This window comes from Hesperophylax consimilis, chromosome 17 (genome assembly GCF_061612785.1).
Source record: "Hesperophylax consimilis isolate HC1 chromosome 17, BYU_Hcon_1.0, whole genome shotgun sequence".
NCBI classification, from domain to species: domain Eukaryota; kingdom Metazoa; phylum Arthropoda; class Insecta; order Trichoptera; family Limnephilidae; genus Hesperophylax; species Hesperophylax consimilis.
The window spans coordinates 19,694,007-19,838,185 of NC_142852.1; the positions used below are offsets into that span (position 1 = coordinate 19,694,007).

At 35.2% G+C, this 144,179-nt stretch overlaps 1 protein-coding gene across 1 annotated transcript; it reads left to right on the forward strand.

Annotated features, from left to right (window-relative positions):
• Nucleotides 1-42,673: 42,673 nt before the first annotated feature.
• On the forward strand, nucleotides 42,674-106,847 carry LOC149416165 (uncharacterized). Its single transcript, XM_089641894.1, has 5 exons — nucleotides 42,674-42,735; nucleotides 43,252-43,446; nucleotides 50,435-50,584; nucleotides 97,590-97,742; nucleotides 106,771-106,847. Exons 2-5 carry the CDS (start codon nucleotides 43,296-43,298, stop codon nucleotides 106,845-106,847), a joined length of 531 nt encoding a protein of 176 aa, XP_089498020.1. The 5' UTR covers nucleotides 42,674-42,735; nucleotides 43,252-43,295.
• Nucleotides 106,848-144,179: the final 37,332 nt, after the last annotated feature.

A 144,179-nucleotide genomic window follows, 5' to 3' on the forward strand; every position in this document is an offset into this window, starting at 1 on the left:
AAGTATATAATTCTTTAGATAAATCATTAAAATGCCTTGGAATTTTCATAGATCTCAAAAAAGCCTTTGATAGCATATCACATGACAAAATTATAAGTAAAGTAAGAAACATTGGATTAAATGGTACAGCTCTAGAATAGGTAAAAAGTTACCTTTACAAACGACCTCAAGTCGTAAAAATTAACAATGTGTTTAGTTTGCCAAAAACGAGTCAATTCGGCATACCGCAAGGTACAGTCCTGGGTCCGTTACTGTTTATCATCTATGTTAACCCTAGAAAGATAACCATATTTTGTAGTACATAAAAGATAACCATACGCTGCAGAGGCGCATAATATATTTATCATTTTTTTAAATTAAATACCTAGGTAATGTATTTCTTTAGCGGAATTATTTTAATGTGTGGTTAATGAACTAATAATAAAAAACATTTTTACTGAAATTATTTATTTATTTTAAACATTAAACTTAAATTAAAAAAAACCTCTAGAAAAAAACAATAAAATTAACCGTATTCTGTTTACAGGAAAATATTATCACAAATTTATATTTTTTTTTATATAAAACTAATTAAATTATTTTAATTTACTAATAAACTATAAAATAATCAGTCAAAACTATAATTATTTTGCTAAAAATTTGGTTTAGAGGCATTCAAAGCAAACATCTTTTTCGTTCGCCGCAAACTGTTTTTTTGCATTTGGCGCAAGTCATCATTGACATTCTTTTTTTTTTTACTTAAGCAAAAGCTGCAATACCGTCTTTTCTTGGCTGGAGGTTCTTCTTCATTATCACTAGAGCTCTGCACATCTGGATTCTGAAGAATATTGGTGATATTTTCTCGCACACGCTTGAGCAAAGTAGGAGCTTCGAGTCTTTCCGTCATCCACGGTTCAGATAACTGAGTGCTTAACTTTTTCATATATTCCCTTCTATTTAGAGGCTTTTCATGTTTCGCTAGAACGTTGTGACAGTATATGACATAAGAATTGACGAATGCCATGTTCAGTATGCCATAAAGCATAGCCATTGGCCACCTATTGGTTTTTCTTGAACATGACATTGAGGAACACATTTGATCTAACGTGTCCACCCCGCCTTTAGTCTGATTATAATACATTATAATATCAGGCTTACCGGTTGTGGCGTTGATGACACCTTCTTCATCACACGATGATATCAGGTAAACCATCTTAGAGGGCTTCGGCTTGTACGAGACTAGGGTCAAACATCCATCATAGCAGAACATTGACGTGCCTACGGATCGAGACCGTGTATTTTTCAAGTCTTCGGGGATCTCCCGTTTATTGGATCGTATGGTTCCAACGAGGGTTAGTTTGTACGGCTCGTGAAGAAGGGATTTCGCGAGAGGAACCGAAGTGAACCAATTGTCACACGTAATATTCCGGTTTGTGCCATGCAAGGGCCGAGACAACTCCTTTACATAATATTCACCTTGTGGCAAACCATTAGTGTTTGTGGCTCTTCCAATATACGGCATTGCATTTAGCATGTACTTTGTTCCGCTATCACACATCATAGGGATTTTCATCCCGTATTTGCTGGGTTTATTGGGGATGTACATGCGGAATGGGCACCGTCCTCGAAACCCCAATAATTGCTCATCAATTGTGACGTGCTCACCCGGTGTATAATTCAGTTTACACTGAGTTATAAATAATTCCCACAGTTTTCTAATGGGAACAAGTGGATCTTCATGACGTAAGGAGGGCCGTATAGATTTGTCATCAAATCTCAGACATCTAATCAAGAAATCGAAACGATCTCTACTCATCACTGCCACGTAACGTGTTCCTGAAAAACTACTATTGAACAGCTCATCGGTAGACAAGTGATTGTCTTTCATCGCCGCACTCAAGGACAGTATCCCAAACAAAGCTCGGACTTCTGTCATAGACGTATCTTTGAAAGTGGCTTTGGTCATGTTTTCTCGACGTTTTACAGAGATCTCAATATTCGTCCAACGGACGATCTCACCCACTATTTCGTCGGTAACAAACAAAGTAAAACATAATACTGGGTCATACACATTGCGACACATACGCGTTGGACCTCTGTTTGTGCGAATTATATTTATGGCAGATATCCTACCACGACTTTGTCCTTTTATTGTTGACCAGCAATGTTGGTTTTTACCCCTTAGCACACGGCGATCAGGAACAATTATACGGCGGTCACGACGTGATGTTTCCAAACTTCCAGGCTCTGAAGATACTGGTGGAGTTATAATGTCTTCATTTTGTGTATCATTCAATTCTTCTGGCACCTCATCATCGATGAACTCATCTTCATAGTCACTCTGCATTTCATCTTCACTCACATGATCTTCTGTTTCACTGCCACTCTCCTGATGTCCATCATGCTCGTTCTCTTCTTCTTCTTCAGTTAAAAATCTCAATATTTGATCATCAGATATAATTCTTCGGCTCGTCATTATGAAGGTTAAAAAAACCATGCTAAGACAAACAATAGAATACCTATAATAAACATGTAATGTAAGTATAAACAAATTTATACTTTTACTAAAAGTCACGCAAAAGATAACCATACGCCTTTGGAGCGCATTACCTGGTCATAACTTGAAAAATATGGTACTTACCGCGTAAAAACGACCGTCCCGCGACGCTGTGCACCGACGACTGAGCTAATGAAAAAGGACAGCTAGATGCGCGAGCTCATTAGAAAGAGACAGCGTTTTCTTACCGTCGCGTGCGCCTCTAAGGCGTAGGTTATCTTTCTAGGGTTAATGACATATTCATACAAAAACTAAACGGGAAAATAATATCGTATGTTGATGACACTGTCATAATAATCGAAGGTACGAATTAGAATACTGTTAATAACTTGGCAAATGCTGATATTAATATACTGAAAAATTGGTTCGATAAAAATCTTCTCTCCTTAAACACAGAAAAAACAAAATTTATCCCATTTTCAATCAATAAATTTAAATCAGAACCAGAGTTAAACATTATAATACACCAACGCAAATGTGGCAGAACTAACTGCAATCAAACTTGTCCTATCCATAGTCCAACATCCAAAATCAAATATCTTTGTGTATATATAGATCAACATTTTAAATGGAAAACACATATTTGTGAACTCGTCAAAAGGATTAGGAAATGTGTGTATATATTTATAAGACTTAGAAATATTCTTATACTAGAAAACCTAAAAAGAGTTTACTATGCGATTGTTCTATCTATATTACAATATGGTATTATTGGTTGGGGAGGAACATATAATAAAATTTTGAACCCACTTAAAGTAGTTCAAAGATTGGTAATTGTGAGTTATCAAAGCAGTCGCCACCAAAAAGTCAATTGACGGTTTGGCCAAATCCAGGTAAAGCTTGGAGTACGGTACACGTAGATTACTGTGGGCCTTTAGCGGGGAAGATGTTCCTCGTGGTGTGTGATTCATTCTCGAAGTGGTTGGACTGTATCGAGGTACAGAAGGCAGATTCAACTCATACGATTTTGGAATAAGGAAATTTTTTTCTAATTTTGACAACCCTGAGTTAATTGTGTCTGACAATGGCTCAGTTTTTACATGTGAGGAATTTAGAGTTTTCTTAAAGGAGAACAATATTAAACTTATGACGTCTCCTGTGAAACACCCCCAGTCAAACGGATTGGCGGAAAATGCTGTTAAAACTTGGAAAATGTTCCTCAAGAAACTGTTAGTAAACGGTAAATTCCCACTAAATTTTAATGGACTATAGAAATTCTTTGCATTGCTGGACAGGTATTGAACCAGCGGTACTGTTATTAGGAAGAAGGCTACGTTCTACTTTCGACAGTTTAATCCCAGTGAAAATGGGGAAGAGCTTTCGGAAATAGTCAAGCAAGCAAACGTTAACATTTCTAAAGCTCAATCTGATCAGGTAAAGTTTTAAAAAGGGGTTAAAACCAGGGTTTCTAAAGTTGGACAAAAGTGTTTAACAAAAGATTATCGTCAGGATAATAAAGTAGTTTGGGCTAAGGGAGGAGTCTCTAGAAAGCTAGGTAAGAAAGTTTATATTATTAAGATAGAGAACACAGATGTGACATGGAAGAAACATGTTGACCAAATGAGGGAAATGTCAGTGAGCTGGAAGGAAGATGGCAATATTGCACAGCATCCCGCGTCTGAAATTTTGAGGAATGAGCCTCATGAGTTAGAGACTTTGACCTTATTGCGTGGATTCACTAGTTTTTCTCCTGATTTCAGGTTGGCGGGAGAGGAGGTGGTGTCGGAGTAGACACAGGCCCGGCAACAGAGACCATGGTCTGCGAGAATTCGACTAAGACGCGAGACACCCACATCTTCCAGAGGAAACGGGGCAAATTGAACCCCCCCCCCAGGCACCGCGGTTGTTAGGGATTTGTACTTATGTTTTGATTTTTATATGTATAATCAATGTATATTTTTGCTTGATTAAGTAGCTTCAGAGTTGAAGGAGGGAGAGTGTAGTATTTAGTTATTAAAAGGTTCGGGTAAGTTCGGGTTTTACCGAACTTAACCGAACGCGACCTACCGTCACCTGTTATATTGTCGTGTTCACCGAGAGAGCACGATTCATTAGCTAGACGGCCTTTGGGCAACATCTTACTTGCATTGTTATAGTATTATATTACAAATAAACCAGCTTCCGTGTACTAAGTAGGCACTTAGGTACGTGTATTCAGTGTTTAAACCAGATCCTTTCCTCATAGAATACTGGAGATAAAGGGCCCAGTATTCTACTCATAAGAAGATATCGTACAATAACGATACGTTACAGTAATCAAAGTAATTTTGAAAAAACCGACAAAATTTTCTACTGAAATTCTTTTTTCAATTTTCAAAGTACCTACAGTAGACAAAATATATCAAAAATATTCAATACTTCAAATTTACAAAGAAATACAGTCGAATACTCATAACTTGCAATTCAATACATCAGCAAGATACCAAAAAACCATTAAAATCCCAAAATTTCACACTAAGCTCATTCAAAATACCTATCTTTATCTAGGCATAATTTATTTTAATAACCTTCCATTAAATTTAAAAAATATCGAATATATTCAGGAATTTCACCTTAAATAAAAAAATACCTTAAACTATTATAAGTCCAAAATTCGATCACTACATACATCTAGAAGTAATATTGTTTAAATCTTGTGTTGTTTCTTAATAATTTATTTACCTTAATACTAACATGTACATAATTGAACCAGAATTCCCTCACCAAACACAAGAGCATTGTCTCTTTATGGTGAGGAAAGGCTTCTTTAATTTCTATTGTTTTATATCTTGTTTATATCTATGAAAAAAATATTTTTTTCAAAAATTAAATAAAAAAAAAAAATTATTGGTATTTTCCATATCTTCGTCATCTGATAGAGAAAAAAAAGATTAAAAAAAGTAAGTGTAAAAAAAGTGCAGTGGCTCTGGTACCCACAGTAACATCTTTTGTAGGACACCAAAATTTGGTGTATTTAATGCGATTGGAATTGTATTTACCTGGGGCAATACCTCCGGGGTGCTCAAAACGGTTCCATGATAAATCGACAATTCAACACACCTTTAAAAAGTGATATAAAGTCATTAGAAACGATGAAAAAAAATAAATTAAACCTAACCTAACCCACTTAACCCAGTTAATAGAGATTTTGTTCTTCACTTTACCATCACTTTTCATGACTTTATATAACTTTTAAAAAATGGGAAATTATCATGAATTATCATTTTGATGATTTATCCGGTCACTGCTCAAAACACCTCTCCTTTTTCTTCTAATATAATAATATTTAAATTCAGTTTCCTGAAAACCATTTTTATACAGTAGCATCCCCGACACATTTACGTCAGCTCGTAGCCATAATACCGTTGATATTAGGAAACCCTTACCATTCATATTCTTCTTTCGATAAACAAAAGGTGATTGTGAACCAGTTTTAAAGGGAATTTAAATATTTGAAATTTTCTAAGTTCATTGAGTGTACAATGTACTGATTATTAGTTTTGCAATATCTGATGAATTGTTCCCGTTAATTTTTTTTGTCTTGCGGTAAAATATTTGGAATTGGGTAGTTTTTTGTTGCCCTTTAAATCGCTGAATGGACAGAGTCTACTTCCAGGTTATAAAAATTTAAGATGAATGATTTTGAGGTTTTTAATTTTTTATAAAACCCGCCATACGTAGGATATGGCTATTGTTGTATTTCTATTTTGACCTGCACAGTTGTCAGACCATACGGTTATTTCTTCAACATTATTCCCCATATCGCTGTATATCCACTTTAAGAGGCAAGAAGCTACTTCATTTGCCCCCTGTTTTCCATCCCTATATAGTCCATTCAGTAATATAATGATGAGGTAAGGTAAATGTAAGTAAATAAATAAATAAGTGACATGGTCAGGTCTTCAATAATAATATCACCACCTATGTTTCCATCAGTCTTTTAAGAAGAATTCTGTTTCTTGAGCCTCGTCATACATTCATACACGGAAATACTCTTTTTCATCATTATTTATTGCAGGAATGCAATAAATAATGATGAGAGCACTGGGATTGTTCTGTTTAGTTCCACAGAAAACATAGAAATTAGAGGCAGAAGGACGCAAAATGGACTTGAGTCTACATTCGAATGTTTACTTCCATGGAAAGCGTAGTAATGTTAGAGGCAGAAAGATGCAAGTCCAATGTACATCTTTATGCTTCTACGGTGTGAATGTGCTAATGGTTCTTGCATCCTTATAATATTTTTGAAAATACCATAAATATTCATGATAGGGCTTGCATCTTTCTGCCACTAATGAACATGATAATTTACTTCATGTCTTCATCAAAAACTCATTTCTTCAAATTTTGGACTTGCATCCGTATGCTTCTCGGGTACAGCTATACTGTGGGTCACGAATGGGCATTGATCTTTTAAATCTAGGATCTATGATTTCTGGTTATAAACAATCCATAAAGAAAGTACTTAATCTGCTTTCCATCTTTTCTCCCCAAAATTTGTCATCTAGTTTTATTGTTTCTATCTTTAATGGAATTGCTTCACCCAACCAGACGGCAAAAATACATACAGACTTATTGGAAATTTGAAGTTGACCCTGTACTTGATAATACCAGTTGTGATTTGTATTTGTAAAAAAAAAAATTTGTTTTTATCTTCCTTCCAGAACGTATTTTTTTTATTGCTATTGCTTCTTCAAATAGCATCCCACTAGCAGAAATCGGACATTTAATTTCTAATATTGTACTATCATTTACCAAACCATCTGGAGTGGCTCCTAAGAATGGGAAAATTTCATCAATAAATAAGCCACAGTCATCGACCACAATATTTTCTTGAATGCAAAGTTGCCTTTTTGCAACTTGCTCATGGTCTCTACCATATTGCACAGATTTTATATTATCTAGAGAGCGGCCGTATAATATTGTTTAAACTAAATTAGCACAACTGATGGTTTGACTTCGTTTACAGATATTACCAAATAAAGAAGCTGTTAACATGTTTCTTTTGCGTTGCAGCCACTCCCCGCTATCAGACTGCAAGACAGTTCGTCTTTCAACTGCCTTCTTTTCACTTTTTGAAATGTCGAGTAGCTTTAAGAATTCTGCCTTAGCACATTCATATGCATCATGTTCCATATCCATTTTTTCGCACAATTCGCCATAATGGATATCAGGTGCTCCTGATTTTGTAAGTAAATGTCTCCCTTGTTTTTTTCGTAAAGATCTTTTATTGTTTTAGAAGCCATTCTTCTTTTTTTTCTTTTCAATTCTAATCGTTTCAAAAAATTACTAGGGCTCCTGTTGAAAATCTGCTTATGTAAAGAATAATACGGTCGCTTGGAATTGAAAGAAACTACTGCAGCTGCACAACGACCCATATATGACTGTTTTAAAGAATAATTAATTCGTTTTCCACCAATAAATTTTGCAATAACTCCATTGAAACTCTCAACAATATTACTGTATAAACAATGTACTAGACTCCGGACATTGTTGACAAGACGAGAATTAGCTTCCATAATTTTTTTTTAATTTTTTTTATTTTTTTTTATTGAATATACAAACACATTACAATAATTTATAAATGTAGATATTTCGAGGCTGATTGCGAAAAAAATAGATTTTTTTAACGAAAACTGCCCAACTCAATTGAGAAATTATTTCTCGTGTTTGAGTTGGGGAGTGTTGAGAGTCATTATGGTTTATAGGTTGTAAAAATTCATTAGTTGATGAAGCTAAAAATTAACAAATTTAATAGTTTTAAAACTAGATGATAAATTTGAAAACACAATATAATTAAGAAAATAAGAAATTTAATTACAAACTAAAAAATAAAATACAATACTGTTAACTAAAAATATAATACTGTTTTGTAACTTTGGAACGTGATTGTGGTCTAATGTTTTATTTGGATCAATTTTAAATTTGCAGAAGTACAATAAACAATCTTTATGTTCACCGATAACATGTTTGGGTCCTTTTTTGTTGTTTGTTTTTGGGGTGTTATGCCGTGTTGCGCTAACTCTTTCTTTAGCCGAATATGTCTAAGTATACTCCAATACCATATAATAATACAATATAAAACCATTGTATTTATACCTTGATACTGGGTACATCTACTTTAACCGCTGTCAATCAGTTTTCTAATTCTAGAATTCGCCACAAGATGTCGCCACTTCCGTTGGCATTTCGCACTTGGACGGGCCCCAGGCTAACATAAATACTGTGCTTTCAGAATTCGCCACAAGATGTCGCCACTTTCGTTGGCATTTCGCACTTGGACGGGCCAGGCCCAGGCCACAAACTCGACTACCAAAATTTACACATCTTCGGATCTACCGGATCTGCCCTGATGATGGACACTGCAACGCTGTCCGAAACGTCGGCTAAAGAAGGAGTTAGCGCAACACGGCATAACACCCCAAAAACAAACAACAAAAATGCTTTTGGCCGTGAGAATCTAAAAATTTACATGCTTGGGTCCATTTAATAAATCTTTCCTTAAATCGATAATTTTTGGTCTAATGTACTATTTGATTGCATCCTGTAATTTGCAGCTCCAACTATCGCCTTCCTAAGACGAAGTTTGTTAGTTGAAACAATTTTTCTAAATTCCAAAGGAAAGCCGGTATCTTTCGTAATTTTTTCAATTTGATTGCTGTAGTTTCGAATTAAGTGGTTAGAGCATTCTATTTTCTGTACTGTAATATTGGGATATGGGTGACTACTTCTAATTCTGGCGTAAGTGCTGGAGTCTCCATCGGCAATGAGGGTTGAATATATAAGACCGTGTATACTTATCAATTGTTGAAATCCGTCTAAAATTGCTTCAGCTTCCATTCCGCTTGAAGAACCAACATAATTTTTGACGCATGTGTGCTCGGGCACAGGAATTTTCAAATTTATAGCTCTTGCGCAGTTCGTACAGTACTTATTTTTAACTGCCATGTAAATAATTTTTTTTGTGCGGTAACCGATTATCGTAGCAGCTCCTGAGAGGGCGGAGTAGTTGGTTTTATAAGATCGTTTAGACCAACATGCATCAGCTACTACAGTGATCATTGGCGTCCCGTTTTCATCAACATCGCCGCTTTGAATAGCCAGTTTTTTTTCTTCATCGGCTGCCGCAGCCATACTGGTAAATTTGGTTTTCTCCCACCATTCACAAACCTTCTTATGGCATTTTCCATATCCAGCAATAGATAAGGACGGAACTTCAAGGGTAGCACATAGTTCTTCCATGCCCGAATAACCCGATCCTATGCTCATTATTCCCGACACAAAAGATTCGTTGATGCCAATGCCTTCTTGTATGCTTTCGGACGTTTTAAGTTTAAAATGTTTACCACATAACACACATTTTAAATCAAAAATAGAGTTCAAACCATTTCTATTTTCTGAAGTAAATCGTAAATGCTTAAAATTGCAGTTAAAAAGGGAATCATGTTCACTAATACATTGGAGTTGTTTAAAAAAATAATCAAATTGTACTACTCTCCGCCCTCCTATGCAAATATCATCGCTTTCTTCTATCGCCTTTTCAATAACAAGCTCTTGCTCTGATTCTTCACAGCTCCATCCTTGGTCATTGGTCACAGGTAATTTCCCCAAAAAAATACGGTCTTTTTGGTCCTGAACATAAAATAAAATTTTAGTAAAATACAAACCTATTATCACGATGTTGGGAACACGCGTCATAGAGATCATAAAAATTCTCGCCTTTCGACAATATACTTCACGAGTGCTAAAGCAGGTGCATGTAACAAGTGTTCCGATATATCAGTAATATAGGTAAATAGGCTATGAGAAATCGTCTTTTCAAACTTTGACACCTCATATCTCAGAAAAAGTTAAGTGAAGTTAGAACCCTATCCAAATGAGGTGACGAATAGTAAATGCGAGATATTTGAAGTCAATAAGTATAAAAGTACCTTTTCGACAGTAGTGGCTGATGAACCAATAAGAATATCCTCGTGGTCTAAATTTTCCAAGTTTGGTCCTTTGTGTGCAATATTTACAGTAGACTCATTTGGTTCTATCGTATATTGGTGTTTTTGCTGTGTTTTTTCCTAAATAAAAAAGCAAAAAAAAAATAATATTATGATGAAAAAGTCCAGGAGTAGTATATTATGATCGGATATTGCATTATCGCAGTTTGTTAGTGAGTACGAAAGTGTGATGTCGGAAAGTACATGATCTATGATTGTGTTAGTATTATCTGTAATGCGTGTCGCGTGTTTGTTGTTTATTTTGTTCAGGATGCTATAATTATTTAATCTAATTGTGTCTGTGTACTAACGTGTTTGAGTATTTGTTGAGTCAAGTAGATTTATATTAAAATCTCCAAAAATAATACATCTTTTGTGTGCTTCAAGTTGGGGGCTAAGTTTATCCAAAAAGTCTTGATAATTAGTACTAGGCTTTTTATACACTACGCCTATGTTTAAATTAAGTTTGTTTATATGTATCCACAGGAAGTTGTTGTCGGAGTCGTACACGTTGTTGATTACATTAAAGTCCATGGTATCTTTGATAAATATTGACACTCCACCTCCAGCTCCTTGTGGGCGGCAGGATGCTTCATGCCGGTAACCTTCTAGATTTACGTACTTTACTTCCCCTTCTTTCAGCCATGTCTCACTCATTAGAATAATATTGAAACTGGAATTTGTGGATTTAAGTAGACATTCTATATCTTCAATTTTACCTTTTAAACTTCTTACATTAAGGTACATGAATGACAGAGAAGTTTGACCTTTTGAAGTACAGGGAGGTTTATATTGGTCCATTTTTTTAATTCTAATGTGTTTCTTTATTTTTGTTTTCTTCTCGTCTAACTGATTATGTTGTTTCCGTTCTCTGCTTCCGGATCCCAGTTTTTTTCCTCTTTCCCCTTTCTTTGTTGATTCGCTTTACATGCCTAAACCATCTAAGCATCCCTTTCTTAAACTTACGCATTACGCTTACATAAGCCATGCATTCTATGATTAAAGAAATCTCAGAAATGATAATGATGTAGTACTTACTTCTGTGTGGCTTGGTCAGCATGCTTCTTGGAGTATTTGAGGTGTTTGAGCAGTATGGCTTGGCTCTTATAATGTTTGTTGCACTCGACGCAGTAATGCTGCGCCTCAGTGTCGAGAAGGGCAAGATGACGGGCAACGTGAGAACGCAGGGCGACCGGAGTGTAGAACGCCTTGGGGCAGTGCGGACAAGGGTGTGGACGGACCGTTCCGTGCCTCCTGAAAACATTACTATAAATTTATTATTTTTGATGTGATTACCGCACAAGAGTTTCAACTGCTCCCAATTGTCTCGAGCCAGTGAGACTTATATTTTTTTAAGGAAAGAGAGGAATTAAGAATCATTGCTATATATCGAGCTCAATTCAGTTTCATCGTGGAAAGATATTTTGTTTTGCATATAATTGCATTATATCGCAATTGTCCAAAGATATGGGAAGTAGAACGAAAAGATTATCTCTGTATTTGCACACTTTAGGTACTGTTCCCACAGACGTCAACAAAGCAACTGGGGCCAAAATATTAACAGGTTAATTGAAATTCTGTCAATCGCATTTCTATGCTTATTATCAAAGATATAAGCACATTGAGAATTGACATTGATGATCGCCTCCGGACCCTTTTAAACTGTAAAAACTACCTAAATAACAAATTACACTTACAGAATGTGGTCCTTCAGGACTTTCTTCCAGTAGAATCCTTTGCCGCAAAGCTCACACTTAAACCTGTCCTTCTCCTTGTGTAAGATAGTGATGTGTATTTTCAAAGTAGAACTTGTCCTGGGGAAAAAGAAAGACACCAGATTACGAAAGGTTTATTCTATTCTAGACAGGTTAGGATGTTTCGCCAATTTTTTTTTACTTATTTAACACATTCTTTGCGGGAAACGAGAAAACTCGTCATACGCCTTTTTACAGTAAGACGCGGGAGACGAGTTTACTCGTTTAGTTGCGCAAAGCGGTAAGGAGCGGGAAACTGTAAACAAGGGGTTCTAAATGGGTGCGGGGTCATGTGTTTTCTATTGTCGGCAGTACCCGATCTATCTACCTGTCAATACAATGAGTTTGAAACACAACAAAAAAATAAAATCGCTGTCGCATATGTTCCGCTCACAAACTACGCAGTGAAACGCGGTACATGTGCAAGTTTTGCAATGTCCCCCTGCATAAAGGAAAGTGTTTCGAACTCTATCACACATTGAAGCGCTAGTAGGTTATAGTTTTTTTTTTATATGTATTGAAAATTTCTAAATAATATTGTTATTTTGTATGAATAAATTTTGATATATTATTTCGATTGTGAAATACTGTTTTTTCTATGATTCCCAAGAAAGTAGAAAGTTTTTGTTCAAAAAAAAGGAATTACACATACATTGCTGAGTAAATAAATAGAAACATCTTTTTAAAGTAAAACACTGAAAGTTTCATCGAAAAATATCAAATAGATCATAAAATATGAATATTTTGCGGAAAGTCTAATTTTGTCGCTAAAAAAACCCCCGCGCTTCGCCCCCAATTTGGCGGTAAAATGCCCGACCATATAGTGTTAAGTAAGTAAGAACATCAGTAAGTGTACAGGGGATTAATATTAAGAAAATTGCAAAGAATATATACTAACCGTCCATCAGTATGTACAACGGTATGTTATTTCAAATGATCTACATAGGGATAAGTATATAGTGTATGTTACAAGCTGTTAATTAATACCTCCCTAATTGAGAATCACTCGTGTTTAGGGAGGGAGTGTCCTTAAGTTTTCAACATTAAGGCGATGCACTACGTCGTGTAATATTTTAAATCGAGCCGCTATCAATAACACCCCTTACGTAGATGGCGATAAGGTTTAAATTCCCGCTTAACATAATCCGCCTGTTTTGATTTATGCAAGAAAAAAACATGGCCAAAATGTGCTTTTATTTTATTTTGTGGATGTTTAGGCATAAATATTTTTTTTTTTTATCATTTTATAAATAACTTAATTTGCCACATTATACAATAAATTATAACCGAAAATGGGTTCGTAAGTAGGAGATTTTGAACTTTAAAGCAGTTTTCATAGGCCTTATACATTATTTTTTTCTGGGCTTATAAAAAGACTAAAAAATACTCAATTATTCCAAAGGCCAAGTTGTATTCTACTAGCAGTATTTAATTAAAGCATCTGAAACATTTCTAAGCAACCAATATTTCAAACCAAAAACACATGATTTTGCATTACTACGTATGGCATCGCCTTAAATCATTTTAGGAATACTACCATACATATAAACTTTAAAATTATGAACATTTCGTCCCTCTAGTTCGTTTTTGTCCAACAGACCATCTTTGGTGAAATTGAGTTAAGTATGCAGTTCTTCTCAGAAATCATTTATTTATATGATACAAGTGAAGTGTGTTTTCAAGACGCTCTTTGTCTTAAGACCACCAAAATTAAACAACATTCAGAGCGTGTTTATCCAACACTTTGTCCTACATCCAAATGAAAAACGTGTTTTCTGCGTAATTTTAATCATTTGGAACGAATTTTACTTAAAAATAATAATTTATTAATAAATAATCACTTTCAATCGTTTAAGTAAGTTAAGAATTGAGCTGATTTCAATGTATATGCGTTTTACGTAAAAAAAACTTTGACACGCTATTTCTCCCGATTAACGTTTTGGTCTGTTGGATAAAAACGAACTAGAGCGACGATATGTGTTCAGAATAGAAGATTTCTAAACGCAAATTTTTTTTTTGTATAATAATATACCACACAACTAAATTAGTTTGGGGTAAATTGTTTTTTAAGTTTATTCCAAAATTTTCATCATTTCTTTCAGCTTGTATTTCTTTAGGGAGTTTGTTAGTTTATTATTTATTTTTTTTATTTTATTTAACCGCAATATAAAGTAAAGTAAAAAAGATACAATATTAAGTAACATAAAGATATAAAGTGATGTAGTTTGTTCTCAGTCCTCCTCACTTGGTATTCCTGTTCCGAGGCGGACTCTAGGTTGTTGTATTTGTGTTGATCATGATTTCCTCATCTTCTAATTTGTTGGTTCCCACAAAATATAAAATAAATTAAGCAAAAAGTATTTATGTTTGTTGTCTGTAGGTTGCGTTGGGGTTACTTCATAAATTTAATGATTTCCTCATCTTCATGTTTAGTTAGCCATAATTTGATGTCTTTTTTAAACTTTTCTATATCCATGGTGTTTTTAATTTCAATAGGAAGGGCATTATATAATTTTATAGCAAGAAAATAGTGGTTTTTCTGACCAACAGATGTATTTAATTTTGGAATGTTTAGTAGATTTGAGGATCTTGTCCTTGTAGTGTGGTTGTGTTGTTCAGCAAGGTTGTTAAATCATTTAATTAAATAGCTAAGTATGTGTAGGGGTGTTGTGCCGTTGTTTTATTGAGTTTAGGGATTATCATTTGAATGATTCTATTATTAGTTTCTTTTTGTTGATTTGAAGTTATGCCTTTTTTGTAGATTCTGGTTAATTTTAAAAATTTAAATTCTTGTAATAATTCACGAATCGAATCGTTTTCTGATGATCTCAATTTACTAACTCCTTAATAATAATTTGTTCAGTTTTTTCACAAACAAATCTGTAGTCAATTTATTTGCTTTTCGGAACGGCTCATATGGTATTATAGAAATCGTTGCGTCGTCCTTATGATCATAATTAAAAATATGAGCTTAACGGAGTTATAAAGAAAAAATATCAAACTGTTCATTTAAATCCAGTAGTAAACCACAGAATTATTAAAATGTATACCTCTATGAAACCAAAGGTTCCGACCGCAATTTGAGAAAAAATTTTGAAACTTTGTGAATTTTTTTATTAATATTTTTATATGAAACGACAAAAAAGTAAGATTGCAAAAATATTAATAATACATTTGTCTAATAATATATATATATTTTTTTTACATTTATAATTTTCATGTATGTGGTTTTCTTCAGCCATGTTAAAGGTTGATTGGTGTTTGCTATGTGGTGTTATTATTATTTATTCGGAGGGGATGTCTTCTGAGCTTCTAATTTGTATGATTGGAGATTTTTCATTTTTTCTCATCCAAATTTTTCCGTTCTTTGCCCAAATAAATTTGTATCCAAGCCTTGACGATTTAGCTAGGTAAAGTAGGTGTTTATTGTGTTGGGTCAGTTGTTCGTTAATATATATTGTGTTGTTTTCTTCAAAATTTATGTTTTTTGCAAATAAAATACCATATATTTTTTTATGTGTTATGATTACGTCTTTACTATCTTTGTTTTGTAGAGAAACTACAATGGGAGGATTTTTGTTCGGGTTTTTATTTTTGATTCTGTAAATATTTTCCACTTTAATAGTTTCTATATCATTTTGCTCCATTTTGTTAATATGTAGTTTAATTTCTTTGTTTTCTACTTGAAGTTGTTTAATCAATAAATCTTTATTTTTGTTTTTTTCTTCATATTCGTCTAGTTTCTCGCAACAAAATTCAACGGACTTCTTAAGATCTTTTATTTGTTCATTAATAGATTTCATAAGTTGACTCGTTAATTCATTAAATTTTTTTTCAATGCATTTGATCATTTTATTAGTCATTGTGTCTTCTTCTTCTGAGTCGCTAGATGGCGCCTTTTTTTGAGGTTTCTTTTGCTTATTCATTTTGAAGAAAGGTTCGATGATCGGATATTTTTAGTTTAAAAATAAATTTAAAAATAAAAATGTATGAATTTAAATAAAATAATTTTTTTCTTTGGGCTTCAGTAGGATTCGATCTGATTTCACCAGAATGTCTGCATAAACTCGTCCGGCTGTTTATACCACTGACCCACGAACGCCGCAAGGTGATCTGTCATTAAATTATATTAATATTAATAATATTAATAAAATAGGAAAATAACAAAAACTGTCTTGGATTCTCAGGGTTTCGAACTGAGGTTGACAGAACCAGAGTCCGATGCACTGACCACTACGCTAACTGTTGGTGTGCCGAAGTCGCGTATTAATCACAATATAAGCTATACTGTTCTGTAAATGTTATTAACAATTTTGTTGCACCGATCGAAATGTCCACGCAATGTATGATTCTTTACTTTATTTTTTGCACACTTTATCTAGATTCACTACACTTAATTAGGAATTCACTGAGTTATTGTTTATGCTTCTAGGTTTACTCAGCCACAGGTATAATTATGATTTGTTAATAGTTATTTTTTTTTATTAATCACTGAGTTTGCAATTTTTCATTGGATATCACCAGTTATAATTTATGATTTTATGTAACTGAATCACTTTTATACTAAAAAATAAATACGCGTAGACACCCACGGTAGTAGGTTTAATATTTTATGAACCCTTTATTACTTCACTACAGCCTTTAATTATGTTTATTTTGATTTTTTCTTATCTCTGTTATGAGTTCGCCTGACTGTCACGTAGGTAGATAGACTGATTGAAAAGATATGATAGCATAGCTCTCTAGATATATTGATTGAAAAGATTTGATAGCATAGCTCTCTTGTACCTACCTTGCGTGCAGTTAAATAGATCTGCCACATCTGCGTATCTATTACTAACTTCATGCAACCTAGGTACAAGCGAGTGTTTGGAATACTCAGTCCTGATATTGTTGCATTTAAACAAAATTTTAGAACGAGTAGCTCTCGTGGGTATATGAAATTCAATGAGGTTAATTAAATCAGGACTGTCTATACTACCATTTATAATTTTGAACATAAATATTAAGTCGGATATAATTCTTCGATCTGAGAGTTTTAAAAAATTTAGATTTTTCATCAAGTAATTATAATTTATATTTTCAATTGGAATACCGAGTTTAAAATTAATGTGTCTTAGGAATTTATGTTGAATTTTTTCGATTGAATGTAATATGAATGTAATTTGTAGTGGGGGGACCAGATCGAGGAGTTATATTCGACTTGACTACGAACCAGGGATGTATACAAAATTTTTAATGTTGAAATATTCTTGAAACCTCTGGAATTTCGAAGAATGAAGCCTAGCATTTTCATTCCTTTATTATTAATATTATTTATATGCGATATAAAGTTTAATTTAGAGTCGAAAGTTATCCCCAGGTCATTAATTTCTTCGACAGAGGTAAGGATTGAGTTATTGAGTTTATATGAATGAATAATTGGTTGATTTATTCTGTAAAATTTAATTGAATAACACTTATTTATGTTCAGATGAAGTTTGTTAAGAGAACACCAATTAATTAACCTGTTCAAATTATTTTGTAGACAGATACAATCTTCAGCGCTTTTGATTATTTTTAATATTTTTAAATCATCTGCGAAAAGTAACGTATTAATTTCTTCATCAAATATACTTACAATATCATTTATGAACAGTAAAAATAATATTGGGCCTAAATGAGACCCGTGTGGTACACCACTGGTAGCTATTAATTGATTGGAAATGAACAAATTGATTTTTACAAGTAAAACTCTATTAGTTAGATAGCTAGCAAACCATTCTAAAAGTTTTCCGTCGATACCGAGCTTACGTAGTTTGATCAGGAGAATTTTATGGCATACTTTGTCAAAGGCCTTGATAAAGTCCGTATATATGGAATCGACTTGAGTTCTGTTAGCTAATGCGTTTGATATATAGTTTTCATATAACGAGAGATTTGTCAGAGTTGATCTACCTGACAAAAATCCGTGTTGATTCGGAACAATGAGATGGTTAATACATGGTGAAATTTTATCAAGTAATAGTTTTTCAAAAAGTTTAGGAATTACAGATAGCTTACAAATTGGTCTATAGTTAGTAACATCACTTTTATTACCCTTTTTAAATATAGGAGTTAGATAACGACGTTTCCAAATATCAGGGAAGCACCCTGTGTCAAGGGATTGAAAACAATAGAAAAATCGGCTCAGCCAGTGAAGTAATGCAATTTATCAGGATATTAGGATGTACATTATCAGGTCCAGCCTTTTTGTTTTTGTCTAAGGATTTGATTTTACTTATAACGTCGTTTAAGTTGATGTGTATGGCAGGGATATGTATGCTCTCGTTAAGCGACGAAGGTGGTATATAATTGTCTGGAATATCTTCGTCATAGACGCTTTTAAAATAATCAGCAAAATAGTTAACTTTTACATTCATGTCAGTACTACTCTTTTCTTTGAAGTGCATTGAAAGGGGTAAACCTTGTTTGTTTTTTCCAAGAGAGTTAACGTGAGTGAAAAAGTTTTGTATATTAGAAGGTATAGAGTTTTCGATTCCATTTATATAATTGAAATATAAATTTCTTGATAGTTTTTTACATTGAGTTCTATAGTTGTCAAATATCTTGTAGTCGATAAGAGAGTTCGATTCTTTAAAGTTTTTGTGTGCAATTTTTTTACAGATAACTAGGTTAATTAGCTCGCCACTGAACCATTTTGGGAACTTCGCTTCCTTGAAGTGTGAAAGTGGTACAAAGCTTTCAATGGCCTTATTAATAATGTTGTAAAATAATTCAAGATTACAGTTAATAGTATTATTATGGTGAAGAAATGACCAGTCTTCATTTGCAAGATATTGATTCATGTTAGAATAGTCAGCTTTGGAGAAATTATAAGTTAGGTTAGGAAGAACAGTTGTGTCATCTGGTGAGTTATTAGTAGTGATGGTTATGCTTAGGGCGGGGTGGTGGCAGTCTAGGGGGAGAAGCTCGTCAACTGATTTAGCAATATGGACTGAGGTATCACTGCAGAATACTAAATCCAGCAGCCGATTATTGGTATTGTAGACTTGATTGACTTGATGTAGAGAGAGTAAGTTCGTCATATCTATTATTTCGCGGGCATTTTCTGGTAGGCTTAAGTTATTATAAGAGTCCTTATTCATCCAATCAATGCAAGGGGTATTATAGTCACCAAATAAAATTGTTCTGGCATCAGGGTATTTATTTTTAAAGGTTTCGAGGTCATCTATGTGGTTTCTGTAGACTGTGATATTGGATCCAGGAGGAATGTAGACACATCCCAGTAGAATTTTGCTTGATTTAGTTTTTAGTAAAACGAATACCTGTTCCACTTCCAGATGTTTACAAATTAATCGAGTGGATGGCAGTAATTTTGTAACGGATATAAGAACTCCTCCTCCTCTGGTTTTAGTACTAGTGGCTGGATTTCTGTCAAGGCGGTAGGTGTTGTAAGATGAAAATCCAAGTTCCTCGGTGTGAATATCAGGATCAAGCCAAGTTTCGGTAAGAAGAAAAACTTCAATGTGTTGGAGTAGTGGAAGAGTAGTTTGTAGCTCTATGAGTTTGGTGCGGCAGCCTCGGATATTTTGACCGTATCCGATGATGTATTTGAGTTTTTTGAAGTTGACCTTATTATTGTGGGCTTGTTATTCATATATTTTATAGTTAACCCAACTTCTCCTCCCTTTATCCGAGTTTCCAATTCTTGGCGGAGGTCCGACAAGAATTTTCGTTGGTTCGGTGTTTGGTCGGAAAAGATTTTAACAGTGGAGTTGGTCAGATAAAAGTTCTTTCTCCTGAGGATATTTATTGCTTCAGTGGAGTTCTTTAGAATAACCTTAACGGGCCTAGGTTTATCCGGCCTCACTGCTCCAAGGCGTAAAGTGTTGATAGAGTTAATTTCAATGTTACTATCAATCTTATTCAAGATATTTGTAATTTGTATTTTGTCATCTTGTATTTTTTCTATTTGGTTGAGCTTAGAGCTTTCAGGAATATTTATGATTATTAGATTATTTGCTCTTTTTTTTCTTTCTTCGAGTTCGTCGGCTGCTTCACAAGTAGATACTACTGAGTTAGGTTTATTGGATAATGCTTTAAAAGCTGACAGCTCACCCTCGAGTGCTGCCATTTGAGCAACGGTTCCGAGAATAGCATTTGTTTTTGGTACCATTTTTGCAATTTGATCTTTGTTTAATTTGCTTGTTGGGTCAATTATTAATTCAATGAGGGCCTCAACCGCGTTTCTCGCCAGATTGATGAATCCTTGGGAATCCATTTTATTAACTTAATTTTTTTTTTTTTTTGGAAAAATGGAGGATGGGTCAGCCTGTATTTAAGGTGGAGTGATTTGAAGTAGATACTAGGGACCCAGCCGCGCGGTAGTAGTTTGGGTGACAATAATACTTAATGTTTTGACTTTTATTTAAATTGACAATGCTCACTCAGTTATGAATTTAGGAACCAGCAGGATTGCTCTCTGACTTCCTTAAACTTGCAGTCTCTCAATGACTCGTTAAATTGTTAGTTTGTGATGGTTTGAATAATCACGAAAATAAATAAACGATAAATAATAAACGAACGTGCTCAAAAAAATTTTTTGTTTAGACAACGACGGAAGATTTATTGACAGACAGGCCTGGAGTAAACACATTCACACGGGACAGGGCGCAGGGACAGTCAGTCAGGTTTTGAACTTGAGTACGTTGACAGCTCCGTGAAATCGATACAAATGAGAAGTGCTGTGTGAGATTACAATTAATTAGTGAATTCAGATGGTGTTAGAGAGCTTTGTTGGTTTTTGAATTAAAGTGAAATATTATTGAACCGGTTTTTGTGTGAAGTGAAAGTGGTTGGACTCAGTGAGAAAACAATTAATAATAATGACAATAATAATCATTGGATAATTTGTAGAGCGCCGTTTTGTAAAAACCCACCTCAGGGGCGCCAGGTGTTGTGCAATCGCGATTGTGTTATAAAGTTGTGTTGATTTAAACGTGATTTCGTATACAGTTCAAACTAGATTGCTTGTCTTAAAAACATGAAAATAATAAAAATAATGATTGCGTTTTTAAAACAGAGTGAACGTACTTAAAGGCGGGAAGTGTTTAATCGGGCTAGGTTATTGATTTGGCGAGATGGCATTTATCCACGGAGACCGAAAACCAGAGAAACAAATATATCATTAACTGTGGGTTCGAATCCTAACAGATTAGGGAGGTACAATTTTATTTACAGGAATATTTAATTACCCTTTTAAAGTCTTAGGGAGGGGACCAAAAGTGAACAAATTGCCAGGATTTCACTAAAAGGAAGAAGGAATGCCGGTAGGGGGTAGACCGAAAATTAAACTGATTTAGCTATATAGTGTGTAACCAGGTAAGCTTCACACTAGGATTTGGAGGTGACTAACAGGGTGAGTTTTTTTAATATTATTTATTAAACAACAGAAGTCCCTTTTAAAGGACGGATACAGCATCCAAGTTTACAACCCCTGTCGTCCAAATAATGTTTCGAAAGGGAATGTGTCAATCAGACTATCTACCAGCTGAAAAAGGGAGACGGGCCGATGACCTTTTCATATATAGGCCGAGGCGCGGTGTACAGTCAGTCAAAGGGGGAGTTTTGCTAGCGTATGACCGCCCGAATAGAAAGCGATCGGATGCAAACAGACATAACAAAATGAATACCTTTCGTCTGTTATTTGACTTTTCTAATTTAATACCTTTCATCTATTGTTTGACCTTCTAAATTACGAATTGGGATTCACAAAAACAAATCTAGATTCAAAAGAGGGAGATGGTAATCACCGAAATAAAACTACCAACCGAACAACTTTTCTCAACAGGTACCTTTCGAGAGGTAGGCAGCCTCTTTAAATTAAATGCAAAAATCAAACCAATTATTCGTCTATACCTACCTGAGAGGATAGGTATTCAGTAGAAGTTACCCATACCTAATACACGAGGGTGCTAGTAACCTCATAAAATAAATACTGGAATCAAATATTAAAATACAGACAGTCCTCATCCTAAATTTGGCATTTCGAGTAGACCTTACATATATCTCACATGATAATTGGCTGAATGGGTAGGCACACAACCTATGGCTAAAAAGCAGGCAAAATGTCGACAAGATCGTCGTGTGTTATCTATGTTATTGACCTAGAAAGGGATGTAAATCCCCGACGACGAGGGAGTTACAACGTTTTCTAGAGGTGGCACGTAACTTAGGACCTTACGTGTCACATTTTCGTGACTAGATTCGTGATAAAGGGATGTTATGGTTTTCCCCTTCTACACTCAGTAAAGTAGATTATCCTGGAGGTGTTTGAGATTGGGGCAATTCTGAAATTGGTGAAGAGACCTGGTTTTCCTTATTCTGGCGTGACGGTTGCCGATTTGGAACAAGGGGAGACCCGGCCGGTTGTGATATCCAGACACGCAGATATCGATTGCCTTGTTCAAATTATCATCCATCAGTTTTGTTTGGTAAGCGGAGGAGCCAGTCTTAGTTTGATCGAATTCATTTCCTTTCCTCTCCTTCCCCTCCCAAAATATATACATGGATGGCACCGACAACTAACACCATAAATTTATCGTATGTTTATCACACATATAAAATCTAACCTTGTTATACTCACATTACCCTACGATAGATAGAATCGCGTAGCTAGTTGGGGGAGCAGGCGACTTAGAAGATAAGGTTTATGAAATGGTTTTAAAACACAGCGGTAATGGATTCAACTCACTCTATCTAAAAATAACCGAGGGATACCACACATACATAGATAACTAGGATTCTAAACCGAGAAACAAAAAACCAACACAACGTTCGGTGAAGCCTTTTTATACTGACCCGTCACGTGAAATGAGTACGTTCAAAATCGTAAGTCACGTAGACAAACTAGGATGTACACACTTGAAGGGGTGTGTAATAAATAGAGGAGCAAAGGCTTATAAAGACCACAGGGAGGATATTCCTACCCCGGATATACATAACCAAAGCCTTATGGAAAAGTTACCTATGGGACTTACAGAAAATTTATCGTAGAAAGAAGAGAAGGAAAAGTTTGAAGTAGAAAGGGTAGATCATTACAAGTTTAACTGTTTAAAAATACTGAAAAATATTAAATTGTGTTAAGCGTAAAATTGAGTGTGCTCTCCGTGTCACTATATAAGGTTAACTGATCGGAAATACATACATTTTGTAAATGATTATTTAAATCAAATGCAAATTTATGTAATTATACTGAATCTCTGGCCGCGGATAATACGAAATATTTTTAAATAAAACCTTTTGATTTACCTTAATTACTTCAAAGGGAAATTGACTGCATTTTGTTTTTTTTTTTTGTTTTTGAATCTTTATTTAGATGTATGCAAATTTTTTCATACATCTAGTAGGAAAATATAAAAAATACAAGAAATAACAATTACATTTGAAAAGAAAAAGATAAATACACAAAATTATATTATATAAGATATCTAGGTGACTAAAATAATATTGGTGAGCTCAACAATCAAAAATTATTTTTCACATATAAAGCACATGTCCTACGAAAAGTGCTAAGGCTTGGGGCTTCCTTTATGACATTTGGTAGGTTATTATAAAGTTTTTGCCCTTTATAAAACGCGCTGTTTTGTGTGCATGAAAGTTTAGTTTTGGGAAGCCTAAAATCTCTGCGTCTTCTCGTAGGATAATTGTGAACATTTTCATGGTACATAACATTTGTTTGCAGATAATTTGGGAGCATATTATTTTGAAGTTTATACATCATTGTTAACGTATTATATATTATATGTTGTTTGGTTGTCATCATATTTAAATTTTGTAACATAATTTTAACTCTAGTAAAAATGTTGCATTTTAAAATCATCCTCATCCCCCTATTTTGTATAACCTGGAGTTTATTATTTTGGGCTTCGTTACATAAGAATAAAACACTAGAACAATAATTTAAATGCGGAGTAACAATAGAATTGTAAACAAGGCGCGTTGTCTTTAGATCCAAGTTATTTCTGATCCTTTTTAGGAATCCAACTTTTTTAGCAATTTTCTTTGTTATGTATTCTAAGTGTTCATCAAATTTTAATTTTTCATCTAATATTACACCCAGATATTTAATACTACTCACCCTTTCTATGTTTACGTTATCAATTTTTAGTATTGCCTGCTCGTTTCCCCCTACACTATCCACAATTAAAAACTTTGTTTTCATAACATTCAATTTTAGTTTGTTTTGGTTTAACCAAAGTGTTACACAATTTAAGTCAATTTGTATTTTTTCAATGGCGTCCTGTAAATTTTCACTGGCTATGTATAACAATGTATCATCAGCAAAGAGTTTAATTGCACAATGCTTTAACACTTTGATAATATCATTCATGTATATAATGAATAACAGTGGACCTAATACAGAACCCTGCGGAACGCCTTTATTAGTGTGATGTGGTTCAGATGTTATACCATCATATTTTGTTACTTGCGTTCTTTCTGATAGGTAATCAACGAACCATTTAGATTCTTTACCATTAATTCCAATATTACTTAATTTCTTGATTAATCTATCTCTGTCGATTGTTTCAAATGCTCGTTTTAAGTCTAGAAATACTGCAATAATTTTGCTTTTTTTATCTCGAAAATTTTTCCACTCGTCTATTACATAATTAATAGCAGTTTCACAAGAACATTTTTTTCTAAAACCAGATTGTTGTCGAACTAATATCTGTTTGGCCTCAATGTATTCATTTAACTGTTCCTTTACAATGTATTCCAGTACTTGTTCATATTTGGGTAAACAATTGATGGGTCTAAAGTCGTCAAATTTTTTTGGGTTGTCAATTTTCGGAATAGGAGTTATTACAGATGTCTTCCAAGTTTTGGGAAATACTCCACTATTTAAAGATTCATTGATAATTTGGACCATCGATTCGCCAATAATATTTATAGAGTCTTTGAGTATATTTATTGTAATACCATCTGGGGATTCCTTAGACTTCATATTACTCAAAACTCTCTTTAAGTATGGTAAATCTATATTTTTAAACTTAAATTCTTCATCGGTGCATACATTGGGAAAATAATACATATTTTTTTTAAATTTTATGGTTTTTCACCCCAAAGGAGTGTTCTAGCCAAATTAAATTTTCGAATTACGTGAAATGATCATTCGCTTTCGTTGTATGGGAAAACAGCCGGAATAATTTCTGTTGATGACATTTTCTATTGTTGGTATTCGTGAAACCAGTGGCTAGAATTTTTACCATTAACTCTATGCAAATACTAAAAAAGGATAAGATAGGTTATATTGGGTTATTAAAGGCCCGTTTATACTAGGAATAAGCGGTAAGAATAGGCCGGCTGCGTAATCCTTTATCCGAAATATTTTAGATCGTCGTTTATAATTGAAATAGGAATAGAATAGAATACGTCCATATAAGTGACTATGCCGCTGTCACTTGTCTATGTCAACTGTTAACCGAGAGTGTATTCTTCCTCCATCTTATAAAAGTTATATTGTTTATATAAATAAATATTGAAACGATGGATACATCAGATATTGTTGCAGGTGGAATGTTTTTGTCAATTCTGGGGCTAGAATACGCTGCAATAGGAGACACACAGTTGACGAAAAAAATAAGGAAAAAACGACGTTGGAGTGTGCGTCCCATTAATCATAAAAGAAAGAATCTATTAACTCCGCGTAAATACTTGATCACAAAATTATTGTTCGATTGTCAAATACATAAATAAACCACTCTTGTCAGATAGTAGATACCATAGAGTATCAATTGAAAATACATAAATCTCGGTATATATCTCAGCTTTCTGTAATCCGTAACCGCAAAAGATAAAGTAGGACCATCTTTTCGGTTATGTAAAAAAAATAAGAGATTATTGCCATCTATTATAAACGGATACACAGGTTTCCTATATTCCAACTTCTACGGCCTAGGACTTTACGGCTTTTTCTTACCGCTTATTCCTATTATAAACGGGCTTTTAAGGTTAGATTTGTTAGGTTAGGTTAGATTAGGTTAGGTTTAGTTGGGTTGGGTTAGTTTTGATTAGTATAAGTTAGGTAAGGTCAGGTTGAGTCATTATTTATTTTGTAAGAAACAAACCGCTTTTACATAATATACAATGATAGATATAAATATACAATTTAACTAAAGTCAAGCCACAAAAGTTTCTTATGCTAAAGTTCATTGGAAATGAAGTTTTAATATCTTAAAATTAATTTGGTGTTAAAGGAAGGGGAGAGGAAGATGAAAATAGGAAGAGGATAGGAGATGCTCCCGATACATTCCATACTCCCATATTAATAATCGGTCGTACGCATTACTTTATATCGATATTTCTTTACGTTATTTAAAAAAATGTCAATGCTGTAAAATTATGTATTAGGTATATTGTGCACATATACGAGGAATTGGGGAATTTTTTCGAATGTTTGTTCTACACGAGGGTAGATAAAATAAATCAGATTGTCGGGTTGATCTAGACGGAATATGAAGATTTATTAAAATGGTAAGTTCTGGTGAGTCCAGACCATTATTAATGTAAAACACAGTCTAACTGTAAAATTTGAACAAACGACACCATTCTATGTTGCATTTTGAAACACCCTCAACGGGTGAAAATGTGACTACCACGTCATTAACTGCAGTCACAAGGTCAAACGAACATGTGAATAAAGCACACACTGTACTATTGAGCATAGCAGTTGTTCACATGCAAAATAAATTCGGAAAGTATGTACCTATTCGAATTATTATCGATAACGGGAGCCAAGTCTCTCTTATAACTCAGGGCTGTGCCAAGAGGCTAGGTTTATCTGTACGAAAATATAAGATTCCATTAAATGGATTAGGACAGACAGCTGTCAACTCATGCACAGGTATAACATCATGTGTTATCAAACCTGTTAATCAGCAATCACCTACGTTATCCGCGACACCCATAGTGATTCAGGAAATTACTTCATGGATGCCATTTGTTGCACTGGATAAAAGTGTGAAATCGCGGTTTCTCAATTTAACGTTGGCCGATCCAAATTTTGATCAGCCGGGTCAAATAGATTTTCTACTCGGCGCCGATCTGTATCCAAATATTTTGGATGATCAATCGCATATCGTTCGGGGTAACCCTAGTGCTTTAAATACAGTTTTTGGCTACATTATTCTCGGGAAAGTTGGATGTCAATCAACCGATTCATCGCCAATGTCACTTTTGACATTGTCCGACATGTCATTAAATGATACAATGAAAAATTTCTGGGAAATTGAAGAAGCTCCGGTCATTTCTGAATTGAACCCCGATAATACCAAAGTGGAAGAAATATTTCAGAAGGAGCATTACAGACAGACAGATGGAAGATATGTGGTTCCGATTCTGTTAAAATCGGACAGTTATTTACCGCAAAATACCTACAACTTGGCTGAATCACGAATGCGCAAGTTGGAAAAGCGTTTTAACCGGGCGTTGGCGTCAAATTATGTGGTTTTTATTGATGAATATGAAAGTCTAGGTCACGTGAAACGTGTAACACCCCACTCTGGGGCAAATTATCTACCCCATCACGCCGTAATTAATGAAAAAGGTAAAATTCGCGTGGTTTTTGACGGGTCTGCGAAGGCCTCCGATGTGTCATTAAACGACATGCTGTATAGCGGTCCAAAACTACAAACAGAAATACCATATATGATATTAAATTTTAGATTTCATAAGTACGTCTTTACTGCCGACATTTGTAAAATGTACCGGCAAATTTTGATTATTCCTGATCACCGTAAATATCAGCACATCCTTTGGCGCAATTCACCGCATGAACCGATGAAAGATTATGAACTTCTAACTGTAACCTACGGTTTAACATCTTCTCCGTTTTTGGCCATTTCGATTCTACGTCAATTGGCCAGAGATGAGAGGGAAAGCTATCCTGCCGCTTCGAGGGCTCTGTTAGAGAATTTTTATGTTGATGATTTGGCGACTGGTGCGGACTCCATTGAATCGGCTCGCCACCTCAAGGATGAAATTGTAGCCATTTTAAAATCAGCCAAACTAGAGCTCAGCAAATGGGCAAGCAATTGTTCAGAATTACTCGAGCATGATTCTGAAACTCAACAACCATTAATGAATTTTAACAAAACTCAATCGAATGTTAAAATATTAGGCGTGTATTGGAATCCCGAAGTGGATTATTTCTCTTATCACATTTCAATACCAAATTCGGCAGTATATTCGAAACGGAATATATTGTCAACCCTTGCTCGGATATACGATCCACTAGGGTAGTTGTCTCCTGTAATCTTCACGGCAAAAAGGATTATGCAGGAATTGTGGAAGTTGAATGTGGGCTGGGATTCCGAAGTTCCACTCCACGTGGAAAAGCTTTGTGGAACAACTTCCATTGCTACAACATTTACGAATCCCACGTCATTACCATACGAACCTAGATAGTCATTGTATTCTCGTAGGATTTTGCGATGCATCCCAACTAGGTTACGCCGCTGTGACATATTTAGTTGTTAAAAACGATAACTCCAGCCACTTGTTGATGGCCAAATCCAAGGTCGCACCTTTAAAGTCATTAACAATCCCTAGACTAGAGTTATGTGCAGCTGTGCTGCTATCAAAATTTATCAAATATATATTGTCATCAGTACATTTTGCCACGCAAATTAAAAATGTTATTCTCTTTACTGACTCGACGATTGTCTTATCCTGGCTCAAGACGCCACCACATTTATTAAAAACTTTCGTCGCGAACCGTGTTGTTCAGATCCTTGACAATACACCAAGAGCAATTTGGAACCACGTTACTTCAGAGGATAACAGTGCTGACTATGGGTCCCGAGGTACCCTTTCCGTTCATTTTATAGAACATCAATCTTGGCTTTCAGGTCCGTCATGGCTCCGTAATCCATTTGAGGATTGGCCTACGGCGAGGCCACCATCTATTCCAGTAAATGAATTACCGGAAATTCAACCCCAGAAACCTACCGTTTTTAGTGTAGAATTAAAATCATCTTCTATTATATCGATGTATTCCTCATTACCAAAATTAAAGAAAGTCATTGCTTGGATCCTTAGGTTCAAAACAAATTGTCTATCTGACGTTTCCCAAACGGCGAAACAGAGCCTGAATCATGCGGTACTTAGGTACTATTGACGAACTTGACAATGCACTCATGAAGATGATTAAACTCGAACAGGAAGTCTTTTTTCACAACGATCTTATTCTATTAAGTTCTAATCAAATGTGTTCTTCTGGTCTTCAAAAATTAAAACCTTTTATTGACCACCATGGTATTCTCAGGGTGGGCGGTAGGCTAACAAATTCTGCACTTCCATCCGAAATTAAACATCCCATTTTACTCCCCAAATCTAGTCATTTGACCAGGTTGTTAATTGATTACTATCACCGCGCATATCTTCATGTCGGACCTCGCACTCTCCAATTTCTTATTCAACGCAAATATTGGATTATGTCCGGTCGTACCGTCATTCGATCTCAGTTATCAAAATGTGTCACTTGCCACAAGTTTAGGGCCACCGCACATCCACCTATGATGGCGGATCTGCCATCCTTTCGTGTCCAACCTAGTCGTCCCTTCTCTCGTGTAGGCGTCGATTTCGGTGGACCTTTTCTGCTAAAGGATCATAAACGTCGTGGAGCCAAAACCACCAAGGCTTATTTATGCCTATTTATCTGCATGGCTACCAAGGCATTGCACCTTGAGGTCGTGTCAGATCTCTCCACTGATGCTTTCATCGCATCCTTAACGCGACTTACTAATCGACGGGGTTTGTGTTCCGAGGTCTACAGTGACTGCGGCACAAATTTTGTAGGAGCAAAACGATACCTAACTGGGGTATTCAAATATTTTCATTCTTCACCTCAACGTGAAGTAATTTCAGATTACCTTGCCCAAAAGGGCATTCTGTGGACATTTAATCCTCCCGCCAGTCCGCACTTTGGTGGGCTGTGGGAATCCGGAATCAAATCGGTAAAACATCATTTAGTAAGAGTTGTCGGTGATACTTCCCTAACATTTGAGGAGTTTAGCACGCTTCTTACTACCATCGAAGCTATTCTAAATTCACGCCCTCTCTGCCCCTTATCGGTCGATCCAGAAAATGTCGATGCCCTTACACCCGGCCATTTTCTGATAGGAGGATTCCTTTTGGGACTTCCCGAATATGACCTGTCCGATACTGAGTCAAACCGATTAAGTCGTTGGCAACACATACAAAAGATGTCTCAGCACTTTTGGCGACGTTGGAAAGTAGAGTACCTTAATACTCTACAACAACGTGCAAAATGGTTGAACGACCGACCCAATTTAAAGATTGGTCAATTAGTGCTAGTCAAGGACGAACGACTTCCTCCCATGCGATGGACTTTAGGGCGAATTATCGCAGTTCATCCGGGGAAGGATGATATTGTTCGAGTTGCCACACTCAAAACAAATAAGGGCACCCTTGTCCGTCCAGCGGTTAAATTATGTCCCTTGCCCATAGAATAACTCATTTTACTTCAATACTCAGCAACATTTTTATCATAGAGCCATAAGTACTAGGTTGCTCTATATGTTTATTTTTTTTCATTTTTATAATTATTTTAATTTTTTTTCGATACATACACAGAGGATAGCCAATATGCTTGCGTCTCCTAATAGTATTCTTTATTTTTTTTGGTTGATAACATAGTTCGTGACTATTTGTATCCAAAAGACAGCCGGTGTGCTTGCGTCTTCTAATTTTTATTATATTTTGATTGATCTCATATGTAGTACCGGGGCTATTTTTTGTTTGTTAATTTTGTTCCAAAATTAGGTGGGCGGAAATGTTGACGCAACAATCTTCCTTTGAAATTGTCCTTGATATTTTCCCATCCTATTACCTACAAGTACCTGTCATTATCCGACAATACCCACGTTTGTGTGACATTTACAACAATAAACTTAACTGTCAAATCAGTTTATTGATGAAGCCTGTTTGATGAACATCTCTTTATGATCAGTGCCTTTATTGATATCAACTCGGGGTAGAATACTGTGCAGTGAATATATTCGGTTCCCATCAGTGTGTTTTTTACCCAACCCAGATGTTGTGGAAGTTGCGTGTGATCATCTCCTGTGAGTGAACCAACATCAACATCGTTGACGAACATCAAAGGGGTAAGTCGGATTCCTTCCTTACTCCCTCCTGTTCACCATATCTAACCATCGTTGTGTCAACTTCAAGTTCACAATAATTTTACAGTCCATTCTTGATTCGCCTTGCGATTACACACCCTGTTATGTTTTAACTTTTGTTATATTTTCTTATTTCTTCTCCTTTAAATAATGTGATAGTCGTACTTATGTAACTAACTCATGTTACAGACTGGGATTGAACAATTCTCCCAGTACCAAGTACTGCTAGATTAAAACAAATAAAACTACGGATGTTTTAATTTTATGTTATGATTAGGTAACCTGTTATGTTTTTAATTTTTCTTATATTTTTTCTCTATAAATAATGTGGATATCTCATGTAATATGGCAGACTGAGATTGAAATATCCTCCCAGTTCTGTTGCATTAAAAACGAATAAAAAATTGAATATGTTATTTTCCCTGTTTTTATTTATTTAGTGTCAAATTCTTATATATAACTTTTATTATAAAGGGGTTCCTTTACGTAATTATTACTAAAAAAATAGATTAACTTTTTTTTGGTAATACTAGAAACAAAAAAAATATATACAATAAAATTAGGTTGTAAATACGACAAAAACTTATCTTTGAGTTCCAAAGAATAAAGTAGGATATACATATACGACACACATGTTTCATTCTATGTCCGTAGAACAATGTCGGATGTTTCTATACGACAACTCCTTGTCCGTAAAAAAAGTCGGAAGTGATTTTTCTTAAAAACTACAACAATGTTGCAAAAAGCTGGTATACTGTATTTTTACAATTAAATAAATAAGGGTTAATGCAAAATATCACTTCAACTTTACATTTATTTCACTCAAAAAACAGTAAAAATGCAGAAACGAAACTTTAAACAGCTCTCCTGCAAAACTACGATTTTGCAGATCCGACATTGTTCTTCGGGACCGTCGAATTATGCATTAGTACTTACCAATAACCATCACAGGCATGGGATGATAAGTTTAACAACGCGGTTTGAATAGAGTTTGGAAACAGGAAAAAACGACTGTTTTGTGAAAAAAGTTGAGAAAACAATTGGGCATTGTATATATTATAGGGCTAGCAGATCTTCAACCTGTTGACTGTGGGAAGTCCGCAACCTTGAGAAGAAAACACAGTAAAACATGTACAATTTTTTTTAAAAAAATGGTTTCTAAATTAATATTTAGTTCAAGCGATTTGGACAAGTGTCCTTTGTACAATTTCTTTATACATAAGGGTTAAAATTGCTTTAAAAACTTGGGCAAACACATTACTATCATATTAGTTGTTAACTGTCAACTCGGCAAGGATATCAAAAATGAAAGTTTATAGATAAACCGAGTTATTAGGATTTTGGGTCTAAAAGAGGTATTGAAGAAAATAGAAATAAGTATGTTTTTAAATCTTCAGTAATATCAGAATTCAAAAGTTAACTACCGTGAACAACGTCAAATGCGGTTGGTAAAGTGAGATTAAAATTAAAACGTTAACGAATAAGTAGTTATTTGTATTTACTACTAATAATTACAGAAACAAGAATCTTTCAACTTTTTTTTGGGAAGAAAAAGTTTTCGTTTTTTTCGAATAAAATCATAGATCATTGGCATTGCAGCCCTTACAAACCCCACTATACTGTTTTCTGTTCCCTGCTTTACTACATTACACAGGATCCTCCTCAGTTCCTCCTAATTTTCTTTACAATTGGCAATAGCTTTTACCAGAATAATCTTAATAACTATTGTCAAAGTGTAAACATTTACGAATTTGTTGAAAACGCTTTAACAGCATTATATAACATATCTGCTTTAAGCACGTAAAGAAATGTATGATTGCATGAAGGCATTTCGACAACAATTTTCAATTAGTAAAAAAATGAAAAAGTTAAATTATGTCGGTTCTCTTATGTACGGAGAAAAATACTTACATTTTAAAATGTCTGTGAGAAAAATCGTCATCAGTCAAATCAATGGAACTTTTTCCTGTCCGCCCAGGTAGTACGTTCTCGAGCGGTTGAAGTACCTAGCGGCTGTGTTTACCAAATAATTCTAGTAGGTACAAGGTGCGATCTCCGTAGAGTAAACAAAAAATAAAATATTCTACAACGCACTAGTAGCTGCTCCTATAATTCTATAGTTTTGACAGACAATTTAGAAGCGTAATAATATTATTAGAATAAATAGTTGAATTCATTATTGTACACATATTCATATATATTTTGATATTCGTCTAAGAAGTAGGTATGACATAATTATCTTTTTTACACATACTTCGTACATTTAAGTTTTAAAAAATAATCAAATCTTTTACAATGCGATTCGGAACAAATTTAAAAATTAAAATCGAAAGGTAATAAATATTTTGACCATTACAAATGATACACATTTTATATACTGAAAATTCTCTGGTGAAACATATCATATCTATAACTAAAATTTATTGAAAAAAACAAGAAACAAAAAAAGGGGCCAAACAAAGAGTCTCTTCGAGAAAATGCATAATTGCATATGAAACCAACTAGTCTTCACTGTAAGTGTGCAGGTGTATTTTCAAATCTTTCATTTGAGAACATGAATAATTGCAGCCAGAAAACCAAAAAGTTTTTTCTTTGCTGTAAGTCAGCAAGTTTCTCTTCAAGGTACACTGTTGATAACTTGCATAGTTGCACTCGGAACAAGAAAAATTGTTTTTCTCCGCTGTGAGTCAGCACGTGATCCATCTTATGTCCAATATATATCTTATATATAGGTAAGATGGCCTTTCCCAGAAACTAAATAAGTGCACTTGGAAAATGAAAAAGGTGTGTGGCCACTGTGAGTCAGCATGTGGCTTTTTGATGTGCTTTTTGAGAACATCCATAGATGAACAAGGAACAAGAAAAAGATTGCCTTTTAAAACATTAATATGTGGACTGATGGAAAATAAAACAGGTTTTTCGCCACTATGAGTCAGCAAGTGGGTCTTTAGATGGGCGTTTTGCTATAGTGAAATTTTTCACACGGAACATGAAAAAAGTTTTCCTCCACTGTGAGTTAGCATGTGGTTCGTTATGTTGCTCTTGTGATAACATGCATATTTGCACACGGAACATGAAAAAGATTTTTCTCCACTGTGAGTCAGCATGTGACTCGTTAGGTCACTCTTTCGATAACATGAATAGTTGCATACGGAACATCAAAAGGTTTTTATCCACTGTGAGTCAGCATGTGGCTCTTCAGTTGACCATTATGATTACACGCATAGTTGCAAAGGGAACATGAAAAAAAAATTTCTCGACTGTGAGTCAGCATGTGGCTCTTCAGATAATCCTTTCGATAGCACGCATAGTTGCACAAAGAACATGAAAAAGGTTTTTCTCCACTGTGAGACTTAGGAGAGAAGGAGTAGTTGCGATGGAGAGGAGTGAATCCTTTTTCTACTAAATGCGTCTGAAGATCTGTCGACAAATTTGAAAAATAATATGGATGAAAATGATTCAGTTAAACTTCAAGTAAATAAGCGAAGTAAGTTCGTAGAGACGTTATAAAAAATAAGAAATGCCAAATTTTTCAAGTTCTCAATTATAATTAGTTTTACCTGCTGCCTTGGTAATTCTTTCAAAGCGTTCCAAACAATCCTCTTTAACATCCGGCAGGTCTATATCAATTTTCATATAAGTAAGCCCCGCTTCATCTTGTCGGGGTCCGAGATCCTCGTTTATGGTAACTGTTTCCACATTAATGCTTCCTGGAATAAAAAAGGGGTATAAAAAGAATATATCTTTGCATGGCCAGCCCTGAACCAAACGGCGCCAGGAGCGAGTTTTATTTTGGCTGCCCTTAAAATTTTAATTAGTACACGCCAAGGGAGGATATCACTGTAATCAATAAAATGATGATCTGTGGTTTTTTGTAGCACGGTTTTTATCAAAAATAATATCAACGGCGATGTTTTAAGTTGAGTATTCGACGCCCGGAGCGAACTGCAATTGCGACCACATAGAGCCAGACATGTATCTTCGTATAATTGATATAAAAAGAAACACTTTTTTAATCGAAAAACTGTTTTTTAACGAATAAATATACCATAGAAGCGGGAATTTGGATGAAAGTTTTAAAGTTCAATATCAGGTAAAAATAACCTCAGATGTCCTCTTGAGGGACTGATTCAACAAGAAAGAAAAACCCTGTTTTAGAGCACCTTAAGTAGGGAGTTGTAAGTCAATGGGATAGTGTGTTCTCAATATTAATGAATATTGAGAACACACTGTCTAATATTAATGAATTTTTAAAACGCGTAAGTAACATCATGTTCCAATAAAATTATGAGAAAATAGAGGAACCGACAACTTATTTTGAAACATATATTTATGTTAAGATAGTGCTGTATTTTGGTAGTTTCCGGCAAGGACGCATTTAAGGTTAAATACCCAAAACACCTCATGTATTATAAGAGAGGAAGAAACAAGTATGTGTCCTGTTTGCACGACTTTTCAAGACAGACATGGATTCCGGACATCCGTATTTAAAGTTCTATATTTTACACGTATGCAATGCAACTGGCTGTATGAGTACTCTCCGCATATTGCAAGAATTCCTTCGTTACAGCTGGGAGGTCGAAATCTAAATCCGAAAATGCAATTTCACCTCCACCTTCTTCCTGAAGCCCTGGTTCCGTCTTGATGGATATAGTATCTGGCTTCAGTAGATCCATGGTCTGCTTTGGTAGAGTTTAATTATAAATTTAACCCTGAAACAGAACAAAGTGTAACGGAATTCAGTTTTAAAATTTTGTTTCTCGAATCGTAGCAAAAATACGCAATAGAAAACCTTGAAGTTATGACAAAGGTTGAGAGAAACGTCGTTTATCTTGGGAAACCTCCTTATTTATTTACCGTCTATATCTACCGCCATTCCGTTGTAATCCACCTGTGATTAAGCAATTGTTATCCGTATATTTGTTATCATTTTAATAAATGCATTTGATATCAAATTAACAGTTTAAAACATTCTGCTGTTACAAAACGCCCGATGATTCACTAGCTAAATTGGAAGAACGGCCGCTACCAAAATGAATAGCAATGAATAAATTTAAGTATTATTTCTTTCCAATAACCATCACATGCACGGTATAATAAGTTTAACAGGGCGGGATAAACAGAATGTAGAAACAGGATGAAAGATTGTCGGAGAAGAAAGCACTTGTCAAAAAATATATAGGTTAAGCATAGACAAGAATGAAATCATAGACAATTAATATAATTTTCATGAATCTGGCCTTTTAAGAACATGATAATTTCTACTTTAATTTTACTGGGTACGATAAATACGCCTCTCCTAATACTATGATATGTCCCTCTGAGGCTCTTCCGCCCAGGAGGCTGCCCTCTCAGGAGTTACCAACTCGCTTCCGCCGAGAAACCTCCTGCCTTCCCCCTTTGAGCGGTCGCCGAAGCTCTTCCCTTAACCCCGCGAACTTCCGCCCAGGAAGCCAGAGTGGTCGCCAGACTTCCTCCCAGGAAGTTGCCCTCTCAGTAGTCGCTGCCTGCCGACTCTGCTCTTCGGAGCCTTGGCCCAGGCTGAACTGATTCCACCCTTCGGAACCAGCCCAAGTTGCCGCTTGTGTTATCAGTGATAAGTGCGAACGTGGAGATCCGCGAATCCAGAATCATCGTAAAGGGAAGTGCCTGAACAAATTTTGTATATGTATTTCGTAAAGTGACCTAACTTTTAAAGACATTTAATGAACAATAATTTAGGATTAACTAAAATGACAATTAATTTTAAGAATTAGAATTAAGAATGGTATTAGAATTTCAAACAATCAGATTTGATCAAAAATTAGATGTCGTGTTTGGATGGAGTTAAAATTATGAAATATAATGGATTCGGTATAATTTGAGAAGTGTAAGTTTAGTTTATAATTTATGTGTTTAAAACATTTTTTTTTTAAATTCTTTCTCTTCTTTCGATATGGGCTTAGTCTAAAGGAGTCCAGGGGGTCAAGCACAGAAAATTCGCTAACTTTACAATATCGGATCGACAGACGTAACTTCCGACGAGTTTATATCAATACCCCTAGCATGTAAAAGCTATCGGTAACTATACCAATAGGGTGCGCCTGTTCTCACATTGCCGGATGATTGGGGGCGGAGCTACGAAATCCGAACTTCACTTCATATCTGCCCGGCAAATTTAAACCTGTGACAATGAGAACTTGGCTTTCTTGGTTGGTTGTTATTTCTCCATAAGACTGCATAACAATTACATCGAAGAAGGCACTTTGTCATAAAAATACAAGTAGTGCATTCAAGTTTAAATGATCTTAAAAGTTACTATTGAAGTAGGCCTATCGTAAAGGAATATCAGGATAGGTCACGGATTTTTTTATTTTTTTTTTTTATTGAAAATTTTTTTGATACATATATATACAGGTACATACATAATAACAAAAAATAAAAGAGAGTAACAAAAAAATCCCACAAAGGCGAGGCCTGTGCGTGGGCATTATTATTTGTATGTGGATATTTAAAACAGTGGTTTAAATAAAAATAAAATATTCTACATGGTGATTGATTTTACCGTAATTTCAATTAGGATTAAATTAAATTAAATTAAATTAATTAAATTTAGGATTAAACACAAATTTCTTCTACTTTGTGATTTTATTCGGAAAACCTAGAATATATAAGATTAAATATCAATTGTGAGGTCAGGCTTCTGGCAGAAAGCTTAAATAATACAAACATAACCTTCAAATATCAATACAAACTACCAGAGCTAGGTAAGTTGGAGGTTAGTAATAAAAAGTACAATAAACTATCCTAGTAATGGTTTCGTAAGCAGGAAGTAGAAGGTTAGGTTAGGTTAGGTTAGGTTAGGTTAAAAAAAAAATGGAATACATATTAGTTTATGTTGGCCAAAAGGGCAGGGCTAGACGCTGCACGCTCTGTGATTGTAGTAGGGTAGGGCTACATACCTTTTCTACCATAACTGGTTCTGGTTGAGAATGAAAACCCTGAAGCCTTCAAGTCAGTATTGAATGCAGCGTATTTCTCCTGGCTGTCGAAGTATCCAGAATAATACTTATTTTCGTCCGTAGGGTTGATTATGTCTTGTAAATGTTTACTAATAACGACCTCCATGTTTCGTTTCTTTCAACTCAAAATCTCCCTCATACTTGAGAGATTTTCGAACGTCAAACCACAGTCAAACTTCAAGACTTCAAACAAATTATTCAAAATCAAGTTGATTGTTGCCAGCCTTCGTGTACACTCGGCAAACTTCGTAGTTCCGAGCCGCTTTGAGCCTTCGTGTTCACTCGGCAAACTTCGTAGCTCCGCCCCCAATCCTCCGGCAATGTGAGAACAGGCGCACCCCTTGACAGCCCGCATCAAGCCTCTCCGTCAAGCATGGCCACGCCTTCCTGTGATTTCGTGGTGGTCTATGTATATGTACTTCTATGCCTTCCCGTCATTTCGTGACTCGCTGCAAAATGGAATCTGTCAAAGACAAAGCGTTCTTGGCTCCTACGTTAGCTTTATGTTTGAATAAAAATAATAAAAAGAAACGAATTTGGTGTCAAGAATGGTAGGGGTTAACTCTTTGAAGTACTGTGGTTTCAAAATTCGGCCACCTTGAAAATAAATAATTATGCTAAAACGGCCATCTATTGACAAGTTTTTTAAATGCCATGTGAGACATATATTCTCTACTATTTAGTTTCCAATAGCGATAATAGGTGGCTTTGCACGGTTTGGTTATGTGTTTGACAATTGCCAGCGAATTGTGGTTTTTTGTTATCTCCGACTTTAAAGTGAAATATAACGGTATGTATTTCGAATTTTTGTCCATTTCTTATGAATTCTAGTGCCTTTGTATTTCATTCGTTGAATTATCAATAAGAAATGTCTTTAAATATAGTATTTTTTTGTAAAATCGAAATTTTTTGGTGGTTTTGCTTTTCGACCACCGTACTTGAGGTAATTTTTTTAGTCTTACAACATGGTTATTCTGATTTTATAATTTTACAGATACACCATGCCGAAGAAAGGTCTTCGCCAAGAAGAAATCGCAGGAATACTTTTAGAAGAGATACCTTCTGATGATGACAGTTGTTATGGGTGCTCAGACAATGAGGAAGAGGATCTACAGGAGGAGCATCTAGCAAATGTCACAGTTAGCGCCTCTTCGGACGATGATGATGATGAACTGCCTCTATCTTGTGTGAGGAATCAAATCCCGGCGTCTTCTTCATCTACCACACTCGATCACCCTATAGCAGGCACATCCAGCCCTTCTGGTTCAAAATCACCATCTACTTTTGATGTTCATCTTTCGCGTACGCGTAACCGACCAGTATCGTCTTCTCCATCTGCCCAGTATAGTCCTAATATCTCAATGTCCGTTTTGTCATCCACCGCTGCTGTTCCAGGCACAACTGCATCTACACCTGTCATACCTGCGATTATAGTCATGCCTAAATGGAGCCGTACGTTCAATACCGCCCTCCCTGGTGAATTCCGTGAAGAAACAGGACTACATAATGACTTTCTTACGATGGAAAATCCCACACCTTTGGAAATTTTTCTGAAATTTTGGACTCCTAGTTTGATTGAAAATATCTGCTTCCAGACCAATCTATACGCACAACAAGTCGGGAAAAATCACCAACCCACAACCGTTCAGGAAATTAAAAAATTCATTGCACTAAATTTAGTAATGGGAATTAATAAATCCCCCAGTTATAGAGACTATTGGTCATCGTCCCCTGATTTACACGACCCCTATATTTCAAGATTTATGACAGTCCATAGGTTTGGCTGGCTGTTGTCAAACCTTCATCTCAACGACAATTCATTGATGCCTGCTAGAGGTCAACTTAATTTCGACAAATTATATAAAATAAGGCCTTTGTTGAGTTGCTTGTCAGACACCTTTGATCGAAATTACAAGCCATCACCTACTTTGGCAATTGACGAGAGCATGGTCAAATTCAAAGGCCGCAGCACATTGAAGCAATAAATGCCCAAAAAACCCATTAAAAGAGGCTATAAGATCTGGATGACGTGTGCAGAAAATGGATACAACTTAAAATTTGAAATATACACAGGAAAAATTGGTGACTACGCTGAGTCTAACTTAGGGCCATGAGTTATCTTAATTTTTTGTCAATCAATTCAAGGTCGTAACTACACAGTTTACTTTGATAATTATTTTAATTGCTACCCCCTACAAAAACAGCTGAAAGATATGAATATTCGCTCATGTGGAACTGTCCAATCAACCAGAAAATATTTGCCTAAGATGAAGGATGATAAAAACCTAAAAAGAGGTGAATATGACTGGTACGTGAGTGATACAGGAATTTCCATGATAAAATGGAGAGATAGAAGAGCTGTACACCTCCTTTCAAACTTTCACAACCCAAAGGATGCCATGCATGTCAACCGTAAAGAGAAAACTGGTGAGATCACAAGGGTGCCATGTCCGTTGGCTCTAAATAATTATAACAACTGCATGAATTATGTGGACAAGTTTGATCAAAAGAAGGCGGTTTACTCGATAAACAGAGAGTCTAAAAAATGGTGGCATCGTTTATTTTTCCACTTTTTAGATGCAACAATTGTAAACTCTTACATTGTTTACACAGAGCTCTGCAAGTTGGGTAAGGCTGACAAAGACAATCCATTGAGGCTCAAAGATTTCAGGAGGCAAGTTTACAGAGGACTTTTGGCTGAAGAGGAGCTGAAATGCACCAAAAAGCGTGGGTCCACATCGGAGGTGGTGGAAATTAAGAGACATAAGCCTTACGTGGACCCTGAAATACGTCTGAAAAATAGCGCCCACCGGCCAGAACATACTACTTCACGTCGTTGTGCGAATTGTAGTACAAAAGACAGGCCCATACGTTCCAACTGGATATGTGGTGTTTGCAAAGTACCCCTTTGTGTAAAAAAAGATAAAAACTGTTTTGTAAATTTCCACAATTAGTCATATAAAATGGCCTTTTTTTAATTCTAATAAACTTTTGATTTGAACCTAATATTTTTTTCCCATGTGTACTGTGGTATAAAATTTTGACCACCTCATTCCTGAAAAGCCTTCAGTCCAATTTTTTTTTAAATATTTTTTCCTTGTTATTATAAGTTACATCAATTGATTAAAAAAAAAAAGGTAAAAAATAAGAAAAAAAAGTTCGTACCTCAAGGAGTTAAGGTACCGCTTTACCCATGAGCATTTGCAAAGTGTATTACTGGCTACAGCTATTTTTTGTATGAATATCTTGTGCGGTATTCATACAAAAAATATGTTTTCTCCATTGAAAATTCAGAAAATGATTTATTCTTATTAATGACCTTGAAAACTGCTGTCATAATTCTTAAAAAATACTAAAATACTTCCAGAATTTTTAAATTAGATGGATTTCTACAAATTGAACACAAGAACAATAACTAAGTACTTATTTTATAACAATTTTATTCAATTTATATCATTGTTTATGATACGTGATATTTATTTGTCTATTGTCGTTTGTCTATTCCCACAAAAATATAAATTTGCTTCAAGCCCCGCCGCCAGCACGTAGTATTGCGCAATGCTTGCAAGCCAGCTTCGGTACACGGTCAAAATGCTTGTCACAAAGTGCCATAGACAATAAACTACGTGCTTGCGATCAAGCCGCTTGACCATGTCCCAGTCCCTTAAGATTTGTAACAAGGTGTGTGCATCACTTTACTTACATCGCATCTATGGTCTTGGATTGTGGGACCTTTAAGTACCTACACATTGTCATTTTGCTATTGGTCAAATTGACAGCCCTGCAATTTTGACTTGGAGAGTTGCCAAACCTGAGAGAGGTAGAATCTGTGATTTGCATTGGAAGCATTGGCCCAGGGGGGTAAAACTCCGAGAAAAAGTGGGTAAAAAAAAAAGACACGGTAATCTCTATGGCTGACTTGTGACTTATATTTTCCACAAACCAGTGCGCACTTCATGCATGTTTATAGGCCGCTGTCATTGGCCAATTTTAGGCTAGCCAATGGGGTTGGCTCCGAATGAGAATTATATTGTCTATGGTTACGCCTTTTTTATAGTTTCTATCAGTATCCTAGTCGATGGTGAGTATGTCATGTAGTGACGTATATTTTTCAGTTACAGACTTTTATCTATGGCAAACTTTAAGACTCATGGGCTCAGGACGAAAAACCCGAAGATATTGATCTAGTGAGTGGTTCATTTATACAGTGGCCATTCTTTGATCACCAGCCCAGATCAGCGGGCATTCCTCTTGGCTGAGGTTCTACGAACACATTCGCCAATTTTTGTAAGCATCAGCTTTGCATATGGAGCATTAACCATTTGATTGGTGGAATCCGATGGCATCTGCCGATCCTGATTGGTTAAGAGTGATCCTTTTGGAGACCAGCAGCGTGAGGCTGTTTTGCATTGGACTACGACATTATTTTTTTTGATAAATTATAAACTGGGACAGTTGCTGTGAAGAGCCGGAATCTACTACTTCGCATCAAGAACGAACTGGTATCACACCTTCATTTTACCTATGCAAGCCCTTTGCCAGACAGATTTAATAGTAGGATGCTAGTTAATTTATTTTTTATTATGTCTTTTTTGAGGTAGTACATTTTAGTGTCCTTAAATTTTTATTTTTATTTCTAGATAAAAAAAGTACTTATCCTTACTTTTATTTGTTGCCACTTAATCCAACGGTAACAAATTCTAATATTGAACACTGTCAAGAAATATGTTTGAGATATCAGAAACAAAAAAAACTGTTTCCCCTATTTATTTAAAGATTTCCATTATCACTGTTTCTTTTCAGATATGTTTGTTTGAGCTTGAAGCTATCGCTACCACAGCAGCGCCATGGATCTACTAAATCCAGAAAATGTTTCCATCAAGACGGAACCAGGGCCCCAGGAAGAAGACGGTGAAATACCGTATACGGATATAGATGTCGACCTTCCAAATGTAAAGAAGGAATGTTTGCAATATGCGGAGAGTGTTCCGTCTGCCAGTAAGTCTCATTTCAAATGCTAAGAATATAGGACATAAAATTCGGATGTTCTAAATTCACGACCGTTATGAAATGTTCCGACTGGACTAAGCTTGTTCCTCAAGTTTCGCCTTTATTTGTGACATTGTTTAAGTAACATGCTTTATTATACTTATATTAAAAAATACACATATGTTCATGGAAGAATACATCATTCCATTGACTAAAAACAAACACACTCCGTACTGAAGATGTTTAAGAACAAATGATTTTTCTTTCTTGAAGAATCAGTCCCTGAAGCGGACATCTTCGTATTTCTTATTTTTTAATGAAATTCTTGAGTGTCTTATGCAAATTCCCGCTTCTAAGTAGATATATTTAATGGTAAATATTTTCAGGAACCTTTTTTTATATTCACCTATTTTGGAGGTTATACTTATCAATATAATACCAATAAGAGGTGTTATTTTGATATTCAAAGGAAAATACCATTTTTTAATATTAATGATCGAACGTTTAATTCATTATAAAGAGGAAGATATGCCGTTAATAGTGAAAAATAACATTAGTTAAATGACCACCACGACCACGCGTACAGGACCATATCCTTTTCATGAAATTTTCCATAACCAAATCGCAAAGTGGCTGCCGTGCTGATCACCCAGATAATTTATAAATAATAGTCGTTTGATACTCCATACTATTTGGTTTATTTAGTATTGATACAATGGACAGTATTCGAGATGTTAATGCAACAAGCGGACGAGTTACAACAGACACGCCTTTTTATACGTCTCGGTCATGCTGTCTCACTCAGATATGCCTGTCTCTTTCATACCGACAGACATACGTTCACCACATCCCTCCACACTTAAATCAGCAGACAGTAACACAACATGATTATCTTAATAATAATTATAAAACATACATACACATATTTAATTATTATTTTACAACATTTTCTTTTTTTTATTCATAACCATGTTCATTCGGGAGTTGACTGCTGCTTATTATGATTTCTCTGTCCTTGGTCGAAGGCGCTCCTTCCAGTTCCCCGACGTTGACGCCACTTCACTGGGTTCACTGGAGCTGGAAGGAAAAAGAGGGTCACCCATTAGATTGTCATCCGAAACAAAATCGGAGACATCGTACTCATCGAACGATAGCCTCCTCGTCTCAGACTCAGGGATTAAAATACTTGGGTTCTTTTCCCATGATACACACAGTTTGGATAATTGATCAAAATGTCTTTTCCAGTACATGATTTTATCATTCAATTTAACCTCAATTAAATATAGTTTATTTCCCAAACGTTTATGTACTTTTCCAGGTACCCACTTATCATTGTTTTGGTCTCTAAAATCCCTAACCATAACTTTCTGATTAATCTTAAAATTCGTAGATACTTTGTTATTCCTTTTATAATAGAATTTCTGATTTTCCTGACATTTTGACATTTTCATTCTGGTGTCTTTATCAATCACATTTTCCTTTACCTTCCCCCCTCTAGGTATAAAATTATTCAAATTTGACCTTAACCTTCTACCAAACATTACAACTGCTGGCTCTAACCCTGTTGTACAGTGTGGTGCATTCCTATAATCTATGAGAAAACATTCTAACTTTTCCTTATAACTTGACTGAAATTTTTTTTCTAACATTATTTTCTTTAAAAATTTTTTACATGTTTTGACTGCATTCTCTGCCAATCCGTTTGATTGAGGATGATTTATAGGTGTTGTTAAATGTTTAATGCCATTTAACTCGCAAAACTGTTTAAAGTCTGCTGACATGAATGCTGCTCCATTATCAGAAACTAAGGTTTGTACACTACCGAAATAACTGAATAATCTCTTTAAGATTTTAATGGTATTATCTGAGTTAGGTGAATTTACTTCCACGCAATCCAACCATTTTGAGGTTGAATCTATGATTACCAAAAAATATTTATTTCCGATAGGCCCTACGTAATCGATATGAACCCTACTCCAAATTTCTTCCGTTATAGGCCATGGAGTTAATTCACTCTTGGGTTGTGATGGTTGAATTTCCGCACAACTACCACACTTTCTAACTAAAAATTCAATTTGACTGTCTATCCCCGGCCACCAAAAATAGCCTCTAGCTAGCCCTTTCATCTTGGCAATCCCTAGATGAGATCTATGCAATAAGCTTAATATCTTATCCCTTAAACTTATTGGAATTACTAACCTATGGTTCCAGAAAATACAATTATCAATTATTGATAAATCGTTCCTTTTTATCCAATAAATCCATTTGCAATCATCCTTATTGACTTTATTTGGCCACCCTGTTCTAAGATAATTTTTTATCTCTAATAATAATTTATCCGTATTAGATTCTGCTTTAACTTCCTCAACATCTATTGGCATCACGCTATTATTTTTGAATAAACACAAAATTCTTGAATCAAAATTATTATTTTCCTCAACAGGATCTCCTACAGGTACGCGAGATAAGTAATCCGAACAATTTAATGTTGATTTTACGTATTGAACTTTATAATTGAAAGATGAGAGAATTACACCATAACGTTGTAATCTATTACAAGTTAAAACAGGAATTCCTTTTTTTTCACCAAAAATTCTACATAAAGGTTCATTATCTATTTCTAGAATAAATTCCCTTCCGTAAATGTACTCGAAAAACTTCTTAAAAGCAAACACAATTGCACAAGCCTCGAGGTCTAAAATTGAATATTTCTTTTCCGCTTCTGTCAGTTTACGAGAAACAAAAGAAATAGGTCTTTGTAAATTATTTTCATACACATGTAACAATGTTGCACCCAAACCTTTCGTTGAGGCGTCCGTAACTACCTTCAAAGTAACATTTGGATCGTAATGTGCTAACACTCGATTATCACATAAAATTAATTTTATTTTATTAAAAACTTTTACGCAATCTTGATTAAAATCAAAATTCGTATTTTTTTTCAATAATTGCAAAGGATCTAATAACATAGACATATTTGGCACAAAAGATCGGTAAAAATTTACCATTCCTAAAAAACTGCGTAGCTCTGATAAATCTTTTGGTTGCGCGACTTTACTAATTGCGTTCGTTTTATCTTCCATAGGTTTAATCCCTTCCTTCGAGATTTCAAACCCTAAGAAACATACTTTTAACCTATTAAGAACTGCATTTAAATTAGCATTATGTTCCTCTATCGTTTCTCCTGTAACCATAATATCATCCAGGAAAACCGCTGTTTTCTTCAAACCTTGTAGACATGAAGCTATAGTTCTACAAAATATTGCCGGTGCACTGTTAATCCCAAACACTAGCCTAGTGAATTTAAATAATCCTAAATGTGTAGAAATCGTAGTATATTCCATACTTTCTTCGTCTAGTTCCAACTGTAAATAAGCTTGACGTAAATCAATTTTTGAAAATATTATTCCGCCCGAAATTTGTGATAATAAAACTTCTATCTTCGGCATGGGATATTTGTCAACAATCAATTGTGGATTCACAGTACATTTATAATCCCCGCAAATTCTAATGCTTCCATCGCTTTTAACTACGGGTACGATAGGAGATGCAAACTTGCTATAACTAATCGGAACTAAAATTCCCTCTTCCTGTAAACGGTTCAATTCCGTTTCAACTTTCGCTTTCAAAGCGAAAGGAATACTTCTCGGATTGTAGAATTTTGGTTCTGCATTTTCTTTCAATTTTAAATGAACTTTAAATTTATTGAATCTACCTAGTTTACTTGAAAATACCTCCGGATATTTACGCACTAACGTATCGACATTATTATTGCTTACGTCGTGAATATTATGAGTGAGTATTTCACTTTTCAACTGTGAAGAAACCGTCTCGAAACCCGTAAAACCAATGTTAAATTCTTTTACGAAGTCTCTACCTAGCACTGTGGTTGAACCATCCCTTACAACACAAAATTCCATTATTTTAGTAATACCATTGAAATTAATTGACAAAATTAAACATCCAAGTAACTGTAACTTACAATTATTGTAACCTTTCAGGGTTAAATTCTTCGGCTTTAATTGTACATCTTTAAAATGTTCCCAATAATCTTTATCCGATAGGATCGATATTCCTGCACCCGTGTCAAATAATCCTTTTATGATGATACCGTTATTAACTTTTAACGATAAATAAATGGGATCGGTATTTCTTGTTAACCTTGAATTTATTTCACTTGAATTCACAAACACAGATGAAACTTCCTCCCGTTTTTTTCCGCGACAATTTTTACTAAAATGTCCCTTGTTTTTGCAATTAAAACACGTCACGTTTTTTAATCTACAATTACTGGAATCATGATTATTTAAATTACAATATTTGCACTTCAACTGTTGTATACGTTCTACTGATTTCTTTCTGGAAATTGTAACATTTTTGTCCTTCGCCCGCACCGGTGAAGTAGAATAGTTCCTACCTGCACTACTACTAAAATTTCGCTCACTTCTAGAAATAAGCCCGACATTCTCGGATTTTATACACGTAATATTTTTATGAAATGAATCCATTCCCGATGCGCACTCTAATGTACTTTTTAAAGTCAGCTTCTCTGCATCTAAAAACATTTTTTCTTTAATACGACCTTCTAATAAACCAGTCACAAAAATATCTTTTAAGTTTTCTTCCAGTCTGCTTTCAAATTTGCAGAATCTTGTTAGACAACGTAACCTAGCTATATAATCATTTATAGATTCCCCGACTTTTTGTTTCGCCGCAAAAAAATTTCCACGTTCCTTGAACACATTCTTTGAAACACCAATGTGGTTTGCTAATAACAAAAATATATTTTCAACCGATAATTCTGTTATTTTTTTGGGAAAACATAAATCTATCAGTAGATTAATCGTGTCTGTGTGTAGGTGGGATATTAAAACCGCCCTCTTTTTATCCTCGGATTTAAATTTGTCATCATTGATGAGGATCAACTGCTCAAACTGTAGCACGAACGTCTCCAGCCCGTCCCTAAGGTGACAAAACCTGGGTAAACCCACTCCTTCCATTTCCACACAGATTACCAATAATCAGAGAAAACAACAACAAACAGCACTCAACTCACGAATCTGATGATTGATGCTGCCGCCGATCGCCGCCCTTCCGCGTCCGACCGTCTTCTGGCTCCGTCCGGATTCCTGGTCGTCCTTCTCGTCCGGTCACTACCGCCACGCCTTCCCGTGTCGGGTCCCGGTACAAGCTGCCTGGATCCGTTTTTCGTCCGGTTTCTCGGCTGCTGATTCCTTGAGCTCAGCGCCTTGAATCTCCTGACCAGTTCCTTGCCTTGATGCTCCTTCGATGTCCGATACTGTCCGTGAAGCTGCCCCCAAATTATTTTTTTTTATGCGACAATAATCCCTTCCGCGGTGCTCGGTGGGATTATAACCAAACAATGGTTCTTCCAGCTGCGCCTACTGTGGTTCTTCCTCCAGGAAGAATTTAATGGCTGATCAGCTTCCTTTTTTTTTTTTTCTTTTGGCTGCTCCAACTGTGGTTCCTTCAGCTGCGCCTACTGTTGTTCTTCCTCCAGGAAGAATTAAGCGGCTGTTCAGCTTCCTTTTTCGGCTGCGCCAACTGTGGTTCCTTCAGCTGCGCTTACTGTTGTTCTTCCTCCAGGAAGAATTTAGCGGCTGTTCAGCTTCCTTTTTCGGCTGCGCCAACTGTGGTTCCTTCAGCTGCGCTTACTGTTGTTCTTCCTCCAGGAAGAATTAAGCGGCTGTTCAGCTTCCTTTTTCGGCTGCGCCAACTGTGGTTCCTTCAGCTGCGCTTACTGTTGTTCTTCCTCCAGGAAGAATTAAGCGGCTGTTCAGCTTCCTTTTTCGGCTGCGCCAACTGTGGTTCCTTCAGCTGCGCTTACTGTTGTTCTTCCTCCAGGAAGAATTTAGCGGCTGTTCAGCTTCCTTTTTCGGCTGCGCCAACTGTGGTTCCTTCAGCTGCGCTTACTGTTGTTCTTCCTCCAGGAAGAATTTAGCGGCTGTTCAGCTTCCTTTTTCGGCTGCGCCAACTGTGGTTCCTTCAGCTGCGCTTACTGTTGTTCTTCCTCCAGGAAGAATTAAGCGGCTGTTCAGCTTCCTTTTTCGGCTGCGCCAACTGTGGTTCCTTCAGCTGCGCTTACTGTTGTTCTTCCTCCAGGAAGAATTTAGCGGCTGTTCAGCTTCCTTTTTCGGCTGCGCCAACTGTGGTGATCTGCCGTGCTGATCACCCAGATAATTTATAAATAATAGTCGTTTGATACTCCATACTATTTGGTTTATTTAGTATTGATACAATGGACAGTATTCGAGATGTTAATGCAACAAGCGGACGAGTTACAACAGACACGCCTTTTTATACGTCTCGGTCATGCTGTCTCACTCAGATATGCCTGTCTCTTTCATACCGACAGACATACGTTCACCACACTTATGTCCTCGATAGCCTCACGAATTCCATCTTTGAGGTCTTGAATCGACACTGGGCTTTTGGCGTAGACCTTCTTTTTCACGTGGCCCCAAAGGAAGAAGTCGCAAGGTGTGAAATCACAAGATCTCGGTGGCCAACTGTGATCACCTCTTCGAGAGATAACACGGTCCGGAAACTTTTCCCGTAAAAGATCAATGGTTTCGTGGCTTGTGTGGCACGTAGCGCTGTCTTGTTGAAAGTAAACGTTGTCCAGATCAATACTATCCAATTCCGCTCATAAAGAATCATTAATTGCTTTAATTTTCAAAATGACACCTCTTATTGGAAAACCTATATATCAGTAGGCAGAATACGATGAATAATTAAAAGGATAAAGGTCACAACTAGGAACCCAGGATCTATTGTCGTCCTGGGGGATACGTCTTTAGTATAATCAAGTCTTCAAATCGTGTTCTTAATCCTGAATTCAGTGACATTTATCTTTTTATTTGTCTCGATCATGTTCTGTTTCATGTTTTTATTTTATTTAAATCTTTCTACCAACACAAATACGTTTTGATGTACATCAATTATCGATTTAAGTATTGTTGTTTTATTTATCCAGGTAGCTTTAATTTGGAGACAGTTACCATCAAGGCGGATCTTGGACCCCGAGAAGATGAAGGGGGATATCCTTACGTGGAGATCGACCTTGACCTGCCGGATATAAAAAAGGAATGCTTAGAACGTTTCGAAAGAATTACCCACACAGCAGGTAAAACCGATTATTGAGAACACGTCAAACAATTCGTGCTCTCCAATTTTTTACGTTTTTTATGAATTCAAAGTGCTTATGTTATCTGGTATCACTCTGTTCTCTCTGGTATGGTTTAGCAATTTACGTATATTTTATAGGTTGCATAAATGTGCAACCTGTAAAAAAGGCGTTAACCATCAACGCGGATCTTGTACCCCGAGAAGATGAAGGATGATAAATTTGCGTGGCCTTCGCGATGTTAAAAAAACTACTTAGAACGCATTGAAAGCATTTCCCAGACAGCAGATCAAACCACGTTTCTTTGTAAGCTTTAATAATTCCAGCTACTTGTTTTGAAAAACAAGTTATTTATTTGATTTTCTTAAAATTACCGGTTTCGCTTAGTTCAAGCATTTTCGGTTCCATGATAAATCAACACACTGACGATTTATCACACATTTTAAAAGAGATATAAAGTCATTAGAAACGATGAAAAAAAAAGACCCAACCTAACCTAACCTACTTAACCTTTCCCTTACAGTGCTAAAAAAATCCACGCGTTACGGTGCTGTGTAGTCAGTACACATCTCAAAATAAGCGATTACGTAGCGGAAAAATATTAATATTCATATCTAATCGATTATGTTTATTATTTTTTATATCAAAAGTGATAATAATTGTAATTTAATTGCTGAAAACATGAAAAAACCATCGGCAGATGCTAAAGAAACGTGCGAGGGGTCCACATCTAGCAACGGTTCGCGGCCGACTGGCTAGCGGCTAGCACAAACACAGCTGTGCGGTCGTAGGTATCGATGGAATAAATCAAAATACAACTGCAGACGTGTGGATGTCTCATGTTCCCGCATAGCGAATTAAAGCGGGACATCAATAGCGTGTCATTTATTCGCACACTCTTCGCGTAATGGTATCACACGGTTAATTGTATTGGTGTATTTGTTCCCGATTTAAAAAAAAATCTCTGATTTTTAATTGAATTTGAAAACTAGGTAAAATATTATTTTTAAATTCAGTGCATAAATGTGTAACGGAGGAATACCTATAATCTGAACCCAGAATTTATTAGGTTTATAGAGTTATCAAAGTTATAAGAAGCGATGTGTAGTAAATACACACCACAGATCAGGAAAGGTTAGCTTATATCACTTTTAAAATGTGTGCTAAATTGTCAGTGTGTTGATTTATCCCGTCACCATTTTTATTTACATACGTTTAACGAATTTACTAAGCCTTTTTACGCTGTACGTAGGTTATAAGACTTGTTTAGCTTCCTATATACGTATTTTTTTTCCTAATTTGTCGACAGATCTAAAGACGCATCCTGTGGAAAAACCATTATTTTTCTGTTCTCAAAGGAGCCATTTGACGAGCCACACGCCGACTCACAGTGGAGAAAAACCTTTTTCATGTTCCATATGCAACTTTTCATGTTCTGAAAAGAGCAATCTAAGGCGCCATATGCTGACCCACACTGGAGAAAAACCGTTTTCATGTTCCATATGCAACTATTCATGTTCTCAAAAGTGCAATCTAAGGCGCCATATGCTGACCCACAGTGGAGAAAAACCTTGTTCATGTTCCATATGCAACTTTTCATGTTCTGAAAAGAGCATACTAAGGAGGCATATGCTGACCCACAGTGGAGAAAAACCTTTTTCATGTACCGAGTGCAACTATTCGTGTTCTCGAAAAAGCACTCTAAGGAGCCATATGCTGACACACAGTGGAGAAAAACCTTTTTCATGTTCCATATGCAACTTTTCATGTTCTGAAAAGAGCAATTTAAAGAGACATATGCTGACCCACAGTGGAGAAAAACCTTTCTCGTGTCCCGAGTGCAACTATTCATGTTTTCAAAAGAACCATCTAAGGAGCCATATGCTGACCCACAGTGGAGAAAAACCTTTTTCATGTTCCATATGCAACTATTCATGTTCTCAAAAGAGCAATCTAAGGAACCATATGCTGACCCACAGTGGAGAAAAACCTTTTTCATGTTCCATATGCAACTATTCATGTTCTCAAAAGTGCAATCTTAGGAACCATATGCTGACCCACAGTGGAGAAAAACCTTTTTCATGTCCCGAGTGCAACTATTTATGTTCTCAAAAGAGCAATCTAAGGCGCCATTTGCTGACCCACAGTGGAGAAAAACCTTTTTCATGTTCCATATGCAACTTTTCAGGTTCTGAAAAGAGTAAACTAAGGAGACTTTTGCAGACCCACAGTGGAGAAAAACCTTTTTCATGTACCGAGTGCAACTATTCATGTTCTCGAAAAATCACTCTAAGGAGCCATATGCTGAACCACAGTGGAGAAACACCTTTTTCATGTTCCATATGCAACTATTCATGTTCTCGAAAAATCACTCTAAGGAGCCATATGCTGAACCACAGTGGAGAAACACCTTTTTCATGTTCCATATGCAACTATTCATGTTCTCAAAAAATATATCTAAGGAACCATATGCTGACCCACAATGGAGAAAAACCTTTTCATGTTCCGAGTGCAACTATACATGTTCTTCAAACAAAAATTTAAAGAGACATATGCTGACCCACAGTGGAGAAAAACCTTTCTCGTGTCCCGAGTGCAACTATTCATGTTTTCGAAAGAACCATCTAAGTAGCCATATGCTGACCCACAGTGGAGAAAAACCTTTTTCATGTTCCATATGCAACTATTCATGTTCTCAAAAGAGCAATCTATGATATATTGACTCACAGTAAGGATATACCATTTTTTGCTCCGAGCGCAACTATTCATGTTCTCTAAAGGGATATCTGACGCTCCATATGCTAACTGACAGTAGAAAAAAACCTTTTTCATGTTCCATATGCAACTATTCATGTTCTCGAAAGAGCAATCTAAGGAAACATATTCTTATTCATTTTTCATGTTTCATATGCAACTTTTCATTTTCTCGGAAGAAATATCTGACGCACCATATGCTGACTCATACTGGAGAAAAACTTTTTTCATATTCCGAGTCTAGCTATTCATGTTCTCGAAATAGTAGTTTGACACAACATATGCTAACTCACAAAAAGGATTAACTTTTTTCATTTTCCTAGAGTGACTTTTCTCGAAACGGAAATTTGATGAGACATATGCTGACTCACAGTATAGAAAAACCGTTTTCATGTTCCATGTTCAACTATTCATATTCTAAAAAAATAAACGTGTGAAGGGTCATATGCTGACTCACCATGAAACAGGCAATCGCTTAGTATGGTGATTTAATTTATCATATATAAATCAATTTTACAATGTTTTATCATGTATTTTATGAATAAAATGAACATGAGAAAATAACCTTTTTCATGTTACGAGTGCCACACATTGATTTACTCGGGAAAAACCTTCCTCATGTTCCAACTGACACATTTAATTTTCTACAAACGGACGACTTAAAATTCACTGCTGTTCTTACGGTGGAACCTGGTTCGTGTGTTTATAGATATATATACATGTTAGATATTTAGATATTGTAAGTTTAGATATTTATATATGTATATGTTACAGTCATAGCCACTGCTTCTGCAAGTTCCGTCAGAACCTTTCTCAGGGTTTTTTAAAATAATTAGATTTATAGAAGAGGGAGAAAGAACATCAACTATTGTGGGGAGGGAGATGTATGATCGAAATTGGGGTTACAATTGGATGTAGGGAAGAGGAGCATGTTTCAAATTGGACTATTCGATAAATGTAATTGTTTGTATAAAAAATTCGTTTTAAAATAAATAAATTATACAGATTTGTGTATACTTTATTTAAACACTATAATATATTCCCTTTACACCTCATATATTCGCCCGCACCTGGAACACTGTATCTGGACTCCTTTATACCAAGCCCATATCGAAAGAATTAAAAAAAAATTATAAACTAAACTTACACTCAAATTATACCGAATCCATTAAACTTCATAATTTTAACTCCCTTCAAACACGACGTCTAATTTTGATCAAATCTTATTGTTTAAAATCCTAAATAATGGTCTGGACTCACCAGAACTTACCAATTTAATAAATCTTCATATTCCGTCTAGATCAACCCGACAATCTGATTTATTTTATCTACCCTCTTGTAGAACAAACATTCGAAAAAAATCCACAATTCCTCGTATTTGTGCACATTAAAATACAAAATTTTAAAGCATTGAAATTTTAAAGCGTAATAACCTAAAGATATATCGATATGAAGTTATGCGTACGATCGATTATTAATATGAGAGTATGGAATGTATCGGGAGTATCTCCTATCCTCTCCCTATTTTCCTCTTCCTCTCCCCTTCCTTTAACACCAAATTAATTTTTAGATATTAAAATTTCATTTTCAATGAACTTTAGCATAAGAAACTTCTGTGGCTTGACTTCAGTTAACTTGTATATTTATATCTATCATTGTATATTATATAAAAGCTGTTTGTTTCTTACAAAATAAATAAATAAGGCGGTTATTACACGTCCACTTCGGAGCGACGGTACAGCGTGCGGTAAAGTGCGCAATTAAGCTTTCTAGTGGCCCTGAACGGTACACTGCGCGGTATCGACGCTGCGAAATGTATTCCTGGATGAACGTCATGATTGGCTGGATTTCACGATAACTCAACACAATTGCAATACAACACATTTTTAAAAAGTAACCTGTAAACCTAACCCATTTAACTTTGTTTTAATTAAATCACTTTTAAAATGTGTGTTGAGATGTCCGGTTACCGATTTCTTACATTTTAAAGCTAATCCCGTGTACTATTCTAAAAAAATTCATTGCGGTGTCTTCATTCAATTCATGTTTTTCATGCTGTTGTGTTATTTCATAATTTTGTTCAATGAGTTATCGTATTTAACATATTGATGTTGATGAACATCTAACTTTACTGATAGTGTTTTTTTTTTATATTAACTCCACACAGGAGGCCCTGAAGAAAATAATTTCCCTCAGGGCCTATTTTTTTATTTTTATTTATTGAATATACAAACACATTACAATAATTTACAAATGTATATATTTTGAGGCTGATTGCGAAAAAATTTGAAATTTTTAACAAAAAATTACCCAACTCAATTGAGAAATTATTTCTCGTGTTTGAGTTGGGGAGTGTTGTGAGTCATTATGGTTTATAGGTTGTAAAATTTCACTAGTTGATGTAGCTAAAAATTAACAAAATAGCTATAAAACTAGATGATAAATTCGATAACACTATATAATTAAGAAAATAAGAAATTTAATTACAAAGTAAAAAATAAAAAATATAACTTAAATAATATAATAGTTATTAAACTTAGAAAAAATAATTTGTAAAAATATATACCTAATTAAGAAAAATAAGAAATTTAATTACAAACTAAAAATAAAAAATATAACCTAAATAATATAATAGTTATTAAAGTTAGAAAAAATAAGATATAAAACTAAAAATGTACTTATTAGGTACGAAATAATAGTAGGTAGGTACAGTACCTACTGGTAGTAAATTGTTCAAAGACCGAGCTGGCAATCTTGTATGAAATGGGTACTTAATAAAATGCAACAACAATAAACGCATATTAGCACATATTAGGAAGCGGATTATATAAATTTAGAGGATATGTATTTTTTTAAAATATTAAATTTTGTTTATATTTATTTTTTTTTATTAATCATTAATCAATTTTCCTAAATTCATAACGTGAATTTAGGAAAATTTAATCAATAAAAATTACAAATGAGTTCATATAAACAATTTTTTGAAAAATGTTTCCAATGAAATTAAAACTTGTGATTACCGTTGGATTTATCTAAAAGTTGTTTGATTTGTGATTTGAAAGTTTTGTAATTTTTTTCAGTTTTAATTTTATCCGGAAGGGCATTAAACAATTTTATACCTTGATAAGTATAATGGTGTTGACCAGCACTAGTATTACATTTAGGAATTTCTAAGTTACCACGTGATCTAGATCGGTTACTTATTTTTGTAGAAATTGTTGAATTGAAATGGTCTTTATGAATTTGTAACAGTGCATTCTTTTTAAAAATTTTGTTTAAGCTAAGAACCCTTAACGAGTCAAACAGCTGCGTGGTTGGAAATATCGATGGTTTCCTTAGGATGACTTTCAAAATTAACCTCTGAACCTTTTCTACAGGTGACAGGTTAGTTTTGAAAGTCCCTCCCCAACCGATTATACCATATTGTAATATGGATTGAGCAAGAGAAAAATATATAATTTTAATCATACTGGATGATAGGATTGTTCTTAATCTAATAAATATATATATTAGTTTTCTTACTCTAGTTATAGTATTTTTAATTTGCTCGCTCCATTTTAATTGACTGTCAACTATAACACCCAGATACTTAATGCTATTTTTTCCCGTTATGGGTGAACATTTCACATGATTACATTCTTTTTTATTTTCACACTCGGCAGAGTGGATTTTAATTCGAACATTATTTTCGACGTTTTTTTCTTTCAATGAGAATGGGATAAAATATGTTTTGTCAGTGTTAAGTGACAGGCAATTTTGGTCAAACCATATTTTTAGAGTGTTTATGTTGGAATTTGCTATCCTCGTTGTTTCCTCCCATGTTTTTCCCTTTGTTATCAGTACAGTATCGTCTGCATACGATATGATATCTCCAACTATTGGGAGTGTGAACATATTATTTACATAAATAGTAAAAAGGATTGGACCGATGACAGTTCCTTGCGGAATGCCAAAAGAGGTGGTTTCAGGTTCACTTAAGGTATTATTTATTTTAACGAATTGGAGTCTCTCATTTAAATAACTTTGGAACCATGATAGCGCTATTCCATCTATTCCAATTTGCTTTAGTTTTTCTATTAGTTTGGAATGTGATATGCTATCGAATGCCTTGCGGAGGTCAATGAAGATACCGAGGCACTTTTCTCCACTATCTAACTTTTGCATGATTGTCGATGTTAGTTTAGCAATTGCATCTTGTGTGCTGAGATTGTCCCTAAAGCCAAATTGATGAGGACTCATTATCTTTTTGTCTTTTATGTAGTCGTTAAGTTGTTTCTTAACAATTTTTTCATAAATTTTTGCTATGTTTGATGTAAGAGCTATTGGACGATAGTTAGAAATATTTTCTTCATCACCCGATTTAAAAATTGGGGTAACGATAGTTTTCTTATAATTATTTGGGAATACACCTTTTTTTAAACTGGTATTAATTATATGAGCAATTGGTTTACTGATTTCCTTATGTACGGCTTTCAATGTTGAAACCGTTATATTGTCGTATCCAGGACTTGCTGATGATCTTAAACTTATTATAATATTTTCAACATCTTTATCAGTTACTGAAACAAAGGTTTGGAAACCTTCCCCATAAAATGTGTTTTGTTCTGGTTGGTTAGTTTGTGTATTGTCAAGGATAATATTACGAGCAAGGTTTGTTCCAACATTTGCAAAATAATTATTAAAAACATTACCACATAGTTTTGGGTTTTTTTCGGTGTCAATGGTGATTCCCTGATGTGATATTTCCTTAGGTACTTTTCGATTTGTGTTTTTGTTGGTTATTGTGCTGATGATCTTCCAGAATTTTTTGCTGTCTTGACCAGCGTCTTTTATTTTTTCACGAAAGTACTTTTCTTTTGTTAGTCTAATAAGGAGCGTAAGTTTATTTCGGTATTTCTTGTAAAAATTAACTTTTTTTTGGTCGTTTGGGAATTTTTTGGAGTCCTGATAATATTTTTCTTTTTTTCTGATTGATATGACTAATCCTTTTGTTATCCATGGCTTAATTAATCTATGTTTAGATTTTGGTTTATAAACTGTTACTATTGTAGATAAATTTATGTGATCTTGAAAAATTGTTTCGAAATTTTCTGAACATGTATCGGGATTTTCCGATTCAAATACTGATGACCAGTTTTCCGTTTTAAGTTTTGCTCCTAAAATTTCCAAATTCAAATTTTTTTTTTCATTTATTTTTTCACCAATTTGATTAGATTTTATATTTCTTTTATCAATATTGTAAACAAATATACAAGTGTAGTGATCAGTAATATTGGTTTTCCATAATATTGACATGGTTTTTTCAATGTTATTTGAGTTGCACCATACGTGATCGATGCAGGAAGGTGTTTGTCCGATCACATTTCGCGTAGCATTATTTATATATGATTTGTAATTTAGTGATGTCATTACATTTATATAATCTTCTTTCACTTTACTACATATATTGTCATCAATATTTATATTGATATCGCCTATGACGATATTGCAAGTATCCTTCAGAGTTAGTAATAATTGTTCCATTTCTATTATAAAATTATGTTCATCAGATCCATGTGTGCGATAGATAGCAATAACATGGTGAATGATTTTGTTCACTTTTAGACTCAGTTTTAAGCAGTTCGCTAATTGCATAGTAATTTCGGTAACTGTAACATTGTTGTGTTTATTCAGTATAAACACCGCAATACCACTGCATTTGTTAATATGAGTTGTAGACGAGTGATATGTATAGTTAGGTATATCGTATCGGGCGTCAGCATTATATATATTTAAATGCGCCTCTGTTAACACAATGATGTCCGGTAATATTTCAAGAAGGCTTAAAGTTAGTACAAACTCTTCCAGGTTTTTTTGTAAACTTCGAATGTTTTGATGTAGAACAACGAATGCAGTCGGGACTTTATTTAATAAGGCATTACATTGTATTGATTCATCGCAAGTATACTGTGAAACTTCAGTTAATTTGTCAATTTCCTCGGTTATAAAGTCATCCATGACTTATTCATAGTCGATTCTCTGCTGTGCTATGATGAACATTCTTTTTCGGTAAAGGCATTTTTCGCTATTTGCACTGTGTTCAGTATTATTTTTTGTCCCAAACGATGCATTGTTTTTATGGCAGTTATAGCATTTTACGATATCTTTGGTTTTTTCGCATTCGCTAAAATAATGATCTTTTGCACAGTGTAAGCATCTGGGCTTGTTCATTTTGTTCAGACATTTTAGGGAAGTATGTCCGAAACCAAGGCAGTGATAACATTGCATTAAGGGATTGCAATCTTCTATGTGCGCTCGGACAAAACCAATATTGACCCTTTGTTTATCAAGTAATGTCTTTCGGATTGGGCCTGTTGTTTCTATTATTACATTGCGCAGTTGGTCACTTTTCTTGTTTTTTAATATTTTAGTTACTTTAATTGAATCATGTGGGGCATCACTTAGTTCATTGTTTTGCAATAAAAGGTCGTTAAGAAAATTATCTTCACTATACTCCCCTCCCACACCTTTAATGATCAAGCACGGTCTCTTCTTTTTTAATTCTGTAGCAGATATTCCGTTTTTATTTTTATTTATTTCCGTTTTTAGTTTGTCTGCGTCTTCTTTTTTCGAGCAAGTCATAATTATTTTATTGTTTGATGCTTTTTTGATCCCATTTATACCAATTCCTAGGTTAGGTGCTTTGATTGTTTTTGTAATAATTTTCTTTATGTCCTCAGATGTTTCTTTGCCTTCTGCAGCAATCATAACGGCATATTTAGGTTCTTCGATTTGTACCGTTCGTTCTTTTAGTACCATTGCGTACGATTTTGGTTCATTATTTTTTTCGAGTTTGGTGATAACTTTTTTTTGGAGATCTATTATTTGTTCCTGGAAATTGTTTCTCTCTTGTTTCCAGGTTTCTTCTAAGAGGTTTATGGTTAATTCGAGGTTATTTCGCACTTTCGAATCTTTTACGGTAGTTATATTTTTTAGGTCACTTTTAATGTTTTCGATTAATTTTAGCACGTCCATAATGTGTTAAAACTTGAGCAGCCGTGCACAAAATGCACGTCACTCCGGGTCAAACTATGTGACAATACTGCCTATGTCATCTTTGGGGATGCTGAGTGTAGGGTCTTTTTGTGGAGAGGAAGGAGTGAACATGGGTCTTGAAGAGTCCCATGTTGTAGGAGGGAGGAAACACAGAGGCCGGCAGTTCGTTCCACAGCCGAGCTGTTGAACTTAAGATCGAATCGTAGAAGCGACCCGTTCTCATGTGACAAGTGTCAACTGTGTACAAATGTTGGGCGCGCGTTTGGCGTGTATCCCGACTACGCACCGGTGCCGAAGGGATCAATGACGCTAGTTCCTCAGAGCATCTTCCATTGTAATACCGATAGAACAAGGAAAGCATACCTACCTGACGCCTGTGCTCTAAAGATTGCAGTCCGTTTGTTAAGATTGGGGAATCTATCAAACGGACCACCCGTTTTTGCACAGAGTCAAGGGTTTTTTTCAGGTATTTAGGGGCTCCGGACCAGAGATGGCTGCCAAATTCGACAGTAGGGCGCACTTGCGATGTGTACAGGGTCAACAGTTGTGTATTATTAAAGTATCTGCGGGCCCTGAACAGTACGCCCAGCTTCTGAGAGGCCAACTTTACTCTGGCTTCGATGGAGCCCCCGTACCTGAGCTGGTCACTTATAGTTACACCAAGCATATCAATGGAAGGCCTGTTCGGAAGATTGCTTCCGTTGAAGGAGACTATATTATCATTTGGATCCCTTTTAGACGTAATCAGACAGGATTGGGTCTTTGAAACATTAAATTCGACGAGATTATTTTTACCCCAGGAGGAAATACTCTCGAGATAACCGTCCATTCTCTGCCTCAAAGCCCTCCGAGCCGTTGGAGTTTGTGTGCCCTTTGGGGTCTTGTCAAACAAAAAGCTATCATGAACTGTACTGTCATCCGCGTAGCAATGAATCGGTGCACATGTCAAAAGGTCATTGGTTTATAACTGATTACGATTATATTTTGATAATCAATTATTAAGAAATCGAAAAATCATCGGTTAGGTTTTGTAACTAGATTTTGAATGAATTAATGAAAATATGTCAAAGTTTTAGAGTTTAACGTGTTATTAAAATGTTTATCTTATATGTCCAGAACAGATCTAAATGTCTTGTACATTTGGGTACGTCATTAGGGTAAATGTCAATATTTCCAGGTTACTGACTTGATTTATGTGAATTCGTTAATAGCACAGGTGAGGTGTCTATATGGAACGATATTCAAATTGTTTCTCTCACTTGAAATGTTCACCAACTTTGTTTTATTCATTTTTAAATACAGCTGTAATAACATCTTGAATTTGAAGTGAAAAATGTTGACATACAACTATATCGCGCCAAAAATATCGAATCGTCCCAAGCATTTCATTAAACAAATTAGAAAATTAATTGATTGAAGAACACATTTTGGGGAAAAGGCTTTAGTCGGATGTATTCGGAGGAATGAATGTGACCATAAACAAGGTGACAGTTAGTTTAGTGTTGTATGGCATATTTTTATATATTTTTTTTACTGTACAAAAGAATATGTTTTCCAATTACAGTACAATTTTACATACGTCAGCATTTAGCTAGGTGACTATTCAATAATTGTTTTAAGTCATTTAGAGAACAGTCACTTACATCCAAATTCTTTGCAAGTTTGTTTAATATCATAGCATCCCAAGAGGAATGGGATATCGATAAAAGTGTTCTTATTTTGAAATACATAATAGCTTAACTTGCTTTCCACACAAACTTCCCAAAGAATGCTCCATTTTCTCTGCTGAATGCATAGCTATCATAGAAGCTCTTCAACTCGTCAAATCATTAAATATTAAAATCGCACTCATCCTTTCAGACTCGCTTAGCTCACTACAAAAAATAAGCGCATCCCCACTCAATTCCAGTAGCGACTTTCTAATCTGCTCGATCAGGGACCTACTGCATTCCATGTCACTGGTTCATGCATCAGTGGTCCTAGCCTGGATACCGGGACACCTCGGTATTACTGGGAATGACATGGCGGATTATATTGCTAAGGAAGCCACTGCCCATGGTCCGTTAAGTGATATCCCTATTCCGGTAAGAGACCATTTCCCTATTCTAAAAACTAAGTACCAACTCCAATGGTCTTCTGAATGGAAAAAATCTTCTCTGATAAAAGGTCACCAGTACTCATTAATTCAACCTTCTATTCCTGTTAAGCCCTGGTTTCACAAATACACTACCATGCCTAAAAAATATATTTCTTCCTTAACCCGAATGCGGCTGGGTCACACTTGTTGTCTTAGCCATTTTGCCAGGTTCCACATAGTCAGTTCGCCGTACTGTGATTGTGGGTCAGAGGATACTCTGGACCATAATTTTTTTGAGTGTCCTATCAATGACCAATTTCCAAACTTCATGCATGAATTGGTAAAACTTGATATTAAATTGCCTACCAGTATACCCTGTCTTCTTAGTTTAAACACTCCTGAAATTTACCATTTGTTGGCAAAATTTATTTATAAAAATGGCCTTAATATCTGACCATAATAATAAATATAAACCAAATTTCTTTCACTTTCATTTGTATTCACTTGTTCAGGTTCCTATTTTCATCTATTTTTACTAATCCCAACTCTGCATATTTTGACTGAGTTAAAACACTATTCTTTATGCATTTGTATATTTTTCTTGATTATTTTATTGTATTTGTTTATATTCATATCATAGAACTGTTTTAAAAAAAATAATGCTTCCAATTTCGGAAAAAATCTGTTCTTTTAAATAACAAAAAATGCCCACTACTATTTTGCACAGGTTTCAATTTTTATAATTTTGTAATTACCCATTATTACCAGCTCTGTATTGTTTTTGTTAAGTTATTTTTATGTTACACCCATGTTATGTTTATGGTAGGTTTATGTTTATGATATGTTATGTTCATGTTATGCGCATGTTATGTTATGATATGTTATGTTCATAGTATGTTAAGTATGTTATGTTTATGTTATGTTATGTTATATTTATGTTATGTTATGTTTATGTTATGTTTGGTTTATTTATGTTATGTTATGTTATGTTGTTTTATCAATGTTGTTTTGTCAATCATGTCAATTTTATCCTGTAATTTGTTGTATTTATTAATAAGAAAAATGTATTAATGTATGGCCAAGATCACTCTTAATGGGTGAAAGCCAATATAAAGAATTAAAAAAAAAAAAAAAAAACTTGCTTTCCGCCTATATATTGGCAGTTGGTACCACTCGCGTGGAATGACTCGCAAATTGTGCTGAATATGAAATGTTCTTAAAAATCATTATTCTTAGTTAAGATCTCTCTTAATAATAACCGTTCTTATTAATTACCGTCATTAATTATCATATGAAGAATATGTATGTTAACAATATGTATGTATTCTAAAGTCACATGATGAAAATGTTTTTTTCTTTGAGTTATCTGGTCGCCATGAAAATTATAATAATTGTCTATGACTTCATTCTTGTCTATGCATAACCTATAAATATTTTTGACAAGTATTAACAAGTGCTTTCTTCTCCGAGAGCCGTTTCTTCCTGTTAAACATACTATCCCACGTCTGTGATGGTTATTGGTAAAGTAAGTACTCATTCTTATATTGATCGCTATTTATTTGGTAGCTGCCGTTATTCCAGTTTAGTTAGGGAATCATTGGGCGTTTTGTCACAGTAGAATGTTTAAACTGTCAATTTGACGTATACCGATTATAAGATTAGTATTTAGAAGGCATTTATTTCAATAACCTAACAAAAAACATATTGTTAACAGATATTTTGTTAAAAGCGGAATGGCGGTAAACATTGTTTTTATATAAATATAGTTTTTCCACGATAAACAACGTTTCTCTTAACCGTTGTCATATCTTCAAGGTTTTAAAATAGGTGTATTGGCTACGACTTTGTTATTTTGACAGGATATTCCAAGCGAAACCACATTTTATTTTTCTAATGTTTTTTTTTATTCTAGATAAAAGAAAATTACATTTTCACTAATTTAACTAGAAGAAACTAATGCATTACATATTAATATATTACATTACGATTTTACTCACGATCATTGTTTTGTTGACTGAGCATAAAACTGAACAACTTTTTTTAAAATTTTACCTTCACTTTTTTCATTTTTAATTTCGTCTGGGAGGCAATTATATATGTTGCTCCCCTCGAAACCAATGGATTGCTTGCCGTTATGAGTATGTATGGTGTTTAAATTTTTTTATCGTATTGCCGTGTAAAGTATGTGTGTACTTGGTACGTTTTAATGATTTCTGTATTTGGATGTATGAGTTTATGACATATTTTGCATATAAGAAGACATGTATAGTATTCATAAAAAGTTTCTTAATGTTAATAGTTTTGTTTCCGTGCATAATTTTTCTGTTGATGTTCTGGGTTTGAAGTGAAATAGCTTTTTGATTACTTTGTTTTGTTTTACGTGTAGTTCATTTCTTTATGTTTCTTTGGTGACCATCCCAAAAAATCTGCACTTACATGCATTCATGTTCCACCGGGCAAACACGGTTGATCAAATAACCTCATTTCTAAAAAGGAAGAAACCCAATCTAGAATTTACGGTAGAGAAACTCGTCACGAGACATGAGAGGTATGCCTCTTTCAAAATAGGAATTCCGGAAAATAGTTTCCATTTTTTCCTGGACCCCATGATCTGGCCTGAAAACGTGGCCTTCAACGAATGGTCATTTCGGAGGCCACGACTGACACAAAACCAACATTAGTGGAATCTACCAAAAGTCAGAAGTTCAAATAATAAAATTTTAGATTTTATGACCAATGTAATGTGTCAGAAACCATTTCTGGTTGCTCTTACTGAAACGTAGCTAACTTCGAGCACGTATTCCGCCGAGCTATTCGGAAATCTATACCACGTATACAGGAAGGATAGAGGCAGTCGCGGAGGAGGGACACTCCTGGCCCTCCGAGCTGACAGCCACTCACACGTTGAAAGACTGGAATACATGGAAACCCAAGGTGAAGACTTGTGGGTGAAACTATCACACAGAAATGTTATCATATATATATATATATATATATATATATGTGTAGTATACTTTCCTCTTTATACGAAATCGGAACAATATAAATTATTTTACGTGAAAATCATTAGTGAAAGTGCAAAACTACAATCTAAAAATATTATTATCTTCGGTGATTTTAACTTTTCGTCAGGGAAGAACCCGAGTGATGTTTACGATTATTTTTTTCTTTTTATGATTTGACACAAGTAAACACTGTTTATAACATAAATGCACGCATGTTAGACTTAGTATTAATCAAAATACATTCAAAAAATGCTGTTTTCCGTCGCCATGATTCTCCACTTGTCAAAGAAGACCTTAATCACCCTTCACTATCATTCACACTCGAGTACATAACAAAAACCCAAGAAAAATCAGACATATTGCCCCCAGACATAAACATGGGTTGGATTTTCAACGAAAACTCAGATCATACACTAAGAAATGCCTTAGAACAACATTACTGGAATCATTATGACTGCCTCGATGTAAACCTAGCTGCTGAAATGTTTTATAAGCAGCTCAGTAATATTTTTGACTTATGCTTAAAGAAAAGATCCACACGTATGCTCGGAGATGATGAACAATATCCAAAATGGTTTACTGAAGAGACCATTCATCACATACGAGAGAAAAATAACATGCACCATCTTTGGAAAAAAACTAAATCCGAACATGCCTTAACAAACTTTTAAAAAAAATCACGAAAATTAATCAAGCAGTTAATTGGTAAGGCCTACACTGACTTTACACGAGAAGCAGAGAATAGTATTATAACAGACCCCACTTGATTTTGGTCTTACACGAACGATAAACGCCGCATCTTTGACAAATTTAATCACATGACCTTTAATGAAAATCAATACAATGAATATTCTGAAATCGCAGAAGGTTTCGCAGATTATTTTCAATCAGTATTCAGCGACAATATTCCCAAACTTGACATTTCCCCTATAGCTTATTCGTCACACAATGCTTTACCTGTTCGAATTCACGAAATTAACGATGATGATATTATTGCCGCTTTTCACAAGCTAAAACCTAAATACTCTGTCGGTCCAGATTTTATACCACCCATCATACTCAAAAGATACTCAAAACATTTAATTCAACCTCTAAAGCACATCTTTAACCTTTGACTTCGTAATAATACCTCCCCTGAAATGTGGAAACTAACAAAAGTCACGCCTATACACAAAGAAGGCAAAAAAATCGGCAATCGATAATTACAGACCTGTAGCTGTCTTATCAGCACCCGCAAAACTTTTAGAAACCATAATTTACTCACAGATATATAATCAAACAAAACATACACTCACCAAGAATCAGCATGGATTTCGCCCCACTCTATCACCCTCAACAAACCTTATGAATCTCACTACCAATATAAATAAATCGTTTGAATTTTTTTTACATGTCGATGTGATTTATACAGACTTCGAAAAAGCATTTGATAAATTCGACCATGATATTTTACTAATGAAATTGAGTGAAATCGGATTCTCTCAGGATTTTCTCTCTTTCGTAGCTAGCTACTTACACAATTGTCGTCAGTATGTCAGTTACGAACACCAGTTCTCTCACGAATACAAAACTAACTCCGGGATTCCCCAGGGATCGAATCTAGGACCCCTCCTCTTTATTTTATTCATTAATGATATAGGCAAGACCATTAACCGCTCAAAATATCTCCTCTTTGCTGACGATATCAAACTTTTCAGAGCTATCAAAAGTTGTATCGATTCCATTCTTCTGCAGAATGATCTTGATTCTCTTGTCAAATGGTCGGAATTAAATAAATTACCATTCAGCATCCAGAAATGCAGTGTAATTACATTTACAAGATCCAAAGATACATTTCTATTCCCATATGACATTAATAAAAATTTATTAAAACGCAAAAACGAAATTCCTTTCATTCCTTTATTCATCCCCTTTCTTAACAGGAAAGCTCGATTTCAATACATCAGAAGCCCGCAGAAAAATATTTTTAGGCAAACACTTTTTTAAGTTAATCTCTGGTACAATACACAATCCGCCTATGATGAAAGAGGTTAACTTTTATGTCCCTAACAATTATACTCGAAGGAGATCCCATGCACTCTTATATGTTCCGAAAGCGAGGACTTCTGCCTATCAGAACGCGCTAATAAACAGAGCGACTCAACTGCTTAACGATTCTGCATTAGCCATCGACATTTTCAATGTCACCTACAGACAATTCAGGATTTATCTTTTAACACATGTCACAAAATAGTAAAAATGCCTCTGTAAACTTTTTACTTTGTAATATTCTCCATGATATATTGGTGTATAACCGTTTTATGGAGAACACGAAAAATTAAATAAATATGCAGATTTCAATCAAGTAGTTTAAATGTGAATATACGAGGCTATAATATAGACATTTTTTAATTTAATTTTGTAACAGATATGATATCCGGCTAAATGCGCTAATTAAAGGGTTGATTTTATCATTTATATCTTGAATATGCTGTTTAAAAGTTAGGTGTTTATCAATGCACAGCCCAAGATATTTCTCCCGTATCTGGATTTGCAGGTTGTTATATTCGATTTTTAAGGGTACGTAAGGAGGAATGATTTAACGAGTTAAACTAAAAATCATGTATCCTGTTTTAATTTAACTTGTAAATTTTATCATTTTATTTTATTTTAACAATGTTCTGTTTCAGATATATTTTTTGGGGTTAAAACAATAACCAAACTCTACCAAAGCAGACCATGGATCTACTGAAGCCAGATACTACATCCATCAAGACGGAACCAGGGCTCCAGGAAGAAGATGGAGGTGAAATTGCATTTTCTGATTTAGATTTCGACCACCCAGCTGTAAAAAAAGAATGCTCGCAATATGCGGAGAGTACTCAGACAGCCAGTTTGTTGTATTGCACACGTGTAAAATATAGAACTTTAAATTCCGATGTCCGGAATCAATGTCTCTTTTGAAATGTAGTGCAAACAGGACACACACTTGTGCACAACATCCTCTCTTATACAACATGAGGTGTATTGGGTATTTACCTTTATATGCGTCCTTGCCGGAAAATACCAAAATACAGCACTCATACAATAGTTGTCGAGTTGTCGGTTCCTCGATTTTCACCTAATTTTATTTGAGATATGATGTGAATTGCACGTATTATACGTTAAAAAAAACAAATATTGATTGGAGAAATAATATCCCATTGACTGAAAACAACCAAACTCTCTTCTACAGGTGCTCTAGAGAAATGTTTTTCCTTCTTGAAGAATCGGTCCCTGAAGCGAACATCTGAGGTCATTTTTTTAATCTTTATTTGACCTTTTTGTTCAATGATATTTATTTGTAAAAGAATATTTTGTTGTTTTTCCACTAAAAAAATTCTCGTTAATTTCAATTTGACGAAGATACAGTGCTGGCCCTATGCGGGCGCAATTGGTGCAGTTCGCTCCGGGCGTCGAATACTTAACCTAACACATTGCCCTTGATATTATTTTTGATAAATACCGCCCTACAAATAACACAAATCATCATTTTAATGATTACAGGGATATCCTGCCTCGGCGTGTACTAATTTAGACTGTTATGGCAGCCAAAATTAAACTCGCGCCTGGCGCCGTTTGGTTCGGGGCTGGCCATGCAAAGATTCATTCTATTAACTGTTCTTTTTTATTCCAGAAAACATTAATGTAAAGACAGTCACCATAAACGCGGATCTTGGACCCCGAAAAGAAGGTGAAGTGGCGCTTACTTATATGAAAATTGACATAGACCTGCCGGATGTAAAAGAGGAATGCTTAGAACGCTTTGGAAGAATTACCAAGGAAGCAGGTAAAACCAATTTTTCACTGTAAACTTGAACGATTCGGACTCTCCTATTTTTTTTAACCTTTCTACGAACTTACTTCGCTTATTAACTCTAAGTTTAGGAAATAAGTTTAACTGAGTCTTTTTCACCCATGTTATTTTTCAAATTTGTCGACAGATCTTCAGACGCATTTTGTGGAAAACGGATTCACTCCTCCCCATCACAACTACTCCTCCTGTCCTAAGTCAAATTTTGCAATAAACGTACGCAACCATGTAAGAGAAAAAACTTTTTCTTGTTCCAAGTGCAACTATTCAAATGCTCAAGAAAGAAAGTTAAAGAGGCATATACTAACCCACGGTGGAAAAAAACCCTTTTCATGTTCCTTGTGCAACTATGCATGCAATCATAAGGGTCATTTAAAGAGCCACATGCTGACTCACAGTGGAAAAAAAATGTTTTCATGTTACGTGTGCAACTATGCGTGTTGTCGAAAGGATCAGCTGAAGGGGCACATGCTGATTCACAGTGGAGAAAAACCTTTTTCATGTTCGGAGTGCAACTATGCAACTTATCGACAGGGTAACCTGAAGACACACTTGCTGACTCACAGTGAAGAAAAACCTTTTTCATGTTCCATGTGCAACTATACGTGTTGTCGAAAGGGCGACCTAACGAGCCACATGCCGACTCACAGTGGAAAAAAACCTTTTTCATGTTCGGAGTGCAACTATGCAAGTTATCAACAGGGTAACCTGAAGACACACTTGCTGACTCACAGTGGAGAAAAACCTTTTTCATGTTCCGTGTGCAACTATGTGTGTCGTCGAAAGGGTCAGCTGAAGAGGCACATGCTGTTTCACAGTGAAGAAAAACCTTTTTCATGTTATGTGTGCAACTATGCATGTTATCATGAGAGTTATTTAAAGAGCCACATGCTGACTCACACTGGAAAAAAACTGTTTTCATGTTCCGTGTGCAACTATGCGTGTTGTCGAAAAGGTCAGCTAAAGGCGCACATGCTGATTCACAGTGGATAAAAACCTTTAACATGTTCTGTGTGCAACTATGCATGTAATCATAAGAGTTATTTAAAGAGCCACATGCTGACTCACAGTGGAAAAAAACTGTTTTCATGTTCCGTGTGCAACTATGCGTGTTATCGAAAGAGTCAGCTGAAGGCGCACATGCTGACTCACAGTGGAGAAAAACCTTTTTCATGTTCCATGTGCAACTATACGTTTTGTCAAAAGGGTCAGCTGAAGAGGCACATTCTGATTCACAGTGGAAAAAAACTGTTTTCATGTTCCGTGTGCAACTATGCGTGTTGTCGAAAGGGTCAGCTGAAGGGGCACATGCTGATTCACAGTGGAGAAAAACCTTTTTTATGTTCCGTGTGCAACTATGTGTGCTGTCGAAAGGGTCAGCTGAAGAGGCACATGCTGATTCACAGTGGAGAAAAACCTTTTTCATGTTCTGTGTGCAACTATGCATGTAATCATAAGAGTTATTTAAAGAGCCACATGCTGACTCACAGTGGAAAAAAACCTTTTACATGTTCCATGTGCAACTATGCGTGTTGTCGAAAGGGTCAGCTGAAAACTCACATGCTGATTCACAGTGGACAAAACCTTTTTCATGGGGCTCCATCGAAGCCAGAGTAAAGCTGGCCTCTCAGAAGCTGGGCGTACTGTACAGGGCCCGCAGATACTTTAATAATACACAACTGCTGACCCTGTACAAATCTCAAGTGCGCCCTACTGTCGAATTTGGCAGCCATCTCTGGTCCGGAGCCCCTAAATACCTGAAAAAAACCCTTGACTCTGTGCAAAAACGGGCGATCCGTTTGATAGATTCCCTAATCTTAACAAACGGACTGCAATCTTTAGAGCACAGGCGTCAGGTAGGTATGCTGTCCTTGTTCCATCGGTATTACAATGGAAGATGCTCTGAGGAACTAGCGTCATTGATCCCTTCGGCACCGGTGCGTAGTCGGGATACACGCCAAACGCGTGCCCAACATTTGTACACGGTTGACATTTGTCACACAAGAACGGGTCGCTTCTACGATTCGTTCTTAAGTTCAACAGCTCGGCTGTGGAACGAACTGCCGGCCTCAGTGTTTCCTCCCTCCTACAACATGGGACTCTTCAAGACCCATGTTCACTCCTTCCTCTCCACAAAAAGACCCTCCACACAGCATCCCCAAAGATGACGTAGGCCCTAAGGGAAATTATTTTCCTCAGGGCCTCTTGTGTGGAGTTAATATAAAAAAAAAAAAAAATGTTTGGAGTGCAACTATGCATGTTATCAAAAAAGCGATTTAAACGGACGCATGCGGATTAACAGTAAAGAAAACCCCTTTTTTATGTTCCGTGTGCACCTATGCAAGTTATCGAAAAAGCGACCTAACGAGCCACATGCTGACTCACAGTGGAGAAAAATCTTTTTCATGTCACCTGTGCAACTATGCATGTAATCGAAGGGGTTAACTGATTAGCCACATGCTGTTTCACACTGGAGAAAAACCTTTTCATGTTGCGAGTGTAACTATTTATGTAGTCAAAAAAGCCGTTTCACTACCCACATGCTGATTCACATTGGAGAAAAACTTTTTTCAAGTTCTGAGTGCAATTATTCATTTTCTCAAAAGAGCAATTTAAAGAGCCACATGCTGACTCACAGTGAAAAAAAACATTTTCCTTGTACCTCTCACTGCAATTATTCATGTTCTCAAAAGTGCTATTTAAAGAGCCACATGCTGTCTCACACAAGAGAAAAACCTTTTTCATGTTCTGAGTGCAATTATTCATTTTCTCAAAAAAGCAATTTAAAGAACCACATGCTGACTCACACAGGAAAAAACCCTTTACATGTATATAGAAGAAAAATTATGTCAATCCATAAAAGATTTCAATTTATCCTGCCCTAAAAAAGGATTTAGCCTATTTCATGTTAACATTAGAAGCATAGAAAAAAACATAGATGAATTAATAATATCATTAAAAGATTTTAATTATTTTCCGAGATGCATAGTCTTAACAGAAACGCATTCAGCCGGGGAATTGAATTATACTATTCCAGGGTATTCATATTATACAACTATAACAAAATTAAACAAAAACTCTGGTGTCGGAATATTCATATCCAACCAGTACAATGTACTAAATATTAAAGAGATTAGATTAGATTAGATTACAGTGTTAGATATGTTAACATTTTGAATATTGAAGGACATAAATAAACATTATTTCATTATTGCTATTTATCGTACGCATATGTCGATAATATCACAATTTATAAACGAATTAAAAAATATTTTATTCAATTTTAGAAACAAAAATAATGTTATTGTTGGGGATATCAATTTAGATATCGCAAACGACTACTCTAGTATGGATAAAGATAAATACCTCAACATGTAAGCGGAACTCAACTATTTATCGTGCGTAAATTCATATACTAGGAACGTTCCAGGTCAATGACCTTCATGTTTAGATCATATTTTTAAAAATATTCCTGATATCCACAATATAAAATCAGCTGTCATTCATACTAATATTACTGATCATTACTCATTTATGTTTATCCATAAATTTAGCAATCCTATATTGCCATCATTTAAACAAAATAATACCTCAAAAAAGGTACTCGATATGGATACATTAAAAAATAAATTAGAATCTGAAAATTGGAGAGAATTATTTCAATTTAATGATATCAATGTCTGTTGTAAAATGTTTGAAGAAAAAATTCCCAAATACATAAATGACTCATCAAATAATATAATACCCAAATCCAAACTATGTAAATTTAAACCTATAAAACCATGGATTACTCACGGTTTAGAACCCATTACCTCCATGATTTTATTTTTATTTTTATAAACTTGAATCATAATTATAATCCGATAGTATAGGCTTACAGAAGAGCCCAAAATCAGTTTTAGAATTTTCCACCAGCCCGCCCTCTCGCCAGAGCGTCTAGAAAATTGATGCCTAAACGCAACTCTCGGAGGTAACCCCCCTAAGCAAAATATACGTCAACTATGGGTAAAATGCAGAAAACTGTATGATTTATATTGATAATTTAAAATAAATAATTGCCCTTGTTTATAATTCAATGAAAATACAATTTATTAATGGAAAATACGAAAAATAACAAAAAATTCAATATTTTAAAAAACATTGTAAAATAAGGAAAAGTAACCAAATCTAAGCAAATTATTCTCCAAGTGATACAATAAATGAAGGGCGCGGTTGCAGGCCCGTCACCGATAGACTGTTGGATTTTTTTTACATAGAGCACAACGAAGTCGAGATTTGCCACGATATGTCAAATGAAATTCTTGCATTCGACGCACACGATTCCCATCTTCTGCGTCATGGCCTTCTTCCTTCACACGAGAATCTCCGAATCCGGTATTGACCTGATTAAGAAAAGACAATAAAAGAGTACAGTTAATTTCCACACGGAATGCCTTCTGGGAAGGTTTTCTCTGTCGCCTATTCATCTAGTTTCACATATCATCCTCTTACTTCCTAAAGAAGCATAGAAACTTCCATCCATTTAAAAGAGTGCTGCTCAGGCAAGATACCAATAAAGGCCAGTACCACTTCTTTGACCGAATGTTGACCAGATAATTTTGTATACCATTATCATGAAGGTTAACCCCACCCATTCCCAAATTATAATTTCGTGTTGGCACGCTGGGAAACCGATTTTTTTTAATGCTTACTACAAAACTTTGCCTTTTTTGTCTTTCTTCAATTTCTGCCAACTCTGCACTTGACTTACTGGCTCCATTCGATCTTAGTTCGTGGCCACTGTTACTTCACGGTTGTCCTTACCAACGGTATACGAGGATTTGGCTTTCTACGTCTAACACCGCATCAAATTCACCTGCTAGGTAAATGTTCGCTATGCGCAAGGGAAATATAGAAGAAAATGTTACCTTTAGGCAATTACTTTCCTGTCTTCAACTTGCCTGAAGCTTCAAGGTTAGGGAAGCGAACTGGCTAACATATGCCAGTAGCGCACATTCTCTTATCCTTCAGGATACATATCAAATTGTGAGATGTGAAGAAATTGTCCATAAATAGCTCATGGCGTGCGGGGAACTCTATATTTTCCATCATAGACAGTACGACGGATAATCTCTGACCTAATACGGGGTCATATGTATCAGAAACTCTAATCTAATATCTTATATGGCATTGCATTGCTTCGAAACAGGTAGCCTTCGGAGGAAGCAAGACACCAAATCTCGTAGCCAACTTTGATTGGCTTATTCTTAATGTATCTCTTGCAATAATGTCGACCGAATTATGGCACCATTTTCTCGTCGGTGGAAAGTTTGTGTACAAAAACACCAAATTGAAGATATTTCACGTTTTGCATGTTAAACAATGGACGAACCTACAAATAAAGATGGAACGTTAGTCGAAGAATACTAAATATAAAAAGTTTATTTTATGGCTACTATACCTTAGCCATTCTGTCGGTTATATCTAGATTGTTGTTATCGCAAAAATGTATCTAGCGCTTTATAAGCTCGAAATGTGGACGTTGGTTCCTTTTTGATGACCCTTACACCCAGGTTGGGTCAGACAAATAATAATCTGTGGTAGATGGCAATGTGCTGTAGCCGGTCAACACAGAAACCAAGAAAACGCTTCAATTCGTATATATCTTACTGGAATTCGGTATTGATTTTAAATCGAGCGTATTTGATCATACTCTCAAGAATCAAATGAATCACTTCGCTATCAAAGAATAATGAAAACACCTGGAAAGCATTATAAGACTTCAGCTTTCCATACATATCTTTATGCACCACATTCAGCGGTTCTGGAACGCAACAGTTTACTGTAGTTTTGATATTTGGCTAGTGGTGCATTTGAAATAGATATTCGCAAGGTATTACGACTCGCACCAGAGGATGTCGAAGGCTGATTCCAGTCAAGTCGTGATATGCCATCAAATCATCGTCAATCAGCTCTTCGTCCGTCTGTTCATCAACATTCTCTGTTTAAAAATATCCGAAAACTGTAGACTAACTATTATTTTTAATAAAAATCACCCATAAAAACACAACAAAACCGTATTATTTGAAGGCAAGCTAACCAAAAACATATGAAAACACTGTCACAGATAACCTCCAAAGTTTGTGCGCAGGCATCACCTGATTTCAGTGACATCCAGCAGTCATCTTATGCATATAATACTATGTTGAAACAGTGTTGTCGACTATTTCATCTTTTGATAACAATATGTGATTCACACATGTTTTATTTTTTTCCGTTTAAAATTTTTTTTATTTTTATTAATCATAGAATAATTAATAAAATTTATTAAATTATGTTAATTATTGAAAGCTAACATACCAATCTGTAAATGCTGCAAAACAACTTTGTGGGATTTAGCTTTATTCACAGTGAAAAAAAATAATACTTTTCATCTATTTTTTGATGCCTATAGACATCGTCATGGAGGTAATGGGTAGTATCTGTACGACATAAGCAAGCTCTATACAAATTAACTACTCAACAACCAAATAATAAAAATTTACTCAATCATTTTAAAGCATATAAAAACAAACTTTCTTATATTTTAAAACATACAAAAGAAAGTTATTAAACACATAAGTTGGATCAGGCTGAAAATGATAGTAAAAGAGTATGGACGGTGATAAATGAAATAATTGACAAAAAAAAGTACAAGAATAATGAAATCAGTGCTATTAACATAAAATCCAAATAAAATAATATTGTAAATAAAGAAAGGTTTCAAGTATGAAGAAAGTATGTATATTGTACATTCATATTTGCATTCAATTATTTACTGATATGTGTTATAAAAAAAATATTTTAAAAAAAGAAGAAAAATAATGTCTTTTGTATCTATAGAAAAAAAAACTAAAAAGTAACGGCAAAATACCAACGCCGTAACTAATATCGAATTGAAATAATAAAACTTGAAAAATGGTTAAGTAAATCAAAGTATAATATACATATCAAGTGTGACAGTACATGCATACAGTCATAAATATGCTTCAAAAAAATAACAAATGAACTAAGTATGTGAGTTAAACGTTGGAAGGTATAGAGACAAGACTTTATATCAAAACACTTTAGAAAGTTTCTACCTACAATACAAGAGCTACCATTTGCAATTATAATTAATTCTGTTGGCACACATTTTTTTGAATTAAACTTTACCAACACATTTAAAAAAATTATTATCGTACCCGTATATATTTTGTCGCAGACTTGTAATTCCTTTTGCTTAAAGTAAAGTGTTTAACACTTCGAATGGGATTGCATTCACTGGCACACGTATCCACTATTACCTTTAACACAATATTGTCTACGCGTAAATTTATATATAAAATCGTTGTAATTGAACTCATTAATCGCTCGAAAAGTACTTATACGTTCCTTAGTAGGAGAACGATCAGTTTGTGATAATACTTATTTTTAAAGGTCAAGCTAATATGACCTACCTTCTTGCATATATTACATTGTAACTTTTTATACTAACAATCCTTTAAATGATTATTCTTCCCACAAATAAAACATGATTTATAAATACTAATTTTATGGGGTGACTTACTAAGCGCTTTACTACGCTTTATACGGCTTTCCTGCCAAGGTTTAACAAAATTATTAACTACATTTAAATTCGACATAGTACTTTCAATACCTAAAACGTGTTCCCAAGTGGATGCTAAATTAACACATTCCCAAAATGACTTGCTTACCATCCATAAACGGTTTGTGTTTCATTTTATCGTTGAAAACCCTAATGATAAATATATCCTTCAAACACTATTCCAATCTCTCTTCAAACTACACGGCAAACTAATATTTTTCAACTTAGCGGCGAATTCCTTCATGGATTCTACCGCCGATTGTTTGCATTTATAAAAGATTTCTCTGGATCATAAAATATTATTTCGATTATGTTTGATTCCGAATTTTCGAGTGAGGCTCCTGAAAAGACGAAATTCAAACTGCCGTCCCTGGTCCGTGGTAATTGTTTCCTGGGACGCCGTGTCGAGCTTTCCACTGTACAAAATCAATTTAATAACATATTTTTTAAAAAGAAAAACAAACTTTCCCGAGTTACGAATAATCGGACTATATTTTAAAATATTAAACTACTACCACAGTAAGATGAAAATGCTGATTTGTTGTGATGGAGGACTTAGACGGCCGAAAAATTGAATATTCTTCGCCCTAGTAGGACACAAGAGCGATGTCAACTTAGCCAGAAAGGCAAAAGGTAGGGGCTATAGGAAGGGAATTATTTTTAAAGGCAAAAGATATCGATAACTCTTTCCTCATGGGATTCAACATTGCCTTCCTTTGTACCAAATCAATTTTGATTTTCAGGTATTTTGGGCTCCAGCCCAGAGGTAACATCTAAATTAAATACTTGTTGAACTTACGTGATAAGCTCGTCAGAATTGGATTGGAATATAACTGTATGTCCATGAGTTGCTTAAAACGATTTTGATCCAAATGCATAAAGGAACTTTATGAAGAACAACGTCAGAATCGCTTGTAATATATAAATATTAGTTTTGAAACGATTGTTTATTTTTCGTTTTCCTTATTTGATTCTTTTTATCAAGGTCACGGATTAACCATAGTCAACAGGTTAAGGATCTACTATTCTTATAATATGTACACAACGCAAATGTAATGAAATTATCATGAACCTAAAATGCCAGGTTCATGGAAATTATATTAATTGTCTCTGACTTCATTCTTGTCTATGCTTAACCCTTATATTTTTCGACACGTGCTTTCTTCACCGACAGCCGTTTCATCCTGTTTCCGAACTCACTGTGTAACCCGAGTATCGTAATCATCCCTTGTGATAGTTATTGGTAAGTACTTATGCTTATATTCAACGCTATTCAATTTGGTATCAGCCGTTACTACAGTTTGGTTAGGGATTCATTTGGCGTTTCATTTGTCAACTGCGAAACATTTACTGTCAATTTGACGTCTTCCTATTATAAGATAAGTATTTCAAAGGCATTTCTTAAAATAAACGCAACTAATAAATATACGGAAGGCGGCAGACATAGTAAATAAATATAGAGTAATCCGACGGTAAACGACGATTCTCTCAACAGTTGTCATAACTTCAAGTTATCATACAGTCAAAATTTATATAATTAAATCCAAATATGTGTTTTCGCTACGACAAGTGAAATCAAATATTAAAATGAGAAATCCGTTCTAACTATGTTCGTTTTCAGGTATATTTGTTCTGGCCTAAACCAGTTTCCAAACGCAACTACAGCAGTGCCATGGATCTACTAAATCCAGACTATGTTTCCATCAAGACGGAACCAGGGCCCCAGGAAGAAGGCGGAAGTGAAATGCCGTATACGGATATGGATTGCGACCTCTCAGATGTAAAGAAGGAATGCTTGGAATATGCGGAGAGTACTCGGACAGTCAGTAAGTTGCATGGCATACGTATGAAATGTTGATTTTTTAATTCGAGTGTTCGGAATCCATGTCCGTTTGGAAATGTCATGTTAACAGGACATATTTTCGTTCTGTTCGTTTAAGTTTATTTGATATTTATTTTAAAATGTACATTTGCAGAAAACTGCTTAGTTACTACACTATTATATCTTATATATCGGTCACGGTCATGATAAATGTTCGTACATCAGTATCAGTTCGTAGTTCACTACTCCGTACTGAAGATGCTCAAGATCAAATGGTTTTTCCTTCTTAAAGCATCCATCTGACGATCTGAAGCGGACATCTGGAGTCATTTTTTTCTCGAAACTATCCAGTCTCCTCTCCAAATTCACGCTTTTCATTGTTTATAATGGCATTCTCAATCCTTGAAGAATAATTTAAATCTTTTAAATAAAAAATACATCACTGATTTGTTTTTTCAGGTAGCGTTTATGTGGAGACTGATACCATCAACGCGGAACTTACGCCACGAGAAGAAGATGTGGTGGGCTTTCCTTATATGGAAATTGACATAGACCTGCCTGATTTTAAAAGCGAATGCTTAAAACGGATTGAAACTATTTCCCAGGAAGCAGGTAAAACCGATCTTCCTAGTAATATTTAAAAAAATCGTGCTATCCTATGTTTCGAGTAACATATTTATGAATTGACTGCGCTGATGATAATGTACCTAATTAGTTAAGACTAGCTATTAAGGTGAGCCTTCTTTATCCATATTATTTTTCAAATTTGTCTACAGAACTGAAGATGCATCTCGCGGGAAACTACTCCTGTTTCGACTGCAACTATTCATCTTCAGGAAAACGAGATTTTAAGAAACACATGCTGACTCACACTGGAGAAAAACCTTTTTCATGTTCTGAGTGCAATTATTCATTTTCTCATAAGTGCTATTTAAAGAGTCATATGCTGATTCACACTGAAGAAAAACCTTTTTCATGTTTTAAGTGCAATTATTCATTTTCTCGAAAGGGCAATTTAAAGAGACACATGCTGACTCACACTGGAGAAAAACATTTTTCATGTTCTGAGTGCAATTATTCATTTTCTCGAACGGGCCATTTAAAGAGCCACATGCTGACTCACACTGGAGAAAAACCTTTTTCATGTTCTGAGTGCAATTATTCATTTTCTCATAAGTGCTATTTAAAGAGTCATATGCTGATTCACACTGAAGAAAAACCTTTTTCATGTTTTAAGTGCAATTATTCATTTTCTCGAAAGGGCAATTTAAAGAGACACATGCTGACTCACACTGGAGAAAAAGCTTTTTCATGTTCTGAGTGCAAATATTCATTTTCTGTAAAGAGCACTTTAAAGCGCCACTTGATGATTCACAGTAAGGAAAAACATTTTTCCTGTACCGAATGCCACCATTCATCTTATCAAAAGAGTGATTTGAAGAAACACATGCTGATTCACACTGGAGAAAAACCTTTTTCATGTTCTGAGTGCAATTATTCATTTTCTCTAAGGGGCACTTTAAAGCGCCACTTGATGACTCACAGCAAGGAAAAACATTTTTCCTGTACCGAGTGCCACCATTCATCTTATCGAAAGGGTGATTTGAAGAAACACATGCTGATTCACTCTGGAGAAAAACCTTTTTCATGTTCTAAGTGCAATTACTCATTTTCTCGAAAGGGCAATTTAAATAGACACATGCTGACTCACACTGGAGAAAAACTTTTTTCATGTTCTGAGTGCAATTATTCATTTTCTCGAAAGGGCCATTTAAAGAGGCACATGCTGACTCACTGCAGAAAAAAACCCTTTTCACGTTCTGAGTGAAATTTTTCATTTTCTCTAATAGGCACTTTAAAGAGCCACATGCTGACTCACAGTAAGGAAAAACATTTTTCTTCTACCGAGTGCCACCATTCATCTTCTCGAAAGAGAGATTTGAAGAAACACATGCTGATTCACAAAGGAGAATAATTTTTTCATGTTCCTTGTACACCAATTTTTCTTCTCTGAGATGGGTCTGGGATATGCCACCTTAGACTGTAGAAAAACGTTTTTTTTTTTGTTTGGAGTGCACTATTCATGATCTTAAAAGTGAAAAAGAAATACATGCGACTTCATAGTTAATAAATATTATTTTGCAAAGAGTTTCCTGTTTTCAAAATTAGTATGATTTATGTTTAGTTTGAATTGGGAATCCTTCTGTTTTACTTCAATTCATCCTCATTCGCATGGTAAAAAATTCGATTTCATTTCTTTTGAAACTAAATTAACAAATTATATTTTAAAATATTTTCCCACCATACTTCCATTATGAATATTTAAAAAAATTATAGACGTGGGTACAGTAAATAATCAATTTAAAATTCAATAATAATTTTCGTTCCCTGATGTATAAAGATAATTGCAATCCAACACCTCCCACATAAATATTCACATTGTATATAATGAAAAAAAAAATGGACGTAGAAGTATGTCGGAAAGTTTATAAAAATAAACATTAATTACGTAAAACAATCAACTTTACTAAACACAAGAAAATTAAAATAATTAATGAATATTCTTTAATTAATTCTAGACGTATCGTCTCTTTTTTACAAAAAAACATTAATTGATTTCGAAGAATTGTTATTTTATTTTGTGACGTTTCTTTTAAAATTTTGAAAAAGTATTTAATTTTTAATTAGAATAAAACTATTCCGTTGGTAGTTGCGCTTTCTTTTAATTTTTTGTACGTAATATTGTACTAAAAATATATATTTCATGTTATTTTATTATTCATTATTATGAAATATTAAATTATCTATCTTTCGAACTTTTCAGAATTTTAATTTTTCTTTAAATAAAATTATTATCAATAACATCCTGAGACGCGTTATATGACGAAAATCCCCCAATTTTTATTTTTATTTACGCTCTTGTAAGTTGTAACAATACATATTTTTAACAAAAAATATTTTACCTAAATATTATTAAAAAATTAGAAATAATTATTTACAAAAACTTATTTTTAAAAGTATTTTATTCTGATCACTTTGCTTATATTTTTATTTGTACTTGCTGTGAGAGACACATGCTATTAACACGCCATTTTTCCCGAAATTCGGTGCTCAATGGTAGTCTGTTTGCGGCCCTATTGTCAATCACATATTATGGCGAATGCTATATCCCTATTTTGATTAATCTTTTTAACGAATTGGTGTACATTATGGAGACCAAAAAATATGCTTTAGATAAATTTAAGGTTTTCCTATCGTTTCGCTTGAGTAGAATACAAATAAAAAATAAATTACTCAATAATAAATTATTTTTACAATAGAAATGTATGAACGCGTAAAGCAAAAAATAATATTATTGTAGCTAAGATTATCTGTGACAGTTTCACTTGATTAACTTTTTTGCTTTCTTATAAAATTATTTACAAAATAAATAAAAACCAGTTTTGTGCTTGAAATCGTACGTTTCTAGTCTCGTATGTCAATCCATGTTTATGCCTATTACCTACAATATAAGATATACCAAGAATATACACAATTTTGGCTTGTAGCTTCCTCTAAAAGATATTTCTTCGCTAAAATGGGGCAGAAAAATACTTACGATTAAAAACTTCATCAGAAAACGACCCGACATCAAAAATATTTCTTGAAGATATATTTTGAAAGAAAAAAACAAAGATTAGTGTAATTTAATTTACATTCTCGTACTTTACAATGTATGCTTGTCTGTACGAACCAATTTTATTCAGTCGGATGTATTAAATATTATTTTATAACATTGGCGGTCATTTTGTGTTGTTTATTTTCCACGGTAAAGAATCAACTGAAAATTTATTTTTATTCTGAAGCAAATTATGTTCCATCGGAATGTGTAATTATATTAAATCGTATTATTATGTAAATAGGTAATATTTAAGTGACCGATTCAACCGTAAATTCCGAGGTAGTTATAAACAATAATATCATTAACACCCAGCGTTGCGCGAGTTACCAACATTCAACATTACCTAGTATACACAGTTGTACGGTGGACGATGAGTAATGTTGTATGATGTTGTAGGTTGATTTTATAGGAACACATTTGTTACACAGGCTGTCTGGGGGTTAAGGTGCACTAACTTCAGGGGGTTATCCTATATGATTTTAAAAATAAAAAAGAAAAACTTTTTAAAATTTCCAATGCTTTAAGGTAGTTTTTAGGTTTAATGCTTGTATAACCCAGCAATATAAGCACTCTGGTTGATTCCTGACGTCATTCGTATCTTTTCGAAACGCATTTCCTTAAGAGATTGACATCTAGATGACGTCAACTAATGTGAACTGCCTTGGCACCACTTAACCGTTGAAATTGTGGTGCTTTTCTGTCTTTTTACTACGTAGGTACAAGATACTTGTATGTAGGTAAAAGCTTTTAAGCTTTAACGAAAGTTGGGCTGCCTGGTGAATCATGTTTTTACGCAGAGTAGATTAAATCGATTAAAGTAGTTTCCATCTTACCTTTTAATGTAGTTTTGGAAGCGTTATTAGTTTCAAACTCATTTGTTGTAATATTGTTAAATGTCGAACAATAAGTCTTGATTGAATTTGTTTGAATCAGTTGTTATACAACAATGCTACCTCAAAACTATTTGTAATGGAAAACTATTGAAAAATTGCACTTTTAAAATTTAAAATCATTTTTAATATGAATAAGAATTGGAAGTGATTTGTTATCGTACTACCGTTAAGAACTTCATTGCAATCTCTCTTTCTGTTTCGCTTGTTGTTATGAGGAAGCGGGAGATGTTACAGCGGAGTTATCAGCGGTTTGTTTTTATTTACTAGTATGTGTCATGTTGATTAAAATAAAGATGGTTATGTTTCACAGAATCTATTGTTTATTGAATTTATTGTAACATTATTAACACAACACAAAGTCAGAAGATACATAAGCGAATCGCGTTCGCAAGCAGCTAGCCGAACCAGTTCCCAACAGTGAATGGTGGCCGCTCAGAAGGTAAGTAGAACGCTGCTTTCGTTGGGGATACCATACGGGAAAAATAATATTGTGGCTACAAAATGCGCGCGGGGTGACTATCTATACGCCGCTACAGACGGCCTTTCCGACCCGGCTACGGACCGGATCGTAGCTGACTCTCTACGAGATTTGAACGGAGCAGAGCAGACAAACGCTGAAGATATTCATTTCACAACGCCGAGCGAGATTGCGGTCACAATCAAGCGACTCAGAACGAACAAGGCGCCGGGAAGCGATCAAATACACAACATTCTACTCAAACATCTTCCTCAAAAAGCCATCATCTACACAACAAAATTGTTCAATGCCTGCCTCATGACCGGGCATTTCCCCCAGATTTGGAAATCGGCGACCGTGCTGCCTTTCGCAAAGCCGAATAAAGATAGAACGCAACCGACAAGTTACCGGCCGATTAGCCTATTATCTACGCTGAGCAAGGTATTTGAACAAATTATACTCAACAGGCTTGTACCACACCACGACGACAACAAGACTTTGCCAGACGAGCAGTTCGGCTTCAGAAAGAGGCACTCCACGACCCATCAACTCACCAGAGTAGCGGAATTTATCGCAAGAAAATTTAACGAACATCGCTTCACCGCCGCTGCGCTCATCGACCTAGAGAAGGCATTCGACACCGTATGGATAGACGGGCTCGTGCATAAGCTGCACCGCACTAACACGCCCATATACCTAACGAGACTGATACAGGAATACCTAAAGAATAGATCGTTCAGAGTTTTCATAAGGAACGTGCTATCTTCAATGCGTGAGATTCCAAAAGGCGTGCCGCAAGGAAGTTTACTGGGACCATTTATCTTCATTCTATTCACCTACGACATCCCCCGAGACGAGAGATGCAATCTGTCTATCTACGCAGATGACGTCAAACTATACGTTTCTTCGCTGAAAGCGAACATGGCCGCGATTTACCTACAGAGAGCGCTCGACGCGCTCGTAGAGTATTACAAGAAATGGCGCCTGAAACTGAACGAGGCGAAAACCGAAGCCATCATGTTTACGAGAAAACGTATAAATAGAACACCTGACTTCAACATCGAAATGGGAGGACACAGCATTGAATGGAAGGATGAAGTAACATATCTCGGCCTGACCATGGACTCCCGCCTCAACTGGAAATCTCACCAAGCAAAAATGCACGCGCGCACGCGACAAGCGATCGGCATGATGAAGCCAATTTTCAATAGACGGAGTCCGCTACTTCCCAAAACCAAACTCCTCATCTACTACTCGCTCATTCGTCCGGTACTCTCTTATGCGATTCCCGTATGGAGCAGCATCTCACACACAGACCACAAGAATCTACAGACACTTCAAAATCTCTGCATTAAAATCACATACAACACGAGATTCAAAACAAACCTGAAGAGATTACACGAACGAGAACAAATTCCAACTCTATTCGAATTTACACACAGACTGACTGAACGCTTTTACAAATCACTCACACTTAGTAAAAATCAACTTATACGAGACATAGGACAATACAATGCTCCGAGCGACTTGACATTCAGATACACACATAGACTACCTAAACACATCCTCATGGACCATGACCACATATGGCACATACCAGAATTAGACGCGGACGAATAGCGAGCAGTAGGTATTTCCTAAACTCCCGACCCCCTTCCTAAATATATAATGTTTATATATCTATTTATATATTTATATAATATTTTATAATTTGTATGTATATGTATGTTTATTTTCTATCTTCCCATAAGTATATATTAACATAAAAACAGACACACACACACACACCACAAAATGCAGGACATCATATATCGATGTTACTGAAGGCCGAATACGTTTCAAGTTGACGTTCGGCCGCTCCTTCCTGGGTAAGGTTTTCTGCGATTTTCCTTACTCCCAACGGCAAATGCGGAAGGATTCCAACAATAGGGCGCAGCCAAAATTTCCCTCCCATTCCCAACACAACACAAACAGACACGTATGTAGTATATGGCCGCTGTAGGTCGCCGCTGGTGCTGATGCTGGATGATAATACATGCAATTTTAGTAGGGTTTTTAGGTAACAAATTTTTTCCCTACCGACAAAATACAAGGCCTATAAGTCTATAAAAGCCAGGTAATATTTAAATAAACCCATATGAGGTAAAAATTGTGAGGCGCATATGACGCCGTTCTATTTGTATAAAGAACATTAACTTTAAATTCAGTAAATTTAAATGATTCACCACTTCATGGAATATAAGAATCTAGAAAATCAAAAAAAAAAAATATTATTAAGATAGGACATGGCAGATACGTATTTAGGAAGTATTTTTTAAAGGAGTCAAATACTTATGTATTGTAAAATGAGGCGTATGAGATGATTGAAGAAAGGAATGCACGGCGAATCTATGACATGGAATAAATTGATAAGCGAAGCCGATTATCCTCGAGGAAGACATGGTACTATCAGAATCAAAACTTATGTATGCTAAAATGAGACGTATGTACAGGGCTGTTTCGAAATGGAAAAGATTAATAAAGAGACATATAATTATTGTAAAAAGGAGCGGACAAACGAAGCAAGGAGCGTAATGAGAATATATGACGTCTACGTGAATACTTAAGAAAGGCTGGGACGCCCGAGGAAGACATAGTATGATCAAGTGAATCCAATACTTTTCAATTCTTAACAAAAATATTACTTTCACCAAACCAAGGTTAAACGTAAATTACGTTATAATCTACACTTTCATGGATGGCGATAATTTATTTATTTTATGAAAATTTACTTTTTGTAAGTTATACTAAAAATATTGAAAATAATTATTTGCATGCACCCGTACATACGCTATATGAATACGAACACATAGATATAAAAACACAATTATTTCAAGAAAGGCGTACACATATAATATTGTTTCAGATATTCAAACCAATAATGTATTTGTATGCCTCTTAAAACTACACCCAGCTTACAAGAATTCACAATCTCACAATCTTACTCCAAATCATTCATAACCCGAGCAATACCGGGTACAAGTCAGCTAGTCAACGATATAAAATAACGTTTTTGTTTGGAAAATAATTGAACCAATTTGGCGGAAAACAGTATTTGATCTCCAAAGAAACTCGAGTGCAAGTCTTTTTCCAGATTTTATATTTTTTCATGAAGTTATTCAATCTCGAACATTGAGAGGATGTCTATCGTCGGCCTACTGGCAAAGTCCACTAAGTCACTAAAACACAATCCTGAGATAATCGCAATTTGATATTTAGCGATTTTGGAAGGACTATAAGTGGATGAATATCTATAAAATATATATTTTTTAGTATTTTATTATTTATATTGAACCGTACCTTATCAATACACAATATTAGTTGAAAGCAATAACAGCAACCATTAATTAAAGATTTACAAAAAATAAGCCGGACATGGTGGTTTTTACCGGTCAATAATGACTTTAGTGTGCTTTGCTTGTTGAGATTATTGTCAAATTGTTGATTGTTATGCTGCAAAATAGCTTTAAGGTTATTTTAATTATAAAATTGAATTATTAAATACCAATAATTATTTCTTATAATAATTTATAAATAAGACAAAAGGTTTTTTTAGGTAGTTTTTTTATTAAAATAATAATTATTACAAATTATTGTTGGTTCCTACTGAAACAGATATTCAAAGCTACAAAAGAAATATTTATGATAATAATAATCACATAAAAGATATTATGACAAATATCAGAAATAAACAATGTGTGTGTTTAGATGAAATAAAAAAGATTATAAAAACATTAATCAACGTAAAAATAAGCAATGTTTGTAATATTTTGTAGAAATAAATATGAAAACCAAGAATGCAATACAAATTTTAATATTTTTTATTACAAATAAAAAATTGTAATAATTACCAATCATTATTGGTGTTTACTGAAAGACACATTCATAATATTTTATAATAATAAAAAGGCTTTTAAGGGATGCGTATACGTGTAAACATGTAGGTACGGTACACTCTACTCATCTTCAGGATCGGAATCAGAAAAGATGGGCTCGGGAGCTACATTTTTGATGCTACTTAGATGATGTATTTTCATAACAGTTATGTGAGGCTGGTGGAATAATATTGATCTTACATAGTTTTAACAGGTCATTCTTTTTTGCGACTGATATTGGAATGGGCTTTGTATATTTAGTCGGACGTAGTCGGAGAATGACTGTGACCATAAACAAGGTTTTTTTTTAATTTTTTTTTTAATGTTTACTCCACACAGGAGGCCCTGAAGAAAATAATGTCCCTCAGGGCCTATGTCATCTTTGGGGATGCTGTGTGGAGGGTGTTTTTGTGGAGAGGAAGGAGTGAACATGGGTCTTGAAGAGTCCCATGTTGTAGGAGGGAGGAAACACAGAGGCCGGCAGTTCGTTCCACAGCCGAGCTGTTGAACTTAAGAACGAATCGTAGAAGCGACCCGTTCTCATGTGACAAGTGTCAACTGTGTACAAATGTTGGGCGCGCGTTCGGCGTGTATCCCGACTACGCACCGGTGCCGAAGGGATCAATGACGCTAGTTCCTCAGAGCATCTTCCATTGTAATACCGATAGAACAAGGACAGCATACCTACCTGACGCCTGTGCTCTAAAGATTGCAGTCCGTTTGTTAAGATTGGGGAATCTATCAAACGGACCGCCCGTTTCTGCACAGAGTCAAGGGTTTTTTTCAGGTATTTTGGGGCTCCAGACCAGAGATGGCTGCCAAATTCGACAGTAGGGCGCACTTGCGATTTGTACAGGGTGAGCAGTTGTGTACTATTAAAGTATCTGCGGGCCCTGTACAGTACGCCCAGCTTCTGAGAGGCCAACTTTACTCTGGCTTCGATGGAGCCCCCGTACCTGAGCTGGTCACTTATAGTTACACCAAGCATATCAATGGAAGGCCTGTTCGGAAGATTGCTTCCGTTGAAGGAGACTAGATTATCATTTGGATCCCTTTTAGACGTAATCAGACAGGATTGGGTCTTTGAAACATTAAATTCGACGAGATTATTTTTACCCCAGGAGGAAATACTCTCAAGATAACCGTCCATTCTCTGCTTCAAAGCCCTCCGAGCCGTTGGAGTTTGTGTGCCCTTTGGGGGCTTGTCAAACAAAAAGCTATCATGAACTGTACTGTCATCCGCGTAACAATGAATCGGTGCACATGTCAAAAGGTCATTGATGTGCAACAAAAACAAAGTCGGAGACAGAACCGATCCCTGTGGGACGCCAGCATTTATGGAGTGCGAGGAAGAGGTAAAACCGTCAGCAACCGCCTGAATCGACCTATCCCTTAAAAAGTCAGCAATCCACGTACACAGGGATGCGGGAAGTCCGTAAGAATGCAATTTGTTGACAAGTCCTCGGTGCCAGACCCGGTCAAAGGCCTTGGATATGTCTAGTGCGACCGTTTGGGTCTCACCGTGACGTTCCAGGCACCGCCCCCAAACATGCGTCACATACGCGAGAAGATCACCGCACGAGCGGTTCCGCCGGAATCCGTATTGACGGTCGTTGATAATCTTGTTCTTCTCGAGGTATGTGAGCAGTTTGTCGTTGATCACACGTTCCATCACTTTGGACAGAACTGATGTGATCGCTATGGGGCGGTAGTTGGCCGGGTTGGAGCGGTCACCTTTCTTGGGAATAGGGTGAATTACCGTTTTTTTCCAACCAGAGGGCACAGTGCCACACTTCAGGGACATTTTGAAGAGCTTTGTCAAAACTGGAACTATTTCCGCAGCACACCTCTGCAATACCAGGGCAGGTATTCCATCAGGTCCACTAGCTTTGTTAACATCGAGCCACCGTATGACGTGGAGTACATCCCGATGCCGGATCCTCAGATTTTTCATATAGAAGCCGCAGTGAGGAACCGACGGCGGAACAGCACCCCCGTCGTCGAGGGTCGAGTTTTCCGCAAACATTTTCCCTAAAAGGTTTGCCTTTTCGGTGGCGGTGTTTGCTAGTGAGCCGTCAGGTCTGGTAAGAGGTGGCAAACTGGGTTTGCAAAAATTTCGACCTATTGAGCCCGCAAGCGACCAGAATGCTCTGCTGCCATGCGGGCAGGCAGCCAGCTTTTTGCTGATCTGCAGGTCGTGTTCGAATTTTGACCTATTGATGATTCTCTTGCATTCCTTTGCCGATTTGTTGTATGCTGATCTGCTTTCGGGCGTTCGAGATGTGTTGTAGGCTCGGTAAGCCGCGTTTTTTCGTCGAACTGCTTCGGAGCATTGTCGACTGAACCACGGCTTTGAGCCCACACCAGTTTCTTTAGTAGTCGATTGTATGAAGCCATCCATCGCCGATTTGATGACTTCACCAATCTCCTGGGCACATCTTGAAAGGTCCGAAGTCCGAAAACAAACAGCTGACCACGGAAAAGCATTGAAATGGGCCCGCATACCGAACCAATCTGCTGACCTATAGTGCCACACTTTTCTCCTCAGCCTCTCATTGGTTGGTCTGAGGCTAACGGGGATTGATGTCGTCACTAGGCAGTGGTCAGATGATCCCAGAGGCGCTGTGACGTCAATCTTATAACCGTGTGGCACAGTAGTTAAGAATAGGTCTAACAGATTGGAGCGGTGAGTCTGGACATCAGGAACCCTTGTAGGCTCCTGAACCAATTGCTCTAATCCGTAGCAAATGGCAAAGGATTCCGCCTGTCGGCCAGCCGAGTCCGTTGGGCCTGAGAACTTAAACCATGGTTCGTTATGAACGTTGAAGTCCCCCAGAACAACAAACTCGGCTGAAGGGTAGCGGGGCAAGAGATCATCAATAGTATCGGTCAAATGTTTGAAGAGCTCGGAAGTGTCTGATTCGCTATGGTTCGGTGAGCGGTATATGCATGCGTAGAATCTTGCCGTACTGGCAAGATTGACGCGCACCCACATTACGTCGAATCTGGAGTTTTCCAGACTCAATAGTCGCACACAGTTGACGTCAGCTCGACTATAGAGGCAGACTCCTCCTTTCAGTCGGAATTTGCTTGCGAGGGTAAAGCCCGGGCAGTCCAGATAGGAGGAGTCTGGCGGCTCGGCTATCTGAGTTTCGGATAGGAAAAGAAGGTTGGGACGTTGGGACAAAAGATGGTGATGGACGGAATTTAAATTTGTGTGCAGACCGCGAATGTTGGCAAAATTTACCAACAGTTTTGGCCCGCACCGGGGACGCCTGCTACTCGCCGCTGTAATGATGTTAAAATTGTTGTGTTGTATGTTCATTTGAATTTATTTTATTTATTTTTTTTTTTTTGTAAGGGTAGGAGGTGAAAGGAAAAGTCTGGAAAGGAAAGGTATGAGGGGTGGGTAGGAATCTGGGGTTCAGGCTGTCCAGGAGTGATGAGCGTTTGGTTCCAGCCCACCCACTGCGGTGCTAGGCGATAGGCTGGGAGAGTCCGGCTGGAGAGGGCATCCAATGCGCCCCAAACGCTGCTGCTGGGTCCCCTCCGGTCACGAACCGGCACAACAGCAGTGGCGGGGTTTTTTCACTCGCTGATGGGGCAGCCCACCCTTAGTCGTGAGCCTGAGGGTCGGGCCCCTGTACTATCGAGCGGCCCGGACAGCGGTAACCGGTTGTAAAGGGTCTCCCTCAACCAGCATCTCCCAACCGGCCCGCCACGCAGAAGGTGGGCCGACGCACCCGCCACCAAGACCCGGGCAAACCTTAACCCATGAACCCGGGCACCCCTGCTAAGTCACCAAACGTAGCGAACCACTTGGGGTGACCTGTGGCAGAGGTGTTGGTCATCCAATAAATGGTTCCCAGGGCGGCGGTACCCATTCTCGCCTACCAAATTGTGAAAGTTGGTTTCGTGTTGTTTGGCATATTTTTATTGTACAAAAGAATATTTTTCCAATTACAGTACAATTTTACATACGTCAGCATTTAGCTAGGTGACTATTCAATAATTGTTTTATGTCATTTAGAGAACAGTCACTTACATCCAAATTCTTTGCAAGTTTGTTTAATATCATAGCATCCCAAGAGGAATGGGCTATCGATAAAATTGTTCGTATTTTGAAATACATAATAGCTAAACGTGCTTTCCGCCTATAATATATTGGCAGTTGGTACCACTCGCGTGGAATGACTCGCAAATTGTGCTGAATATGAAATGTTCTTAAAAATCATTATTCTTAGTTAAGATCGTTCTGAATAATAACCGTTCTTATTAATTACCGTGATTAATTATCATATGACGAATATGTATGTTAACAATATGTATGGATTCAAAAGCCACATGATGAAAATATTTTTTTCTTTGAGCCATCTGTTCGCCATGAAAATTAAAATAATTGTCTATGACTTATTCTTGTCTATGCATACCCTATAAATATTTTTGACGTGTGCTTTCTTGTCCGAGAGCCGTTTCTTCCCGTTAAACATACTATCCCACGCCTGTGATGGTTATTGGTAAAGTAAGTACTCATTCTTATATTCATCGCTATTTATTTGGTAGCTGCCGTTATTCCAGTTTAGTTAGGGAATCATTGGGCGTTTTGTCACAGTAGAATATTTAAACTGTCAATTTGACGTCTACCAATTATTAGATTAGTATTTAGAAGGCATTTATTACAATTACCCATCAAAAAACATATTGTTAACAGATATTTTGTTAAGAGCGGAATGGCGGTAAACATTGTAAACGTATAAATATAGTTTTTCCACGATAAACAACGTTTCTCTTAACCGTTGTCATATCTTCAAGGTTTTGAAATATGTGTTTTGGCTACGACTTCGTTATTTTGACAGGATATTCCAAGCGAAACCACATTTTATTTTAATTTTTTTAATGTTTTTTTTATTCTAGACAAAAGAAAATTACATTTTCACTTATTTAACTAGAAAAAACTAATACATTACATATTAATATATAACGTTACGATTTTATTCACGATCATTTTTTTGTTGACTGAGCATAAAACTGAATAACTTTTTTTTAAATTTACCTTCACTTTTTTCAATTTTAATTTCGTCTTGGAGGCAATTATATATGTTGCTTCTCTCGAAACCAATGGATTGCTTGCCGTAATGAGTATGTATGGAGTTTAAATGTATTTTATCGTGTTACCGTGTAAAGTGTGTTTGCACTTGGTACGTTTTAATGATTTCTGTATTTGGATGTATAAGTTTATTATTTATTTTGCATATAAGGAGACATGTATAATATTCATAAAAAGTTTCTTAATGTTAATAGTTTTGTTTCCATGCATAATTTTTCTGTTGATGTTCTCGGTTTGAAGTGAAATAGCTTTTTGACTACTTTGTTTTGTTTTACGTGTAGTTCATTTCTATATGTTTCATTGGTGGCCATCCCAATAAATCTGCACTTACATGCATTCATGTTCCACCGGGCAAACACGGTTGATCAAATAACCTCATTTCTAAAAAAGAAGAAGCCCGATCTAGAATTGACGGTAGAGAAACTCGTTACGAGACATGAGAGGTATGCCTCTTTAAAAATACGAATTCCGGAAAATAGTTTCCATTTTTTCCTTGACCCCATGATCTGGTCTGAAAACGTGGCCTTCAACGAATGGTAATTTCGGAGGCCACTACCCAAAACCAAGATGGCCGACACCAACACCCCCGAAAACCAACATAAGTGGAATCTACCAAAACGTCAGAAGTTTAAATAATAAAATTTTAGATTTTATGACCAATGTAATGTGTCAGAAACTAGTTCTGGTTGCTCTTACTGAAACGTGGCTAACTTCGGGCACGTATTCTGCCGAGCTATTCGGAAATCTATACCACGTATACAGGAAGGATAGAGGCAGTCGCGGAGGAGGGACACTCCTGGCCCTCCGAGCTGACAGCCACTCACACGCTGAAAGACTGGAATACAAGGAAACCCAAGGTGAAGACTTGTGGGTGAAAGTATCACACAGAAATGTCTTCATATATATATGTGTAGTATACTTTCCTCCAAATACAAAATCGGAACAATATAAATTATTTTACGGGAAAATCATTAGTTAAAGTGCAAAATTACAATCTAAAAATATTATTATCTTCGGTGATTTTAACTTTTCGTCAGGGAAGAACCCGAGTGATGTTTACGATTATTTTTGTTCTTTTTAAGATTTGATACAAGTATACACTGTTAATAACATAAATGCACGCATGTTAGACTTAGTATTAAGCAACATAGATTCCAAAAATGATGTTGTCCGTCGCCATGATTCTCCACTTGTCAAAGAAGACCTTAATCACCCTTCACTATCATTCACACTCGAGTACATAACAAAAACCCAAGAAAAATCAGACATATTGCCCCCGGACATAAAAATGGGTTGGATTTTCAACGAAAACTCAGATCATACACTTAGAAATGCCTTAGAACAACATAACTGGAATCATTATGACTGCCTCGATGTAAACCTAGCTGCTGAAATGTTTTATAAGCAACTCAAAAATATTTTTGACTTATGCTTAAAGAAAAGATCCACACGTATGCTCGGAAATGATGAACAGTATCCAAAATGGTTAACTGGAGAGACCATTCATCACATACGAGAGAAAAATAAAATGCACCATCTTTGGAAAAAAACTAAATCCGAACATGCCTTAACAAACTTTAAAAAAAAATCACGAAAAAAAATCAAGCAGTTAATTGGTAAGGCCTACACTGACTTTACACGTGAAGCAGAGAATAGTATTATAACAGACCCCACTTGATTTTGGTCTTACACGAACGATAAACGCCGCGTCTGTGACAAACTTAATCACATGACCTTTAATAAAATCAACACAATGAATATTCTGAAATCGCAGAAGGTTTCGCAGATTATTTTCAATCAGTATTCAGCGACAATATTCCCAAACTTGACATTTCCTCTATAGCTTCTTCGTCACACAATGCTTTACCTGTTCAAATTCACGAAATTAACGATGATGATATTGTTTATGCTTTTCACAAGCTTAAACCTAAATACTCTGTCGGTCCAGATTTTATACCACCCATCATACTCAAAAGATACTCAAAACATTGAATTCCACCTCTAAAGCACATTTTTAACCTTTCACTTCGTAATAATACCTTCCATGAAATGTGGAAACTAACAAAAGTCACGCCTATACACAAAGAAGGCAAACAATCGGCAATCGATAATTACAGACCTGTAGCTGTCTTATCAGCACCCGCAAAACTTTTATAAACCATAATTTACTCACAAATATATAATCAAACAAAACATACACTCACCGAGAATCAGCACGGATTTCGCCCCGCTTTATCACCATCAACAAACCTTATGAATCTCACCACCTATATAAATAAATGGTTTGAAATTTTTTTACATGTCGATGTGATTTATACAGACTTCGAAAAAGCATTTGGTTAATTCGACCATGATATTTTACAAATAAAATTGAGTGAAATCGGATTCTCTCAGGATTTTCTCTCTTTCGTAGCTAGCAACAATTGTCGTCAGTATGTCAGTTACGGACACTAGTTCTCTCACGAATACAAAACTAACTCCGGGATTCCCCAGGGATCGAATCTAGGACCCCTCTTCTTTCTTTTATTCATTAATGATATAGGCAAGACCATTAACCGCTCAAAATATCTCCTCTTTGCTGACGATATCAAACTTTTCAGAGCTATCAAAAGTTGTATCGATTACATTCTTCTGCAGAATGATCTTGATTCTCTTATCAAATGGTCGGAATTAAATAAATTACCATTCAGCATCCAGAAATGCAGTAAAGTTACATTTACAAGATCCAAAGATACATATCTATTCCCATATCACATAAATAAAAATTTATTAAAACGCAAAAACGAAATTCGTGACCTTGGGGTGATCTTAGAAGCAAATCTCTCTTTCAAATCCCACATATGTGACATTGTCTTCCTCGCCAACAAAATGCTTGGATTTGTTCTTCGTAATGCGAGATCATTTACTAATGGAATTGCAATACGGAGAACATATGAAGCACTTGTCCGCAGCATCCTGGAACACAGCTCCATTATTTGGGCCCCTTCTGAACAAAACCATATCTTAGAAATAGAAAAAGTACAAAAAAGGTTTATGCGTTACCTGTATATGAGGGAATATACATAGGTACTATCCATTCCTTTATTCATCCTTGTTCTTAACAGGAATGCTCGATTTCAATACATCAGAAGAAAAAAATATTTTTAGGCAAACACTTTTTTAAGTTAATCTCTGGTACAATACACAATCCGCCTATGCTGAAAGAGGTTAACTTTTATGTCCCTAACAATTATACTCGAGGGAGATCCCATGCACTCTTATATGATCCGAAAGCGAGGACTTCTGCCTATCAGAACGCGCCAATAAACAGAGCGACTCAACTGCTTAACGATTCTGCATTAGCCATCGACATTTTCAATGTAACCTAAAGACAATTCAGTAACTATCTTTTAACACATGTCACAAAATAGTAAAACTGCCTCTGTAAACTTTTTACTTTGTAATCTTCTCCATGATATATTGGTGTATAACCGTTTTATGGAGAACACGAAAAAATAAATAAATATGCAGATTTCAATCAAGTAGTTTAAATGTGAATGTACGAGGCCATAATATAGACATTTTTTATTTTATTTGGTAACAGATGTTATATCCGGCTTAAAACGCTAATTAAAGGGTTGATTTTATAATTAATATCTTGAATATGCTGTTTAAAAGTAAGGTGTTTATCAATGCACAGCCTAAGATATTTCTCCCGTATCTGGATTTGCAGGTTGTTATATTCAATTTTTAAGGGTACGTAAGGAGGAATGATTTAACGAGTTAAACTAAAAATCATGTATCCTGTTTTAATTTAACTTGTAAATTTTATCATTTTATTTTATTTTAACAATGTTCTGTTTCAGATATATTTTTTGGGGTTAAACCAATAACCAAACTCTACCAAAGCAGACCATGGATCTACTGAAGCCAGATACTACATCCATCAAGACGGAACCAGGGCTCCAGGAAGAAGATGGAGGTGAAATTGCATTTTCTGATTTAGATTTCGACCACCCAGCTGTTACGAAAGAATGCTCGCAATATGCGGAGAGTACTCAGACAGCCAGTTTGTTGCATTGCATACGTGTAAAATATAGAACTTTAAATTCAGATGTTCGGAATCAATGTCTCTTTTGAAATGTCGTGCAAACAGGACACACACTTGTGCACAACATCCTCTTTTATAAAACATGAGGTGTATTGGGTATTTACCTTAATATGCGTCCTTGCCGGAAAATACCAAAATACAGCACTCATTAAACTTTATTATATTATTCATAACAAGTTGTCGGTTCCTCGATTTTCACCTAATTTTATTTGAGATATGATGTGAATTACACGTATTTTACGTTAAAAAAACATAAATATTGATTGGAAAAATAATATCCCATTGACTGAAAACAACCAAACTCTCTACTACAGGTGCTCTAGAGAAATGTTTTTCCTTCTTGAAGAATCGGTCCGTGAAGCGGACATCTGAGGTCATTTTTTATCTTACATAGACCTTGTTGATCAATGATATTTATTCGTAAAAGAATAATTTATTGTTTTTCAATTAAAAAAATCTCGTTAATATCAATTTGACGAAGATACAGGGCTGGCCCTATGCGGGCGCAATTGGTGCAGTTCACTCCGGGCGTCGAATACTTAACCTAACACATCGCCCTTGATATTATTTTTGATAAATACCGCTCAACAAATAACACAAATCATCATTTTAATGATTACAGTGATATCCTGCCTCGGCGTGTACTAATTTAGACTGTTATGGCAGCCAAAATTAAACTCGCGCCTGGCGCCGTTTGGTTCGGGGCTGGCCATGCAAAGATTCATTCTATTAACTGTCCTTTTTTTTTCCAGAAAACATTAATGTAAAGACAGACACCATAAACGCGGATCTTGGATCCCGACAAGAAGGTGAAGTGGCGCTTACTTATATGAAAATTGACATAGACCTGCCGGATGCAAAAGAGGAATGCTTACAAAGCTTTGGAAGAATTACCGAGGAAGCAGGTAAAACCAATTTTTCAGTGTAAACTTGAACTCTCCTATTTTTTTTAACCTTTCTACGAACTTACTTCGCCTATTAACTCTAAGTTTAGGAAATAAGTTTAACTGAGTCTTTTTCACCCATGTTATTTTTCAAATTTGTCGACAGATCTTCAAACGCATTTTGTGGAAAACGGATTCACTCCTCCCCATCACAACTACTCCTCCTGTCCTAAGTCAAATTTTGCAATAAACGTACGCAACCATGTAAGAGAAAAAACTTTTTCTTGTTCCAAGTGCAACTATTCAAATGCTCAAGAAAGAAAGTTAAAGAGGCATATACTAACCCACGGTGGAAAAAAACCTTTTTCATGTTCCTTGTGCAACTATGCATGTAATCATAAGGGTCATTTAAAGAGCCACATGCTGACTCACAGTGGAAAAAAACTGTTTTCATGTTCCGTGTGCAACTATTCGTGTTGTCGAAAGGGTCAGCTGAAGGGGCACATGCTGATTCACAGTGGAGAAAAACCTTTTTCATGTTCGGAGTGCAACTATGCAAGTAATCAACAGGGTAACCTGAAGACACACTTGCTGACTCACAGTGGAGAAAAACCTTTTTCATGTTCTATGTGCAACTATACGTGTTGTCAAAAGGGTCAGCTGAAGAAGCACATGCTGATTCACAGTGGACAAAAACCTTTTTCATGTTCCGTGTGCAACTATGTGTGTTGTCGAAAGGGTCAGCTGAAGAGGCACATGCTGATTCACAGTGGAGAAAAACCTTTTTCATGTACTGTGTGCAACTATGCATGTAAACATAAGAGTTATTTAAAGAGCCACATGCTGACTCACAGTGGAAAAAAACCTTTTTCATGTTCCGTATGCAACTATGCGTGTTGTCGAAAGGGCGACCTAACGAGCCACATGCTGACTCACAGTGGAGAAAAACCTTTTTCATGTTCGGAGTGCAACTATGCAAGTTATCAACAGGGTAACCTGAAGACACACTTGCTGACTCACAGTGGAGAAAAACCTTTTTCATGTTCCATGTGCAACTATACGTGTTGTCAAAAGGGTCAGCTGAAGACGCACATTCTGATTCACAGTGGACAAAAACCTTTTTCATGTTCTGTGTGCAACTATGCATTTAATCATAAGAGTTATTTAAAGAGCCACATGCTGACTCACAGTGGAAAAAAACCTTTTTCATGTTCCGTGTGCAACTATGCGTGTTGTCGAAAGGGTCAGCTGAAGAGGCACATGCTGATTCACAGTGGACAAAAACCTTTTTCATGTTCCGTGTGCAACTATGTGTGTTGTCGAAAGGGTCAGCTGAAGAGGCACATGCTGATTCACAGTGGATAAAAACCTTTTTCATGTTTGGAGTGCAACTATGCATGTTATCAAAAAGCGAACTAAACGGACCCATGCGGATTCACAGTAAAGAAAAACCTTTTTCATGTTCCGTGTGCACCTATGCATGTTATCGAAAGAGCGACCTAACGAGCCACATGCTGACTCACAGTGGAGAAAAACCTTTTTCATGTCACCTGCGCCACTATGTATGTAATCGAAGGGGTCAACTGATAAGCCACATGCTGATTCACACTTTAGAAAAACCTTTTTCATGTTTCGAATTTCAAAAACTATTTATGTAGTCAAAAAGCCGTTTGACTACCCACATGCTGATTCACATTGGAGAAAAACCTTTTTCATGTTCTTAGTGCAATTATTCATTTTCTCAAAAGTGCAATTTAAAGAGCCACATGCTGACTCACACAGGAAAAAACCTTTACATGTCCTGAGTGCAATTATTCATTTTCTCGAAACGGCACTTTAAAGAGCCACATGCTGACTCACAGTGAAAAAAAACATTTTTCTTATACCTCTCAGTGCAAATATTCATGTTCTCAAAAGTGCAATTTAAAGAGCCACGTGCTGACTAACACTGGAGAAAAACCTTTTTCATGTTCTGGGTGCAATTATTCACGTTCTCAAAAGAGCAATTTAAAGCACCACATGCTGACTCACACAGGAAAAAACCCTTTTTATGTATTAAGAAGAAAAATTATGTCAATCCATAAAAGATTTCAATTTATCCTGCCCTGAAAAAGGATTTAGCCTATTTCATGTAAACATTAGAAGCATAGAAAAAAATATAGATGAATTAATAATATCATTAAAAGATTTAAATTATTTTCCGGGATGCATAGTGTTAACAGAAACGCATTCAGCCGGAGATTTGAATTATACTTTTCCGGGGTATTCATATTATACAACTATAACAAAATTAAACATAAACTCTGGTGTCGGAATATTCATATCCAACCAGTACAATGTACTCAATATTAAAGAGATTAGATTAGATTACAGTGTTAGAAATTTTAACATTTTGAATATTGAATTTAAGGACATAAATAAACATTTTAACATTATTGCTATCAATCGTACGCATATGTCGATAATATCACAATTTATATATGAATTAAAAAAATATTTTATTCAATTTTAGAAACAAAAATAATGTTATTGTTGGGGATATCAATTTAGATACTACTCTAGCATGGATAAAGATAAATACCTCAACATGTTAGCATAACTCAACTATTTATCGTGCGTAAATTCATATACTAGGAACGTTCCAGGTCAACGACCTTCATGTTTAGATCATATTTTTACAAATATTCCTGATATCCACAATATAAAATCAGCTGTCATTCATACTTATATTACTGATCATTACTCATTTATGTTTATCCATAAATTTAGCAATCCTATATTGCCATCATTTAAACAAAATAATACCTCAAAAAAGGTACTCGATATGGATACATTAAAAAATAAATTAGAATCGGAAAATTGGATAGAATTATTTCAATTAAATGATGTCAATGTTTGTTGTAAAATGTTTGAAAAAAAAATTCCCAAATACATAAATGACTCATCAAATAATTTAATACCCAAATCCAAACTATGTAAATTTAAACCTATAAAACCATGGATTACTCTCGGCTTAAAACCCATTACCTCCATGATTTTATTTTTATTTTTATAAACTTGAATCATCATTATAATCCGATAGTATAGGCTTAAAGAAGAGCCCAAAATCAGTTTTAGAATTTTCCACCAGCCCGCCCTCTCGCCAGAGTGTCTAGAAAATTTATGCCTAAACGCAACTCTTGGAGGTAACCCACCTTAACAAAATTTATGTCAGCTATGGGTAAAATGCAGTCAACTGTTTGAATTATATTGATAATATGAAATTAATTATTGCCTTTGTTTTTTATTCAATGAAAAAAAGTATATTAATGGAAAATACGCAAAATAACAAAAAATTCAATATTATAAAAAAACATTTTAAAATGAGGTAAAGTAACCAAATCTAAGCAAATTATTCTCTAAGTGATACGATAAATGAAGGGCGCGGTCGTAGGCCCGTCACCGATAGACTGTTGGATTTTTTTACATAGAGCACAACGAATTCGAGATTCGCCACGATATGTCAAATGAAATTCTTGCATTCGACGCACACGATTCCCATCTTCTGCGTCATGGCCTTCTTCCTTCAAACGAGAATCTCCGAATCCGGTATTGACCTGATTTAGAAAAGACCATAAAAGAGTACATGTAACTTCCACAGGGAATGCCTTCTGGGAAGGTTTTCTCTGTCGCCTATTCATCTAGTTTCACATATCATCCTCTTACTTCCTAAAGAAGCATAGCAACTTCCATCCATTTAAAAGAGTGCTGCTCAGGCAAGATGCAAATAAAGGCCAGTACCACTTCTTTGACCGAATGTTGACCATATAATTTTGTATACCATTATCATGAAGGTCTACCCCACCCATTCCCAAATTATAATTTCGTATTGGCACGCTGGGTAACCGATTTTTTTGGCATGCTTCCATAAAAACTTTCCCTCTTTTGTCTTTCTTCAATTTCTGCCAACTCTGCACTTGACTTACTGGCTCCATTCGATCTTAGTTCGTGGCCACTGTTACTTCACGGTTGTCCTAACCAACGGCATACGAGGATTTGGCTTTCTACGTCTAACACCGCATCAAATTCACCTGCTAGGTAAATGTTCGCTATGCGCAAGGGAAATATAGAAGAAAATGTAACCTTTAGGCAATTACTTTCCTGTCTTCAACTTGCCTGAAGCTTCACGGTTAGCGAAGCGAACTGGCTAACATATGCCAGTAGCGCACATTCTTTTATCCTTCAGGATACATATCAAATGGTGAGATGTGAAGAAATTGTCCATAAATAGCTCATGGTGTGCGGGGAACTCTATATTTTCCATCATAGACAGTACGACGGATAATCTCTGACCTAATACGGGGTCATATATGTATCAGATACTCTAATCTAATATCTAATATGGCATTATTGCTTCGAAACAGGTAGCCTTCGGAGGAAGCAAGACACCAAATCTCGTAGCCAACTTTGATTGGCTTATTCTTAATGTACATCTTGCAATAATGCCGACCGAAATATGGCACAATTAGAAGAACCTTATTGATCTGGATCAACAGTTATCTTAGTAAAAGAAAGCTTTGTGTTAAAATAAATTCTGTAGAATCTTACATCTTCGAATCCATATGTGAAGTTTCCCAAGGATCTCACCTCGGACCAACTCTGTTTTTAATATTTATAAATGACATTGTTGGTGTATTTAAAGATGATATTTTTCGTTGTCTAATTTCCAAAACGTTATTTTTTTTCAATTGCGTCTTCTACAGACATACTCTTTGCAGAAGATGGGCATTTAATTTCGACGATACAGTTATTACCGGACAGACCATCAGGTGTAGCTCCAAAAAAACAATGTTCAGGGTCTATAAATAAGCCAATCTGTTCAATAGTTATGGACTCTTGTTCACATAACTGCCGAATTGCGATTGGCTCATTTATTTTCCCATATTTAATTGATTCAATATTTTGCAAAGAACGTCCATATAGTAAAGTTTTAACTAATGGCGCACAACTAATCATTCTTCTCTTACAAATCTTACCAAACCACGACGCTGTTAAAAGATTTCCACGCCTTTCTAACCATCCACCACTCTCAGACTATAAAATGGTTTCCCTTTCAATTCGCCGACGTTCTGGTTAAGAACCAAAGATATTAGAAGAACGAGATATGCTATGTTGGCCGCCGGACCGTAGCCGGAGTACTACCTAATTAGGGTACTTTGAACGGTATCGGGACGTGTACGCACAGAAATCTGTTCTATGTATTAGTGCGGATACCTTAGCGATGCCTTAGCGCAAGGCTGCCCAATCCCAGGCCCGCGGGCCACATTATGGCCCGCGAACGAATTATAAGTGGCCCGCGTGAACCATTTTCAAAAAACCCGCCAATTTGAAAAAGTGTCGCGGGCCCGCGTCGATGGAAAGTTTGTGTACATAAACACCAAATTGAAGATATTTCACGTTTAGCATGTTAAACAATGGACGAACCTACAAATAAAGATGGAACGTTAGTCGAAGAATACTAAATAAAAAGTTTATGTTATGGCTACTATACCTTAGCCATTCTGTCGGTTATATCTAGATTGTTGTTATCGCAAAAATGTATCTAGCGCTTTATAAGCTCGAAATGTGGACGTTGGTTCCCTTTTTGATGAGGCTTACACCCAAGGTTGGGTCAGACGAATAATAATCTGTGGTAGATGGCAATGTGTTGTAGCCGGTCAACACAGAAACCACGAAAACGTTTCAATTCGTATATATCTTACTGGAATTCGGTATTGGTTTTAAATCGAGCGTATTTGATCATACTCTCAAGAATAAAATGAATCACTTCGTCATCAAAGAATAATGAAAACACTTGGAAAGCATTATAAGACTTCAGCTTTTCGTACATATCTTTATGCACCACATACAGCGGTTCAGGAACGCAACAGTTTACTGTTGTTTTGATTTTTGGCTGGTGGTGCATTTGAAATAGATATTCGCAAGGTATTACGACTCGCACCAGAGGATGTCGAAGGCTGATTCCAGTCAAGTCGTGATATGCCATCAAATCATCGTCAATCAGCTCTTCGTCCGTATGTTCATCAACATTATCTGTTTAAAAATATCCGAAAACTGTAGACTAACTATGATTTTTAATAAAAATCACCCATAAAAACACAACAAAACCGTATTATTTGAAGGCAAGCTAACCAAAAACATATGAAAACACTGTCACAGCTAACCTCCAAAGTTTGCCCACAGGCATCACCTGATTTCAGTGACATCCAGCAGTCATCTTATGCATATAATACTATGTTGAAACAGTGTTGTCGACTATTTCATCTTTTGATAACAATATGTGATTCACACATGTTTTATTTTTTTCCGTTTTAATTTTTTTTTTTCAAAATGGGTCTATTTTCAGGGCTTTAGTAAAAAAATTATTAATAATAGAATAATTAATAAAATTTATTAAATTATGTTAATTATTGAAAGCTAACATACCAATCTGTAAATGCTGCAAAACAACTTTGTGGGATTTAGCTTTATTCACAGTGAAAAAAAATAATACTTTTCATCTATTTTTTTGATGCCTATAGACATCGTCATGGAGGTAATGGGTAGTATCTGTACGACATAAGCAAGCTCTATAAAACATACAAAATAAAGTTATTATACACATAAGTTGGATCAGGCTGAAAATGATAGTAAAAGAGTATGGACGGTGATAAATGAAATAATTGACAAAAAAATACAGGAATAATGAAATCAGTGCTATTAATCATGATAACTCGAAAACATGTTGTAAAGAAAACCCATCAAAAGCTGCAAATATATTTAACACCTATTTTGCAAACGTAGGGAAAAATCTAGCCAATCTTATACATATTGACCAAAATATAACATCTCCAGACTGTAATATTGATGCTGATAAAAAAACTGGCAACATTTGAAATCACCACAGAGGACGAAATAGTTTCTATTATAACTGGTATGAAAGGAGGTTCTGCTCCGGGCTTTGATGCAATTACAATTGATATTTAAAAAAACATTAAAAAACTAATTTCCAAACCATTAATGCATATAATAAATACAAGTTTTCAAAGCGGAGTATTCCCATCAGTTTACAAACAAACTACCGTTACTCCAATATTTAAATCAGGTAATCCAGAAGAAGTAAACAATTACCGACCCATATCAGTCATCTCAAATATAGCAAAAATTTTTGAAAAAATAGTTAAAAAAGAATGAGCCAATTTATAAAATGCAATGGTATAATTAATGAAAACAAGTTCGGTTTTATGGAAGGGAGAAGCACACAGGATGCAATTGCAAAATTGATTAGCCAAGTATATAATTCTTTAGATAAATCATTAAAATGCCTTGGAATTTTCATAGATCTCAAAAAAGCCTTTGATAGCATATCACATGACAAAATTATAAGTAAAGTAAGAAACATTGGATTAAATGGTACAGCTCTAGAATAGGTAAAAAGTTACCTTTCCAAACGACCTCAAGTCGTAAAAATTAACAATGTTTTTAGTTTGCCAAAAACGAGTCAATTCGGCATACCGCAAGGTACAGTCCTGGGTCCGTTACTGTTTATCATCTATGTTAATGACATATTCATACAAAAACTAAACGGGAAAATAATATCGTATGTTGATGACACTGTCATAATAATCGAAGGTACGAATTAGAATACTGTTAATAACTTGGCAAATGCTGATATTAATATACTGAAAAATTGGTTCGATAAAAATCTTCTCTCCTTAAACACAGAAAAAACAAAATTTATCCCATTTTCAATCAATAAATTTAAATCAGAACCAGAGTTAAACATTATAATACACCAACGCAAATGTGGCAGAACTAACTGCAATCAAACTTGTCCTATCCTTAGTCCAACATCCAAAATCAAATATCTTGGTGTATATATAGATCAACATTTTAAATGGAAAACACATATTTGTGAACTCGTCAAAAGGATTAGGAAATGTGTGTATATATTTATAAGACTTATAAATATTCTTATACTAGAAAACGTAAAAAGAGTTTACTATGCGATTGTTCAATCTATATTACAATATGGTATTATTGGTTGGGGAGGAACATATAATAAAATTTTGAACCCACTTAAAGTAGTTCAAAGATTGGTAATTGTGAGTTATCAAAGCAGTCGCCACCAAAAAGTCAATTGACGGTTTGGCCAAATCCAGGTAAAGCTTGGAGTACGGTACACGTAGATTACTGTGGGCCTTTAGCGGGGAAGATGTTCCTCGTGGTGTGTGATTCATTCTCGAAGTGGTTGGACTGTATCGAGGTACAGAAGGCAGATTCAACTCATACGATTTTGGAATAAGGAAATTTTTTTCTAATTGGCAACCCTGAGTTAATTGTGTCTGACAATGGCTCAGTTTTTACATGTGAGGAATTTAGAGTTTTCTTAAAGGAGAACAATATTAAACTTATGACGTCTCCTGTGAAACACCCCCAGTCAAACGGATTGGCGGAAAATGCTGTTAAAACTTGGAAAATGTTCCTCAAGAAACTGTTAGTAAACGGTAAATTCCCACTAAATTTTAATGGACTATAGAAATTCTTTGCATTGCTCGACAGGTATTGAACCAGCGGTACTGTTATTAGGAAGAAGGCTGCGTTCTACTTTCGACAGTTTAATCCCAGTGAAAAATGGGGAAGAGCTTTCGGAAATAGTCAAGCAAGCAAACGTTAACATTTCTAAAGCTCAATCTGATCAGGTAAAGTTTTAAAAAGGGGTTAAAACCAGGGTTTCTAAAGTTGGACAAAAGTGTTTAACAAAAGATTATCGTCAGGATAATAAAGTAGTTTGGGCTAAGGGAGGAGTCTCTAGAAAGCTAGGTAAGAAAGTTTATATTATTAAGATAGGGAACACAGAAGATGTGACATGGAAGAAACATGTTGACCAAATGAGGGAAATGTCAGTGAGCTGGAAAGAAGATGGCAATATTGCACAGCATCCCGCGTCTGAAATTTTGAGGAATGAGCCTCATGAGTTAGAGACTTCGACCTTATTGCGTGGATTCACTAGTTTTTCTCCTGATTTCAGGTTGGCGGGAGAGGAGGTGGTGTCGGAGTAGACACAGGCCCGGCAACAGAGACCATGGTCTGCGAGAATTCGACTAAGACGCGAGACACCCACATCTTCCAGAGGAAACGGGGCAACTTGAACCCCCCCCCAGGCACCGCGGTTGTTAGGGATTTGTACTTATGTTTTGATTTTTATATGTATAATCAATGTATATTTTTGCTTGATTAAGTAGCTTCAGAGTTGAAGGAGGGAGAGTGTAGTATTTAGTTATTAAAAGGTTCGGGTAAGTTCGGGTTTTACCGAACTTAACCGAACGCGACCTACCGTCACCTGTTATATTGTCGTGTTCACCGAGAGAGCACGATTCATTAGCTAGACGGCCTTTGGGCAACATCTTACTTGCATTGTTATAGTATTATGTTACAAATAAACCAGCTTCCGTGTACTAAGTAGGCACTTAGGTACGTGTATTCAGTGTTTAAACCAGATCCTTTCCTCATAGAATACTGGAGATAAAGGGCCCAGTATTCTACTCATAAGAAGATATCGTACAATAACGATACGTTACAGTAATCAAAGTAATTTTGAAAAAACCGACAAAATTTTCTACTGAAATTCTTTTTTCAATTTTCAAAGTACCTACAGTAGACAAAATATATCAAAAATATTCAATACTTCAAATTTACAAAGAAATACAGTCCAATACTCATAACTTGCAATTCAATACATCAGCAAGATACCAAAAAACCATTAAAATCCCAAAATTTCACACTAAGCTCATTCAAAATACCTATCTTTATCTAGGCATAATTTATTTTAATAACCTTCCATTAAATTTAAAAAATATCGAATATATTCAGGAATTTCACCTTAAATAAAAAAATACCTTAAACTATTATAAGTCCAAAATTCGATCACTACATACATCTAGAAGTAATATTGTTTAAATCTTGTGTTGTTTCTTAATAATTTATTTACTTTAATACTAACATGTACATAATTGAACCAGAATTCCCTCACCAAACACAAGAGCATTGTCTCTTTATGGTGAGGAAAGGCTTCTTTAATTTCTATTGTTTTATATCTTGTTTATATCTATGAAAAAAAATATTTTTTTCAAAAATTAAATAAAAAAAAAAAATTATTGGTATTTTCCATATCTTCGTCATCTGATAGAGAAAAAAAAGATTAAAAAAAATAAGTGTAAAAAAAGTGCAGTGGCTCTGGTACCCACTGTAACATGTTTTGTAGGACACCAAAATTTGGTGTATTTAATGCGATTGGAATTGTATTTACCTGGGGCAATACCTCCGGGGTGCTCAAAGCGGTTCCATGATAAATCGACAATTCAACACACCTTTAAAAAGTGATATAAAGTCATTAGAAACGATGAAAAAAATAAATTAAACCTAACCTAACCCACTTAACCCAGTTAATAGAGATTTTGTTCTTCACTTTACCATCACTTTTCATGACTTTATATAACTTTTAAAAAATGGGAAATTATCATGAATTATCATTTTGATGATTTATCCGGTCACTGCTCAAAACACCTCTCCTTTTTCTTCTAATATAATAATATTTAAATTCAGTTTCCTGAAAACCATTTTTATACAGTAGCATCCCCGACACATTTACGTCAGCTCGTAGCCATAATACCGTTGATATTAGGAAACCCTTACCATTCATATTCTTCTTTCGATAAACAAAAGGTGATTGTGAACCAGTTTTAAAGGGAATTTAAATATTTGAAATTTTCTAAGTTCATTGAGTGTACAATGTACTGATTATTAGTTTTGCAATATCTGATGAATTGTTCCCGTTAATTTTTTTTGTCGTGCGGTAAAATATTTGGAATTGGGTAGTTTTTTGTTGCCCTTTCAATCGCTGAATGGACAGAGTCTACTTCCAGGTTATAAAAATTTAAGATGAATGATCTTGAGGTTTTTAATTTTTTATAAAACCTGCCATACGTAGGATATGGCTATTGTTATATTTCTATTTTGACCTGCACAGTTGTCAGACCATACGGTTATTTTTTCAACATTATTCCCCATATCGCTGTATATCCACTTTAAGAGGCAAGAAGCTACTTCATTTGCCCCCTGTTTTCCATCCCTATATAGTCCATTCAGTAGTATAATGATGAGGTAAGGTAAATGTAAGTAAATAAATAAATAAGTGACATGGTCAGGTCTTCAATAATAATATCACCACCTATGTTTCCATCAGTCTTTTAAGAAGAATTCTGTTTCTTGAGCCTCGTCATACATTCATACACGGAAATACTCTTTTTCATCATTATTTATTGCAGGAATGCAATAAATAATGATGAGAGCACTGGGATTGTTCTGTTTAGTTCCACAGAAAACATAGAAATTAGAGGCAGAAGGACGCAAAATGGACTTGAGTCTACATTCGAATGTTTACTTCCATGGAAAGCGTAGTAATGTTAGAGGCAGAAAGATGCAAGTCCAATGTACATCTTTATGCTTCTACGGTGTGAATGTGCTAATGGTTCTTGCATCCTTATAATATTTTTGAAAATACCATAAATATTCATGATAGGGATTGCATCTTTCTGCCACTAATGAACATGATAATTTACTTCATGTCTTCATCAAAAACTCATTTCTTCAAATTTTGGACTTGCATCCGTAAGCTTCTCGGGTACAGCTATACTGTGGGTCACGAATGGGCATTGATCTTTTAAATCTAGGATCTATGATTTCTGGTAATAAACAATCCATAAAGAAAGTACTTAATCTGCTTTCCATCTTTTCTCCCCAAAATTTGTCCTCTAGTTTTATTATTTCTATCTTTAATGGAATTGCTTCACCCAACCAGACGGCAAAAATACATACAGACTTATTGGAAATTTGAAGTTGACCCTGTACTTGATAATACCAGTTGTGATTTGTATTTGTAAAAAAAAAATATTGTTTTTATCTTCCTTCCAGAACGTATTTTTTTTATTGCCATTGCTTCTTCAAATAGCATCCCACTAGCAGAAATCGGACATTTAATTTCTAATATTGTAATATCATTTACCAAACCATCTGGAGTGGCTCCTAAGAATGGGAAAATTTCATCAATAAATAAGCCACAGTCATCGACCACAATATTTTCTTGAATGCAAAGTTGCCTTTTTGCAACTTGCTCATGGTCTCTACCATATTGCACAGATTTTATATTATCTAGAGAGCGGCCGTATAACATTTTTTTAACTAAATTAGCACAACTGATGGTTTGACTTCGTTTACAGATCAAATAATAACATACCAAATAAAGAAGCTGTTAACATGTTTCTTCTGCGTTGCAGCCACTCCCCGCTATCAGACTGCAAGACAGTTCGTCTTTCAACTGCCTTCTTTTCACTTTTTGAAATGTCGAGTAGCTTTAAGAATTCTGCCTTAGCACATTCATATGCATCATGTTCCATATCCATTTTTTCGCACAATTCGCCATAATGGATATCAGGTGCTCCTGATTTTGTAAGTAAATGTCTCCCTTGTTTTTTTCGTAAAGATCTTTTATCGTTTGTTTTAGAAGCCATTCTTCTTTTTTTTTCTTTTCAATTCTAATCGTTTCAAAAAATTACTAGGGCTCCTGTTGAAAATCTGCTTATGTAAAGAATAATACGGTCGCTTGGAATTGAAAGAAACTACTGCAGCTGCACAACGACCCATATATGACTGTTTTAAAGAATAATTAATTCGTTTTCCACCAATAAATTTTGCAATAACTCCATTGAAACTCTCAACAATATTACTGTATAAACAATGTACTAGACTCCGGGCATTGTTGACAAGACGAGAATTAGCTTCCATAATTTTTGAAAATATAATACTGTTTTGTAACTTTGGAACGTGATTATGGTCTAATGTTTTATTTGGATCAATTTTAAATTTGCAGAAGTACAGTAAACAATCTTTATGTTCACCGATAACATGTTTGGGTCCTTTTTTGTTATTTGTTTTTGGGGTGTTATGCCGTGTTGCGCTAACTCCTTCTTTAGCCGAATATGTCTAAGTATACTCCAATACCATATAATAATACAATATAAAACCATTGTATTTATACCTTGATACTGGGTACATCTACTTTAACCGCTGTCAATCGGTTTTCTCATTCTAGAAATCGCCACAAGATGTCGCCACTTCCGTTGGCATTTCGCACTTGGACGGGCCAGGCCCAGGCCACAAACAAATAAGCACAAACTCGACTACCAAAATTTACACATCTTCGGATCTACCGGATCTGCCCTGATGATGGACACTGCAACGCTGTCCGAAACGTCGGCTAAAGAAGGAGTTAGCGCAACACGGCATAACACCCAAAAACAAACAACAAAAATGCTTTTGGCCGTGAGAATCTAAAAACTTACATGTTTGGGTCCATTTAATAAATCTTTCCTTAAATCGATAATTTTTGGTCTAATGTACTATTTGATTGCATCCTGTAATTTGCAGCTCCAACTATCGCCTTCCTAAGACGAAGTTTGTTAGTTGAAACAATTTTTCTAAATTCCAAAGGAAAGCCGGTATCTTTCGTAATTTTTTCAATTTGATTGCTGTAGTTTCGAATTAAGTGGTTAGAGCATTCTATTTTCTGTACTGTAATATTGGGATATGGGTGACTACTTCTAATTCTGGCGTAAGTGCTGGAGTCTCCATCGGCAATGAGGGTTGAATATATAAGACCGTACATACTTATCGATTATTGAAATCCGTCTAAAATTGCTTCAGCTTCCATTCCGCTTGAAGAACCAACATAATTTTTAAAGCATGTGTGCTCGGGCACAGGAATTTTCAAATTTATAGCTCTTGCGCAGTTCGTACAGTACTTATTTTCAACTGCCATGTAAATATTTTTTTTTGTGCGGTAACCGATTACCGTAGCAGCTCCTGAGAGGGCGGAGTAGTTGGTTTTATAAGATCGTTTAGACCAACATGCATCAGCTACTACAGTGATCATTGGCGTCCCGTTTTCATCAAAATCGCCGCTTTGAATAGCCAGTTATTTTTCTTCATCAGCTGCCGCAGCCATACTGGTAAATTTGGTTTTCTCCCACCATTCACAAACCTTCTTATGGCATTTTCCATATCCAGCAATAGATAAGGACGGAACTTCAAGGGTAGCACATAGTTCTTCCATGCCCGAATAACCCGATCCTATGCTCATTATTCCCGACACAAAAGATTCGTCGATGCCAATGCCTTCTTGTATGCTTTCGGACGTTTTAAGTTTAAAATGTTTACCACATAACACACATTTCAAATTAAAAGTAGAGTTCAAACCATTTCTATTTTCTGAGGTAAATCGTAAATGCTTTAAATTGCAGTTAAAAAAGGGAATCATGTTGACATACATACATTGGAGTTGTTTAAAAAAATAATCAAATTGTTCTACAATGGAATATGCTCTGAGGAACTAGCGTCATTGATCCCTTCGGCACCGGTGCGTAGTCGGGATACACGCCAAACGCGCGCCCAACATTTGTACACAGTTGACACTTGTCACATGAGAACGGGTCACTTCTATGATTCGTTCTTAAGTTCAACAGCTCGGCTGTGGAACGAACTGCCGGCCTCTGTGTTTCCTCCCTCCTACAACATGGGACTCTTCAAGACCCATGTTCACTCCTTCCTCTCCACAAAAAGACCCTCCACACAGCATCCCCAAAGATGACATAGGCCCTGAGGGAAATTATTTTCTTCAGGGCCTCCTGTGTGGAGTAAATATAAAAAAAAAAAAAAAAAAAAAAAACTCTCCGCCCTTCTATGCAAATATCATCGCTTTCTTCTATCGCCTTTTCAATAACAAGCTCTTGCTCTGATTCTTCACAGCTCCATCCTTGGTCATTGGTCACAGTTTTTTTCCCCAAAAAATTGCTGTCTTTTTGGTCCTGAACATAAAATAAAATTTTAGTAAAATACAAACTTATTATCACGATGTTGGGAACACGCGTCATAGAAATCATAAAAATTCTCGCCTTTCGACAATATACTTCATGAGGGCTAAAGCAGGTGCATGTAACAAGTGTTCCGATATATCAGGAATATAGGTAGAGATGGCAAAATTTCGTTTTAACTAAAAACGCGAAAAAATATTTATGGTTCGAAAATAGGGCATTTATAAGTTTTCTTTGCGTTTCAAGGCATTTGAAAGTGTTTCCAGTGATTTCTATTTCGCGAATTAACGCGAAAAACGTGATTTTGGCCGTATTTCATCTAAATTATTCTATTTAGCGAAATAGGCGCGAATTTCCCGAAAATACCGGGCATTGACTGACAGGCGTACGAGAATGAAGGAGCCCACCTTTGAAACGTGCGCAATGCTATCATTCAATCAGTAAAGTGCCTACTATTTTTTTATGCTTCCGATTTTGTTGTCCGGGTTAAATCTTCCCCATAGGAAAAACTAAACCCTTCCACTCACTTTTCCACAAATGATCAGCTAGTCAATCAACACTATGCAAGTGCATTATATAAGTAAAATAAATACAAAACAATACAAGAGCAACAACACGTCAACTCACCAGAGATCAAATGGGAAAAAAAAATTCACCGACTCCAGATATTTTCATATCAGAGGGTTCGGCTCGGTAGTACTTCCAACAGGGCCTATAAATCCTACTGATCCCTCAACATAAATATTTAAAAAATCTTTTGTTATCCTACATGTATTCAAAATGACCGACTTTTGCATCTTTATATATAATTTTTTTGATAGATCTAATACGCCTAAATTTTTAATTAGAGAGCTAGGTATAATGCCAGTAGCCGAAATAACGAATGGTAATATTTTTATAGTCTGAGAATGCCAAATTCTTTTTATTTCATTTCCTAAATCTGTGTATTTTCTTATTTTTTCACTGACAGATTTTTGAATATTACAGGAATTTGGAATAGCGACATCAATGATATAAGTTATTTTTTTAATTTTGTCATGTAAAACTATATCGGGTCTATTATGACTAATCGCTCGGTCTGTTAGTATAGTTTTATCATAATATATTTTATAAAATTCGTTTTCTAAAAATGAATTTGGTTCGTATTCATAATATGGTACCACATTACGGCAGTCAATCAAGTTATGTTTAATTACCAAATTTTGGTGAATTATTTTTAAAACTTGATTGTGCCTAAATGTATACTCGGACGGTGCTAATATAGAACATCCAGATATAATATGTTCTATAGTTTCCGGAAAAGCCAAACATTTTCTACACAAATCATCAATTTGATTTGTATCTTTGATTATATGCTTTCTATAATTTTTAGTATTAATGACTCTATCCTGAATGGCAAGCATAAATCCTTCTATTTCTGCGCTCAACTCTCCAATACTCAACCATTTGTTTGACGAAATTTTGTCAACATACGTTTGGTTGAGATAATTGAAGTGTTTTGCGTGTATAATTTTATACATATCAATACTATTGAAAAAGTTTCTTTAAATTAAGTTTAAAAAAATCAATTGGTGAATGGAATTAAAATATAGAACAGTGAAAATAAACTTAAATCTATTTTAAATTAATTGTTTACTAAATAAGTGTAGTAATAATACAAAAATTGTGTTGTGAAACAAATACTTCGGTGTGAGAATAATAGTTTAACGTCGTTCATGTAAGTAGGTACTCAATGCCAACATTACTTTTTTTACGATTATTTCGATATCAATGATTAACTGAAAATAAACCATATAATATAACTCTCCCTTGTTCCTGTTATAATAAACTAAATAAGTGCCGACACAACAACTAAAATGTTATGCAAGCGTCAATACCAGTATTATTATGTCGTATATATGATCAATCCGGTCAGTACGTCAGTAGTGACCCGCGAGCCGTGAGATCCGTTGAACGATGTATGCGGATCTTCGTTCGTGAACGGGTGAGTCGGCTCTTCGGGTCTGGCGGGTCACCTGCTCACTGGCTCACCGTTCGCGAACGAGTGAAGCGGGTCACCGGGTCACCGGCTCACCGTTCGCGAACGAGTGAAGCGGGTCATCGGCTCACCGTTCCCGAACGGGTGAGTCACAACTGATCCGCGAACGAGTGAGCGGCTGATTTGGGAACCGGATCTTACGGATCCGTGTAAAGACTCGTTCGCGAACGACTCACTTCTAGAGATGGGCGAAGCGGCTCAGTTGAGGGAGCCGGTTCACTAGTTCCCGTTCACTTGAAAGATCCGCTTCAGTGAACCGGCTCAATTGAGTGGGTCACCGGCACTGTTGCCAGCCCGTTTTTCAGTTGCAGTAATTCTGCCCACATATTCCCCACAAATATTCTACGTGAGCTTGATTCCCCCAAAAAGTTTCAAAATACATACTCCCCACAAGATATTTGGAATCCATGGGGGGGGGGGGTAGCTACGGAATTCGATTTCAAAAAAATTCCTCAAAAAACAACAAAATTTGCCAACACTTGTCATCGACGCCGACTCACCGTTCGCGAACGAGTGAACCGGCTCACCGTTCGCGAACGAGGAACGAATGAACCGACTCATCGTTGACGAACGAGTGAACCGGCTCACCCGAACGAGTGAGTCACTACTGATCCGCGAACGAGTGAGCGGCTAATTTGGGAACCGGATCTTACGGATCCGCGTAAAGATCCGGTTCACTGAGCCGACTCGTTCGCGAACGACTCACTTCTACTCACTTCTAATCTGGTTTGCTCTCGTCAGCTCTCGTGCTCTCTTCTCGTTCCCTGCGTTGGTCCTTGCCGCCTTTGCCTTCGACATTTTTGGAAATCGACGTGAGCTTATTTTACAATAATTTATTATATGTCGCTTTCGTCGATCGGCGTGTGAACTGCGAATTTCCTGATTCGACGGAGAGGTTATGTCAGGTTATGTGAAAATGCGCTATTTACGCGCAGATTGTTTAAAATCTAAAAAGTTTAGAAATAGCATTTATAATTATATAGTTTTTATTTTTATTTTTTTATTAAATATCAAAATAATATACAAAAATGAAAAAGTCCCAATAAACTACTTTAAAGTAGTTTGTCATTGGGTGCTTTTAACTTAAACAGATTATATCAAATGTATACATTCATATCATGAGAGGTGTAATACAATAAAAATAAAAACAAAAAACAATTAAAGCGTATGCAGTTAGAAATAGTTTGTATTAGAGTCTAGTACAAACTATTTCTTTCAGCTAGCCAATTTTTGAACAAAAAATTTCTTTTTATATTTGTTATATGTGCAGAAGTGTTCATCACGTAAAAATGGTAAATTACACGGTCTTCAATTGCAACATTTCGTTACCTGATTGTACCTAGGTAATGTCGAACAACGACGTACATAATATCGTTTCTCAAAACCTAATATTGCGTTGAAAATGGAAAGTACTGACGTTGACTTTACACCAACTAATATGCAAAGGTAAGTTCAATGTTTATGCAAATGAATGTATCAATTTTTAAGCAAATATCAATAAAATTGGGGATTTTGTCCATAACCTCAATGTTTATTGAAAGTGATTTTATAACTGTAATGTGATTATAGCACTCGTATTCATATTAATACGATTTTACAACGTCTAATTTCATAGTCTAGGTTTATTGTTTTTTATAGCTTTTTGCTAATAAGATAATACGTAGCCAAAACAATACAAATGCAATGTTTTGAATTAATTATTTGTTGTAAATACATTCACAGCGTGGACATCCGTTTGACTTTCTATGCCGATGTGGTTATAAATTTAATGCCAGATCTAGTGTGTAATACTAAAAGTTATTTTATTTTCAGGTCCACTTTACCTGAACCCCACCCATTATCCAGCCCAGCAGCTGATCTCTTTCCAGCAACTACATGACCCAGAACATATAATACGTAGCAATATCAATATTATAATGTGAACATTAAATATGATCTATTCTAAATATTATTGTGTGTGTTGCCGTAGAAATCTGTGTTCGGGTAGAAATCTTCTGCCATAGTTTTATAAGTTCCTACATGCTGTACTTACAATGTTGCATTTCAATAAAACTAAATAAATTTGTACTGAGAAACTTTTTTTTATTTTTATACATAGATACAATTTTCCCTATTTCTGTTTTATCATTTCACTCTGGTACTTGCTTAGTATTTAGTATAATATAATCTGTTGAAGTTAACGGCTGCTGTGTTTTTGTTTTTGGAAAGAAATTACATTATTTTGAATCATCCATATTCAGCGTTCCAGCCAACACCATGGAGCACCTCATTGAGAGTGTACGAAAATTCCCATGTTTATGGAGGATGGACTCTAATGAATACCGAAATAATGAATTGAAGGAAGAAGCATGGAGGGAGGTCGTCAAAGAGTGTGATTTGCCAGACGGTATGTAGTTTATTTAAAAAAAAATTTTAGACTGAATACAAGTTCGATAGGAACTGAAGAATTTTTTTTGATTCCCATTTTCCAATCGACTTTGTGGATATTTTCTGGAATTTCTACACCATTTAGACAATTGGGAACACTTTCTGGTTGGAACATTTGTTATAAAAATTATACATTTACAGTGGAAGCTTCGACTGTCCTACTAGGAATGTCTCCCATTCTAGGACAGTCAAAAGTAAGATTAACAGAGAGTCGCAAAATTTTTAATTATAGACTCTGTAGAGCACGCAGAGTAGTTGAGAACGCTTTTGGAATATTGTCAGCACGATGGAGGGTGTATAGGAGACCATTCGAGTGTAAGATTGAACTAGTCGACAAAATTGTCAAAGCCACATGTGTGTTACATAATTTTCTGATAGATAACAACAATATGCAATATAACATTAGTGATGACACAATTGCAGTCGAAGGCGATAATCAATTTTAGGTAGGTGGATACATGATGATTCATATACATAGTATTATAAAGTTAAGATTCACAATTTTTCATTTACACAATTATATTATACTAGTGGTCGCCCAGCGGTCGAAATTCAACAATTTTTTGAATGGATTTAATGTATTTTTTATGCTTAATTCAAAAAAAATAATATTAGCATTCTGCACTCATTCTCTATATAAACTATATATAAGTGTGCAAAATTTCTTACTCCTCCGTCCGCGCAATTTTCGTAAAAAGGAGTACAAAGTATTATACTGATGATACAGTGGAGTACTAGGTTCTAGAATCAATTAAGCATCGAATATATGAGAAAAAGTGTTATGTAAGTGAAATAAAAAGTGATTACACAAGAAAAACAGGAATGAAAAATAAAATAAAAAATTTGAAACCAAAAGAAATATGTATAACTCGTCATACATAATTATCAGATAGCATTTTTTAATAATGTTTCTGACTTCGTCCTGCCTAAATTTAGTAACAATTTTGTTAATTTTGGATACAAGTAAAACAATATAAAGGAAAAAGAAAAAGAAAGTAAAATTTTGGAACAAATGAAATAAAGGTGCTCGTAATACATAATTATCAGATAACATTTTTAAATGCAAATAAATCGGTCCATTAAAGAAGGAGTGTTCCCAACTATTTTGAAAACGGGCAAAGTAATCCCAATCCATAAAAAAGGAAACAAGGAAGAAATTAATAATTACAGACCAATCACAATTCTAAACACGCTTTCAAAAATTCTAGAGAAACATATCAAAAACCACCTTTTAATTTTTCTTAACAAAAACAACATACTATCACCAAATCAATTTGGATTCAGGGAAAATATGAGTACCTCACATGCCATAGCCTCAGTAACAGACTTCCTCAAAACAAATATAGATCAGGGTAAAAAATGCCTTGGAATATTCCTAGACCTGGCAAAAGCGTTTGACACAATTCACCACCAAAACCTGCTAAATAAACTTAAATATTTCGGAATCACGGGAACAGAACTCAAATTAATTGAAAGCTACATGGAAAATCGCACCCAATATACTTCAATAGAAAACACATGTAGTGACAAGGAACAAGTATCCTACGGAGTACCACAAGGCAGCATACTTGGCCCAATCCTATTTCTTATTTATATTAACGATCTATGTCACCTCCAAACAGACGGGGAAATTATAAGCTTTGCTGATGACACTGTGTTACTTTTTAAGGCCACTGACTGGAACACACTAATCACAAAAGCTGAAGTTGGCCTAAATATTACAAAAAAATGGCTTGACTCTAACTTATTAACTTTAAATATAGATAAGACTAAATTCATAACCTTTAGCATAAACTCGAGAGGCCAACCCGCCAAAAACATCTACCTTAAAATACATTCCTGTCACTCAGCGAGCACCCCGTGCAATTGTCCTGCAATCACACAAACCGAAAATATCAAATATCTTGGTATATACTTCGACCGATATTTAAAATGGGACAGACATATTGAATCGGTTAAAGGAAAGATAAACAAGTTGATTTACTTTTTCAAAAACGTGAGAAATATACTGAACATATTTGATATTAAGAATATATACCTCGCAATAGCACAATCTATAATGGAATACGGCATTATTGCCTGGGGCTATGCCAGTAAAAAATACATTAACACACTATATAAAGCTCAGAAAACCTTAATAAAAGTAATACTTAAAGTACCAATACTAACACCCACTTCAACCATATTTAAACAATTCCCAGTGTTGAAGATTCAAAAACTATATTCAAAACAAATACTTACTTTCCTTTACAAGAACCTAAACACATTTAAAACTTCACAAACTTCTCGCAATACCAGAACAAGACATGCACACCAACTACTAATACCAAAAACCAACACATCCTTTGGACAAAAACACTACAGATTCCAGGCTATAAAACTATTCAATTCACTTCCAACACAATATAAAACATCTAATCTTACAGAATACAAAAAACACATATGGAACTGGCTACAATCCTGTTAATATTTAATTTTTTATATTTCACTTTTTTGGAATAACTATGGAAAAACTACTGTCATAACTATGGAAAAATCGATTTTATATTTTAATTTTTAATGTTTCTCTGTGTAACCAACTCCACTGTATTATTTTAGAATTATATAACTTTACAATTGAAAAAGTCCTCCACAACACAGGTGAACTCCTAGCGTGGAGGACAATATACTATACCATTGTTTAACAAATATATTAAAGAATAAATAAAAATAAAAATAAAAAAATGCAAGGTTTTAGGCCTGAGAACTCTTATGGAGATAAAAGATTCAGATTTTCTCCGAAGAGTAACTGCTGACGGTGCTGACCCCAGGCGGAGTCCAAATGCCTCATGTTGTTGTGGGCGATAGGTACTCACTCTCTATCCAACCTTTCCTGAATGCGAGTCGCTTGCCATGGCACACTTCCCACAGTATTGAAATACCTGCAGAACTCTTCTCTTATGAAGAAGTTCTCATTCGAACTTCTATATCCCCTGTGCGTTAACTCAGTAAGTTGATTATCGCCTTCGACTGCAATTGTGTCATCACTAATGTTGTATTGCATATTGTTGTAATCTATCAGAAAATTATGTAACACACATGTGGCTTTGACAATTTTGTCGACCAGTTCAATCTTGCACTCGAATGGTCTCCTATACACCCTCCATCGTGCTGACAATATTCCAAAAGCGTTCTCAACTACTCTGCGTGCTCTACAGAGTCTATAATTAAAAATTTTGCGACTCTCTGTTAATCTTACTTTTGGATAAGCTCGAATTAAGTTAGTCATTAAAGGAAAGGCTTCATCACCCACAAAAACATAGGGCATTTGGACTCCGCCTGGGATCAGTGGTTCCTCTTCAGGCAATTGTAGATTACCGCTCTTTAGTTGTTGTCCAAAGTTGCTATCATTAAGAATTCCCCCATCGCTGAATTTTCCCATGGATCCAGTATCTATCATGATAAATTTTCTTCTCGCATCAGCCACTGCTAGTAAAACAGTTGAAAAGGCATGCTTGTAATTGTGGAAATCTGACCCGAATTAGGTGGAGCCTTTATGACCACATGTTTTCCATCAATGTCTCCGACACAATGGTCAAATTGGCAAATTTCCTTGAAGTCTGCAGCGATTCTTTTCCACTCATCTCGGGTTGGTTCTGCCATTACATGAAATCATCTCTAATTATTTATTTTCATTCTGCCTGACAAGAGAATTATTTCAGACTTGGAAGAGATTATTACAAACATAGAGTCCTAATCAACATATATTCTCTTCTTATAATCTATGGAAAAACCAAGATGGGCATAAAATCAAAATTTAAAAAATTACCGTTGGTTGGAGGTGCTTCCAAATAGCATCACATACCTCATCTACAATTTCTGAAACGGTTGATCTACCAATCCTATAATTGTATGCAATGGTCGTGAAACTATCGCCTGTTGCCAAGTACCTGTAAATCAATAAAAAATTTGTTTCAGTCAAAGAAGCCAAGAACCTCTGGAAGAAACTGAGGGATGGGTACCGGCAGGCAGCTGCCAGAAACAAAACATCCACTGGACAAGCGGCAACTTCCAATATCAAGTGGAGGTATTTTGACTTCATGGAATTTCTTCTCCCGACCGCCACTAACAGACCCCGTGAAACAAACTTCACACCCACACCCACGGAGGATACTGACACTGAAGAAATTGCAGCGCCTGCAAGAAAGCAGTCGGTTAGGACACTTATAGAAAACGAGAGAAGAAGACGGGAGAAGAGGTCGGAGGAGAGGGATCTTTTTAGAATGCAAATTTTAAATAGGTCTTCCGAGGAGGAGTCCTCTGTTAAAAATTTTTTTAACAGCATGTTCAAAGCGACAAGCGAGCTTAGAGAAGACCTTCAGATGAGGGTCCAGCATGATCTTTTCAGTACTGTTATGGAAGCTCGAAAAGAAAATGCTTGTCCGAATTATTTAGACCCAAGCACAGTAGTAACTACGGTGAGAGGCGATGTGCCGTTTCGGCTGCCAAAGCCAACTCCCCGTCCATCACGTGACCTGGATGAAATATTGCCGTTTTATTCTCCGGAAGAGCTAGAAGGCGATAGCCAGCATAGTGAAGCTGAAGTTGACTTGCGTACATATGTTGCACAAGTCAACTTCAGCGAATAGTTTTTTTTTTGTTTTAGTTTTTAGTTTAGTTTTAGGTATTCCCATATTCAACGTTGGGAAGTAAAAATGGCCAAAGCGCCATACAGCTGTGACAATAAATGAACCAACAAAATAAGCTATATTGTTTGTTTGTACTTGTGTTCATCTTTAATGTCAGAACTGGATGGCGTTTTAGCCATTTTTACTTTCCAGCGTTGATATGATTATTTTGATCTTGCATCTGGATAATTTCTAGTACATTTTCTTTTCGAGCCTTCATAACTTCATAATATTAGTTTACATTTTGTTTTCTCTGGCCTCATTATAAATGTTGCTTGATTTGAATAATATTCATATGTTTACAGTTGTTTAGTAATCTTCTTTTAATTATTTATTTTGTGTAATTAAAGGTACATACATACATGTACCGTACATAGATAAATAATATTTTTTGCTGAACTCTGATCTGAAGACTTAAAAAGATATATATTTCTTATAGTATTTACCGTTAAGACAGAAATTGTGATCCGAAGACTGAAATAGATATATTTTTCTTATAGTATATTTACTGTTAGACAGAATTTGTGATCTGAAGTCTGAAATAGATATATATTTCTTATAGTATTTACTGTTAGACAGAATTTGCGATCTGAAGACTAAAATAGATATATTTTTCTTGTAGTATATTTACTGTTAGAGAGAAAATGTGATCTGAAGACTGAAATAGATTTATACAACTGTTCTAATGTATCAAAAATTTTCAATAAAAGAAAGATACATAGTTGGGGCGTAAATGGTAATTCTACCTTTTACACCAACCCTATTTAAAATGGAGGGAAAGACATTGCTTTCTGATAATTTTATATGAAAATTGTATACCAATTTCTTTGTCAAGGGTTCCAACGTAATGTATATGTTTAAAAACATGTGATGCATGTCTTCCCCATCTTAACTATATTTTTGTTTTTTGGGTGGAAGAATATTTTATGAAAAGAAAATTATAGGAAACTCATAGAATGTGTAATAAATTCTCACACTCATGGTACTTGAAATGTGGAAATTGTTCTGATTTGTGCCAAAGTGAAAACCAATTTTTTATAATGTAATAAAATGTGTCATATTTTACACATAAAACATCACTAAATGGCCCAATAACTTCTGTTTGTATTATACAATGAAGGTTTTAATTATATTTAATATACATTTACAGTTGGGGTATGTGAATTATTTTCAAAGATATATATAGAAAAAGTGCCAATCCATTTTCCCCGAACGGGTTCCCTGTATTCGCCTGTGTTATTAAAAGAAACAAAATGTGTTAATTAAACAAAAATGTATCGAGATGTGTAACAAACCAATAATCTTTTCAATAAATATAAGTAAATCATATCTGTGTTCTTATTTTATTTATGCGTAATTAAAATAACACAATGACTTTTATTTGTATATTGGGCAATGCAACTTGGTCGTTAAGCATTTAGGAAACAATTGATAAATAAAAAGCAGAAGTATATGGAAGCTGGAAAGGATAAATGGCTAAAGCGCCATACAGCTGTACGGTGCTTCAGTCATTCTTATTTTCCAGCTACAATATGGTGCTTTAGCCATTTATCCTTTCCATAGAAATTAAAAAAAAATTGAACAGTAACATAGATAAAGTTAAAAACGATACTCATTGATGGTACCTAGACTACATAAATGCAAAACGGGTCGCTTCTACGACTTGTTCTTGAGTTCAACAGCTTGGCTATGGATCGATTTGCCAGCCTCTGCGTTTCCTCCTTCCTACAACATGCGTCTCTTCAAGACCCATGTTCATTCCTTCCTCTCCTCAAAAAGATCCTTCACACAGCATCTTCAAAAGTGATATAGGCCCTAAGGGAAATTATTTTCCTCAGGGCCCCCTATGTGGGAGCTATTGCAAAAAAATATATACCAAGAATCATTTTGGGAAATCATCTCCCAAAAAGTGTATGTTGCATTAAAAGAAAAAATAAATAAACAGAGCACAACGAAAAATATTATTTTTTGGTTACCTTAAACAGATGGCTAGTCTTTCTTGGGTACTGATGCTTTCACGCATAACAGTGTCCTCCTTCTTTACGTCGTCCATGATTAAATTATGTACATGGTGGAATGTCTCTCTACTCATTCGAAAATAATTTAAAAAATTTCCCATCAGAGAGCTCGTAAAAAAGGTGGAACTCCCCATGTTCTTTTTTGAAAGGTATGTGTCGCTCCACCCACATCCGTCGATCAAGCATCGAACCCGCTAACGTCAACTAAGCACTGCTGGCGGCATCATCATCTGAGGATGAGCTGTCCAACAGATCTAGCAATAGGCGACAAGTATCATCCATTTCGAAAACGTGCTCAAGCTGTCAGTAAGTAAAGTTGTCACTTTGACAAATGAAATTATGTTCCTCGGCCACTCTCGAATTCAACTGACCCCCTCTCCTACCATAGGAAGAAATATTTGATAGCGTCGTGTGTCGGTAGAAAAGATGATGCGCTGTACATTAGGGTGGAGTGACATTGCAAAAATCAAATCTCGGTATTGTAATAGCTGCCAAAAGATGCTTCATGTCATTCATATTCTCGTAAAAATACTTTAAAAAATCTAAACTTATGTCATCATTCAACAACCTAGCGATTTCGTAACGTAAAAAACGTAAATTTATCCTTTTTTTCCCAAAATCTGAGTACTGTCTCAAAAATATAAAATAATATCCATTATTTTCAATTGCATTTACCTTATTGAACATTACATGTTTTATAAAAAAAAAAAACACTGCATAAATTGCTCTTAAACTAGTGAGTTTGTGAGCGCTGTGGAGGTGGGGGGGATAATTTCGCTCCTATTGTTTCGTCGCAGAAACTAGATGCGACTTGCATCTAGTTTCGTTTCGGCTACCGCTGACCGTAGACGTGTTAGAATCCTTGTCCGATTAAATTTTAACACATATAATTGTTGTGAAAATGAATGCAAATTACACGAGAAGCAAAATTTTATGTCCAATATTCGGGGCACCAACTGAAATGAACTCTCAATTGTTACCTACTGTCTCAGAAGTGATTAAACATTATTTATTTGTTCTTACGATATGAGCGTAATCTTAACTCTACAAAAAAATCGTCAGTATTCGAAATAAAATGTGTTATATCTGCAATTGTTGAAGGAATTTGGAAGCGCGCTTCTATTCCCATTGTTTCACACAATCGAGTGATGAAACTGATCCAAGATCATTATAACGAATACTTAAAACTTAAAAATTGTCCAGAAAAAAGTGTGCATTATTATGTTAAGTTAAATTCTTATAAAATCAAAATGAATAAACTTTTCGATATTGCTTCATGCAAATGTAACAATCTGAATATGTGTTCCTGCGAAAAGACGCGCAAGGTACCCACCAAAGAACAAGCATTCCTTGAAGACCAAAGATCCTCGAGAAAAATGATGCTGGGAGCAATAGACACCGACACAACAAAAAAATTACATCGGAAAATGAGGATGCAAGCTCGTTTATCTGAACTTGCTTCGAAGGTCAGCTCATCTAAAGCATCAGCGACAAAACCACGTCAACCCTTTTTTGATGAAAACCAATAATTTTCTTCACATTCTTCGCAACCTCCAGAAAATTCCCGTATGATGTTAAAACTCCCCACTTTGGCCAGAATCTGCGATCAGTATGGTTTGTCAGACATGTCGGCATCAGCTGTTGCAAGTGCTACATTACAAGATTTTGGCATAGTAACCGAAGACGACTCTAAAATGGTGATTGATAGGAGCAAACTCAGACGAGCTAGACAAACGTGTCGCACTTCTTTAATAAAAACATGGCAGATGTCGTCGGAGTCAACAAAAATTCGAGGTATATATTTCGATGGAAGGAAGGATAAAACACTGTCTCAGGAAAAAATAGGGGATAGATATCATCGGAGAACGATTTCAGAAGAAAATTATTCCATTTTATCTGAGCCGGGGTCTCAATGTGTTGGACATGTTACACCATCATCAGGAACTGGCAAAAACATCGCAAAGAGCATGTTACACCATTTAAAAGTGAACGGTTTTAATTTGAATGATTTATCAGCGATTGGATGTGATGGGACTGCTGTCAATACAAGCAAAAGAAATGGAACTATTAGATTCATGGAATTGGAATTAGGTCATCCGTTACAATGGTTTATCTGTCAGCTGCATGCAAACGAACTTCCCCTTCGCCACTTGTTTCAACACTTAGATGGTGCTACAACAGGACCTAAAGGGTTTTCAGGACCTATTGGAAAACTTCTTTCAAGCAGCTCTGAAAACACCGTAATAAATTATTCGCCAATACACTTTGAGATGCATAAACTCAACACAGAGGAATTGAAAAATTTGAGCACGGACCAAAAATACTTGTACGAAATATGTTTTGCAGTTACAACAGGTCACTGCCCACCAAATTTAGCAAACCGTCATCCAGGTAGTATTTGTCACTCACGCTGGTTGACGACAGCAAACTCAATACTTCGATTATATATAGGAACAACTAACCCTTCAGTGAACCTAAAAATTCTTGCTGAATATGTTGTTAAAGCATATGCTCCGACATGGTTTGAGATAAAGAGGCACCCGTCGTGTAAAGATGGGGCATTACATGACTATAATAAAACTCACCCGATATTTGAGCACCGATCTACGAGATATAATTAATCCAGTAATTCAAAGAAATGCCTATTTTTGCCACCCGGAAAATCTGCTACTATCCATGATAATGGATGACAACCTTATTGTAAGAGAATTGGGTTTGAGACGAATATTAAAGGCGCGAGATAGATGTCCTAGTCCATCTGTTGTTAGAGACTTTATTATTCCAACAATAAACTTTTCAGCAAGTAAATATTACGATATTATCAACTGGCAGGAATGCGAAGTTACACCGCCACCGATACTATCCGAAATCAGTAATGACGACCTAGTCAAAATGATAAATAATTTCGGTGAAGAAAAGGACAGTATTGAATTTCCCAGATTTCCCTGCCACACTCAAGCAGTCGAGAGGTGCATCAAATTAGTTACCCAGGCATCGTTGTCTACAGTTGGGCCTGAAGCAAGAGATGGATTCATTCGGGCGACAATAAAATCTAGGCATATAATGCCCGAATTTCACACCAAATCTCATTTCAAAACACGATAAATATTATAAAACTTCGATAATGTTTAAAAAAATTCTCTTTGTTAAAGTATTTTTTTTAATAAAAAAAACATGTTTCTCAAAAACACGAAAAAAAACAATAAAAAATCAATAATCCTCTTCAAAAAACCAAAAATAGACCCCGCCTTGAAACTATGGTAATTTTATTTTTATTTTCAGATGTGTTATGCACCTTATTAGCTATAAAACCCCTAATAAAATTGTATTTTTGCTATGAATATCGCTTGTTTATAATGCTTGGCAGAGTTTTCAGCGACTTTTTTCATACAATTTTTTTCTAAATATAAATGTGCTGGTTGTTGAATAAAGGAATGTTTCGATCGAATTGATTTTTTTAGACGAAAGAGGTGTTATATAAAGGCAACTTTTTTTTGCTATTACAGTACTGGCATCTTTAAAAAAAAAAGTCCCATACAACGTCACTCCACCCTACTGTACATTAACTTTTGATGTGAGCTTTGCGTGTGTACTCACTCTCACTCTCACAATTTAGACATAGCGTAAAGACAACGAATTCTCACACACACCTGCATAAAGAGCGCGCCAGAACATCATGAACTTCGTGCTAACCGTTAGGAATACAAACGCTTTGAATGTTGGATTTTACACGTTTCAAATAATTTGACACTTGAAAATATACAATGCGACAAATTTATATGAAAAAAGAGAATTTGTGAGTACTTACTGTTTTTGTAGCTTCTTTAGATTATTGCAATGCTTCAAATGAGTCGGTATTCTACTTTTAGACCCAAATGAAACATTTTGATGGCATTTTCGAAATATATACGCCGTAAAACAAGGAGCGATAGGTCTCACTACCGTTCTCGGGGGCTTCTCTCCCGTAATAAGTAAAAGAGTGTAAAATGTCTTGAAAATTTGGTGCAAGATGAAGTATTTATTTAATTGTTAATATCCACAGATATCATAACGATAATAAGAGGCCGTACTTCTACAAATGTGTGTATTATATACATATTTTAAATTAAAAATATCGTTTAAAACCGTTATTAATGCGATAATCATGGATCGAAGTTTTAAAAGTGGGTTGTATGGTGTATCAATGTTTTTATTTTTTATAGTCGAATGCCTACAACAACTACAAAAAAAAATAGGCAGACTGAAAAATAATAGTCCATTTATTGGTATAAAAAAATATAAAGTCTGAGAATGACATACGAAAGGTAGTATTAAGCCGTTTAAGGGAGCCGTTTTCCAGCAAATCACCATTATGCCCCATAACCCACTCTTAAGTATAGACGCAAACATTTGGATCATTATTGGTCGAAAGTGTCGTCACTTAGTGTCCCATTGGTGGAAAGTGTTATCATTGTTCGTCTGTGCTCAACGGATTGCGGCATTTAGGCGCTAATTACCGAAGTGTGCAGTTAATCAAATTCAATGTTAAATTTACCTTCAAAAATCGACAATGACAAGCACGAGAGGCAAGACAACCACTCTGGAAAGTGAATACAAGATTATTCAGTTCCTAGAAAAAAAATGGACATTATGAAAAAAGATATAATATCCCAAATAACAAACCAAAATATTGAAAACCAAAAAAACCCCGACAGCATAAAGATAGAAATGTCAGAAATCATAGAAAAAAAAATTAATTCTGAATTGAAAGACGTCAAACACATCACGAACCAGTTGAGCGAACTCACTAAAACCATCGATTTTCTCTCACAAAAAATCGACGATTACGAGGCGGAGAGAAACAAATTCCACAAAAAAATTAAGGAAGTTGAAAAGGAAAATAAAAATTTAAAGTACATTGTTAACCAATCTCTGCAAAATTCTCTCGACACGTCGCTTGAAATCAATGAAACCGACACGAAGAAAGACGAAAATCCTAAAATTCCAAAAGAACGCATTTAAAAAAAATAGGATGTGAAGACTTACTTGACACCATAATTAACTCCTACACCAACTCCATAAAAAAATCTTTAACTGTAAAAATGGCCACAAAAGAAGAAACAGACAAGATCATTCTCCAAAAAAAGAAAGCGGGATATTTCTCCGCCAAAGACATTAACCACTCCAACTCAGAAAAACCCATCTATATAAACGATAAGCTGACGCCACAAAATAAACAACTGCTCTGGCTAGCGAGAGAAACAAAGGCGATGGGTTACCAATACGCGTGGACGAAGAACGGGAACGTCCTTCTCCGCAAAAATAAGGGTACTCCAATTATACACATCAGAGACGCGAGCGACATACCCCTTCAATAACCTGGACTCCCTCTCGCACCTTCAAAGATGACCTCCGGACTCAACTAAAAATGGCCCCTTCAGAAGAAAACAGCATCCCTGAAACTCTCTTGTGACAATTTTTAAGATGTAAACACACTTTTCTACGATACATCTTTCAACATACTAAACATGAACATCAGAAGCATTAGAATTTTTTTAATGATTTCTGTATCCTTTTTAATTCGTTAACCTTCCAAATTGATTTTATTGCACTCACTGAAACACAAATGCGCGAATGTATCCCTTTCAACTTACCAAACTACACTTCTTTTTCAGTTCCGTCTAGACTCTAGACACACCTCTCACGATGGCATAACCATATTTTACAATATACACACCATATCCAACTTTAACATAGACAACACTCATTTCAAATATGCAAATGCCGTCCATGCAACCTTCTCCTCCACAGGAAAAAATTACTCCATTTTAATAGCATACCGCTCCCCCACTTTATACCCAATTTTGTTTACACAAGAAATCAAAACCTTTATCAACAATTACAGCTCTAATCAATTCGATTATGCATTTTTTATGGGTGAAATTAACATAAATATATAAAACGCTGTATTAAATCCGACCGCAAAGGAATATCTAAATGTTCTATTCTCCACAGGATACCTATCATACCTATCATACCAGACCTAATCATCCAAACCATACATGTCTTGACCATATATTTCTAAAAACACATAAATTAAATAACTTACTGAACGAAGAATCGTGGATCGCTGTCCTATCTAATGACAACCCAAATTTAGCTTTAAATACCTTTTTTTATTTTATTTTATTTTTTTATTTTTTTATTAGGAACATAGACAGGTTTATAACATAACATGCATAGAGAAAGAAAAAAATAAGTAAAAGAATTAGGTTACAACCCAATAACCAATGTTCACATCATGCAATAAAGATAAAGAAGGTTAAAAAGCAATAAACAAAGCAATAAACAAACAAAGAAAACAAAGAAAGGTTAAAAACAAAGAAATGTTAAAAACAAGGAAATAATAAGAGAAAATGTATAATATATATATATACACGTATAAACACATACATACATATATATACATACACATGCATATACACATATAAATACATACGTACACACATACATAAATATACATAGTTGCATACATACATACGCATTTTGGGGATCAGGTGGTGAGAGGCACGAAATAAAAGTCGTTTGTCGTGAAGTTCACTATGTTTTATTGAGTCAGAGTAGCCGTAACGAGAGTTGACGCTCGACAGATCTATTCACCGGATTCTGGCTGTGTTGGCAGGTCAAACGCGGGTCAGTGAGTCGACGCCGGGCGCTGGTGACCTAGACTCGATGACTGTCAGGCACTGGCGATCTGGGGAATCAATACTCCAGTGCTGACGGGAAGGCCGAAGGTGCGGCGGACCTTATAGGCGGTTGAGCGGGAGCTGCGTAGACCAGTGAGGATGCTGCGTGTCCTCGTGGTGGTCATGATGCGTGGATGAAGCGCTGGTCAGAGACGCTGGAACCAGGGCGCTGTAATCCGAGTAGCGCTGGCCAGGGGCGGCGATCTGGGCCAAAGCACTATGATGATATCCCGATAGAGTACATGATTGTGCGGGCGAAGCCGGGAATATTGTCCTTCGCGCTAGTAAGAGGAGCGCGGGTGCTCACTCGTTGAGCCTCGTTAAATACGGCGGACTGATGACTGACTGCCTGACTGGCTGCGTCGGGCTTATTTATACTGTTCGGCCGGTGGCAACAGCAGGTAGTGAAGTAAATTAGTAAATTCGAGGCACTCGCTCAGTCTGGGCCTTTCGCAAAATTTCGGTGGCGCGGCAATTATGCCTAGGCGGTAGACTCGAAACTTCTGGCAAGTTCTCGTAACATTCCAGACTGATGTGCGATAGTATTGTCGCCGATAGACAAGTAGGTGCTTGTAGCAAGTAGGTGGCTTTGTTTTGATTTCGATCCCGGCTGCGTAGCTCGGGAGTAGGTACTAAGTAGGTCGAGCGGTTTATTATTATCTATTCAATGGATTCTTCTCGACGCTGCATTATTAAAAAGCTGTATATTGAATCGCCAACAACGCACAAAAATAGGAACAAGCTTAAGCACCTATACAAAACATGGTATTCCTCAAGGAACTGTCTTAGGGCCACTACTCTTTCTAATCTACATCAATGACCTATGCAATATTGCAATACCAGGTAAAATTCTCTCTTTTGCCGATGATACTGCAATAATAGTACAAGGTTAAACGTGGGGAGAAACAACCAGTAAAGCCAACAAATGTATTGCAACAGTCAAAGATTGGCTTCATAGAAATCTCCTCAGCCTAAATTATGATAAAACTATCTTTATTCCCTTTTATAATTCCCAAAAGTCATCCCCTAAAAATAATTTTAATCTGAAGTTCCACAACTCTAATTGTAACTTTGCGACATGCTTAAATTGCGAAGACGTGAAATTCGGACAATATATCAAGTATTAAGGTGTAACTATAGACTGCCAACTCAAATGGCCTTACCATATAGAAAAGACGGTCAATAAACTGAGATACCTAAGTTACATATTCAAACGAATGAGCAACATTGTCAATATAAGAACCATGAAACTTGTTTATGATGCGTTAGAGCTTTCATCTATTTCCTATGGAATAATTGCCTGAGGAGGAACTTACAATTACCACGTAAAACCCTTAGAAATCGCTCAGAAGTCCATCATTAAGATAATATACCAAAGGACCAAGACATATCCCACCAACCAGTTATTTCAAGAAACTGAAATTATGGAACTAAGACGGATCTATTGTATTCAATGTCTCAAATTTATATTTACACGTCCTATCAATTTCACCAAAAATATTTTTCAGACATACCACATGCGTGTTCACAGTCCCTCACTGCAAAACTAGGCTGGGCCAAAGGCACATCAACTATATTACCCCAAAATTATTCAATTCTTTACCCAATTCCATCAACATGTGTCAAAAAAAGAAACTTATATAAGAAAAATGTTAAAGGTTGGATAAGAAATAATTTCGAAGCGAGTAACTTTTTTCTATAATTTAAGCTATTTGTTTCTAAATAACTAAAATACCACATGTCTTTCTGTAAATTAAAGATTAATTTCTGTAAATCAAAGTAATATACATGCATCTATGTTTTAAGTGTGTGTGTGTGCTTGTGTGTGTGTGTGTGGGTGGGAGAGGGTGTGTGTGTGTGTTTATTTGTAAATTTAAAAAAATTGAAACTTATGAAGAAAAAAAAACAATCACGTTGATCTCTATAGATACTTTTTACATGTTTAAAAAATATATATTTAAAACACCACTGTTTTATCCTTACACTATAATACCCACGCTCAGGCTTCACCTTTGTGGGGTTTTTTTGTTACGCTTTCTTATGAGACGATGCATGTATGTCAATGAAGTAAGTAATGTGTGGCAAGACCGAGTTGTTTAGCGATCCGTCCTCTCTGCCCGCCCTTACGGGGAAACGGCTGATTGGTTAATTAGTTAACTAGGTATATTAAAAATTAGTTAGTTAATTAGACATATTAAAAACTTCTGGAATTTTACTAATTGCGTCGGTGCTCTAGACGGTAAACATATCAATTCTATGCGTCCAATAAATAGTGGTTCAGACTACTGGAATAATAAAGGTCAACATTCCACAGTATTGATGCCCTTAGAAGATGCTAATGGTAATTTATAACGGTAGACGTTTGCTCATATTGAAGAAACAGTGATGGAGAAATTTTTGAAAAATCTTCAGTTGTTAAATTATTAGATAAAAATAAGTTAAACATACCACCTGATCAACCACTGGTAACAGGATCAGGAGGTAGACAGGTTATACTCGTAGTGGGTGATGAAGCGTTTTCGCTGAAAACTTTTTTTAATGAGAATTTCTTCTGAGTTTTGTAAGAATGCAGGTTTAAGTCGATCTATGGAAAACCGTTTAGGTTTGCCATTGACAAAATCAGTTGGTAAAGTGTTTTTCCGTACGTAATTTCAGCGGGTGAGCATTTTATGTCTTCACGGACAGTTTTTATTTTTATTTTTTATTTTTTTTATTTTTTATTTTTTTATTTTTTTTTTTATTGAATAAATAGTTAATACATAATATCAAAAAAAAGTCCTTTTTTTTTTACTTTATTTATTTTCATTTCTTTATACATATTATCAGAGATGTGCTTTATTTCAAATAAATCCATTTCAAATGGAAATGCAAAATGCAAAATGGGTATTTTCCATTTTGCATTTTAAATGCTTTTCTCAGTGCATTTTCCATTTTAAATGCTTTTTTACAACATTCTTCCTACTTTCTCCACTCATCTTTTTTTCATAAGCCCCAAATATCAGTCGGTCCTCAACCTCGCTATGAGAGATAATTTACATTTGTCAAGTTGCTCCCTGTTAGGAGCCCTAGCAATTGAGTGATACCATTATAAACAATACTGATTCAAATACTAAACATGGGGCCATGAGGCTGTAATATTAAATATTAGATAGCAGTTTCTATTTTTTTACGTTGGCAACATTAGCCCCGCGCAAATTTTTTGTGATTTCATAATCTGTAGTCGTGGTGTTTTTGGATTTACCATCATGTGTTTACTTACATATGTTTGTTCTACATTGATGTCCATTATTAAATGACAGAATTGTTTAAAAATTCTATAATTATTTTAATTGTTTGACCTGAGAAACCATTTTGCATTTTCAATGCATTTTGAAAATAGGTATTTTGCATTTTGCATTTGAAATGCTTTTCTAAAAACCATTTTGCATTTTGCATTTTCAAATGGAAAAGTTTTGACCCATTTCCATTTTGCATTTCAAATGGTTTTGGGTACCCATTTTGCACATCTCTGCATATTATACATGTTAATAGATAGTACATAATAACACAATATATAATACCAAATAGTATGCAAATATTGAATTATTATTATTATAATTATTATTATTAATTAATATAATTATTTTTATAACTTCCGATTTTGTTGTCCGGGTTAAATCTTCCCCATAGGAAAAACTAAACCCTTCCACTCACTTTTCCACAAATGATCAGCTAGTCAATCAACACTATGCAAGTGCATTATATAAGTAAAATAAATACAAAACAATACAAGAACAACAACACGTCAACTCACCAGAGATCAAATGGGGAAAAAAAATTCACCGACTCCAGATATTTTCATATCTGAGGGTTCGGCTTGGTAGTACTTCTAACAGGGCCTATAAATCCTACTGATCCCTCAACATAAATATTTAAAAAATCTTTCGTTATCCTACATGTATTCAAAAAGACCGACTTTTGCATCTTTATATATAAATTTTTTGATAGATTTAATACGCCTAAATTTTTAATGAGAGAGCTAGGTATAATGCCAGTAGCCGAAATAACGAATGGTAATATTTTTATAGTCTGAGAATGCCAAATTCTTTTTATTTCGTTTCCTAAATCTGTGTATTTTCTAATTTTTTCATTAACAGATTTTTGAATGTTACAGGAATTTGGAATAGCTACATCAATGATATAAGTTATTTTTTTAATTTTGTCATGTAAAACTATATCGGGTCTATTATGACTAATCGTTCGGTCTGTTAGTATAGTTTTATCATAATATATTTTATAAAATTCGTTTTCTAAAAATGAATTTGGTTCGTATTCATAATATGGTACTATATTACGGCAGTCAATCAAGTTATGTTTAATTACCAAATTTTGGTGAATTATTTTTAAAACTTGATTGTGCCTAAATGTATACTCGGACGGTGCTAATATAGAACATCCAGATATAATATGTTCTATAGTTTCCGGAAAAGCCAAACATTTTCTACACAAATCATCAATTTGATTTGTATCTTTGATTATATGCTTTCTATAATTTTTAGTATTAATGACTCTATCCTGAATGGCAAGCATAAATCCTTCTATTTCTGCGCTCAACTCTCCAATACTCAACCATTTGTTTGACGAAAATTTGTCAACATATGTTTGGTTGAGATAATTGAAGTGTTTTGCGTGTAAAATTTTATTTGACCAGGAATCTAATAATTCCTGGTTGGGATTTATAAAAATGTTGGCATTCTCATCGTATAAATTTAAAGGTGTAATATTTCTATCTGCCTTGCAAATTATTTTGTGCATTTCTGAGCTATGAGATTTCCTTTGGAAAAAAGTTCTTAGCATTTCTACCTGATTATGTTTTAAAGAAGTTATTTTGACTATACCTCTACCTCCTAAATTTCTAGGTAAATTAACTCGTTCTATAGCTGAATTTCGATGATGGCAATTAAACTTTGTTAGCGTAGTTCCAATTAATCTTTCTAAGTTATCTAAATCTGTATAAGACCATTTAATTATGCCAAATGAGTACGTTAATAGAGGTATTGCCCAAGTATTTATTGCTTTTACTAAATTTTTAGCAGATAGATTGCATTTTAAAATTTTCCTGGTCCTAGTTTGAAATTTAATCCTAATATCATTTTTAATACTAGTATGGTCTAATCTATTTGTTTGTGGGTATCCTAAATATTTATAAACCTCATCCCTTTTCATACAAGTAATTTGGAAATTTCTAAATATACTCTCGTCCCCATCTACAATTTTGCCTTTCTCTATATGGATCGTTCTACATTTATCTAAACCAAAAATCATTTTGATTTCATCTGAAAAGTTTTTAACTACCTCAATCATTTTCTCTAAATTTTGTTCAGAATTCGAAAATAATTTTATGTCATCCATAAATAATAAATGCGAAATTGTACTACTCTCCCCTGTATAACCCTTAACTTTTATTCCAAACTTGCTTTTAATTAACATTTTAGATAGAGGATTCAATGCTAAGCAAAACCAAAGAGGACTCAATGAGTCTCCTTGAAAAAATCCTCTTTTAATTGAAATGCCCGGTATTACTATTTTCTTACCTTTTTAATTGATAAGTAAATTGGTATTCCAAAATGACATAATATTTTACAAAAAGTTAATAATAATGGGGTTAATTTTATATATATTTAATACTTTGATCAGCCACGAGTGCGGGACACTATCGAAAGCCTTTTGGTAGTCTATATAGCAAGTATGTAAATTACGTTTTCGAGTTTGAATCTGTTTTAGAATTACAGAATCAATAACTAATTGTTCTTTACATCCCATATGTTTTCTGCGACAACCTTTTTGTTGTTCAGATAAAATATTTTTTTCATCTAAATGAGTATATATTAAATCTGTTAAACAAGAGGTCAAAATTTTGTATATTGTCGGTAAACATTGAATGGGTCTGTACTGAGAGGGATTATTAATATTTTCGCTTTTGGGTAACATATAAGTAATGCCCTTAGTTAGAAAATTTGGAAAATTTTGAGGTTGACTGACAAATTTTGAAAGATTTTTCCATTATGTATCCAATCGCAACCCGTGGCTTTCCAATTATGAGTATTTTTAATAATTTTGGTTAACAATTCAACCGATATATTAGAAAAACTCATTTGTTCAATACCTGAAAAATTGAGTTCTTCATTTTCTATCCAGGGAGTTGACTCGTTATGTTTTACATCTTTACTCCAAATTTTAGTCAAAAATCGCGCATATCTGATTCAGATGGCAACGGAATATTATTATTCGAAATAATATTTTGTTTATCGTCAAGTTTGGAATAAAATATTTTTTCATTTTTCTGGAATAATCTATTATTATTTTTTTATTATACGTATAATTATATCTTTTTAATCTACTAGCTTTTACGCCTAATTTTTGTTTTAATAAATCCAATAAATCATTGATTATATTTTCATTATTATGACTATCAATGTTATAACCAAATTTTCTACCAATTTCATCTACATGTCTCAAAATTTTCCTACTTCAATTTCCATTTTTATATTCTATTACTCTAGCTATGTTACTTCTTAAAAATACTACATCATTTTCTAATCTGATCTGCCATTCTGGTTTACTATAACTATAATATGATCTATCGTCAGAGGATGATAATTTAATTCCTAACTTATTACAAACAGTAATCGCACTAGCGTATACTATTGTATGAAGATCTAAAAAACTAATTTCGTCAAATATTATTTTTGGTAAAATTATGTTATTTAATTAAAAAATTAATTTAGATAATTTCTTTGACGTATGCAATTTCGGTAATTTTGGTCTAACTGTTGGCTCTACATCTATATATCTGTTTATATTATTATGAAGTAAGTTAGCTAATTCTACTATATTTTCATCAAAAAAGTTTAAATTTGCAATGTTGATTTCCCTAAGATTATAAATAACGTCTAAGTTACATATTTGAATCTACTGTAATATCATTGGACATTTCGACTAGAATATTATCCAAACTATCTACATTCAATGCATCTGATATGACATTATTACTTGTGTTAATTTGTTCTAAATTATTTCCCCTTTGCAATCTATCTGCTACTTCTCTTTTAATCTGTTCTAATGTGACTACAGAAATTAAATTATTTTTGAAAATAGCTCGCTTTTGGTCTGCTAATCTTTGTTCGCTTACTTGGGCAATCGGATAATTTTGTGAGAAAAGTAAATGTAATTTTTTCCTGTATAACAACATATCTGTTTCTACTTTGGTTACATACAAATATGAACGAACAATGAACATATTGACATCGTTCGTCCATTTCATACGCTGTCTAGGAATACCTGCTTTTGTTTTTTGGGGTCTTAGACTATCCATGTTCATCTGTACAGATGACATAATAATCCCCTGTTCATCTACGTTGGTTGCAAATGACATTGTCATTTTGCAAAACAACTTGGAGATGATTGTACCTTTACTACTACATTCCAGTAACCAAATCAATAAATAATTTTCAATGTGACCAAATTAAATATTCTAATCACACTACCTTTCGACATAACAAATCTATAATTTCCAATTCAACTACCTTTCAACATTACGAATCTATGATATATTATATTCCAGAAAAACGTTATCAACATAAAAATATACCATTAAAATATATTTTTATTTTTTTCAAATGAATGTCAAATATTGTTGTTTACCTTGGTTACTGGGGTCCTCAAAAAAATTTTATTTTTAAATCCTATTTATTTACCTAAATATCCTATGGCTTACTGGCAGTTTATTTAATGCGTTATCTGATATACTCTTCTTTAAATATTTATATTTTTTGGGATCAAAGCTAATTCTTTTCTATCTGATATTACAAAAAATAATCAGAGCAAATGCAAAGTATATGCCTAAACTAGCGTTGCTAAGCAATCATTAATCATTAATTATAATTATTATATTAATTATAATTATTCATGATTGAATTGGCTTGTCAACAGGTGCTTAAAGTTAGTTTCAAATACATTTTTTAAATTTATAATTTACATCTTATATCCCTTTCAGCACTGAAGAAAAAAAAAAGTTTTTTTTCCAGAATTTTGTTATTTTTAGAATAATTCAATCCCATAAATGCACAGAAAAATATCGGAAAAATTCGGAAAATCCAATTTTCCGAGTAAACTCACCAGCACGATCGTGACGGTCAGGACTATCTTTATACAAACCAAGATAAATTTGTTTGTAGCAATGACTTACGAAAAAGAGTAATAAAACCAATTTATTTGTGCGAAATTAAGATTTATTATGTTTGAATACGAATATAACTAACAACTACTTGGATTTAGTGTGAAATAATTTAAAACAGTATTTATTTCGTGAAAGACACAGGTAGGTTTTACATTTTTCACATAAAATTTTCGTTCGGCTTTTAAAATTTTCCATGTGATAAATTCTTGGTGTAACAATATTATCATCAAATATTGCCAAATAGTCATAACCGTCATATTTCCTATCTGTTACTGGCAGATTCACAGGCTTGTACTGTTTATTTTGGGTATGCTCACATTCTTCTTCGTTCAGATCCTCAGGTGACTTTCTTTTACGTTCTGGAGTTGTAGTAAGCGCTTCACCAACCTCCAAACGAAATTTTAATAAGTCTAAAGGCTTTTTATTTGCAATTTTTTTTAATTCTTCGCGATAAAACAACCATGAGTTTACCAAAACCAAGACCAAAAGGTGTATTATGGTTTTTAGGGTCAATTTTTTTGTTTTGATCCACGTACGGTAACACTCCATTAGCTGGCCGCAAATATTCACACCTCCCATTAGCTTTTTATATATTTTTTTTAATTTGGGGTGCCCGAACAGCAGCGTATGTCTTTGTGGATTTGTTCCACCTCGTGACAGTTGAAAGGGGCTCAGCTCCTGTACAGTTTGACCAAATTAAAACTGTTTTTGTATCTCGCCATTTAATTAACGCGATATTCTCGTTGACAAGCTGTTGATGGTCTCCTTGTTGCATCAATTTATCAGGTTTTAATTTCAAACCTCTTAAACGGTTAGCCATAATAGTTTCCGTCCCATGAAAACCGATTTGAGCTAATTTTTCTAGAAGGGCGAGTGTTGTAAAATACCTATCGAAATATAGGCAGCTGTTAGGTGGTAAAGTTTGTGCTAAGCGCAGAACGACACCAGTACCTAGGCCTAACTCTCTGTTGGGAAGTGGAGTGGACGGTCCTTAATAGATTTCAAAATCTACCATTAGCCCACTAGAGGAGGCCTCCTTACAGATGAAGTAGATGCAACAGGTTCTACATCATCCAACACATCATCATTTTGATCGTCATTCTCTTCCACGTCTGGAATCTGAGGAATGGATCTGTCCGCTAATAATGCGAGGGTATCAGCAACAAGGTCCTCATCCTCACTCGAATATCCTTCTATTTCCGAATCGTTTCCATCTCCAAAAGCGTTCAGGACAAAATTTTCGAATCCTTCATCATCTGGTGATATTCCAGGAATTTCACAGTAGAAAAAATATTACAAAAAGTAAAAACATACTCCAATACAATTTTATTATGCCCAAACATAGTTACAATGAATATCTGGTGTTATTAGTGAGACATTATCTCATTGAAAAAGAAAGAAAAAGAGAAAAATTATAACACTTTGCAAATATTTATCGGACAGAATTGGAATGGAATGTATGAGAATAAACCTGACCAGCACGCCCGTGCTGGTGTTAATATTTTCATTAATAAATAATATAATGCTGAATGTCATACTAAAAAAAAAGAATTAACTCATTGATTAACATGTTGACAACAATAATAACACGGTGAATCACTTAAATAGTTTATATATTTGTACCTATTTATAAATAACTTACGAGGCAGAGGTTGGCTCCGTTGTTGACGCGACATTTTGACAGTTTTTAATGATGCCCCTAGTGGTAAACTGTGGAAACAATGGCCAGTAGGGCTTAGATACAAGCCCGCACGGTCATTGTAAGCCGGAATACCGAAGAAATTTAAAACCGTTTTCGAGAAATATTTTTATAAACGGACCCGCACGATCGTATCAGCCAGTGCTGAAAGGGATAACTACAGAATTAACAATTTTTTCATACAATTTTTCATACATATTAAAATAAATATTTTTTTCCGATAGCCAATTTTTCACCATATATTTAACCTTTGTGACGTATGTTTACTCTACATACTCAATAATAACAATGCTTGTATTATAATATTTATTTGAAAGAAGACTATCACGGTTCTGGACTGAGAGGCTCATTCCCGCTCATACGATCTCTTATATACGTCTCGTACTCGCTGTCTCGCTCTCATGCTGTCCCCCTTACACACATACACCACACCCCCACACTTAAATCATAATTACATCTTTTTATTTTTACAAATTTATATAAGCCAAATATATTTAATTATTTCCATTATGTAATTAATTTCCAATTTATATGTAATTATGTATGTTCTTGACTCTTCATTCGGTGTAGCATGGGCGTTGTCCTCGAGGGCGTAACCTCCCCTCCCATGGTGTAGGTGACCTGCAAAAGTCAGAGGAATTAGGAAACTTGGTCATGTCCACGTCCGAGAGTGGACCCAGGTCCAGCAAATCATCAGACCTGTCACTCTCCCCCCACCTAACCTTCCTCTCTGAAATTTGATCATGGTGGCGTTTCCACACTTGTCCTGTAGACATAATTTTTACTAAATAAACCCTATTCCCCAATCTTTTATAAATTTCTCCTAAAATCCATTTGTTTTTATCACTTCTCAAATCCCTGGTTAAAACTTTAGATCCAACATCAAAGTACTTTTTAATTTTTTTTCCTCTATAATACTTTTTTTGTTTTTGCTGACTCAATAACATCTTATCTTTAATCGTGTTATCAATCCCTTTAAAACCTTGACCTTCAACATTATCTAATATTGGAATGATTGTATTAAAAATTGATCTAATTTTCCTTCCCAAAATTAATTTACTAGGTTCAATCCCCGTAGACATAGAAGGCGTATTTCTAATATCAACCAAAAATGTTAAAAGTTTATCCTCAAAATCAGCAGGCAATTTATTATTAATCATAATTTTTTTTTAAAAATTCTTTACCGTTCTAACCCCATTTTCGGCAAGTCCGTTAGAAGCTGGATGGTTGACAGGAGATGTCAACGATTTAATATTAAAATTATGACAAAATTCCTTAAAAACTGTTGAAGTGAACGCTGTACCATTGTCACTTACTATCTGCTCCGGAATTCCGAAATTAGAAAATAATCTTTTCAAAACTTTTATTGTACAAAACGAATCTACTTTATTTACGATGTGACAGTCTATCCATTTTGTAGTTGCATCAACGATTATCAAAAAATTGTAACCACCAAAAGGTCCCATGAAATCAATATGCAATCTATTCCATATTAATCCACTGATTGGCCACGGCTGTAACTCAACTTTACATGGAGTGGGTAAACACTCCAAGCATCGAACGCACTGCTTCACAGTTGCTTCTACCTCTGAGTTCATTCCTAACCAAAAAAAATAATTTCGAGCAAGATTTTTAGATTTAACAATACCTAAATGCGATTGATGTATGAAATTCAATATGATTTCCCTTAATTCCCTCGGAACCACAAATTTATTATTATAAAATAAACCCGAGTCATAAGTCGATAATTTATTTCTAAAATACCAGAATTTTAACAAGTCATCCTTTAAAAACTTTTTATCCGGCCAACCATTGATTACGAACCCAGTAATGCTTGCTATGTTTACATCTTTAATCGAAAACTGCTTCATCGTTTCTTTTGAAATTGTCGTTTCCGCCTCAATTATATTTAAAAAATCCGATTCAATCTTATCAACGTTCAGACTACCAATATAATTTAAGAAATATTCGCTACCGTCGACCTCGTCGATACAATCACTTAAATTATTATTACTATTAACCGGCAATCTAGATAAGAAATCCGCTTTGTTCTCACTCGACTTGACATATTCTATATTATAGTCAAATGTTTGTAAAATCAACGCATAGCGCTGTAGCCTATTTGCCGCTAGTATTGGCACTTGTTTTTCAGTGTTCAAAATATGTACCAAAGCTTTATTATCACAAGTTAGAACGAATTTATTACCATATAAATATTGAAAGAATTTTTTTAAACCAAATATTATTGCGCACGCTTCCTTATCTAGAATGGAATACCTCAATTCCGTTTTTGACAATAAACGGCTAGCGAATGCAATCGGTCTTTCCATGCCATTCTCATATACGTGACATATAATAGCAGATATACCTATATCACTCGCGTCTGTAATTAGTTTGATAGGTAATTGTGGGTCAAAATGCACCAAAATATTGTCTGACGTCAGCAGTTTCTTAACTTGCTCAAACGCAATATTGCATTCCTGAGACCATACAAATTTTATCCCTTTTTTCAACAATTGGTATAAAGGAGACAAAATACCTGACACATTATGTATAAAAGACCTATAGTAGGAAATAACTCCCAGCAAACTTCTAAGTTCCGAAACATTTTTCGGTACACTCATTTGGGTAATAGCATATATTTTATTTTCTAAAGGCATAACTCCTTTCTGCGAAATTCTATAACCTAAATATTCTATCTCTGTTTCTAGAAAAGAACACTTATTTTCATTAATAGTTAATCCACAATCACTTAACTTGCTAAGTACTGCTTCACAAATAGAATATAATTCCTCTTTAGAATTCCCAAATAAAAGTAGATCATCTAAAAATACACGAACGTTCCTAAGTCCACCAACTATCGCCGTAATGACTTGCATAAAGATGGCCGGACTCGTGCTTAAGCCAAAAGGCAATACTTTATATGCAAATAATAAACCTATATGCGTACTAATCACACATAATTTTCTAGACTTTTCGTTCAATGAAATTTGTCCAAATGCATTTCGTAAGTCTATCTTAGCAAAATATTTTGCACCATTCAGAGATGAAATTAAATCGTCAATACGAGGTAGTGGGTATTTCAACTTCGCTAACATAGGATTCAATGTTGTTTTGAAATCAGTACAAATCCTAATTGAAGCGTCTTTCTTTTTTACAACAACAATCGGGCTTGCAATATCGCTTATTTCTACCTTTTCAATAATGTCTTCATGCAACATTCTCTGTAACTCTATCTCTACTTTCTCACGTAAACTAAAAGGTAATGGCCTCGGATTTACAAACTTTGGCCTAAAGTCCGAATTAACTTCAATGTTTGCCTCATAATTTTTAAGCCTACCCGATTTTTCTGAAAAAACATGAGCATATTTCTTCTTTAAACTTTCACGAAAAACAAGATGATTATCACAATTAATCTCACTGAATTTTACAGAATTTATTCCACTTAATCCGATACCGAAAACTTGTAAAAAATCTCTACCAACTATTGTAGAATTACCATTTTTAATTATTACGAACTGTATTTTCGCACTTTTACCTAAAAATGACACCTCTAAATTCACTTTACCTAAAACATTTAACTGCGTTCGGTCATACCCTGACAAATGAACATTATACTTTTCTAAATCGTAAGAAACAAAATATCTTAAATACACTTCATATGGTATCGCGTTTATCGCAGCTCCCGTATCTACCAACGCCGGCAATATTATGTTACCAA

Coding starts and splice junctions, on each gene's coding strand:
- LOC149416165 (XM_089641894.1), top strand. CDS start 43,296: ATGGATCTACTAAATCCAGAAAATGTTTCCATCAAGACGGAACCAGGG. Junction 43,447..50,434: donor GGAGAGTGTTCCGTCTGCCA/GTAAGTCTCATT, acceptor TTATTTATCCAG/GTAGCTTTAATTTGGAGACA. Junction 50,585..97,589: donor AAGAATTACCCACACAGCAG/GTAAAACCGATT, acceptor TTTTTTTTCCAG/AAAACATTAATGTAAAGACA.